This window comes from Diaporthe citri (genome assembly GCF_014595645.1).
Source record: "Diaporthe citri strain NFHF-8-4 chromosome Unknown scaffold_5, whole genome shotgun sequence".
NCBI lineage: Eukaryota > Fungi > Ascomycota > Sordariomycetes > Diaporthales > Diaporthaceae > Diaporthe > Diaporthe citri.
The window spans coordinates 4,331,428-4,474,701 of NW_025064850.1; the positions used below are offsets into that span (position 1 = coordinate 4,331,428).

The 143,274-nt window shown below is 40.4% G+C and overlaps 25 protein-coding genes across 25 annotated transcripts; 11 read left to right on the top strand and 14 right to left on the bottom strand.

The window, feature by feature from the left end:
* Nucleotides 1-29,982: 29,982 nt before the first annotated feature.
* On the top strand, nt 29,983-31,956 carry INS49_011765 (uncharacterized protein; the record flags this gene model as incomplete). The annotated part of the gene is made up of 5 exons (XM_043172475.1): nt 29,983-30,006; nt 30,186-30,402; nt 30,538-30,950; nt 31,058-31,538; nt 31,601-31,956. The coding sequence occupies 5 exons, from the start codon at nt 29,983-29,985 to the stop codon at nt 31,954-31,956; spliced, it is 1,491 nt and encodes a 496-aa protein (XP_043024220.1).
* A 5,066-nt stretch (nt 31,957-37,022) lies between these two features.
* On the top strand, nt 37,023-38,778 carry INS49_011766 (uncharacterized protein; the record flags this gene model as incomplete). Its single annotated transcript, XM_043172476.1, has 2 exons — nt 37,023-38,116; nt 38,208-38,778. 2 exons carry the CDS (start codon nt 37,023-37,025, stop codon nt 38,776-38,778), a joined length of 1,665 nt encoding a protein of 554 aa, XP_043024221.1.
* Nucleotides 38,779-39,021: 243 nt separating this feature from the next.
* Nucleotides 39,022-40,639, bottom strand: INS49_011767 (uncharacterized protein; the record flags this gene model as incomplete). The annotated part of the gene is made up of 5 exons (XM_043172477.1): nt 39,022-39,207; nt 39,295-39,478; nt 39,643-40,055; nt 40,194-40,314; nt 40,437-40,639. The coding sequence occupies 5 exons, from the start codon at nt 40,637-40,639 to the stop codon at nt 39,022-39,024; spliced, it is 1,107 nt and encodes a 368-aa protein (XP_043024222.1).
* A 765-nt stretch (nt 40,640-41,404) lies between these two features.
* Nucleotides 41,405-47,683, bottom strand: INS49_011768 (uncharacterized protein; the record flags this gene model as incomplete). The annotated part of the gene is made up of 3 exons (XM_043172478.1): nt 41,405-42,066; nt 42,125-43,145; nt 43,208-47,683. 3 exons carry the CDS (start codon nt 47,681-47,683, stop codon nt 41,405-41,407), a joined length of 6,159 nt encoding a protein of 2,052 aa, XP_043024223.1.
* Nucleotides 47,684-49,540: 1,857 nt separating this feature from the next.
* Nucleotides 49,541-51,636, bottom strand: INS49_011769 (uncharacterized protein; the record flags this gene model as incomplete). The annotated part of the gene is made up of 3 exons (XM_043172479.1): nt 49,541-50,029; nt 50,220-51,344; nt 51,532-51,636. 3 exons carry the CDS (start codon nt 51,634-51,636, stop codon nt 49,541-49,543), a joined length of 1,719 nt encoding a protein of 572 aa, XP_043024224.1.
* A 1,008-nt stretch (nt 51,637-52,644) lies between these two features.
* On the bottom strand, nt 52,645-54,528 carry INS49_011770 (uncharacterized protein; the record flags this gene model as incomplete). Its single annotated transcript, XM_043172480.1, has 3 exons — nt 52,645-53,483; nt 53,549-53,709; nt 53,801-54,528. 3 exons carry the CDS (start codon nt 54,526-54,528, stop codon nt 52,645-52,647), a joined length of 1,728 nt encoding a protein of 575 aa, XP_043024225.1.
* Nucleotides 54,529-59,785: 5,257 nt separating this feature from the next.
* Nucleotides 59,786-60,100, bottom strand: INS49_011771 (uncharacterized protein; the record flags this gene model as incomplete). Its single annotated transcript, XM_043172481.1, has 2 exons — nt 59,786-59,922; nt 60,004-60,100. The coding sequence occupies 2 exons, from the start codon at nt 60,098-60,100 to the stop codon at nt 59,786-59,788; spliced, it is 234 nt and encodes a 77-aa protein (XP_043024226.1).
* A 573-nt stretch (nt 60,101-60,673) lies between these two features.
* Nucleotides 60,674-62,944, bottom strand: INS49_011772 (uncharacterized protein; the record flags this gene model as incomplete). Its single annotated transcript, XM_043172482.1, has 6 exons — nt 60,674-61,229; nt 61,358-61,522; nt 61,597-62,175; nt 62,381-62,438; nt 62,491-62,596; nt 62,831-62,944. 6 exons carry the CDS (start codon nt 62,942-62,944, stop codon nt 60,674-60,676), a joined length of 1,578 nt encoding a protein of 525 aa, XP_043024227.1.
* A 921-nt stretch (nt 62,945-63,865) lies between these two features.
* Nucleotides 63,866-64,967, top strand: INS49_011773 (uncharacterized protein; the record flags this gene model as incomplete). The annotated part of the gene is made up of 4 exons (XM_043172483.1): nt 63,866-64,192; nt 64,345-64,511; nt 64,584-64,674; nt 64,767-64,967. 4 exons carry the CDS (start codon nt 63,866-63,868, stop codon nt 64,965-64,967), a joined length of 786 nt encoding a protein of 261 aa, XP_043024228.1.
* A 414-nt stretch (nt 64,968-65,381) lies between these two features.
* INS49_011774 (uncharacterized protein) lies at nt 65,382-66,474 on the bottom strand (the record flags this gene model as incomplete). The annotated part of the gene is made up of 2 exons (XM_043172484.1): nt 65,382-66,257; nt 66,325-66,474. 2 exons carry the CDS (start codon nt 66,472-66,474, stop codon nt 65,382-65,384), a joined length of 1,026 nt encoding a protein of 341 aa, XP_043024229.1.
* Nucleotides 66,475-66,987: 513 nt separating this feature from the next.
* On the top strand, nt 66,988-67,755 carry INS49_011775 (uncharacterized protein; the record flags this gene model as incomplete). The annotated part of the gene is made up of 1 exon (XM_043172485.1): nt 66,988-67,755. The coding sequence occupies one exon, from the start codon at nt 66,988-66,990 to the stop codon at nt 67,753-67,755; it is 768 nt and encodes a 255-aa protein (XP_043024230.1).
* A 252-nt stretch (nt 67,756-68,007) lies between these two features.
* On the bottom strand, nt 68,008-70,528 carry INS49_011776 (uncharacterized protein; the record flags this gene model as incomplete). Its single annotated transcript, XM_043172486.1, has 6 exons — nt 68,008-68,811; nt 68,869-69,775; nt 69,850-70,082; nt 70,161-70,231; nt 70,302-70,389; nt 70,481-70,528. The coding sequence occupies 6 exons, from the start codon at nt 70,526-70,528 to the stop codon at nt 68,008-68,010; spliced, it is 2,151 nt and encodes a 716-aa protein (XP_043024231.1).
* Nucleotides 70,529-70,991: 463 nt separating this feature from the next.
* On the bottom strand, nt 70,992-72,882 carry INS49_011777 (uncharacterized protein; the record flags this gene model as incomplete). The annotated part of the gene is made up of 3 exons (XM_043172487.1): nt 70,992-71,889; nt 71,933-72,749; nt 72,849-72,882. 3 exons carry the CDS (start codon nt 72,880-72,882, stop codon nt 70,992-70,994), a joined length of 1,749 nt encoding a protein of 582 aa, XP_043024232.1.
* Nucleotides 72,883-74,329: 1,447 nt separating this feature from the next.
* On the bottom strand, nt 74,330-79,674 carry INS49_011778 (uncharacterized protein; the record flags this gene model as incomplete). The annotated part of the gene is made up of 4 exons (XM_043172488.1): nt 74,330-74,396; nt 74,470-76,164; nt 77,510-77,528; nt 77,892-79,674. 4 exons carry the CDS (start codon nt 79,672-79,674, stop codon nt 74,330-74,332), a joined length of 3,564 nt encoding a protein of 1,187 aa, XP_043024233.1.
* Nucleotides 79,675-80,413: 739 nt separating this feature from the next.
* Nucleotides 80,414-81,597, bottom strand: INS49_011779 (uncharacterized protein; the record flags this gene model as incomplete). The annotated part of the gene is made up of 2 exons (XM_043172489.1): nt 80,414-80,994; nt 81,063-81,597. 2 exons carry the CDS (start codon nt 81,595-81,597, stop codon nt 80,414-80,416), a joined length of 1,116 nt encoding a protein of 371 aa, XP_043024234.1.
* Nucleotides 81,598-81,710: 113 nt separating this feature from the next.
* On the bottom strand, nt 81,711-84,675 carry INS49_011780 (uncharacterized protein; the record flags this gene model as incomplete). Its single annotated transcript, XM_043172490.1, has 2 exons — nt 81,711-83,699; nt 83,770-84,675. 2 exons carry the CDS (start codon nt 84,673-84,675, stop codon nt 81,711-81,713), a joined length of 2,895 nt encoding a protein of 964 aa, XP_043024235.1.
* A 7,055-nt stretch (nt 84,676-91,730) lies between these two features.
* Nucleotides 91,731-93,668, top strand: INS49_011781 (uncharacterized protein; the record flags this gene model as incomplete). The annotated part of the gene is made up of 1 exon (XM_043172491.1): nt 91,731-93,668. One exon carries the CDS (start codon nt 91,731-91,733, stop codon nt 93,666-93,668), a length of 1,938 nt encoding a protein of 645 aa, XP_043024236.1.
* A 1,293-nt stretch (nt 93,669-94,961) lies between these two features.
* Nucleotides 94,962-97,299, top strand: INS49_011782 (uncharacterized protein; the record flags this gene model as incomplete). Its single annotated transcript, XM_043172492.1, has 6 exons — nt 94,962-95,045; nt 95,184-95,408; nt 95,486-95,639; nt 95,709-95,821; nt 95,885-96,222; nt 96,291-97,299. The coding sequence occupies 6 exons, from the start codon at nt 94,962-94,964 to the stop codon at nt 97,297-97,299; spliced, it is 1,923 nt and encodes a 640-aa protein (XP_043024237.1).
* Nucleotides 97,300-98,106: 807 nt separating this feature from the next.
* INS49_011783 (uncharacterized protein) lies at nt 98,107-98,977 on the top strand (the record flags this gene model as incomplete). The annotated part of the gene is made up of 2 exons (XM_043172493.1): nt 98,107-98,842; nt 98,940-98,977. The coding sequence occupies 2 exons, from the start codon at nt 98,107-98,109 to the stop codon at nt 98,975-98,977; spliced, it is 774 nt and encodes a 257-aa protein (XP_043024238.1).
* A 746-nt stretch (nt 98,978-99,723) lies between these two features.
* INS49_011784 (uncharacterized protein) lies at nt 99,724-101,580 on the bottom strand (the record flags this gene model as incomplete). The annotated part of the gene is made up of 4 exons (XM_043172494.1): nt 99,724-99,923; nt 99,983-100,106; nt 100,196-101,154; nt 101,310-101,580. The coding sequence occupies 4 exons, from the start codon at nt 101,578-101,580 to the stop codon at nt 99,724-99,726; spliced, it is 1,554 nt and encodes a 517-aa protein (XP_043024239.1).
* Nucleotides 101,581-102,406: 826 nt separating this feature from the next.
* Nucleotides 102,407-103,510, top strand: INS49_011785 (uncharacterized protein; the record flags this gene model as incomplete). Its single annotated transcript, XM_043172495.1, has 1 exon — nt 102,407-103,510. One exon carries the CDS (start codon nt 102,407-102,409, stop codon nt 103,508-103,510), a length of 1,104 nt encoding a protein of 367 aa, XP_043024240.1.
* Nucleotides 103,511-104,921: 1,411 nt separating this feature from the next.
* INS49_011786 (uncharacterized protein) lies at nt 104,922-105,326 on the top strand (the record flags this gene model as incomplete). Its single annotated transcript, XM_043172496.1, has 2 exons — nt 104,922-104,993; nt 105,075-105,326. The coding sequence occupies 2 exons, from the start codon at nt 104,922-104,924 to the stop codon at nt 105,324-105,326; spliced, it is 324 nt and encodes a 107-aa protein (XP_043024241.1).
* A 703-nt stretch (nt 105,327-106,029) lies between these two features.
* INS49_011787 (uncharacterized protein) lies at nt 106,030-107,698 on the top strand (the record flags this gene model as incomplete). Its single annotated transcript, XM_043172497.1, has 5 exons — nt 106,030-106,137; nt 106,297-106,306; nt 106,396-106,446; nt 106,518-107,496; nt 107,578-107,698. 5 exons carry the CDS (start codon nt 106,030-106,032, stop codon nt 107,696-107,698), a joined length of 1,269 nt encoding a protein of 422 aa, XP_043024242.1.
* A 2,342-nt stretch (nt 107,699-110,040) lies between these two features.
* INS49_011788 (uncharacterized protein) lies at nt 110,041-114,487 on the bottom strand (the record flags this gene model as incomplete). The annotated part of the gene is made up of 3 exons (XM_043172498.1): nt 110,041-110,426; nt 111,709-112,592; nt 113,595-114,487. The coding sequence occupies 3 exons, from the start codon at nt 114,485-114,487 to the stop codon at nt 110,041-110,043; spliced, it is 2,163 nt and encodes a 720-aa protein (XP_043024243.1).
* Nucleotides 114,488-115,161: 674 nt separating this feature from the next.
* Nucleotides 115,162-117,447, top strand: INS49_011789 (uncharacterized protein; the record flags this gene model as incomplete). Its single annotated transcript, XM_043172499.1, has 1 exon — nt 115,162-117,447. The coding sequence occupies one exon, from the start codon at nt 115,162-115,164 to the stop codon at nt 117,445-117,447; it is 2,286 nt and encodes a 761-aa protein (XP_043024244.1).
* Between the last annotated feature and the right edge of the window lie 25,827 nt (nt 117,448-143,274).

The window sequence follows — 143,274 nt, forward strand, 5'->3', positions numbered from 1 at the left end:
TAAGCAGCTTAATAATAAAAAAGAAATATTAGCAGCAATAACTTAACCCCTTATATAAAATTTTAAGCACTGCGATAAGCGCTTAAATTACTTAGCATTAGCATTAATTAATAGCAAGCATTTCCTTAATAAATACTAGCTTTTAAAAAATTATTATAATCTTATAAATTATAGCTTTTATAAAGCTCTTACGTAAAGAATAAAATAAAGTTATAGTTAAGCACTTATTCTTAAAATTTTAAAACTTTGCTATCTTATTTAATAAGAAGAAGGCTTTTAACTTATTATTATATTAAGGCTGCTTTAATTATTATATTTAGCTTTTACTTTATATATAAATAAGATTAAGCTAGCCTTATTATATAAGCTATTATATAATATGCCTTAAGATTACCTCCTTAAATTATATAAGTAAGTAATAAATTTATATAATAAGAGATAAATATAAGCAAGCTCCTTCCTTATAATAACCTTAGTCCTTCTTTTAAAAAAAGTTAATAAGGGCTAGCAATTTTATATAAATTATCGCGGCTTAAATAAGCTTATATAGCAAAATTAATACTCTTTCTTGCTTATAAAGGAAATACTATACTCTTTATTTAAAACTAAGTTTTTTATTAAGCTTAATATTTATATTACCTTTTATTGCTTATAAATAACTATAAGGTAAAAACACTTAATAGCATTTTAAATTTACTTTAAGCTCTTTAAGTAACTCATTATACCATTTAAGCTTATAAAAGCTTTAGCTATATTTTAATAATATATTAATAGCATTTTAATTAATATTTTAAAATATTATATTATAACTTACTTAAATAATGTATTTATTTTTATATTAAGCTTAAAATAAAATTATATAATAAAAATTTAAAAATTATTTTAATACTTAGCTAATATTAGCTTAAACTTAAACTTAATAACATATAAATTTATAATAAAAAAGGTAAAATACTTAAGGTATATTATTTAAGTAAATAAGGGTATTTAAGCAAACCTTAAAAAGGTAAGCATTATATATAATTAAAAAGCGCTTTATAATATTTAAAGGGTTTATAAGTTTTTAAGCTTTATTAACTTTTATTATAACTTTATTTAAAACTTTTTAAAATTAGCTAAGCCTTTAATTTACCTTATAGCTAAGATTATCCCCTTTTATTAAGAACTTAAAAAAGATATAGCCTTTTAATCTTTAAAGATTATATTTATTTAAGCGCTTATTTTAATAAAATAAAACCTTAATCTTAAAGCCTTAATAAAGGCAAACTCTTTTTATATTATAATTAAGGCATGCCTTTTTATATTTTCTAAAGATAATATATTATACTTAATAATATATTACTTTACTTATTTTATATTTACTTAATATAATTACCTTATTTATAATAAAAACCTCTTAATAATAATAAAAATACTTAAAAAGTAATTATTAAAGCTATGTAATATTTATTAATTATTTATAATCCTTATAAATTATAAAAAATTTAAGTATTTTATTAAGTTTAAGCTATTCTTTAAATAACAAACTTATTAAATAAAAACCCTTTTTCTTTTTTACTTTTACTTATAATACCGCCCTAGCTTATAAGTTTAATAACTTAATACATTATTTAAGTAAGAATAAAATAAAGATAATAATAAGTTAAAGCTTATATAAGCCCTTTACCTTATACCTATCCTTAAAACACCTCCTTACTTATAAAGACGCTAAGTAATATTTATTTACATAATTACAATCCTTAATAAATGCTTAAAATAAGGCAGCCCCTTAGCTATCTTAATTAAGTATTAATTATTTAATAAACTTATATTAAGGGCGCTGTAAAATAAAGTAATATGGCAGGATTTTATATATATAAAATGCTAAAAAGTGATTTATAAAGAGGTATATTGCTTTTTTAAAAATACTTTAATAATTACTTAAATTATAAAATATATACTTAATATTTATAAAGCGCTTTAATTTTAAAGATAATTATAATTACTTAATTAAGAACCTTTAATTACAGCTATTTTATAATAAGCTTATAACTCCCTTATAATAAGCTACCTTAGCTATAATGGCACCTTTTATATTTTATAATATAACTTTTATTAAGATAATATATTATAAGTAATAAGGATATTTACTTAAGTATGTAACTTATGCTTCCCAACATTTTAATTATTATAATAACTTTATTAAGAATTACTTAAATTAATTCCGCCTTTTAACTATTATTAAAGTTAAATTTTTATTAACTTTATAATAAACCTTTTTATTATAAAGAGTAACTCATGCTACTTTATAATTCTTATTAATTAATTATTAAAGTAAATTTAACTTAAGATAATGCACTTAATAATAGTAAAAAAATGCGCGGCTTGCTTTTAAAATGAATAATAACATTATTATAAGTTTTTAAAAGCTATTATTAATAATTAAGGCTTTAATTAAATAAATAAGTTTTAATCTTCCTTATATACTTAAGTAGGAATATGGTAGCTCTTATTAATAGCATTTTACCTTAAGATGAATAAAGGCATAAAACGGGTAAATTAAGAAGTATAAAAATATTTATATTATATAATGTTACGGTAGCAGGCAGGCAGGTTTAGGTAGGTAGGCGTTGGGCAGGTGATAAATAGTTTTATTTATTATATATACGCTTTATCCTTAATAGGTATAAGCTTTATTAATAAGATGTAGCTTAAAAAGCTATAAAACAGGATTTAGGATAGGTTATAAAGTTTTATTTAAGCTAGCGCTTATGTAATTAAGCTTTAACCCCTTTGGAGTTAAGTGGTAATTTATAGTGAACCGCTCTTAGAAAGCTAGGGCTATAATAATACCCCCTTTTTTAAAATTAAATTCCCAAAAGGTTAATTTAAGGGCTAGGCTTATATGGGTATCTTTTATAAAAGTTATGCATAACTTCCTAAGCATTCTTTAAGTGTAAAGCAGGCATTTCTTTAGGTTTATTATATTTAATTTATTTAATTATATACTCTAGGCGGGGGCGGCCTTGGCCGTGGCGATCCCAATGGGAATCCAAGACCTTCTTAACTTCCTACTTTTATAATTTATACTTTAATAGGTAGTAAAGGTTTATTTCTTTAAGTAGGCAATAAATTATTAGCAGCAAGCTATAGCAGGTTAATATAGAAAATAAGGTAAATCTTTATAAATTTAAGCAAAGTTAGGCAATAAGCTTAAGGGCTTATAATCTTTTTAATTTAAAATAAACCGTAATTCTTTTAATTTAACTTCTTAGCAAGGCAAAGAATCTTAATATTATAAGCATTAAGCTAAACTTTTTAACTAGCTTAATATTAATAAGTAAAACAATACTTATAGTTAGCTTGCTTTTAGTATTAAGCTTAAGTAATAAGCATTTTATTCCTTATATAATTAATAATCTCTTGTATTTAAGTTGCAAACTTCTTAATATTATAAGTAGCAAGTTTTTTAATAAGCGAAATAAGCTTAAATTTCAATTAAGAGTGGAACTTATAGTTTTTAAAGAATAAAGTAATAGCAATAATCTTAGAAATAATATTATTTAATGTAAATTTAGCTAGCGGCAGCTAATTAAATTAATTATCTTAAAGGTAAGCTATATATAGGCATAGGTATTATTTTAAAATAATATTTATTTATTTAATTTATTTATTAATTTTAAGGTAATAGGCAATAAATAATATAATAAAGATCTTTAAGCGGTAAGTAAGGTGTTTTTAAAATTTAAATATAAATTAAGGTTTTTAATTAAATATAATTATTATAAGTAAGTTATATAGTTTTTAGGCATACTTAATAAATAAGTAAGCAGCTTTTTTAAAATTATAAGTTTCTTTATAAGGAATAAAATACCTTATCTTTATAAAGTAGTTAATAATAATTATAATAATATTATAACCTTAGCTAATAAATAGGTATATAATAAAGTTTATTAAAATGTTTCTTTAAGTATATTTAGGTATAAATAATAATTTAAGCAAGCCTTAATAGCCCTTTTTATTTAGCTTTGCTTAGCGGCATTAATAGTAATTTATAATCCACCTTTATATAAAGCATAGTATTTAAGGCTAGTAATATTTTTAGTTTAAGATCTTATAGGTTCTTATAAATCTAGGGTAATTAGTAATTAAAAAAGCATAATAAAAATTTAAGAGTTTAGCTTTTAATTTAAGTAAATTAAGTATATATAGGTAATTTCTATAGTATAAGTAGCTATTTTAATTTTTATATTTAGCCAAAGTTAGCATTAAGTAGTGCAAAAAGCTTTCTTTTAAAGCCTTTAGGATAAAGCAAGGAATTAAGGTTTTAAAATAGCTTTTTTTAAATATTATAAAAATCTTTTTATCCTAAAGCAAGCAAGTAGGTTTGGTATAGTAATAAGTAATAGCTAAAAAATGAATAGTTTTTCTTATTAATAAGGCAGCTATAACTTAATTTATAGCGAACTGATTAAGCAATAGCATAGGGTTTAGATTTTTTTTCTTTAATATTATTTAGCTTTAATGCTATAATCTCTTATTTCTCTTTTAAGGGAAATCCTTTAACCTCTAAATTAATATATTTAGCTTAGCACCTTATTTACTTAATTAATAAGTAATTTAAAAGTTAAATTAAGATAGGAATTTAGCTTAGCAAGCTTAATAATAATTAAGTAGCTTCGTTATTGTAAAATACTTTAGGTTTTTATAATTTATAATAATTTTAATAAGAAATAAAGCCCCCTTTAGCTTAAGGCGCCATTCTTTAAAGCAGTAAATACTAATAAGCAATTCCTTATTATAAATTTTATAATTATATTTAATCGCTAAATGCTTTTTAAAAAAAAAAGGCAATAAATTATAGGATTTCGTTATCTTTATATTAAGATAATACTTTAATAAAAATAAAGTTAAATGCATTAATTTTTAAGATAATATCCTTTTTTTAATTAAAATAAGCTAATATAAGGGCTTTAATAAAGGCTATTTTTAAAATATTAAAAGCTTCTTTATAAAAGAAGTTAAAATTAAAATGCACTTCTTTTTTTATTAAGTAAATTAGTAGTAATATTATTTTTAAGAAGTTATAAATAAAATGCTAATAAAAGTTGCTAAACTTTATAAAGGCTTGCATATTAATTAAGTAAGTTAAAGTTCTTTAATTAATAATAATTTTAACCTTCTTTAGGTTTATTTAAATGCTATATGCGCCTATAATTAAGCCTAAAAAGGTTATCTTTTTTATAAAGAATTTATATTTTTTTAGCTTAATATATAACTTAGCTTTTTATAGGGCAATTAAGATTAATTATAAGTATTTCTTATATTTTAATTAAATATAATTATAAATTAAAATATTATTAAGATAAGCAATATAAAATATATTTAAGTATAGCCTTAAGGTATTATTTATAAATCTTTAAAAGATTAATAGTGCTTTAATAAGTTTAAATAGCATTATTAAGATTTTAAATAGTTTAAAATAAGTATAAAAAGCAATTAAGTATTCTTTCCCTTTGCATATTTATAAGTTATTAAAGGCGGCAATAATATTAATTTTTAAAAAATACTTTATTCTCTTTAAGTTATTTAAGGACTCTTTAATTAAAGGCAATAAGTATTAATCTTTAATAATAACATTATTTAAAGCATAGTAATTTATATAAAACTAAAGGCCTTCTTTAAGCTTAAATATAAATAAAATAAGTAATGCAATATAAAAAGAATTAAAGCAAATAAATCCTTTTTATAAATTCTTATTTAGCTATTTCCTTAAGGTAGTAAATTTATTGCTAAATATAGCATATAATAAGCTAAATAAGGGCGTTTTTTTATTTATAAGTTAAATATAATAATTATAAAGATAATGCAAGGGCAGCTTTTTAGCCTCCTTAAGTAAGAAAACATTTAAAAACTCTTAAAGTTCCTTAGGCAATATTATAAATAAGTTTAAATCCTTTTAATATATAATATTAAACTTAATCTTAAGTAACTTATTAATTTACTTTAAGATTACCAAAAATAAGCAATAACTATTTTTTTAAATATAGGCAGCGGCTACCTTTAAGGTAATTTAATAAAGCTTATATTTTTAAAGAATATTAAGGTAGGATAAGAATTAATAAGAATAGCTAATTTTTAAAATATCTTATAAGGCCTTTATCTTAAAGAGCTTCTTAAGTAAGTTATAATTTCTTTAATAATATTCATTATTAAATATAATTATATAAGCAGTAAAGCGAATAATTAAATTATATTATTTTAATTATAATAATCTTAATATAATAAGGTAGTAAGCTAATTATATAGTAAATATTATTATATTCTTTTAATAATAATTATTAATTTAATAAGGTAAGTAGGCATAATAAAACATAGTTTTCTTTAAGCTATATTTATTAATTACTTTTAAGTTAAATAGTTTCTTTAAGGGTAATAAAGGAATTTCTTAAGCTTAAGCCCATTCTTTATTAATAAAAGCCTTTCCTTTAGCTTTAATATTAATTAAGGCATAGGTTAATATTTCCTTCCCTTTTAATATTAAGTATATAAGCAATATAAATATATTTAAGCATTAATTTTGCTTATCTTTAATGCTTAATTTAATAGTAATAATAATAGCGGAGATTTAAAAGCAGCGCTTAATAAAAGCTTAAGGGTAACTTATTTTAAGTTTGCGCTATTTATTAAGCTTTAAATAAGGGAGTTGCTTTATTTATAAATAGGGGAGTAAGGCGCGGTATAGGTAAGTAAATAAGAGAGTAAAGATAATATTAGGAAAGCAGGGCGGAAGCTATGTAAATAGGGTTAGCGGGTATTTAGCTAAGGGCATTAAGTTATAAAGTAGTTAAAGGAGCTATAGCGATAATATTTATAGCGCTCCTTATAGCTATTACCATAATATTAAGCACTTAAGTTTATAAGGTTTTTAATTAAGGTTAATTATATAAATATCTTTAAGGTAAGAGTAATAATAAGTTTAGTAATAATAGCATAAGTTTTTTAAGGGGTTGGCGTTAAGCTAAAGGATAGTTTATAGCGGGAAATTTATTATAAGTATTGATAGTATTAATTATTTAAGGATTGCAAATAGCGGGCATATTTTTTAAATTTATTTAAATTAGCGGGGCTATATAGCAATATATTTTATAATTTATAAGAGATTTCTTAAAATAATAATAGGGTTAAAGCGGTATTAAGCATTTTTCCTTTTAAGGTAAGGCGTTAAAACTTAATAAAGTAAGTATTAAAGTCTTATCCTTGTTATTTTAGTTAATATAGCTTATTTTAAGAGTTTTAAATACAGTTTAAATGCTTAAAGGCTTCTTTTAAGTACTTAAGTAGGTTTAAATAATTTATAAATTAAGGGATATTATATAGGGTTTTAAGCAAGATTAACTTATATACCTTTATTATAAAATGTTTAGTTATATAAGTTAAGTAAGCAATAATAATAGCAAAATGGTTGGCGTTGGTAGTTAATTTAGCGTAAATTTATTATATAAAGCGGTGAAGATTATAGCAAGATTTATTAAATTCCTTTAAATTAAGTAGTTTCTTGCTAAGGATAGTAAAACCAATACTTATAATAAAAGTAGGCAAAGTTGCTCTTAATGCAATATTTATAGTTTGGTTAATATAGGGATTAAAAGGAGCAAGTTTAATAACGGAAGTTTATATAATAGGGGTGGCGGTATTTAGGAGTTGCAATTTCTTAACCTTAAGGCGGATAATTTCCTTTTAGGCTGCTTTATATTAATCCTTTTAATAGCTAATTATTTTATCTCGCTTAGTTAAGTTAAAGCATAGGGAAGTAATTATAGCATTATGATTTAGGATCTTAACTTAAAAGGAAAACGCTTTTTCCTTAAGCATAAATATGTATTAATTAAGGTTATGTAAGTATATTATTTAGTTAAGGGCGTATTTCGCGATATAACAAGCTAACTCCTTTAGGAAGTTAATGCTTAAGGGCGGCTATAGGCGGTTAAATATAATAATTAATATTTAAAGGTAGGAGCTATGTAGTATTATAATAATAAGCGGGCAAGTTTAAGCAAGTAGGCATTAAATAAATAATAAATAGTTTTATTTACTATATATAGGCTTTATCCTTAATAGGTATAGGCTTTATTAATAAGATATAGCTTAAAGAGCTATGAAATAGGATTTAGGATAGGTTATAAAGTTTTATTTAAGCTAGCGCTTATATAATTAAGCCCTAACCCCTTTAGGGTTGGGCGGCGGTCCGCGGCAAACCGCTCTTAGAAAGCCAAGGCTGTGATATATAATTAGCTTCTTTTAACAAGACTAACTTATGCACCTTTTAATATGCTAGCTAGCCCTTAATAATAGGGATTTATTTAAAATTAATATAAGCTTATCCTAGTTAATAAATAATTATAGTATTTAACTTATCCTAAGTCCCCTTAATATATAAGCCTTAGCTGCTATATTAAAAGGGCGGGTTATTACATTCCTAAATTATTTATAAATTAGGATTAAGTTAGCCTAAGCTATAATTACTTTTATTTAATAATAATAAGAATTAGCAGCAAATTAAACCTGCCGCTTTATGCTTTAGTTTTAAGTTAGGAATATAATATAATTATTTATATATTATATAAAAATAAATTATTTTAATAAAAAGCTTAACTAACTTTATTATAAGCATATTATAATAGCTATTCTTAATGCTTATAATATAATCTTAAATATCTTAAGATAAGGTTATATTATCTTTTATATAAAACTTATAAAGCATATTAATGCTTACCTCCTTTTATCTTAAAAAATATTTAATATAAGGCTTAAATCGATTTTAATTTAAGAAAATAAAAATGTAAAGTTTTATAATAAGTACCTTATAAAGAATATTTATTAAGCTAAAAATATATTAAAATACTTATAAAATAAGGCTTACTCTTAATAAATATTAATAAAGTAAGTTAATTAAAATACCTTAATTTAAGAATTTCTTAAGAATTATTTAAGCATAGCAGCTTTAGCTTAATATAAAGTTTATTAAAAGCTAGCGGTATTTTATAATAAGCTTAAGATAAATTATAGCTAATTTAACCCTAGCTTAACTTAAGTATAAATTAATTATAAAATAAATAATAAAGAAAATAATTTATAAATAATTTATTTTTATTATATTATTTAATTAAAAAAATAGCTTTATTTATATAAGCTTTAAATAAAATTAAATAGGGCGTAATAATAATAAAATTTAAACTTATAACCTTACTTATAAATAAGCGCTTTAAATTAATTAAGATTTATTATATATTTATTTAAACTTTAATTAACTTCCTTCCTTAACATAACTTAAATTATAATAATATATATTTTTATGCATTAATGGCTTATATAAAACTTAATATAATACTTTAGCTAAGTTATTTAAAAGGCAAAAAACTTATAATCCCCTTAAAATTCCTTTGCTTATTACTTTATTTAAGTAAGTATAATATATATTATTTTATTAAAGCGCTTTTAAGGTAGCATTAAAATAAGAATAAGTTTTACATATAATAATAAGAATTAAACTTATATTATTATTAATAAGATATAACGCTCCTTATTACTTAAATTTATTATATATATAATTAAGGCTTATTTAATAATAATAATAATAATAATATTTAAATTTCTTAAAAGGGAATAACTTGCATTTATTTAAGTTAGGACTTAAGGTATAATTATAATAATAAAAATTGCTTAAACTTAGCTAAGCATTTTAATAAAGGTATATAAAAAGGCTAAGATAGCTTAAGTTAAATATAAAACATAAGTAATAAAAGGTTAAATAAGTAATAACTTAAATAGCTTTAAGCATTATAATAAATTCTTAATAATAGCAATCCTTAAAATAATTAAGGCGCTTTTATTTTTATTATTAATATAAGCTGGGCTTATATAAGGGGTAAACCTTATTTTAAAATTTATTATAATGCATTTAACCTTTTATATATTGCCTTAAAGTATATTAAAAGCATTAATTATACCTTAAATAACTTATTAAAGCTAATTACTTATTATAAATATATTAAAATTGCAATATATAATAACATTATTATAAATAAGAGTTAAAAGCTTTATTATATTAAGCGCACCTTAAGAAGTATAAAGAGTTAAGATAGCATAATTATTATTAATAAGGTTAATAATGGGGGTTAATTTATATATATAAGTAGCTAAGGTAAGGGCGGGCATAATTAGCAAGGGCTTTTATTAAGCCAAAGCAAGTAAATAATTAAATATATATATAGCAGCGTTAAAGGGGGCTGTAAACTTAATAGTATTGCTTTTAATTATATTAAGCTTATTCTTATATTAAAATATACATAAAATATATTTATAATTAATATAATATATATTTAAAAAGGTATAAAAGGCAGTATATAGCATAATTAATTTAATAAATTCTTATTTATATTAATAATAAGAATTATAATAATGGTAATAATTAATATATAAATCTTTATAAGCATTATAAATATATTTAAGGAATATATTAATATTAATTAAAATTTAAATGCAACCCTTATATAAGAACTTCTTAGCAATAAAAAGCTATTAATTATTATTATTATTATTATTTAAAATAAAGTAATTATTAATAACGTAATAATTCTTTAAGCTTTAATTATTATTATTAAAAGAATAAGGCGGTTTTTTTTAATATTAATAATAATAATACCTTAATTATTATAATTTTTATTAAATTTATTAATAAATATTATTATATTAATAATAAAATTATAATAAAGTTAATATATTTATATTATAAGTATAAATTAAGTATAAATAAAATATAATAAAAATATTATTAAATATAAGTTAAGCATATTTTAAAGTAAGTAATAATAATAATAATAATAATAATAATTTATTTACGCTATTCTAAGCTATTATTAACTAAAAATTATTTAATATGCAGTTCCTTTGCCAATTTACTTATAAGGAAAAACTATGCTAAATGGCTAAAAAAAACCCCTATGCTGCAACCTCTTTATAATAATATAACTACTTATCCACGCTATATTAAGTAATATAAGCATTATACCCATATTTAAAAATCCTTAAAAAGGAAAATTTTTCCTTTTACCTTGCAATCCTTTTATAAGGTTCTTAACTTACCTATCCGCTATTTTTTAAATAAAAAGACAATAAAAAATTATTTATATAAGCAATAAAATTTAAGCTAAGAAATATAAATAACTATAATCCCTTACTTATTTCTTTTTCTTCTTCTTTTAATAATATATTATTTCCTAAGTAAATCCTTAGCTATTAGCAACCTTATAAAATACTTAAGTACTTTATAGCAGTATTGCAACCTCTTTATAGCCTTTTCTTAACAATTCTTAGCCTTATGCCCTTATTATTATCTTTATAACTTATTTATAATCTTTACTATATTAAATAATATTAAAAATATAACTAAAATCTTAAATTAATATCTTTATCCCTACTTTATAATTTTTAATAATCTTGCTAAATCCCTTAATAAAACTAGCAATAATAATAATAATCTTTAAAAGATTTAAACATTCTTTTAAAAGCATTACTATATTAATATTATAACTCTTAAGAAATTTAGCTTTAAAGGCATTATCTTAAATATTATAAAAAGCATTATTAATAACTTTGCTATAATTTTTTTTAAGGCCTTTAAGGTAATATTTATAAATATAATTAAGCTTAATTATATCTTAACTTATACTTAAACCTTTAAAATGCTAAAGTAAATTCTTAATAAGTTTGCTATAATATTTAGCTATTTCCCTTATTATTATTATTACTTAAGGTTGCATTTTAAATAATGTTTATTTTTACTATATTTATGCTAAGTGCTATATTAATTATAGCTACTTTATTATAACTCTTTATACCTAAGCTATAAGTATATTCTTGCAACTTTATTGCATTTCTTTTATAATTTCATTATTAATTATTTAAGTAAAAAGAAAAGCAAAAGATTATTATTAATATTATAAGGGAAATTATTAAGGAAATTATATTATTATAAAATCCCTTTAATATCTTTTTATAACTTATTATTAACTTCTTTATAAATTTATATTAAAGCTCTTATTTTTAAAATTAATGCAACTCTTTTTAATATTATTTATATCTTACGCTTAACCTTTAAAATTAAAAGCTTTAATAATGCTATTAATATTATAACCTTTATAAGTATTCTTTGCTTTGCCTTTATAACCTTAATTAATATTTATAACTAAATAATTATTATTATTCTTTCCTTAATAAATACTTATATATAGTTAATAAGTTTAAATTTAGCAAAATAAAGCTTATAATTATTAAAACATTTTAAGTTGCTATTTATAAGCCCTTTATAACCTTTAAAAATATTAATAAATTAAACTTTTAAAAGGTTCTTAATGTTATTAAAGAAATTTATAATAAAGTTATAAAAAACTATATTTTCCTTAACTATATTTATTGCAAGTTATGCCTCTTTAATAACTTATATTAAATTTATAATAAATCCATTTATATTAAAAATAATAGCAATATCTTTAAAATCTTTAATATAAAGTTTCTAGCTTTTATTATTGCTTATTTAAATAAGGTTATTATAATTAAGAATAAATAGCTAAGTATTTACTATATCTTCTTTATAATCCTTTTAAGCATACTTTTATAAATTCCTATAGCAACACTAGCTTAATATATTAAGCTAATTAAATAATTTCCTTTATAAGCTTTGCCTTAAGTTTAACGCAACCTTAAATTAATATTTTCGCAACTCCTAATTTAAGGTTGCTGCATTTTCCTCTCCTTTTTATCTTTTAATATTTCCCTATGTACTTAGTAATCTTACTGCAACCTCGCTCTTAAGCACTAGCCTATTGGCGGGGGTTTATAATAGGTATTAAGTACCTCTTATTAAGCTATATGCCTTAACCATGCTTTCTTAGGAAGGATCGCTATAAAGCCTTAAAATTTAAAAACCCTTTTTATTAGCTAATAGTTAATTCGCTATTGCTTTAAAGCCAACCCCTTTTTAAAGTTTCTTTTCCTTCTTTACTTTACCTTAAGGGGGTTAATTAAGATTTTAATGCTTATATCCTTATTCCTTTAAGTAATTTACTTATATAAATAATATTCCTATAGCTTATTAAGATTAAAAAGCTAATATATTACTCTTAAAGCCCTTTTAAAATTACTAATAGCATTATATAAATCTTAGCTACTTTTAATTTCTAAGTATATAATATAAAGCTAAGGCAAGAACCTTAAGCAGCTAATTATTAAGTAGCATACTATTTTATATCCCTTGCACTTATATTTAAGTATATTAACTTTATTAACCCTAGCTTAAAAGAAAAACGCCTTTAATTTAATTACCTTTATATATATTTAAGTTAATAAAAATGCCTTTGCCTTAATTAGTAATTATCTTAGTAATCTTATAGCAAAGTTAAATATTAAAAAGTTTGCTATGTATAATGCCCTTTTAAAGTAGCTGCCTTAAGCTTAAAATTACTTCTTTTATTAAACCTGTTAATTCCTAATTATAGCGTTTTATAGGCTTAATTAATTTCCTTGCCATTTTTAAATCCTTTGGCTTTAGCTATAATTAATTATCTTTATATATTCTTAAAAATATCTTTATTAGCCTTTCTTTATTTATTATAATTATTTTTAAATCTTTACTTAAGTTCTTTAAATAATAATTAATGCTAGGAATTGCAAAAGCCTTTATTTAAACGTAATTACTTACTTATTTAAATAAAGATTAAATAAGGAAATTTACGTTTTTATTTTAAAGTTATAAATAGTTGTTTACTTATAAGTACTTATAATTACTTTAATATATTTATTTTAAGTTTTTTAAAGGCATTATATTAGCCCCTTAGGTTTCCTTCCTTGCAGCGTTATTTTATGCTATGTTAATGCATTATAAGTTAATGCATTGTAAATATAAGCAGTATAAACTTATTATATATAATTAAAGTTGCATCCTTATATTTTTATAGCAATCTTAATAAGGGTATATATTTAGGTTGCCATTTTTATTTTAATATTAGCAATATATGCAAATTATTAAAGTTTTTAATTTAGCTATATTCCTAAGAATTATATTAATTTTACTAAGAATAAAAAATTGCTTAAAAGCATAATAAATTTATAGAAAGGTTATTATTAATGGGTAAAATATATTAACTTACTTTTCATTATATTAAATATTATCTTTTTTTCTTATGCCTATATATTATATATTATCTAAGCCTCCTTAAATATTTCATAAGTTTGCTATAATGTTTTATTAAAAGCAAGGAGGTTTATATTATTAGCAAATTTAATTACCGCTAACTCTTAAATGCTATAAAGTTTTTAATAAAGCAATATAATATAAATAATAAAGAGTATAGGGGATAAGGAGGACCCTTAAGGTACTTTAGCTTAAACTTTAAAAAAGTTTAATATATTGCCATTAAAGCTTATTTACAATAACCTTTTAAATAAATAAGATTAAATTATTTATTGCATTTATCTTAAAACTTAGCAATCTTTTAATATATTTATTAATACTTAATGATATACCTTATTAAAAGCTCTTAATATATTAAGCTATATAAATAAGGCTATTTTATAATATTACTAAGTATTTAATATAAGGTTAATAATTACTTTTATAACAAGCTTTATATTGCAATTTTCTTAATTTCCTCTTTGTCCCTTAGGAAGTATTTTAACATTTTTAGCAAAGGCTATAAGTTATCTTATAAGGATTGCCTTTATTATCTTTCCTAAGCTGCTTAAAAGGATAATAAGTTTTTAGCTTTTAATTTATAAGCTTTTAGCAATTATTTTCCTTAGCTTTTACAATATAATTATTATTCCCTTTTTAAAAGCTTTTAAAAAATACTTAATTTTAAAGCTACTTTAGGTAAGGATTGCTATAAATTTATAAATAAGCTTTTTATAAGCTTTAAGAAATTAAATGCTTAAAAGATTTTTGTTAAGTGCTTTATTATTACTTATTTTGCAAAGAACTTTATATATATCTTAAAGGCTTATATTAATCTTTTTTATATTCATAGCTTAGGTTACCTTAAGATTTATTAAGGGGTTATTAAGAGGCATTATAATTATAATTTATAAGAAGAATCTTTAAGTTAAAATATCCGCCTTCCCTTTATAATCTTTAATATAATAATTATTATTACTAATTAATAAAAGGATTTTTGCTAGCTTAGGTAGGTAATGGCTGCATATTTATACCTACCTTTTTAATAATTATAAGAAACTTTACTTTATAATTACTTTAATTATAATATTTCTTTATATTTATGCCTTAATAATTTAAATTACTTCCTTCTTTTTTATTATTACTTACTTAAGTTTATTATAATAAAGCTAAAATCTATAAAATTACCATTATCTTTTTACTCTTTACATTATTTATATTACCTTTTAAACCTTATTAATTTATTATATTATTCTTTTACTTATATTTTAAGCTATTTTTAAAGTTATTTTAGCTATAACTTAATATAAAAAGGCAATAAGCTTATTTTATTTAGCTTTATATTAAGCCATAAAGTTAATATTCGCTAAGTGTTAAAATCCTTTTATTACTTTAGCAAGCATTATATAATTAGTTTTCTTTTAATTATATTTTTAAGAGTCTTTGCTTTCTTCTTATTAATATTAATAAGAAATTTTTATTATTTAAGGGAAATGATTTAATTTCATAAGGTTTAAAAAGCTTATAAATTATGCTATAACCCCCTTTAAAATCTATATATAATTTATAATAAAGTCCCTTTTAACCTATATCCCCCTTTATATTTACATAAGTTTCACGGCTAATATTAAAAGACTTAAATTTTACTTTATCATAAGTTTAAAAAGTAGTTTTACTCCTTTTAAAATCTTATTATATTTATTTTATAAGGGGAAGTATAGATTTATATTACTTATAAGAACCTTTTTTTCTTAGCTTAAAGGCATTTATAAAAGGGTGTGGATTGGGGTATTTCACTCTTTATTATAACATTATTGCAAAATATAAATAAAGTAGAATAATATATTATAATTGCCTTTTTAAAGAGTAACGTTAGCTTAATTTATCCTTATGCTAGCCTTTTAAGTTTCCTTTAATATTTATTTTAAAATATATAGCGCAACCCTACTCCCTTCCTATTATATTATATAGTATTATCCCCTTTTAAGGTAATATAAAGCCTTTATATTCCCTTTAAGACTTATCTCCTAAGTTATAATAATATTAAAGCGCTTTATATAATAATATATTTTTATTATATTTTTATATTTTATTTATTAATTTTATATAATAACTTTTAATATTAAGTAAGGGGTATAATAATAACTTTTAAATTTTGCTATATTACTTAAGTAGTTTTATTATTAAGGCATTAAGTAATTACTTAAAGTATATTGTAAATATTTTAATTCCTTGGGTTAAGTGCTTAAGGTTTATAGTCTTGCTTATTAAGAATAATTAAAGGGAAGGTAGGCTTAGCTTGGTTAAATGCATTAAAAAATGCATTTCTTTATATTAGCTTTTTAATACTTATAAAAGTTGCAAGTTTGCTTTAATATATAAGCTTTGCATAATGTATTTGCTTATTTGCTTTTAAGCATTATTTTTATTTATAAAATGCATGCTATTTTCTATAGCTAATGTATTTTTATGCTATTAGCTATTAGCATAAATAAGGTATATTGCTTTTTTATTAAAATGCTTTTCCTTAGCATAATAATTATATCTTAGCAATGCCTTGCAAAACTTTGCTTTATATTCCTATTTATAGTAATTAAAGCATTGCTATGGCTTAATGCTGCTTTTAAAGGGCTTATAATTAAATATATATCCTTTTTATAATGCTTTAAAGTTATATAGCCTTTTAGCATTATTTAGCTACTTTATCTTAATAATTATATAGTAGGTTTATGCTATGGCAGCATTATATTAAGAAAAAATGCAAACTTTTATTATCGCTATTTTATTTACTTGCTTTAAATATTCTTTAAAGACCTTAACTAAGTTTCTTTTTATAAGGGCTATAAAAATTTCCTTAAGAATAATTATATAGGTTTTTTAAGATATTTTAGCTTTTTCTTTAATAGCTTATAGCTATTTTATATTTTATAAATGCTAATTTCTTTTTTTGCTTATCTTAAATATTAATAAATAAGCATTATCTTTATATACCCTTATTATAATTACTTTATGGGTTTGCTTTATATATATATTAATTGCTTAAATTATTTTTAATAAACTTTATTTTTAAAGTTTAATAAGTTAGTATTTAGCCTTAATTATAATTTGCCTTTAATATTTAGCTAAGATAACTTTTATTAAGGGGGTAGTTAATAGGCTATTAAGGCCTTTCTTTAAGGCCGCTATATATTTAAGGCTGCTATTTTAGTTATTAATAAGAATTGCTTAAATAGCCTTAATAACCTCTTTTTATAAATTAGCTTATATAATTAATTTATTAAGATGTTTTATTTTATAATTCTTTGCTTAATTATTATAATATATTATTATAATTACTAAGACTTAATAAAGAGTTTTTACTTAGTTTTTATTAAGATTATTTTAAGTTCCCTTCTTAAAGATCTTAAGTGCAAGCTTATTAAGAACTTTATTGCATTTTATTTTCTTTGCTTAATGCTTTATATTAACCTTATTTTTATTTTATTAATTATTTACTTTAATATTATAAGCTTCCTTTTTATAGTATTTATAATAGCGGCTTTATGCTAGGTTAGCATTACCTTTATTTACTATTATTAAGATTGCCCCTGCGTTATTGCTATAAGAGTTTGCAGCCATTGCAATAAGGTTGAATTAATTGCGCTAAGATGGATTCTGCCGTTAAAATATAGTTTTAAGGTTATAAAGTAAGTAAGTTAATATAATAAAGGATTATATAAATATTATTATTAATAATATAAGGGGGTGTTATTAATTAAAAAATTAGGTTTATAATATAAATAATAAGAAATTATAAGGGTATTATTAATTAATAAAAATGTTTTTATTAAGGTTATAAAGACTATATATTAAGTATAAGTTAAAAGAAGGATAAAGTAATAATAAAAGCAATTTATTTAATTAATAATAATAATTAAGGTAAGGCAAGGCATTATAAGTATATAATAATAATAAGTAAGTAATATTATAATTATATAATAAAGTTATTAAGAAAAGGTTATAATATTTTATAATTATAATATAAAAAAAACTTAAGCATAAAATAACTGCATTATAATATAAATTAAGATTAAAAAATTAATAGCTTATAATTATTATAATAAATAAATAATAATAAGCTAAGTATATAATTAATATATATTATACTTAATGTATATTATAATATAATATTAACTTAACGCATTATAATGCTATAAAATATATAAGTATTAATAAGGCAAAGTAAAAATATATAGCTTATACTTCCTTAATTAAGCATAAATAAGCCTTATTATAATTATAATATTAATATAATAAGTTTAACCTGCACTTAATGCATTTTTGCTTGTTATTTAAGGGAAAATGCTATATTATAAGCTTAAGCTTTAGCTTAAGCCTTAAGGCTTAAAAGCTTTTAAAGTAAGCTTAATATAAATATCCTTTAAGCATTAAAAAAACCCTTTTTTTATATATATATGGTAGTTAAGGGCTCCTTTTAAGCCTTAACTATTTTTAAAGTATTGCAATTTATAATCTTATTTAATACCTTTTTATAAATGCCTTAAAGCTAACTTATAATAATATTAAAGTATAATTAAATAATTAAATAAAGTATAATATTTAATTTATAATTAAATTATAATATTCTTTATTTTTCATTATATAGCTGCCCTTTTAAGCTTATTACAAGAATTTAAAAAAGAAGGATATATTATAATTTAAGCTTTGCTTATTATAATTAATTAACGAGCTTTAGCCTTATAAAAATAAGCTTTAATATAAGTATAAATAAGGAGCAAACCTTTTCCTTTATACTTTAAATATAAACCTTATTTAAGCACCTTTTAATAAATAACTTAAGGCTAGCTTATATTACTTTATTATAAATAAAAAAATTTATAATAATAAAATAAAAAAGTATTATTTTAATATATTTAAATAAAGGTATTAACATTTATTACTTATTATTAAAAAAAGTTTATTAATTATTAATATAAAATAAATGCATTTAATAAATAATAATTTTTTTTAATAAAATATAATTACTTTTATTTTTAAATTTTTTATTAATATTATTATTATAAATATATTATTAATTTAAAAAATTAAGTTTTTATATAATAAACTTACTTTATTTAAATAATAATTTTTATTAACTTTAATTATAATATAAATATTTTTATTTTATTTAAATAATTAAATTATAATAATAAAACTTTTTAAAATAATAAAATGAAATTTATTTTTTAATTTAATTATTTATAATTATTTTTATAATTAAATAATTTATTTATTAATAATAATAAATTTATTATAATATTTTTTATTATATAATTAAATTTTAAATCATTTAATAAAAAACTTTTTTATATAAATTTATAATTATAATAAAGGTTTTATAATAAATATTTAAGTAAGAAATTATAAGTAAGTTAAATTTATATTATTTAAGTTTTAAGTTATTTATAAATATATATATTTATTTTAAAGATATTTAAAAGCTTTATAAAAGCTTTAAAAATAATATAATAATATATTTTTATAATATTTATATATTATTAAGTTATTTTTAATTAAATAATTTCTTTATTAATAATATAATATAATATAATATAATATAATATAATATAATATAATATAATATAATATAATATAATATAATATAATATATAATATAATATTAATTTAAATTAATTAAAGGAAAAAAAGTTATAATAAATATTATAACTTGCTTTTATTTAATTATAAATTATTAAATAAAGTTATATAATTAATTAATATAAGTTATATAGGAATAATGAGTGTTGTTTATTTAAAGGGTTGTTTAACCTTAAGCAGCCTTGGCCTGATAAGATGCCCGGCAAGCAACAGCCTTATCACTATATATAAATTAATTAACGCAACCAAGCCTTTTACCTTCCTTCCTTCCATAGTTAATAATAATTAACTACTATATTAATTAAACATTATATTATAATATATAACTTAATTAATATTAATTAATAATTATAAGGGTAATTATAAATTAATAAAGCTTAAAGAAATAACCTTTTAATTATATTAATTAACATTAATAACATTGCAAATTTATGTAACATAGTTTATAATAATAATAATACTTAATATATAAAAAGGTAATTATTATAATAAGAAACCATAGCAAACTTCCATATTCTTAATATATATGCATTTATTATACCTTAAATAATATTAATAACGACTTTTAAATTTAATAATTATAATTAAAAGAATTAAATTAATATTTATTTTTATTAATAATATATTTACTTATATTTATTACATAAATAAACTTAAAGAAAAGAATTAATTTACTTTTTAATTATTAAATTATAAAAGTAACCCTTAACTTCTTTATCTTCCCTTAATATTATATATATCTTTATTTCCATTACTTTATCTTTTAAATTAATATTATATATATTCTTACTTTTAATACTTTATCTTTTAAAATATACCCTTATTATTACTTTATTAAAATAATAAGAAATAATAATATAATAAATATAATAAATAATATTATTAGTTAAAATAAAATATCTATATTATTTATAATAAATTACACTTTTATACTTAAAAGCATTATTAAAATACTTAATCCCTTGCTATAAATAAATCCCTTAAAATCCCTTAATAATAAATAATATTTAAATATCTTTATTTAAAGCTAAATTTAATTTTTAGCATATTAACCTTATAATAATGTTATGGGCTAGCCTTGGGTTATTTGCTATAAGGTATTTAAATGGGGTTTATATTTAAAGTGCAAAGGAGAAGGTTTACTCCCCGTTTATACCCGCGTTAAAGCTTATTCTTATAAAGCTAAAGCCTATTAATTAATTATAATAAGCAAAGCCTAAATTATAATATATCCTCCTTCTTTAAGTCCTTATAATGGGCCTTAAAGGGCAGCTATATAATAAAAAATAAAGGATACTATAATTTAATTATGAATTAAATATTGCTCTTTGCCTAGCCATTTAATTATACTTTAGCGCCTCTTAATTATATTAAAAGCCTAGCTTATTATCCATAATTAACATGCCCTAACCCTTATAATTTAATATGCTAGCTAAAGTAAGTTAATAAAAAATAATTATTTAAGCATAAACTAGCGGCTAAATTAATGGTATTCTTATAATTCTTTAATATAAGCCTTTTGCATAAGCTTTCTTACTTAAAACCTTAAGATTGCAGATTTATTATATAATTTATAATTAATTAGCGCTTAATTATAAGTAATTTATTTTATTAGCAAGAATTTCCTAAATTTTAAGCATTTTTATAGGGCTAAATTAGCTAGCATATAGTTAGTTTGCTTTAAATTTAAATTGGCATTAAGCCGGCATTACTTTTAGGCCTTACCTTATAAAAAAAATTTTACGCCCCCTTAAATAAATTCCTTTTCCTTACTAACCTTAGTTAATAAAAGCTATATCTTTATTTTTTTGCAATAATTAAGGTAATTATGCTTATAATAGCTAAGTTGGCTATATATAAAATACTTAACTTTGCTTATTAAGATTGCTATAATATTAATATTTATTGCTTTATTATTTTAAAATTAAGTATTATTCTTTTTTGCTATAACGCTAAAAATACCCTTATATTATTATAAGGTAAAGTAAAAGGCTTTAAATATATTTAGCTATTTCTTATAATTAAGCTAGGCTTTTGCTATAAAGGTTAAGTTATTAGCTATTAATAATATTTTATACTTATTTAGCTAACTTTAAGCCTTTATTATATAAGCTAATTAATTAAATTAAGCAAGAAATTTTGCTATTTCCTTCTTGTAGCGCTATTATAACGTAATTAAGCTAAGCTTAGCATGCCTTTGCTTAAAAGGGTTCTTAAGCGCAAGGCAAACCTTCTTTAAGAAGCTTTCTAGCTGCCCCTTAAATATCTTTATAAAATTAATATAGGGTAAAAAGTAGTTATAAAAAGTCCTTAGCTAATTAAATATATAAAAGAATTAAGCCCTTTTAGCATTAATTGCCTCTCTATTTATTGCAAACTTAGCCCTTATTTTTATTAGCTAAGTTGCTAGGTATTCTTAAGATAAAAGTTTCTTTAAATAGGGAAGGGCTTAATAAGCTGCCGTTATTCTTTTTAAGTCTTGCTATACTAGGTTTTATATAGTTATATTATGGGTTTGTAGTGCAAGAGGACTTTAAATATATATTATGGGCTAGCCTTAGGTTATTTGCTGTAAGGTATTTAAATGGGGTTTATATTTAAAGTGCAAAGGAGAAGGTTCACTCCTTGTCTATACCCGCGCCAAAGCCTATTCTTATAGGGCCAAAGCCCATTAATTAATTACAATGGGCAAAGCCTAAACCGTAACAAATAAAGCGTATAAGATATTTATTAAAAACTTTTATAATTAAATTAAGGTAATGTTTATGCAAGTTAATAAAGACTTATTATATATTATTAAAAAAACTCTTTAAGTAAAGGGCATTTATATTTAAGGTATAAATACTTTAAAGAAATTAATATATATTTTTAAGCATTAAATTACCTTAAATAGCTAATGAATTAAGCAAGAAAATATTGCATTATAATTAAGAATAATTAAGTTTAAGATTATAATTAAAAAGTTTATATTACTCTTAATTTTAATTATATTTTAATAAAGAAAGAGGAATGATTTAATTATAGTAATCCTCGTAGTAATAACCCGCCTAAACCATTAAATTTACTTAACGATAGCCTACTTGGCAATAATGACGGCGATAGCGGTAATGGCGGCAGCAGCCCTTTAGGTCCTCTTAATTCATTAGGAGGCAAATATAATACTCCCTTAGGCAATAATATATGCTTTATATATAATTACTATGCTAAATTGCCCCTTATAAAAATAAAGAACTTCCCACTTAACCTAAATATAATAATTAATTTAAGTAAATATTATTATAAAAATACAATATTTATTAAAGAGCTATATAATATACTTAATAATAAAATCCTTTTCTTTTATAAAGCATATAATAACTTATAAATTTAGCCTTAATAGTTTTAAGCAGCTTTTTTATATATACTTAAGGAATTAATAAAAATATATTATACTTAAGCCATTAATTAAAAAGATTCCTTTACTTAAATATATAAGAAGCTTAAAAATCGCTTTATGTAATGGGCTTGGGCTGAAAGCCCAAGCCTTATATAATATGGCTAGGTAATCCAAGGGAGCTTGGATTATTACGTACCTTTTGGCCTAGTTAAAAGGTTGCTGCTTTGCAGCTTATGGGAAAAGGCATTAGCCAGCCTGCAGCCCCTTTAAGGCTAGCCTATAATAAATAATTTAAGCTTTAGGGTTAAGAGTTTAAGTTATAGTCTTACTTAACTATAAAGAAGATCTTTGGCTTAAAAAGGCAATATCGCGGGTAAGCCTTAGGGGTAGTTATATTATTATATAAGGAGGGAGCCCTGAAGGAAAGGGCTATGTAATAGGCTTAGGCTGGAAGCCTAAGCCTTATATAGTATGGCTAGGTAATCCAAGGGAGCTTAAATTATTACGTACCTTTTGGCCTAGTTAAAAGGTTGCTGCTTTGCAGCTTATGGGAGAAGGCGCTAGCTAGCTTGCAGCCCCTTTAGGGCCAGCCCATAACACTTTAATATAAATAATAATTATTATAATTATTTTATAAATTAAAATATTTTAACGTTTTCCACTCTTTAATAAAAGAATTTAAATAAAAGTTATATAAATATTCTTTAAATACTTGTTAATAAGATATGGCTTTATTATAAAGTACTTAAGTATATTATTTATAAGGATAGCTCTTTATAAGATATAACTTTATAAGTAATATAAGGCATTTTTAAATTTTACTATATTATTTTAATAGCGTTAATAAATATTAAGCAGCTTTACTTTATTTTATAATAATATATTAAGGCATTAAAGGCTTAAAACCTTATATTGCAATATATAATTATAAGAGATAATTAATAAGCTTATAAATAAGGCTATGCTAATAATTATAATAATTAAAATAATAATAATTTAATTATTATAAATATTAAAAAGTAATATTATTTTAATAAGCGGTATAATAATAATAATTAATATTTAAGGTATTTTTAACTTTGTTTTAAGGATAATAACTTTTAATTAAATTTTTACTTAAGCTAACCCTATTAATTTAAAGGCGGTGGCTATAATAAAGGATCTTATAAAGGTGGTTATAATAGCGGATATTGGCTTAGTAAAGGTAATAATAATAATATATAATGCTAAAAAACGAAATATTTTATATGCTATAAAGAAAGATATTAATTAATAAATTACTTACTTAAAAATTAATAACATATTAAAACTATATATATTTTTATATATAAGGATATAAAATAATAAGTTAATAATAATAAATTTAATTTTTCTTTTTATTAACTTTAAAGGTTTTAACTTTAAAGCTGCTAATATTATAATAACTTTAACTATTAATAATAATAAAAAGAAGCATACTTATTATACCTTTTTAATAAATTAAACCTTCCTTTATAACTTTTTTAATAATATAAATAGCTTTAATATTTATGCTAACTTTAAAGATTATTTAATAATAAAAATATTTATTATTTAAAATTAATATTTTTATTAATAATATTAAGGCATTATGCTAAATATAAATATAGCAATATTTTTAATAATTAAATATAAACAATTTTAAGCTTTATAATATTAAGTATTTTTTATATATTTAAATATTATATAAGCTAATAAAGCATAAGTATAATTTAGCTTAAGCTTATTTATTAAGTTATTTAAAGTAATATAAGTTAATACTTTAGCAAAACTATTAATATTTTATATTATAAATAAGCATATTCCTTTTTTTTATATATTTAAGATATAAATAAAAGCTTTCTCTTTCTTTAAAATATTATTAATGAAATAGTTTAGCAAAATAATAAATACCTAAAGAAAATATTTCTTATTACCTAAAAATAATAATACTTATAAATCTTTCTTAATATAAAAAATAATAATATATTAATAATATTTCTTATTAAAATAAAGCTTTAATAACTTTATTATAAGTTTAAATACCCTTTTATTAATTAACTTTTGCATCTTTTTAAAGATGCTAATTATAATAATATTAATCCTTTTATTTTAAAAGCAATTTTTAAGTTTTATTATTATTAACTTTATTTTATAATATTATAATATTTTAAGTTTAACCATTAAAATAATATTAACTTTAACTATAAAATTATTATAAATATTATATATTTACTTAATTTATTTATTTTATAAGTTATTAATTTAACAACCTTTTTTTAAATTAAGTGTTTTCTTGCCTCTTTTTTTATAAAAGATATATGAAAGGCTATTTAGCAATGTTAAATAAATATTTATTTAAGATTTCTTAATTGTATTATTTATAACGTTAAAATTAACTTTGCTTTAATAAAATTTTAAAGCATTATATAAATTATAAGCATTACTTATAAGCAAATGTTAATAAAGGTATATTAGTTTATTAGCAAGGTTAAGAGGTATTATACTTTATTTTAATAAGCTTTTAATATTCTTTATGCTAAATTCTTAGGGACTTATATTAAAAAAGCCATTTTATAAATAGCTATTAAGATAATAAATAATATAGTTAGCCTTAACGGCATTATTTTAATATTCCTTATTTTTAATGCATATTTAAGACTTATAAAAAACTTTATATTAACTCCCTTAACTTTTAAGAAAATAATAGCTATTTAAAAAGCTATAAAAAACTTATATAAGGTTTATATTAAATAATAAGTTAACATAACTTTAAATACTTATAATAGTTTAAATATTATAAAAGCATTAAATCTTTTATTATAAAGTAATATATAAGTATAGCAGGAAAAAAACAGTTAATAAAAATTATACAAGTTGCTTAGCATTAATAATTATAATCTTACATTAAATCTTTTAAACGGCCTAATAATCTTTTAATTAATATTAATTTAGCTATATTATTAAAATAAAAATAATAAAAATAATATGTAATTAATCTTTAACTTTAATAATGCTCTTAATAAGCTTATTTAATTTAAGTTAAATTTAATCCTAATAATATTAAAATTACCATAACCTTAATAATATAAATAACTTAAGGAATTAAAGAATAAGCTAAAAGAAATATATCTTACTTAATAAGAAGTTAAAAATTATAATTTTTCTTTAAAGCTTTAATATAATAATATAATTAATACCTTAAGTAATTTATTTAAAAAGTTTAATTATAAAAAGGTTATAAAGTTAATTAATAATAATATTTTTTACTTTAAACGCTTTAATTTTAAGATATATAAAGACATTTAACTTTTTAAGTTATATATTATTTATAAAATTAAGAGCAAGATTAAAAAGCTATATAAAAAATTACAGCTTATTATTATTAAATATAATAATAAAAATAAGCATAATATCCTTATATAATCTTTAATTATTTAAAGAGCTAGTTAAAGGCTTTTAATTACTTTAACCCTATTTCCTTTAATATAAAGCTTTTAATTAAAGCTTTAAAATATTACTTAAGCGTATTTTTAATTAAAGTTTAAGCTTAAGCAACTTATTTTATATTACTTACCCTTTAAAATTTTAAATAAAGACCCTTTTAAGATTATTATGCAAATTATTAAATTACTATATAATATTATTAAATTTAATATATATTAATAAGCAGCTTATTATAAATTTTATTATAATAATTTAAGCATAATTATCTTAATATATAACCTATATTTCTTAATTATACATTAAGGAAAAAATGCATTTATTATTATTATTATGTAAATTAATAATATATTATCCCTTAATATTTTAATATTTTTACGGTTAAAAAAGCAAAAAATTAATAAAGCAAATATTTAATATAAGTTAAAGGATATATTTATTATAAATAAATTATTTATTTTTAATAATATAATAATAAGCATTTTTAATAAAGGCACTTTATATCTTTATTAAAAAAGAGAAAGTAAAAAGATTATACTTATTAATAATAAAGCTAATAATTATACTTAATAATATATAAAGCAATATATATAAAAAGCATACCTTACTTTTATTTATTAACTTAAGGCAGCGTTTAACTTATTAATGGCAGCTTAAATTTAAAAGCTTTTTTATAAAGATTATAATAAGCTAAATTATTAATTATAATAATAAATTAATAATTTAAAGCATAAATTTTAATATATACCCTTAAATTTATCTTAAGTTAAATTAATAATTTTTATTAATAACTTATTTATTAATAATAAAAACCTTAACTTATAAATTAACTTTATTATTATACTTATAAATAAAATATAAACTTAATAAGCTTTTAAATAAAACATTAAAAGCAATATTATTTATTAATTTTTAATAAAGTATTAAAAAGTAATTTAAAGCATTTTAACTTTAAAGATTTATAGCATAATTAATAGCTTTAATATAATTATAATATTAGCGGCTACTTTACGTTAAATTACTATATATTTAAATATTATAATAATTCTTTTTATAATATACATTAATTTATATTCCTTATGTAAATACTTAATTAAGCTTAATATAATAAAAGAAAAGCACCTTATAATTAATATTATAGCTCTTTAATAATTATATAAAAAGCATAAACTCTTTAAGATTTATTAAATTGCTAAAAACTATAATTTAGCTAATACCTTTATAAAAAATACTTTTAATAACATTTTTAATACTTTATAAATATAAATAATATTATAATTAAGATATAAGGCTATATAAATTAAAATTAAGAAAATAAAGTAATTATTTAAATATAGTAAAAAAGTAAGAAAATTATAATATATTAAGGTTTAAACTTAAATTATTAAAGTATAATTTAATAATTTATTAATAAATTACGTTAATATAACCTTAAATATTATCATTATATTATATATTATAAAGTTATTATATTAATATTAACATAATTAACTTAAGTATGCATATTATATAATTATAAAAATAAAAGATTATTAAAGGTTTTTAATAAAAAATAATAACTTCTTTAATAAAAGGCAATATATAGCAAAAGTATAAAAGTTTAATTTATATTTATTAATTATTTATAAATTACCTTATAATGCAATATAATTAGCTAACTTTAAATTTATTTCTTTTAAAGGTAAATCTTATATTTAAGATTTTTATAATAATACTTATGCATTAAAAGTTTAAATAATAAAAGTTATTATTATTTTATAAGTACTTAAGTTATTAGCTTATATTTAATAAGCATCCTTAATTAAATTTTATAATTTAATATTTATATATTAAAATTAAAAGTATTATTATTTATTAACTTAATTAATAATCTTTATTTTATACCTTATTTTTTCCTTTATTTAAATACCTTATTTATTAATTCTTATAACTTATTAATCTTATTTACTTAACTTTTATTTTAATAACTTATTCTTTAATTATACTTTTTAATTTCTTTATTTAATACATAGCATTAAGCATAGCAAAGCTTAAGCTAAGCTAAATTAAGAAATTTTAATTATTTAAAGATTAAATAATTATATTAGCAATTTAAAAGTTTAATTTAATCCTTATTTAACTTAAGTATTATAAGTAATAAAAGCATAAATTTATAAAATACATTATAAATAAAATATTTATATAATAATTATAACTTTTTAAGCTTTTTAACTTTATATAATTAAGATATTTTAATATATATATATATTTAATTAACTTTTACTTATTAATTATATACTTTAATAAATTAACTAACCTTTAACTCTTTAATAATAACCCAAGCCTTTTTATATACTTACCTTTTATAATTATATAATGCAGCGAAATAATAACATACTTATAATTTAACTTATATATATAATTAATTAATTGCCTTTTAATCTTAAGTTTAATTTAACTTAATGCCTTTTTTTCTTTTATACTTTTTAAATAAGCACGTATTTATAAAATAAAAACTATTAATATAAAAATAATAAGTATTATTTATTTAGAAAGTTGTTTAACCTTAAGTAGCCTTGGCCTAATGGGATGCCTAATAGGCAGCAGCCCTATCGCTATATATAAATTAATTAATGCAACCAGGCCTTTTGCCTTCCTTCCTTTCATAGTTAACAATAATTAACCACTATACTAATTAAACATTATATTGCAATACGTGACCCAGCCAACAAGTTATTTATGTATATTTATTTATTTTAATATATATAACTTATTTTTATAATTTATATAAATTTATTTAAGGTAATTATTTTATTTTAAAAATATATATTATTTTTTATAATTAATATAATTTTATATTATATTATTAACATAACTTAAGTATATACCTTTTCTTTTAAAATATTTTTTTTTAAATCTTATTTTTAAAATTCATTTAATTTAGTGCATGTTTCAAGCCTCTGCGCTGTGAAGCGCAAGTGGCGTCTCATTCTTAAAAGAACCATAGTTTTAAGTACCATGTCCTCCCTGTGCACATACATCACCAACGCTACCAAAGACTGCGCAATGAGTAGCCGACGACAAAGCTCGGTACTCGCTGCTGATCGCATTCGGTCCCAGTTGGCGTCAGATGAGGAGAGCATGGACCGTGTGGCGACGCGCAAAGCTCAAGTAGCCATTCCGGGACGGACCTCTTTGAAGAGACGCGCTTTGAGCAACGGTAGAAACGCGTCGCCCGACCGACAACAAGAGCCCGCGTCCCGCTCATCGACGCACGTCGACAAACGACCAAGAACTGTCAAAAAGCCCACAACGGGGCTCAAGCACACGTCCAGCCTACATGAACGCATCTTTAGTACCCCGCGTGAGTTGCAGGCTTACGGTTGCGAATTCCCCGCCAGCCGTCCGTCCACCACGCGTTTGCACTCAACCCTCTACCACCGGCCATTGCTGCTTCTGGGAGAGACAGGCCAGCGAGGCCGACGCAGCCTGTTGGAATGGTACGACGGCGTTAGCGAGCAGCGACTGATGCCATGGCGAAAGCCCTTCAACCCCGAGCATTACGGCGCTGCTGCCGGGTCGCGAGAGGCGCTTGCCGTGCGTGCATATGAGGTTTGGATCTCAGAGATAATGCTGCAGCAGACCAGGGTGGCGGTGGTCAAGGACTACTGGACCCGGTGGATGAATAAATGGCCGACAATGGCGCACTTGGCCGCGGCCCACGAGGACGAAGTGATGGGCGCGTGGCGAGGTCTCGGGTGTAAGTGAAACTCGGGCGCACTCTACTAGATGCCTTCCTTGGTGCCTCGCCAGAAGCGGGAACAAGAGGAAAGCACTTGCGACTCAACACTTGGTCTTTCAGGTTCGCCAGGCACTAACTCCTGTGGTCGAGCAGATTATAGCCGTGCGAGGAGGATCCTCGACGCGGCGAGGATGGTGGTCCAAGATCCGGCGCGGCGCGGACTACTGCCGCAGACGGCCAAGGAGCTCGAGGGCGAGATTCCCGGCGTGGGCCGCTACACTGCGGGCGCAATATCTGCCATTGCCTTCGGAAACGCAGACTGCATGGTCGACGGCAATGTCTTGCGCGTGCTGAGCCGCCAGCTGGGGGTCCTCGGGAATGTGAAGTCAGACAAAGCAGTCGTAGAGCTGCTATGGGCTGCTGCGCAAGCCCTCGTCGAGGCCATCGCACCGGAGCATTCCGACGTGGACAAGGAGACTGGCAAGGCTTTACCCAGTGATGGGCCGGGGAGATGGGGTCAGGCTTTGATGGAACTGGGCAGTACCCTCTGCACCCCCCAGCCGAATGTAAGCTGCCCCAGGAGATGTCCTCCGCCCATCCTGGAACGAGCCCCCTGTTGGGAGCTCCCCTTCGCCACGACAGGTGTCGTTTGCTGATGTGGACATGGTCACAGTGTGTTTCTTGCCCGATCAGCTTCACGTGCCGGGCTTTCGAGGAGGGGAGGGCTATAGCCGCGATGAAAGGCCTCGTCCACGATGAGCCCCGTGATGCACCTGGGCTGGTGGACATGGAGGATATCTGCGGCATCTGTTCCGACTGGACCATGGAGACCTCTGACGATGCCACGGGGGCGGCTGATACGATAGAGGGCGGGGACCGACCCAGGGGCCCTTCCAGGCGTCCAGCCAAGAGGTCCGAGCCGGCTCAGGTACCGTCGTCGATCTCATGCCGGTCCGCAGGCCTTCCGGGGCGTACATGTCAACACGACCACGGGCATGCACTTTCACCCGAGGCCGCCGGGGTTGCCGTCTCTCATGCCAGAAGGTTCCCGGTCAAGGTTTCGAAGAAGACGGTCCGCGAGGAAGAGACCGTCGTCTGTGCCGTGAGGCGTACCAGTGATGGCTGCTATCTGATCCAGAAACGTCCAGACAAGGGTGAGCCGGCCATGAAGGAAAAGAAAAAAGATCGAGGCACCAGCTGACTTGACATTGTGTAGGGCTTCTCGCCGGGCTGTGGGAACTCCCAAGCCAGATACTGCCCGAGTCTGAGGGTGGCTCCACGGCGGCGAGCCGGAGGCGGGTTGCAAGAGAGTTTGTGGCTGGGCTCCTTGGCCCCAAAGATGGCCGTGGGAAGGCCAACATCAAGTACCTGGGTGATTTGGGCAGTGTCCCGTGGGTCTTCTCGCACCTGAAGCTGACGATGCACGTGCACAGCTTTCAGGTCGAGGACGGCCCCGGCGATGTGGTGGTGGCTGATGACAGGACGCGATGGGCAGACGCAACAGGCGTGGAAGAGGAGACCATGGGGACTGGCATGCGCCACTGCTGGAAGCGTGTTGTCGCGCCGCCGTAGAGGGTCGACGAGATGGGCAACGCCTGGTTCATACCGTACATTTCTGTGCAGTAGTCGCAATGGATCTATAGTCTGGTTTACCGGCTGGCCAGCCTCTCACTACGTGGCATACACATTGAACGAGTCAAGCCAGCCAAGGATTACACTCTAGCTTGGGCTGTAGAGGAAGACTCGATACGCCTCCATCGTGACAAGTACCGCTATGTTCTGTTCCGCGACCAGCAGGAGGAGTAGACTGCCCTGCTGAGGCTGGCTGGCCTATTCGGCCCCATGCCTCTCCAGTGGCATGGGATTCGGACTCGGCCGGTATCAACCATCTATGTAATAGACTAAGGTGGACAGATTGGTTGCTGCGACAGTGGACGGATGGACGTTGAATGCAGCAATAAGCCGCACCAACAGCAGACTAACATGCCGTGCGTGCCTACGTAGACGCTATTATCTGGCGCCACTGCAATATGTATGGTACTAGTAAGCGACGTTGTTTACTCTCATATGCAATCAATCATACCATTTTGGCGCTAATGGTCTGCATATAACATACCACACCAAAAATTACATGCATTTATTATTTCATTACCTTTTTACTAATTAAATTTATTATAATTTGTTTTAAAAAAAAATTCATTAAAAAATAAATAAAAAATATATTTAAATTAATTAAATTAATTAAAAAATAAATAAAAAATATATTTAAATTAATTAAATTAATTAAAAAAAATTATTTTTATATTTATTTATAACTTAAATTTAATATTATTATAAGGAAAATTAATAATAATAATTTTTTAAAAAGTTTCGTAAATATTATTATTTTTAATAATAAAGAAATTAATAAAAAGGTTATTAAAATGGTTTTTATTATTATAAAATAAATTTTTTTTTATATAATTAATTTTTTAATAATAATAATATTAATTATAATAACTTTAAAAATATTTTCTTTAATAATAATAATTTTTTTTTTAATTTTTAAAAAAGCTTTATTTTTAACTTAATAATAATTTAAAGTTTTTTATAAAAAAAATATTAAATATTATAAATATTATTTTTTTTAAATAATATTATATTTATTAACTTTAAAAACTTATTATTAAAAATTATTTAAAACTTAAATTAAAGTTATAATTAATAATTAAAATTATAATTTAAAAGCTTATAATTATTATATAAAATTAACTTTAAAATATAAATAATAATAACTTTATTTAAAAGCTTTATAATATATATAAAACTTTTAACGTAGTTTATCATTAAGTAATTTATATTAGCAAGTAGTTTAATTTATAATATTTATTAACTTATATTAACCCTAGCACCTTTTTAATGCAAAATATTTAATAAAATTTAGCATTAATTAATATTAATTGCTTTTAATTGCTTATTTTCAATTAATTTTATTAATTTAAAGGGGTTGGCATAATTATAATATAACTAAGAATTATTAAGGTTTTAATATAAGGGCCTCTTTTTAATGCTAATTGCGCCCTAGTTTTTTATATTAATCTTGCTTTAATCTACTTATTTAAATATTTAACGCATTAAAAATTAATAAATATAATATATATCTTTTATTAAAAGATAATAAAATCCTTTTAGCTATTTAAGCTATTAAGAAATTTAAAAAGAATTATATAAAACTTCTTAATACAGCTTAAGCTACATAAATCTTTAATATCCTTAAAACCACTTTACTTTATAAAATAAATTAATAATAATTTCATAAAGATATATGCATTAATTAATATAAACTTAATTAAATTAAAGAGTAAATATTTATTTAATATATTATTAATTAAAATACTTAAGGATTCCCCTTATAACTTTTTAATATAAAAAATATAGCTAATTTTTTATTAGCATTATATAATGCTAAACTTATTAATAAGCATTAAGCTTAATGCTTTATAAATGCATAATTAAGCCTTAAAATTAAGTTTAATTATCTTTATAATTATTAAAAGGCCTTTTATAAAGATTTAAAAATTATTAAGAATTAATTTAAGCTTCTTTATAATATAATAGCTAAATATTAAATTATTAATAATAACCTTTATAACTTTAATAAAACCAGCTTTATAATAAGCATAATTACTTTATTAATAATTATTATATGCATTAATAAATATAAAAAGGCTAAATTAATTTAGCTTAATAATTAAGAATGGGTAATTATTATTAAATATATTAATGCAAGTAAGTTATAAATTCCATTATTTATAATTATTTAAGGTGCTTACTATCTTGCTAGCTAAGTAATAAAATTAATGTTTTTTAAATAATTAAGTTATTAAGCTTACTTTTAATAAATAAATAAATAATAAAATTAATTTAAAATAAATTTAGCATTTTAATAAATATATTAAGCTAAAGAGAAATGTTAATTATTAAATATTAATTATAAATAGCTATAAAAGCTATATATTAATTAAATTTAATTAATATTATAAGGATAATAAGATTATTACTATTAATATATTGCTGCATTTATTTTACTTACTTTAGCTATTAAATATTGCATTATATTTGCCTTTAAAGTATATATATAGCAATAAAATTAACCTTTTTATCTAAGCCTTTATTAATTATATTATTAAATTTAAGTTCTTTCTTATATTTAAGGCAGCTTATAATAAGACTTTTATAATAAAAAATATTAAGTTTGCATTTAAAAAAGCTAAAATATCTCTTTAAAACCTTAATTTTATAATTTTTAAGCTTAATGTCCGCTTATAAACTTTAATATAATCTCTCCTTATTTCTCTTTAAAAATAAAAGTCTTAAATATTATTAAATGCTTAATAAATTATTTAATAATTAAGTTTTATTAAGGGTAAAATCTTTACTTATTAAGAAAGCTCCCTTATATTAATTATAAAGGCTATTAATTAAATAATAAAAAGGGTATAAGCTATAATATATTTAATTACTCTTATAAGTAAATAAATTTATATACTTTAAGAAATTAATATAATATTTATTAAATGCTAACGGATTAAAAAAACCTAAGTATAGCTTAAAAGAGTATTTATAATTAAGGAATTTTAAGTTTTTATTTAAGAGAAATAAAAGGGAAAGCGGCTAGCTAGTAAAATAAGCAATGGGATGGAAAAGGCAATTCGCGGCGAATTAAATAAACAATGCTATAAGACTTACAGCAAAACTAGGCATACTGTAAAAATATATAAAAAAGAAGAAAAAGGGTTTGCTAAATTAAATTTTAATTATATTATAGTAAATTTAGCATAGTTGGCATTAATTAATGCAAATATATATATATTAATAATTTGCAGCAAACTGTATTTTTAATGATAAAGTTAATATTATTTAATATAAAGTGCGTGTTTTTTATTAAAAGTTAGCTTATTTAAATTAGCATTATAACCACGCTAACCCCTTTAAATTAATAAAATTAATTAAAAATAAGCAATTAAAAGTAATTAATATTAATTAATATTAAATTTTATTAAATGTTTTATATTAAGTGGGTGCTGGGGTTGATATAAGTTAATAAATATTATAAAATTAAATTACTTGCTAATATAAACTACTTAGTGGTAAACTACGTTATTAATAATTATTATATATAAATAAAAAATATTTAATATTAATTATATTTCTTTAAAGCCTTAATAAAATATTAATAATTTTTATAAATTATAATAATAAATTAAAAGGTAAAATATTATATTTAAAGATAATTATTATATATAATAAGTAATTTATAAGCTTTTAATAATAATAATAAATAATAATTTTAATAAATATATAAATTAATAATATTAAGGATATTAATTAATGGCATAATAAGTATATACGATTTTTAATGAGGTATATCATGTGCGAGTCACTAGCGCCAAAATGGTACGATTGATTGCATATGAGAGTAGGGGCGACTAGGCGGTCGTTGGGAGGTACGGCCGGGCCCTCAGGCGCCGTTGTCATGATTGGTGGGTGAAACAAGAGGGATGCATGGAGTTGCGCGGCCACCTTTCCCGCTGCTGGGGAGGGAGGTCGGTTTCTGTCGCATCCCACACTCCGGGCACCTGCCAGCCCCTGCTCGCTCCTTTTTTTTTTTCCCTGGGGGCGGCGCCGCAATGGCTCGTGTCAGAAGTACCGTGCTACCGTAGTCAGCATGGGTCGGCCGAGGCCCCCCCCCCAGTCCCAGGTCCCGACCCAGGCTGAATAGTGGGTTCCGGCCAACATGATCCCATTGATTCCTTGATTGCAACAAGTCATCGGCACTCGCAGGCTCCATAATGATGCACGTATACGTACCCCCGTGCTCTGAGAACTGCAGACGGTAGGTACAACACTCCCAAGTTCCCTTGCCGCATACGGCATCAACTGGTCCGCCCAACCACCGGCCACTGCTGTCGCTGGAAGGCTGGACGGACGGACGGGTGAATAGGCGAATGGGTTGGATGGGGATGGGTGGGCGAGGCTGGTCGAGTGAATGAATCGAGGGTCCGGAGAAGACACGCATGTTTCGACTTTATCCTGCCACCTCTCCCCGTATCTCTTGCGCGTCGGTCTTTTCTCCTCTCTTCTCCGTCCTTCGCTCATCAACGCCCCCGCCACCGGCGACTCTCTTTACTGTTTCATTAGCATCATTTCCCCCTTGTTTCCTTTTTTCTTGCTTCGTGAGTCCTCGGCCCCGTCCAAAGAACGTGCATCTGAGCGCCTGATCCGCCCGCGCCTGCGCCCCGCGCTCCTGAATATCGTCATCATCCACCTGCCTGAGGCGCCCCTGGCCGGGTTGCAGTAATTTAGCTCGACTGTCTGCTTGGGGCGATCGACAGTCGCTCGCCTGAGCCGTGCCCTGCCCTGGCCCTGGCCTGCCCTGCCCTGGCCTGCCCTGCCTGCTTGCCTGCTTGCCTGCCATCCAGCCAGCCAGCCAGCCAGCCAGCCAGCCAGCCAGACAGACAGACAGACAGACAGACACGCAGACAGCCTGGCCTGTCTGACAAAACCGATTAAACAAGACCTCGCCTCCCCCAACAGAGGCGACGTGATCCGGAAGCGAGCGTAATGGGAACATTTGTGCTCTCCAGCTTCTGAGTGCAATGTCTTACCGCCGCTCTGCTCTCTATCGTTTCCGTGGCGTCCTCGTGCTGGTTGTCTTCTTCGTCAGCATCTTCTACCTGACCTCGCACCACCATGGCCGTGCCGCGCAGTCCGACTTCCCGTCCATCATCAACTGGATGAAGGACGGCGGCTATGAGATCCTGCTGCCCACCCAGCAGGACGTCAAGCGCCGGGCAGCCTCTGCCGCCGCGCCCACCGCAGCAACCGGCTCCGATGCCAAGGACTCGCAGCCCACGGCCGAGGCCCTGGAGCCGCCCTCCCGCGCCGGCGAGGCCGCCTTTTTCCTGGACGAGCCGAGCCCGCACCAGAAGCCCATGGACCCCCTCGAGCGCGAGTTCTTCTCGTGGAGGAACGACGAGTACGAGATGAAGAAGAAGCCGCCGCCCAAGCCGCCGCGCCAGTCCGCCGCGCCGATCCCGGACCCGTTCCCCTTGCTGTCGCAGAACCCGCCCGCCGACGTCGTCCGCGAGCTGCAGGCCAGGGTGCCCGCCATCAACCGCCCGCCGCGGCCCCATGTCCCCGAGGACACGCCGCTCCTCATCGGCTTCACGCGCAACTGGCCGCAGCTGCTGCAGTGTGTCTCGAGCTACATCACCGCCGGCTGGCCCCCCGAGGACATCTACGTCGTCGAGAACACGGGCGTCATGTACGCGAACCGCGACAACCTCCTCTCGCTCCAGAACCCCTTCTACCTGAACCACACCCAGCTCGCCATGCTGGGCGTCAATGTCATCGTCACCCCGACCCTGTTCACCTTTGCCCAGCTCCAGAACTTCTACGCCTGGACAGCCCTCGAGCGCAACTGGACCGACTTCTTCTGGTACCAGGACGTCGTGGCCTTCTCGTTCGAGAAGGAGTTCCGCCCTCACTCCGATAGCCCCAAGGACGTGGCCAACTACTCCCTTTACTCGAGGGCTGTCGCCATCATGCGCTATCTGCACCAGCCGGGCATCCCCAAGTGGGCCCACCACTTCTTTGCCTACGACCACCTGACGCTGGTCCATCGGGACGCCATCCTGGATGTCGGCGGCTGGGATACTCACATCCCGTTTTACGCCACCGACTGTGACATGTAAGCAAGCAACCCCCCTTTCTCGGAGCTGCGCCCCTCTCCCCAAAACCACAACGCCGTGGATGCGCGCGACTAACCGGGCCACCCCCAGGTACGATCGCCTCCAGTGGGCAGGCTACTTCCAAGGCTCGACACAGATCGGCATCATCATCGACACCTCGACGACGCTCGATAATGTAGCCGCCTTCTTCCGGATACCCGGCATGCACGCAACGTTCGCCGGCGACCCGGGCCCCGCTGACGCACAGGAAAACGAGGAGGAAAAGGCCAAGGACCAGTCGACACCCGAGGCGCGGGAGGCGGATGCCAAGGAGATCGAGCGCAAGAGGCTGGTCGACGAGCAGGGCGAGACCATCGAGCAGCTGGTCGATATAGCCTACCGGATGCAAGCCATCAAGTACATCGACGGCGGCTGGTGGCGCAACATGTGGCAGCTCCGGCAGGGCGGCGGCGAGGGCGAGCCGTTCTACAGGGATCCCGAAGGCTTCCAGGTCGGCCTGGACATGATGATCGAGACGGGCAGGCGCGTCTTCTCCGAGAAGTACGGCCACCGCGGATGCGACATTGCCTTCATGGGGATCAAAGCCGAGGACGCATGGAGAATAGAGAGGGACTGGGACCCCATGTCGGAGGGCTCTGGCAGCGATGGACCGTACTGGTGAAAGGCTGCAGTGTGCCAACCGGCCCTTTTCCCCTTCACTGCCCCAACTTGTTCCCCTGTTTGGGGTTTGATTGTTTATAGACGGCATCAGGATACGGATATACTTTGGCGTATTGTGATCAAGATACGGTTGGATTTGCATGGGCTCAGGCGTTCAGAGTTGAATATGGTTAGGGAGTCAGGCAGACGATGGGCGAGCTCGATTGGAGCAGCCCGGCGGCACGATGTGGCCTGAGACTCCATATTATTCAGTGGTAGCTACTGCCGCCGACCCTACCGCTTGGCCTGCCTGGCCTGGCTGAGGGAGATCCCCCAAGGTAGGGTCAATAGCTGTAAAATATGCAGGCTCATAAAACAGGTGATTGGGCATGTCCTCAAGCTCTGGAAAGACAATGCGGAATATCCTCTTCCACTTTTCGACCTCGTCGCCCTGTGTGTAAGCAAAGAGTCAGCATGGGCCGTGTTGGCAGCGCAGGTTGGGCGCGTCACAGCGGAGGGCTCGCTCTCTGACCCGTACCTGGCCTATCCTCCGTAGCTTCTCCTTCTGTTCTTCATCGACGCCCTCGGGCACCACCCACTCGCGCAGCGGGCAAGGCTCTTGCGCCCTGTGGTGCAAGACAAGCGCCGTGTTGTCGTCGAAGTGATCCATACAGCGGTTACACCTAAACGTGGGGACGGAATGCTGCCGCACGACATGGTCTCTGTCCCAGGGCGGCAGTCAGATAGGGGTGGAAGTTGAGGTGGGTATGATGTTTTCTTTCTTTCTCTCCCTCGTTCTTTCTACTTTTCCCCGGCGGGGGGGGGGGGGGGGCAAAGGTGGGGAGGGGGGATGGGAAGGGGGTGGCCGCTGCCGCGGTCTACGCACCTTGCATCACGAGCTGTGGGCCAGGCGCTCTGGCAGTAGGGGTGGCTCATGTATCGCTGAGGGTTGGCCGCGAAGTAGGGACATTTCAGCATGAGCGGGCGTTCCTGCTGCAGAGCCTCCGTGGGCTGCAAGTCAGTGGCGGCTTGAGGCTGGCTCTGGCGCGGCTGCTCGCCGACTGCTGCGTCGGCGAAGGCATACTGAGGCTGGTCCTGGGCGGAGAGCGGTGGTTCCGGGAGCTGCAGGTCGGGCCGTTTGCCTTTGTAGCCTGGCCTCCTGGCCCGGGCGTGATTTGCTCTGGAAAGCTGGCGGCTGATGGTGGACACGGTGACGCTGAGATCGTACTCGGTCTGCAGGAAGTCCTTGATGTCCTTCAGCTGGAGGTCGGGGTTCTCGTCGAGGAGGGCGATGACTCTCTGGACCGAACCGGCTCAGGTTAGCAGGCGGTAGATGGTTGCTAAACCCCACCACCACCACCATCACACCGTCACGACGGTCACCACGGCTGACCGCGGCGACCACGACGGCGAGCCGGTGGCGGATGCGAGACCAACCTCGAGCTGCCACTCGTGGAGCTTCTCTGCGCCTTTGACATTCCTCTCGGGGCTCAGGTGGCCAAGGGTCCTGAGCTGCTTCCTCCGACGGCTGATGGTGCGTTCGTCGACCTTCAAAATGCTGGTGGACAGTCAGCCACCCGTACGGCCTTTCCAAACAATTAATTGTTGGTGGGCGCTGCTGATGCATGCTGGAAACTGAGATGAGAGTGCCTCGAAAGCCTTGAAAGAGACAGGACCTACCGGGCAATATCGCAGTTGGTCAGCTTGGGCGCCTGCAGGAGGTGAAGCAGGACGTTTTTCTCGTCCTTGTCGAGACGCCGACTGTTGGACTTGGGCATCGTGTCGCCTCTGCCCTCTCTCTTCTTTGCAGACGGGTCGTCTGCTGGTTGCGAAGTGACGTGCCCCAGTCCGGCGCGTTTGCAATGCAACTGACTTGTGACCATGGGCTGACTAAGCAGACAGGTGCCGTCGCTTGCGGGCGAGTATCGCATCTCCCCCATCTGCCAGCATCTTCCTATGAATTTCCGACGTACAGACGCGCACTCTTTGACACCTGGGCATATAACTGCGTTTATGAATCGGCAGGTGAGAGCATGCAGGTGCCTCCCACTCGAGCCAGTCCTGTCAGCGGCATAAGGCCCCGGCCAAGCAAGGCAGGAGAAAACAAAAGCGTGTTGGTGGTATCTTGGTGAAAATCGACGACGACGATTATATACAGCATAAATTATACATCCCGTGCCCCTCCTTCCCGCCTGGCAGCTCCTGCCGGGTCTGTGGTATGTAGGTACCTTGCGCTTCTGTCTATCCAGCTTCGTCCCCGACTTTCCTGAACGCCTCGTCCCAACCGCGCGCAATCAAAAAGGGCAAGCTGCCGAGATGACAAGTCGCCCTCGAACAGTATTAGGCTGTTGTTTTTTTTTTTTTTAAAAAAAAAAAAAAAAAAAATTTAGACAGAAGAAAAAAGTAAGGAAGGAAAAGTACCAAAGGAGTCAACAGACTTTGCGCCCTGGTAATTTGGTTGGGGCAAGCATAGCAGTAACGGTCTACCGCTTGAGCCCAGAGCCATGACGGGCCAAGTGTGCCAAAGAAGCTGGTGCGCTGGAGAGGAGCGTTGGACGGTGTCTTGAGACCGGGCCAACTGCTTGCACAATTCAGGTTCTTCGCCAGTGCGACACTGCCGGCCGTCTCTGAGTTGTTGCTCCCCCGGCTCACTCCTCGTCAAGGGCACCCATGGCCCCGTTACTTCTGCCCGTCTTCTTGCCAAGCCTGAGCAGGCTGAGCCTCTTCTTCATGCCCCCTAGCTTAGGCGTTCCAGCACCATCGAGCCTCTCCCGTTCCTTATCAAGAGAGTCCACTGGCGTGCTCGCGAGGATGCGCGTGTCATAGCTCCCGTGACTGCCAGAGTCCGTCACCCAATCGCCGGCCTCTGTTCCTGACCGTGACACCGGCCCGTTGGATTGCTGGCTCCCGTTGGTCGCGCTGCCTGGGATGCCGACGCCAGGTCGCTGGTTTTCGTACGACGGCGCGCGGAAGAAGCTCCTCCTGTGGCTGTCGGCACCTTTGCTTTCGCCCCGACTGCTCCCCGCCTCGCTCCTGTCGGCCTGCTCGCCGTTTACTGGCGTCCGTGGCTGCTGAGGCGGCTCCCTTTTGCGGCCGCCGAGGAAGCTCAGCCGCGCGCCACGGCCCTGGCGCAGGGATACCGGCTGCACTGTAGACACTTCAGCTGCCCCGTTGGCTGACACGGTGCTGAACTGGTGCTGGTGCTTTGGTGTCGTCGGTGTTGCCATGGACGGGGAGGGCAGTGGGTTGTCCCGGGCTGGTTGCTGAGGTGTGAACGCCGCAATCTCCGCCGCAAAGGTCGCTTCGAAGCCTAGAATCGTGTTAGCCTACTTCAAATACCGGCCCGGGGAGACACCGAGCCGACTCACATCTCTGCAAATCCCCATGGTGGTTCAAGAGGATTTGGTTGGAGCTCTTGGCGAATGTGGCGAGGCATCTTTTGATCATGATCGCGTGGTCGATCAGGGCCATCTTGATCGCATTCTCCTGTGCATCCAACTCGGGTGGCTGATCCAGCATCTGGTCCTCCAATGCCTCCAAGTCTTCTGCGTCATCGGCCTGTGAGGCTGTGTCCCCAGTCGGCTGCGCCCCGGGCACCAGTCGACGGTAACACACGACGCTGTTCTCCGAGTCTGGGTTGACGCTGATGCTGATTGCATCCACGAGTAGCTGCGCGACGTCGTCGCTCCTGTCGCCATCGACAATCTTCTTCTCAACCGCCGTCATCTCTTGCGTCTTGCGCACAATGCGTTCCAGCGCCGCCTCCTTGGCTCCGAGGCGGATCTCCTCAGCGCCAACGATCTCGCTGCGGCGCAGTATGGTGGGGAAAGGCTCGGCTGTCGTATACACGACCTTTTCGGCAAAATGCTCCTCGACCGCGCCGCTGGTGCTTCTCTTTATCGAGATGGAGAACCGCTGAGGATGTGCAGAGATAATGTAGTCCCGAGTGATCTGCGGGACCCTAGCCCGCTGGAAAACGTGGTGGGCAAGGTCGCGGTGGGGACTGACGGACGAAATGACCAGGAATTGCCCTTCCACATCGTCAATGTTCTCGCTGGTCACTATCTGCGCCGAAGGATACTGCTCTTGTATGCGATCTGTAAAGCCAGATGCCCGCTCGTTCGGCCAGCCCTCATAGATGTACTCCTTGTCGCGCACGCTTGCAGGGAAACCGAGGCCCCTCAAGACCACCTTGTAGTACTTCGGTACAAGCTTTTCGCTGTTAGCAATCGTCTCGTAGATCGTGGCGACGGCCCGCTGCGTCCTCGCCAGTTTAGCAAAATCGAACACGTTCGACTCGTACTGGGCCTCGAGTTCCTTGTAGGCGGCGAGCGCACTGCTCCATGCTTCCCCGTCCTCGAAATACTTGATCATATCGAAGTAGATGCGCTCTTTTCGTTCGAATTGTGTTTGAGCAGGGTATTCTGGGTCGTGGCGGGAATGGACTTGACTGGATCCCAGTCATACAGATCAGCGTGCAGGCGCAGAGCCAGGCCTGCTTCTGTGAAGTTCCTCGCCCCAGCCTGCAGCTCTGCCAGCTGGTGGACGTAGCGCACAAAAATCTCTTCTTTCTGCATGTCCCGCAGGAACTCCATCAGGCGCAGGCGGTTGATGAGGTTTGAAGCCTCGCCAGAACCATCCCCACTGTGTACTGCAACAAGTAGGTCCAAGAACTCGTCGACGGTTGCCATGAGATCGCGGATCCCCGCGTATAGGGGTTCGTCGGGGACCTCGGCCAGGGGCTCAAATCGATCGAGAACCTCGCCAACGAAGAGTTTCTGGAGTATGCTCTCGGTGAGGGGCTTTGACTTGAAATATGCGTCCAGGCTGTCGATTATTTCGGTCTGAATGACGGACAGATCCTCACTCAGCGTCCACTCACTCACAATCATCGTCTGCAGGACCTCAACCGCCATTTTCCTAAGACCTTCGTGCACACTTAGGCAAAGCTCCACGATTGGAGCGACGAGTGTTGGCACGTATTGGACTTGGTAGCCGCCCATTCTACTTAAGCCGTAACGCTGCTTCTCATCAGGGCTCGTGTCCCAGCCGATAGCCTCCCACGTCCTTCTCAAGAGATCTGACCCATGCTCGCGGACGTCTCCCGCGATCTTCCAGACGGCACGTCTCTTCTGCTCTGGGAAAGTCTCGAGAGCGAGTGACGGGCTCCCAACCAACTTCAACAGGGTTGTGAAGAAGACCTTCCATAATTCCGTGTTGAAGGACTCTGCCTCGTCCGGGTGCGGCAGGAAGGTATCCAGCAAGATGCTCGAGAGGTATTGTAGGGTTCGCATGGCCGACTTGTGGTGGTAAATGTGGACGCTAAGCCAATCGGGCGGGAAAGCCTCGCCTTGTAAGATGCTCATGTGGACGTGAAGGGTGTTTTCCAGCACCACGCTCAAATCATCGTCGGTCAGCTCCAGCTGCATCCCGCTCGGTGAGCTCGCCAGGGCCGAGAGAACGGCCGACAGCTCGATGAGAGCTTCTTCGACTACCATCTTGTCCTTGGTAGGCTTCGAGGGGAACGGGTATGATGTCGGGAACAACAGCGACAGCCCGACCTTGGGACGCTGAGGCACCGCCTGGATGCAAAGATATGAATCAATGAGCTTGGGTATATAATCTGGGATCTCTGGGCCGAGGTGATCAACTTGGCTGGCTAGGATAGAGCAGCAAAGACGGACTTGGTCTTTCCACACATCGGTCACTTCTTCGGTGTGACCCCAGTGAGGGGAGATCCATCTGACGGTGTTGGCGCTCAGAGCAGACCTCTGCTCAGGATGCGAGAATATGTCTAATTTCGCGTAGTTGATGATCAAAACCAGCTTGTAGAGGACCAGCTTGCCTTTGACGAACGAGCAGGAGTCCATGAAATCGATGGCTATGTGCAGGATCTCCTCGTTTGTCAGCAGCCCCGAGAGCTCTGGTAGCCACGTGTGGAAGTGTTGGACTGCCAACGTCTGGCTGCCAACAAGCACGGGCGCAGAGCTGCGCATCATCGAGTCGAGGGCCTTGAAGATGCTGCGCAGGTGGCGAGTGAATCCCGGGTTGTTGCTGGTGATACCGATCCCCGCTTCCTTCTCCTTTTGTTGGCCACGGCCATGAGTGATGAATTTGAGTATGTGGCGGACAACCTTGAAAGTGGCCCTCAACTTCCTTGCCGTTTCTGGTTCGGTGGGCTTCTGCAGTAGCCTCGTGAATGACCTAACCAGGCAAGGTGTAGCGAACGGATAGTTGAACTTTGTTTCCGCATATTGGTCAACCAGAGGCGCAATATTGAAACGTCTGTCGTGAGTGATGTCCAGCACCCGAACCAGAGCACTGAAAACAAGATCCTCGAATTCGTCATTGCCTGCCCATTCGACAAGGATACCGAACAGCGAGTCAAGGATGTCGTCTAGGAGTTTGACAATCTCGATCTCATCGACGAAGATGAGTTCTTTCAACAGGCCGGGGATCTCGGCCCGTGGCCGTTCTCTCCACTTTAGCAGGGCCAGCACCACACGATCCTGAGAGTACCGCGTACTACAGAGATACGACTCCAGCCGCAGGATCGCGATCGGGCCCGTGACGTCTGCCGAGTGCCCTTTTGCGGTCGGTGGCAGCGACAGGTAGCCACCCTTGCCCACTGGGCCAGGCTGTGCCGACGAGGTAAATTCGTCGAGCTTGTACAGGAGCAAGCCGTGTATTCCGTCCCTGATGAAGGCGTGCTGGTCCCACAGAGGCAAGTAGGCCACAGCGAAAGGGGCGTTGGGCATGTTGGCCAGAAACATTACCAGGTGAGCGACCGGGACATCTTCGTCCTTCAACACCAAGCGTAAAGTCTGCCTCCAAGGCTCACCTGGCTCTGCGGCAAGCGACTTCCAAGTGTCGAGGCCGTCGGAGTTTGATGAGGGATATATGCACCCACCAATCTGCTCACCGCTTGAGTTTCGCACCTCCAGGGTTACTTGGACGTTATTCCCTGGCAGGTTGGCGGGCATGGAGCTTGCACTGCCGCCGTACCGTGACAGCAGCGTCTGCTTGGAGAGGATCGCCTCGTCGATGGTGATATAGATGTCCGACCTGGGTTTTGTGGGAGCCCCAGAGAAACCCATTTTTCTGGTCTTGGTGGTTCCGGACAGCAGCGTCGGCGTGGCCTTTATGAGGACATCGGAGTCTGGGTGGTTAAAGGCCTTCAGGTGCAGCTGGAGTCGCTCTGCAGTTTTCGACTTCTCGTATTGCCCGGACTTGCTGTCGACGATCTCCCTGATCAAGGGGTCCCATTCGTCTCCATTCTCTCTGTCAGAAACGAACCTCGCCGACGGAGACCAGATGTCAAGCACCTGCTCAACCTCCTCGTCTTGCCTCAGGATGGCATTAAGTCTTAGACACCCCACGCCCGCGAGTCGGTCTGCTGTCATGGTTGATGTCCCATCGCCAGACGAGTGTGAGGCTTTTGAGCTGGCAGTCCCCGGGGGTTGCGATCCTTCTCTGCTCTCTGCACCGCCAGAGAACGGCCTCTCCTCAGCCCTCTCGTCGACTTTGGCCATAGGCGAGCCCCTGGAAAGGGCCGACCTCGTGCTCTTCCCAGCCCACATCAGACTCCTCCGCACGGACTTGTTGCCGCTAGAAAGTGGCGGCCGGGTGCCATCCTTTGACAGTGACCCGGCCTCTCTCGAGAACGAGCCAGACCTCGAGCTCGGCTTTCCGGTCACGATCTGCTCTGCAACGCGGACCGTCACCACCAGATATGTCTCTGACTCCACCGAGGGCGCCGTGCCCGTGTCCTGGGGTGATAGATCGGCGAAAAGCGTCCGCATGCGTGCGTGTGCGTTCTTGCCCAGGCTGCCCATGGCGCCACCGGCGGGAATCTCGATGATGTAGGGCTCCGAGAGCTGGGCGGGCAGACCGCCGAGGGGCCGTCTAACGAGATGAAGCACGAGAGTCATCGACTCGTTGAGGGAGCCGGCGACGCTTCGCACGTCGACCAGCAGGTGGTGCAGAGACGTGGACTCCACCACAGGGCGGGGCGGCTCATCGAGCAAGCTCATGACGGACTGCAGCTTGGTCACCTCGACCACGGAGTCGTCGGCGGTCAGCACCCGGCCCTTTTCCTTGGGATCGCGCACAATGACCTCCCCGCCGCAAAGCTTGTTGACGCGCACGAGGTCCCAAACGGTCCTCTCGCGCAGACGTCTGTACTCCCACGCCGTAAGGACGTTGTGCAGAAACTGCTCTCGCGCAAAGTAGAGGGCGGTAACGAGCTGGCCGAGGTTCTCGAGCTTGGGATACTGGCGCGACAGCAGAAGCTCGTGCAAGTTTGTAGAATGCCACTCGCGGAGACAGGAAGCGATCTCGTCGATCAAAGGCTCCGAGACAGAGGTAGGCGTCTCGTCGCCGATCTTCAACATTGGCACCGGAGCCTGTGGGCGGGGGGCGTCGGGATCCCTTTGCACGGGGACGGACAGGGTGCCGTGTGTGCCATTTGGCAAGTCTTTTGCCCATTTCTTTGGCCGGCCGCCGTCACTGACGGGGCTGAGGGCCGGGGCCAGCTCGCCATCGTTTCTGTGGCGCTTGTTTACGTCGCCCGTGACGCCACTTTTTGCAGAGTCGGCGCCCGGGTCGCCAGCTTGCACGAAGCTGTCGGCGTCGGGGTTGCCTTCCGGGTCGTCTGTCTCGCCGAGGACCTCACGGATCTCGACGCAGCTCCTGGGGAAGATGCCATTGTAGATCCTGGCCTCGAGGGTCTGTCCCTTGACCGAGGTCAAGCCAGCGACCAGCGAGGGTTGTGCGACCAGGTACCCGCGCAGCCAGCTCCCGTCAGGGGTTTCCTCGATGATGTAGAGCTCGTCGCCAATCTCGAGTGGTAGGTCCTCGGGCTCCTGGGGGGCGAAGGGGAAGGTCGCGATGGCGAAGGCGATGCGAGGCAGGGGTTGCCAGGGCATTTTGGTCTGGAGCACATGAAGCTGGAGAGGACGGGGGCGACTGTCGGGGCAAGCCTGTGCAGGCCGAGGCGGCCACAGCCGCTCGAGGCTCGCGGGTCAGAGGAGGAGGAAGGCTGCTTGGGCGGACCAGACGTCGTGAGGGCAGCTCCGCTGTGGGTGTGGCTGGCACAAGCTCGAGGATGGGCCCCGGTGGGTGGCACTGGCTGGGAGGTGAGGGCGCGATAAGCCAGTCGAAGTGGCTACTGGAGGTGGATGCGGGAGGGATTGCCAGGTGGACTGGACTGTGTTGCCGTGTGCGCAGCCGGCTCACGTACGGGTGCGGTGCGGTGCGGTGCGGTGCGTGTCTTTGACAGGCGTCTCCACTCTGCTCAGGCGTCGACGATGGCAGCGGCCGGAAAAGAACAAGGGTCTCGGAGCAGGATTTCGGACGGTTCGTGAAGTTCGGTTTCCTCGAGTCCTGTCTGAGGACGAGCAAACGGCATGGCCGAACGGGCAGGTGGAGATCCAGGGTATCGCCAGGCCGAATATGCAAGGATGCGATTGTGCAGATAGGTACACAGCAGAGACGCGGAGGCGTTATTGGCGTTGGCGACGGCGACGGCGACGTGGACGTGGACGTGGTTGATCTGGGCACGCTGTTGCGCTAGGAGGAGGTGGTCGCGGCGGCGAAGCTCTGCAGCGAAGCTGGTAGACCACCTACTGCTACTGCATAGGCCAAGGTCCTGCGGGCAGGGAGGAGACAATACGGGCCTTGGCTCTCCAAATCTTCATCGATTGATCTTTACCTAGGTAGACGACTCTGCACGACTGCTGCTACGCGGTGACAGTGCACCACATAGAGTAGCAGAGCCATTGGAGGACCAAGAGGCATGATCCGTGCGCGCCCTCAATCCAACCGCCCCCACCTCGCCCATCCAGGCCGTTTTACCCCTGGAACTAGGACTAAACGGCTAGCCCAACGTCCACCATTCACGTTCCGCTCCCAACCTAGCAACCCACACACCCTTGTGTCCTCGCGTGTTTTTGCGCCTGTGCTTTGCTGTGCTCACGGCTGTCACCACCCCGGGCCTGCACGCCACTCATTACACGGTACCTGGGCAATTCACTCTAGCGGACTTGTAGGCCAGACAGACTGGGCAGTCCACCAGCCTCTTTCTTTTCTCTTCTTCTTCTTCTTCTTTTTTTTTTTTTGGCTTCTTCTTTTTTTGGAACGTCGTTCCTTTTTCTTTCTTTGACGCCACTTGGGGCAGAGGGCCAGGACCATTGAACTTAGTGGCCACAGCCCAAATTGCCTGTCGGGGCCGATGTGGAGTAGCCCGACGCTGAACACGGTCCGTCTAGCCCACAGTAGATAGAGACTATCTCTACTGCCCTTACTTTAGACTCCCTCTGTTATTACACCACAAGATACCTAGGTAGTCTCCAGGAGCAGCAGTGTCGTCGTGTCGCCTTTGAACACTGATCGCCGCTGACGGAAAGGACCAATCTCGTGGCAATGCAGGGCCGGGTCCCTTCACGAGCCTCATGTTGGCCGAGGCTCAAGCTTCACTGGGCTTGTCATGGCGCTCCTTGTCGTCTCATCGCATCTCATCTCGTGCACTCCGGAAGTTTTCAACATCGGGATCCATTACTACCTAGGTAGTGTACACTCGAGTACCTTGTCCCAACCCACCCACATGATCAGCACTGCAGTGGCGGGGCTCGACCTGCGTTGGCCCTTGACCACATGTCTTCCTCTCTTTTCTTAAAAACGAAAAGAGACAAGTGTCAACAAGAGCAGCAAAGGATGCAGTGCAACTGCGGCAGTGTCGCCAGGCTGTTCATTAACGGTAAATAGGTCATTTAGTCATGGCGGGCTCACACAGCTATGGCCATTGCTATGGCAACCACTACGAGCATACTCCAGGAGCGGCCCACCGTGACAGAGGCTCCTGAGGTCTCACCACTCCCTGGCGAAGCCGTCGCGTCGGCCACAAGCTGGAGAAGAACACCCTCCGCCGCGGTCAGGTGAAAGCTGACCGCGCCTCCCTCGCCCACCTGAATAACTTCCTCGTCGGCATCGCCTTCCACTCGACCTCCCGTCGCCGGGTCGAACGTCACGCCCGACACGCTCACCGAGCTCTTGGCATTCGTGCCGGGGCCCTGCAGCCTGGTGATGCTGATGTTCTGGCCCGCCGTCCAGGACGACGTCACGGTCATGTTGTAACTCGGCCTCGTCCCGTTGCTGAAGTCGGTCCCGTCCGTGGTGCTCAGCGTCGACGGGTTCGACAGGCCTTCTGTGCCGTTCCATACGCCCATGTCGAGGAACACGAGCTTCGCGAGATCCTCGCCCCGGTAGACAGCATACTAAGGACACCCTGACGTTAGCTATCGCATAGTGTAGTATAGTTGGAGACAAAGGCTGTGCCTGTAGGCCGGATGTCCTGTTCGCTCCGGGCTCTGTAGATCACTCGCTTGAGGGCTTTCTCTGCAGAGCACCTGTCGCCAACAAGATAATCTGCGGGCGGTCAGTCACAATAATGGGGTCGTTGCTTACGCCACTAAGGTCACTCGAGTTTGCACCCGGCAGTGCCGCAATTCCATACGACTCATCCTCTGCCAACCCCTCCACCACCTTGGCGACAAAATAGTGACCGTAGAAGGGGGCACGGATCCCAGACGACAAGGTCTCGTTGTTCAGCTCGTACGACCAAGGCGTGAACGCCGAGTACTGCGACTGGGCGCCAAGGTGGAAGTAGACCTTGGGCATCCCAATGCTAGCGGCCATGAGCACGTAGTCCACAGCCCAGAGCGCGGCTCCAAAAGTGTCACTGATCCCACTTCGCCCGCCGCAGCTGACACTGTTGGTCTCGCCAAAGACGAGTGACGTGTTGCCCGCATCTGCTGCAGCGACCTGGGGCACAAATTGCGACACGTTGAGCCACAGCGTGGTATGGTTGCTCAACAGGTCCAGGCGCATCCTCAGCCAGCGCTCCGTGTCGCACGTCGACTGCGGGTAGAGGTGGACCGAGTAGGACTCCACAACCTTGTGCTCCGTGTCGACCAGCCCTCCTCGGGTCAGGTTGACGATGTCGAAATCGTCGATCTCGTCCTGCTGGTCTGGCACCCACGGCGGGTCCGCAAACACCGCGGCTTGGAACTTAGGTGCGGAACCGCCGGCCTCGGCGTACCACGAAGCGTCCATTATGCTCGCGGTGAGGTTGTTGAACTGCGTTATGTACTCGGCTACTCCCCAGCTCTCAGATCGCCAGCCCTTGTCGATGTAATGGTCTATCTCGTTGCCGAGCTCGAACATCACCAGCTTTTCCCCCAGGGCATCCCACACGGCGCTGGCCTGTTCTTGGGTGTTGGCCCAGCTGCTGGAGTTGTCCGCGAGATTGAGGCAGTAAATCACCTCCGTGCCCTCTGGGAAATAATCGGCAAATGTTGAGAACCAGGAGGCTGTGATATTAAATTGCGTGCTGGGCTTGGTCCTCTCGAGAGAGGTAACATTTCCGGGCAGGCTGTCCACAATGTATGTCTGATCGCTCGTCGTGCCTCCGATCCGAATAGGTGTGGCCTTGCCTGTCAAGTTCGAGATGCCATGAAGTAGGGTGGCCATCAGACTGCTGTTGGTGAATGAATCCAACCAGACGGGCTCAACCGAGTACGCGAGAGCATCCTTATAGCATGTTAGTTACTGGTTCTGCTTTCAGCTTCACGAAGATTAAACCCGGGTAAGGCTCTCGAAGGCGGTGGTCCCTGACGGTCCTGTCACCAAAAGGCCATCCGACCATGGGATCTGCCACGGACAACGAGACAACGAGGCACGGGAAGGGGAGGGGGGAGTTGGCTGCCGAGTCACTCACACGACCGAGAGCCCGCGTGGATAGGTTCGCGGGCACCTCGACACTGCTCGTATGAGCCATAGCAGACCCGGCGCCGGCCAGGATCAAGAGTGAGGATAGACCCATTGCGGGTGTTGATGTTGGGGCCGTCTGCCTTCGCCAAGCCCTCATTCACACTCTGTCCGGTTCTGCGACGCTCGGTACTTCAGACGAGCGGCCCTGCTGGATTGTCTTGAGCCACGCACCGCGGGACGAAAGTTGTGCATTCATCCTCGATATATACATGTATCCTTTGGTCCTCGGTCCGTTGCGGCCCGTAGGAAGCGACGAGACTTAAGCGCAGGCGTTCATGCGGGGAAAATCTGGGGTTGAGGCAGGGGGTAGGGTCGTGGGCTGCCTTACCCTCGGGGTAAGTATCGCCGCGAGGATGATGTGAAAACCTGGTAGCGCTCAGTAGACCCAGAGCAACCTCGAGCCACATGCAGAATAGGCCTTGCCACACACCCTGGCCATCGTATGACGCGTAACCCTGACGCCCACAAGGTGGTGCTGCCAACGGTAGCTGGAGGAACGCGAGACACGCATGCCTCAAACCAGTACTGAGCCAGAAGACAGAACAGTTCGCGTACAATTAGGCTGAATACAGATAAAGCTTTCCAAGGCGAGGCAGGCGTGAGGATGCCAGGCATTACGGCGTTAGCGGACGAACCACTACATACAAACGGGGCAGCAGGGAAGCAGGCGAGGCATTCATTGATTATCATAATTTCATTTTTGCGGCAGACCAGCATATTGCATTGTATCTTCCAGCGCGCCCGAAAGCCAGTCCTCGCGGTTCCTATAGCTTTATATTCAGATACACCGGCACCGCGTCTACCTGACAACGGCCACTGGGACTCGACCACTGACACGAGATGGACGATGAGCGTTATCCCGAGCCGATGCCAAACCTTTTACCCATGACCAACCAAGTACCCAGAGAACCCCCAGCGCCATTGAATAAAACTTGTAGACCCTCATGACCTTGTCCATGTACAGTGAATGATGAAAAAGAAGAAGAGAAAAATTGGAGTGGCTATGATTGAAAGGTGAAATGTGACGACGGAAATGAGGGCGAGTTGAGCTGACCTCCGATCATGTGTCGGCTGTGAGCAGTTCAAGCCTCGCGCAAACGTGTTCCATGCTGTCTGACAGCCTCTGGAAACGAGCCATGGCGCGAGCAGCAGCCTCCTCCTCCTCGGTCGCGTCAACAAGCTCATAGCGGGCGAGCATCTTCTCAGACTCGACGCCGCCGAAGAGGTCATGTTGCACGAGGCCGCCCAAGTCGAGCTCGGCCACCGTCTTCTCCTCGGAGCTCACTGTGGCCGAAGAGCCATGGTAGAGCGCGAAATCAGGGTCATTTTCGAATTGCTCGTCCACGACGACCGGCGACTCGGGAGCCTTTGGTGCGCTAAGTTTCTCCTCGACTGCCATTGGGCGCTCGATGACGGGCATCTCAACCTTCTCGTCGTGCTCGGACTCAAACGTCTCGCCGACAAAGTTGGTCGACTTGCCGGCAAGAACAGATGCGTCAATGAGCGGCTCAGGGGTCTCGAGAACAGCGTAAACCTGGGGCTGGTAGCTGTAGGCATCGGCGTCAACTCCGACCATGGCAAAGTCCATGTTCTGCTCCGGGAGCATGGCAAGGCCGATTTGTTGGCGCTGGACCTGCTGGTGGGCAGCGTAAGGGTTCACATCCTTTGGGGCTTGGCGGGCGTCTTGCCTCTGGTCAACCTGAGGGGCCGGCTGGGACGCAGGGGCGGGGTTTGTGCTGAGTCGCTCAAGAAAGTCCGAGAAGGAGGGTGACGAGAGAAGCATGCGGGTCAGATCTGACAGGCGCTTATTCTCGTCGATCAGGGCCCGGTTCTGAGCTCGCAGGTCACCGTTCTCAGTTACCTTGCCTGCTATCTCGCTTTCAAGCTGGGTGATGTATTCTGAAGCATGTTAGCAATGGAGTAGAAACCATGCGGACATGGTGGGCGACAAGAATGAGGCTTACCCTTTCTCCTGGACCTGAAGGCGCGGGCGGAGACCTTGTTGCGCAGCTGGCGTCGCTCCTTGCTACTCAGCTTCTTGCCCTCCTCGCTTGCCAGCCTCTCATCCTCGTCCATGTCGTCCTCGTCCTTCCTGGCGCGGGGGAGGTTCATCAGTGGCGCGTTGCTTTGGGAGTCAGGGCCTGAGGACTTGGCGCGCATGGAGTTGAGGAGCTGGGTGATCTTCTGCTCGACGATGGGGTCGGTGGGCTGGGCACCACCCTTGGGGCGCTGTTGCCCTGGACTGCTGGGTAGCACGCTGCTGTTGCTGTTGTGCGATGATTTGCTGCTGCTGCCTCTGCTGGGCCTGGGCCTTGGCCAGGGCGGCTTGCTGGTGCATGCCGGGCCAGACGCGACCGACGTTGCTCTGGTTGGGCACTCCCGGAGGCGAAGGCAGGCCGTGGTCCTCGTGTCCGCCGATGGCGTTGGGGTTGACTGTCGACTCGCCGAAGAAGAGGCTCTGGTCGGCGGCAGAGGGCGAATCAAAGTCCACGTCCATGGTTGCCTGGGCCGGGGAGGCGTTGAAGTCGAAGCCGTCGTTCATATTTGCGAAGTAAGCGTCGATGTCGAACTGCTGGTAGCCGGAGGCGATCTGGGCGTTGTTCTGGTTGACCTGCAGGGTGTTGGCCAGGGCGCCGGGGACGATGCCGGTCTGCTGCTTGTAGAGGTCGTACTGGTGGCTTGGGCCGGTGAGAGGCTGGGCCGATGAGGCGGAGAGCAGCGAGCCCTGTGTGGTCTGGACGGTGGCCGGAACGGGCCTGGCGAAGGGGGTGAGGTTCTTGGAGGCGGCGGGCGACAGCGAGGGCGAGTGCGAGTGTGAGTGCGAGTGGTACTGGGCGACGGTGTCGTCGTAGCCAGACAGGTCCAGCATGGAGTCGACGAGCGGATCAACGGCGCCAGGCTGCGAGGCAGCTGGGCTCTGTGATTTGATGTGTTGTGTGGACATGCTCTCTTATGTCTCTTTTCTGACCCCCTGATGCCAACCCACGCGGACGATCTCGTCTTCCTATCGGAGATTTGGCGATGTGGTGACTAGACGCGTCGGGTCAGGCTGGAGATGCGACGTCGCAGCGTGTGGAGGCACGGGCGATCGATCGGGTTGTTTGGTTGGGTGGATCGGGTACGTGAGTGGTGAGTGAGCGGGTTGAGTGTGTGTAAGAGAGGGTAGTTGATGGGCTCTGAACTGGTGATGGAGGATGTTGGATGAAATAGGACAGGCAGTGGTTGATGTCGATGGAGCTGGGAGGATAGAGTCAGATATGAAACGGGTTCGCAGGCCAGAGGAGGAGGAGGAGAGGAAGGGACGGGCGCGGAGTGGGAGATTGGGGGGTTATCTTTGAGTGGGTGCCTGTGCTGCCGACGAGCCAGGATGCCAGGATGCGGAGGTGCCAGGAAGGGCGTCGGTGGAAGGTGGGCGCAGCGGGATGGGATGTGGATTCGGGGGGAGGGGCAGGGGTCAGGCAACTGGCAAGCAGCGACTGGGAAGGGGAGCACCTCGGGAGGGCGGGAGGCCAGGAGGGCCCAATGCCAAAAGCGACAGGGAATCTGGTCCCGGTCCAGGGAGAGGACGCGCGTCCTTCGTACCCTTGGTCACCCACTTTGATGCCCGACGGACCAATCAGCCTGCGCCCCACCAGCTCGCCTCCTCGACTGTCGACTGTCCTGAAGGCCTGCGGTCGGTCTGTCTGTCCGTGTCAGAGTCTTTCTCAAAAGAACAGGACAGCACAGGTTGAATCAGGTCCCATTACAGCACAAGAACTAACCGTCCGTTCCCATTCCAGCCAGATTACATCCAAGGTAGGACGGACATTGAAGACAGCGAAACAAGCTGTAGGCCTGAGGCGCAAGGCTGCTTGCTGTCTCCTGGCCGAGTGAGGAGCAGGCTAGCAGCTTTTGTCGTTTCACCGGCATGATGACGACGACGCTACCGTGTAAGTATACACACGGATATAACACACACACAACACACACACACACACACACACACAATACATACACACACCAGAGAGGATCCTGCATGATTACTACACTCTGGACTGTGTACTGTGGTACAACACACATAGAAATTGTCGCTGAGTCGAGCTGTGCCGTGCCCACAACATTCAAGCATCCGCCATCCAGGAAGACGCTGCGGTGTGATAGCAACAGGGCGGGATCGCAGAGGCCTGAGCCCATCTTCTATTGCGCAATCTCCGGCGCCATCGGCCGTATCCACAACAAGGCTGACAGGAATTCTTCCAGTCAGTCAGTACGCTTCCGCAGTGTCAGAGTGTAGTGTATATGCTGGTCAATCGCTCTCCCATCCCCCCCCCCCAATCCAGCTCCATCGTACCTCCGACTGAGTCCATGGGTCACCCATCCTGCTACCTCTCCAGGGAATGCCCAGTCCCGGCACTGCAGTTCTTCTCCCGCACAGCCAGACAGCAGGATCACTGGCACCGCTTGTGGGCGGCAGTCCCGTTTGTTCTGGTGAGCTGCCAGGCACAGCCTCCACAGCCCGTTGCTGTGTGCTCCAGCCTGTCCAGTATCCGTGTACAGAGCACTATGTGGAATGTCACGCTATTCCGTCCCTTCCCCTGGTCCCCCGGCAGATGTCTTCCCCATCACTCACTCTGGCCAAGCTTTTCGCCCCTTCTTTTGCTGGCGGAGACCTGCCTCGAGTCCATCTGAACATGCCACACGATCCATGCGCGATATCTTCAATGCTCTCGTCCAGCGTGCATCAGCCACCAGACACTCCACCAGGCGGCAGCTCATGCTAGGTTCCATTCATCCAGCATCAGAACACATCGGACCTTGTGCTTGTTTCCTTGGCAGCGAACGGACCAGCCTCGGCCTGCTGCTGCTGCTCTGCTGCTGACTGCCACTGGAGGGAGGACGGGAGAACCACAATGATACATGCGACAGCAGGAGAAACTGGACAGGAAACCTCAGACGCCGGCCTCAGGCCTCAGGAGGCGAAAGAACTGGGCCCGGCACTCAGCATAACCAGCCGCGGGTCCATCTCCGAGCCTTCGGAGGTTGAAAGCGGAGCCCCTCGGGCAATGCAGCTGGACAGGGGGCTGGCTCTAGGTCTCTGCGCCCTCTCAGCCTCACGAGCTCCCCTCGAAACATTTCACCACGGCACCCTACCACAGCACCGCGGTAATTCTTGTGCATGGCATGGCCATGCCGCCCTCGGAAACAAATCCCCACAAGGCGAGAGCGGCTACCTGCCCGGACAGGAAACTCATGAGTTTCAGCCCCTTTTTTTTTTGTCCTTTCTTCTTCTTTCCCTCGTCTACCGGGTACACAGTATGCTCGGTTGCAACCCCCCAGACTTCGAGAACCATAGCATGGTGCTTCTGACGAGGGCCACCTTGCTGTATATGCGCATCATGCGAGGCAGCGTGCTGTATACCCAGTGAGTCCAGGGTACCATTGCCTCCGTCAATCCTCGGTCCCACATAGCACTACCGGTTCAACGTCTACACACTGGGGTTCCGCAATATTCTCATCGGCCAGCCAGGATTCGAGCCTTTGCCACGGACCGTGTCCTTTAGTGACCGTTGCTTCTCATGCCGGTCAAATCAACTATCTCAGGCGCCAGGTCGGTCTGTGTCATGACGACGGCGTCCGGCGGGTGCTCGTGTCTGCATAGGGAAGGCGTATCTGACGGGCGTGCTTGCATGTGTTCGCTTCGAATTGCGCAACAAATGTGACTTGATTGAGCCAAATAGATAGTAGCTGTGCCATTTTGACCAAGAAACAACTGCCCGTGGTCGGGTGGTGAGCATGGTGCGCCGTCGATCTCATCAGATCTGCCCATGTGGCCATCCCGAGGAGCAGAGTGGGTTCTCCTGCATTCCGCTCGGGTGGAGCAGGACAAGTTCGAGCTCGGTCCAGAGTTTTGGGACGATCGTTGAGCTACCATAGCTCAAGCGTCGGGTTGTGGGCGGAGACAACCACGGATGGGCGAGGTTTTATTTTTACTCACCACAGCCTGACAGTTTCCTGACCAGTCTCTCAGTTCGGAAAACCTCCTTTTCTTGTTTTTCCTTCTCTTTACTCTCTGGTTTTTTCCTGGACCCCAATGCTCCAAGGAACATGTGTCGCCCACTTCACGGCGGAACATGCTCGATCAGGATAACGGCCGGCAGAATCATTTCGCCTTGCAGTATATGCAGACACACCTCATGCTGTGTGGGGGGATGTCGCCTGCGAGCTCCGGGCTTGTTCGCAGCGGGCGACAGTCACGCACCCAGACAGCGCGACACCATCTGGGATTCGGCCCGGGCGTCCACAAAGTCCCGGTGTCTACTCTGGGCCCGAACCTGGGCCCGAACGTCCAAGAGACGGTCACACGAGCCTTGCCTACTAAGCCCTAGCACCACATTACCGAAGTCTTGACCAGCCACGGGGACGGCAGGAGTGACAGTGACATCATCCCGTGGCTCAGCGAACCTTCTTTTGGTGGTATACGAGCTGTTGAATTACATGTGTGAAGACCTCGGTACGCCTCCAGCCCAGCAGAGCAGAAGGGTGGGATCGCCCAAATGCTGTGGCTTCGGCCCCAAGGCCCCCAGCGTTTTCAGCTGGTGCGGGATAACTCGAGACTCCCCGAAAGTTCCGATGCTGACCGGCTGGCCGACCGACCGACTGACCGGCCCTGCAAGACTTGCCAGCATAGCCAGCAGCATCGGCAAAACAACCGCTCGATCGGGTGGGGAAGAAGTCCAACAGGATGGCCGAAGTCCGTGTAGGCAGTGCAGTCGAGCCTGCGCTGGCATCCAAAGTTATTCGTCTAGCCCCCGGTTGTTGTTGAAGAAGAGATGCGTGGTGCTGCAACGGGATGGTCTGGGAGGCCGCCTAGACTAGACAAGCCAGACAAGCTGAGCCGCAGCGGACTGTGGACAGGAATGCTGCATGTCCGCCCGTGGTCTTCTTGCGCCAATTGGCCACGGCTGTGCCTCCCTGGCATCTGCAGGCCCGGACGGCTAGCTCACCTAGTCCACATTGAGGATGGCGTCGATGGCGCTTACGTATGCATACGCACTCCCTCGTTCCATATGTTTGGTTCCACACGGCTGCAACGGGCTATTCGCCTTTGGTACTCGACAGCTTCTAGAACACGCACTTGAGCTCCTGAAGTAAGTATCTCAATGCGCCTGTCGACGTCTCGTTCTACCCTGGCATTCCCGCCTATACCGGGCCATCATATCGTCCTTAAGACGTGATAGCCGAGCTGGGTGCCGTCGCCATCTCAACATCACGCACACCCTCGTGCGTGGCAGGTGTCGATGCAGCCCCGTCGGGGGGGGGGGGGGGGGGGGGGGGTGAGCAACCCCGGCGAGCCATTCAACACCAACGGTGCTATTCATAGATGAAACAAAACATACCAGACGGGCTGCTCTCACTCTGCTGCTGGTCAGAAGAGCAGGTAAAAGTGGGCGGTGTGTCAGTGCCTGTCCGGTGCGATGGTCCGACAGGTCAACAGACGTTTGTGGTCTCAACTTCCCAACTCTACGCCCCACTGACTGGATGCCGTGCCCGCAAGCCTGGCCCACCCCTCGACGCAGGCAGTGGACGGCCTGCCAAAATCATCCAACAACTCCTCCTCATTGTCCGACCAACCTCTCACCGGCCTGGAACATGCGCACCTCGGGCGTTTGGGGGCCGGCTGTGCTCCGCACGTTCGAGAGATGCCTGTCTGTCACGGCACGCTGGGAGAAGACTGCAACTGTATCAAGAATTATGACAACGGATATTCTCACGGGAAGAAACGGATGGTACACAGATACGTTATTACACCCCCTACTACACCCACAACCAACACGCCCACACCCCACACGCCCACGCCCTATTAACATACACAAGCCCAATTCACATATATAATTTACACACTCAGTATGTTGTACTCGTACTTGATTTATATATTGTATACAAGTATGAGTGTGTAAATTAGGTGTGGGTGTGGGTGTGGGTGCTATGCTCTGATTTGGTAAGGGAATATTATTAAAGAGGTACCTGTGTATCATCCGTTTTCTTCTGTGCGAAGATCTGTTCTCAATCTTATTCAAATCTGCTATATCGCCGACGCCTTAACATGCCAGCTCTTTTCGGCTCTAACTGCTGTGTTCGTCTATACTACAACCACCAAACGCCTTGCTCAACAGGAGGGGAAAGGAGACACAGAGAGAGGGGGGGGGTGGGGGAGTGGGTCTCTACTGCGGCACAAGAACTGCTCTGAAATGAACCTCGCCGCGGTCCAACTTGTTCATGGCCTCTGTGATGCCCTCCTCGGTCATGGGATAAGTCTGGACGACGGGCTTGATGCGATGCAGGGCCGCAAACTCGAGCACTATTGGAAGAAGGTATCATGTCAGCGGGCAGATCAAGACGCGTCAAGCTTTGGGTCCTACGACAGGTGAGTTCCACTTACTGTCCTTGTGCATCTGCCTCGCGGCCACAACGGAGCCCTGGACCGTGATGCCGCTGGCAAGCATTGCCATGCCCTTGAACACAGTGAAGGTAGGCATGACTGCGGGTGTATGGGTATTACGTTGAGATGGTACCGTATTGAGATGCTATTGGGTTGGGGAGGGGAGGGGGGCGGGTTCTAACGAGTCTAGAACGGACCAAGCAAGTATAGTCTTTGTACTCAAGTGAAGATTCTCTACACAACCACGCCTTCCAGGGGGATCCTCAGGAACGAGAACACCGGGCTCCCTTTATATGTGTATCTCCACAGCCCAGCGTGCCATGTCCATGCCTCCCGCGGGGCGCTACGGCCATGACTAGAGAACTAGCCAGTCACCGTGCAATGCCGATGACGTTCTCGAAGGGGGTGGAAGAGAGAACGGAAGGGAAGGGAAGAGAGAAAAAAATCTCATCTGGCAAACCCCATTGTTTGAAGGGGACTCCGGTATCGTGGGCAGGAGTCGCGGGGATTGCTGGGGATGGGAGCCAGCCCGGTGCAAGACGAGGCCTAGTCTCGTCCTCTGTCGAGACGTCATTAGTGGGCCCTTTTGCAGGTTTGAAGGAGCCCTGGCTGGCCCGGCCAAGGACGAAGCCGAGAGTCTGCGATGGCGGCAAGGAGCCCATCGCAGCCCTCAACCTTGGTGTTCTCTGACCTCGTCCTTCGGCGTCAACGGCCAGTCCCCGTCAAACGCCGAAGCACGACACGCGGAACCACCCGTCACCGGCTGCACTCGAGCCTCGCGCCGCCCGTGCAGAGGCTCAGCGACGCCTCGCCCCCCTTGTTTGCAAAATCCAGCGTCGCATTGAGCGAGCTCACCCGCAGCCTCAACATCTCGGCGCTCTTCCTCGCTGCGCAGCCCACCAGCGGCACCACCCCCTTCAGCTGGCTGAACTCGACTCCGGCTGACGGCCCAGGCCCCGTTGTGATCTCGAGCGTCTGAGCCCGGTCCTTGATCTTCCACTCGCCCTCGTACGCCGCCCCATCCCGCAGACGGCGCCGACGGGGTCGGGCCCAGGGCCGCAAAGGGCGCGTTGCTGCTGAATGGACCACCCGGAGGCCCTCCCCCCAGGGGACTGTCGAGCATTTCCGAGATGGCGCAGATCATGGGCCCGCAGAGGTCACCGCCATAGTTTGAGTTGGTCATGCACGCCATCGCATGGATGACAATCTCGTCCCCGGCCTCCACCCTGCTGGGCAAAGGAAACGACGCAGCATGCCAGCATCTACGCGCGACAAGTCGGCAACCTTCTCAACCCGGTGACTCGCCTTTGCCTGATTTCAGTCCTGGGGCCAGAGGTGGTGGGCTTATACGTACCGGTATCCCTCGTTGCCGCCCGAGTGCGAGATGCGCACGAGCCTCTCGTCCCCGGGAAACCCATCCTCGCCGTCCAAGAACTCAACCTGGAACCCACAGTAGTAAGCGTCGCCTTCGTGGGCCAGCTCCGGCCGCTTCTTGAAGATTTGCTGGGCCACGTCCGGTCTGATCCAACGTGTTCCCGTGCAGCTTCACTGCGGACGCTGTGCCCAGGGCTGTGCGCGCCACCCCCAAGAGACCCTTTAAGGTCGAGCGATGTCGTCCACAGGCCAGCTGCGCCCTGCTCCGGGTATACGTGGAAGCTCTGCCCGTCCTCAAGAGGGTAGGTGCCATTCTGGTAGGCCGTCGCGTAGTTCTCTTCGGACTGCTGAAGGGCCACCGCGTCGCAGTAGAAGGACCTTGTCATTCCAAGCGGATCGAGGACCTTTTCTTTCATCAGCAACGCGTACGAGGCAAAGCCCTGGTCACGAGCGATATTCTCCAGCATGGCCTGCAGAACTGTCGAGCCCCCGCCAGAATACTCGCGCTGCACACCGCAAATGCCGTGCACATACACCGGCGGGCTGTTGGCGCTGCCTAGCCCTCCCTGGAGAACCTCGGCCGACGTCTTGATGTGGTCGCCCTGGGGCGAGTAGCCCATGAAGCCGGACGCCGTTGTTCCAGCAGTGTGGGATAGAAGCTGGGTGATGGTCACCCTGTCTAGCAACTGGGCAGAAACATCCTCAGGCACGCCTCTGCGCACGGAATTTTGCAGGATTATGTCATACGCCGCTTTGCCGAGGTTTGTCTTGACAGGTTCATCCAACGACTTGATAATCCTGCCCATCATGTTAGCAAGACATGGCCAAGCCGCTGCCCAACCCACGTCGTAACTCTTTGCTTTGGAGATGCAGCGAATACTGCACGACTACATCGTGGATCGAGTCTCGTGTGACAACCCGGCTCGCGTGTCGGCTCGAGGTGCTTCAGGCCAACAGCAGTACACTGGGCTAGGGCGGAGGAGTGTGCGAGAGAGATACGGACCCTTCGCTGTAAAAATGTAGGATGGCCAGGCTCTGGAAGGCCTTGGAAACGGAGCAGGCTTGAAAGAGCGTGTTCTCGTCAGGGCAGGGCTCTCCGGGCAGCCTCCTTACCCCCCCATCCGGCATGGCGGATGTCCGGGGATGCCTGGGCAGCCGAATCGGAGCCATAGGTTGCGGTTGAGCGCGCTGCCGCAACAGTGGCGCCGGGGGTATTATACTGCTCAGGACTTTAATGTCAGCATTTAGCTCAGGCAGTATCGCCCCAGGATGTCAGTAGTGCATGTTCCTGAGGCTTCTGTTGTGGAACACTCTTCTCTGTCTGGCACATCCACAGAACATTGCTGACTGTGTCCTGTTGTATCTTCAAGAGGGGTTACGGTGGATACTCTCAAAATGAAATCAGATGGAATCATAACATTCGAAGGTGTCATAATGCGAGAAAGTCACATACCCAAGTCGATATGTCACCATCTGGACTGCCGTTCCCCTTCTCAGCACTCTCTCGGAATGCGAGGGGGGTGAGGGTCCGGGTGAGTTGCTTGTAGAATTCGCCTTGGTCAATCATGGTCACAATTGTGTGCTTCCTTAAGGGGATGGCCAGTCAACTGGTTGGCAGCAAGATGTGTTTTAAAGTATCTGCAGCGGGTGAGATGATGAAGCTGAAGAGTAGGACGGGCTGCTTCTAGCCCGAGCCTGTCGCCCTCACTTGGCACTGATAAGTGCATGCATAAGCAGCTAGCCACTTGTCCCACCTCGTACGCCGAGTGTACGTGACCACATTGGCAACCCAAATCGGGCATAACAAATTATCCCATAGCAGATTATCCTAAAGTGGACTATCCCATGGTGGATTATCCCACAGCGGATTACCCCATGGCAGGTTGTCCTATAGCAGGTTATCCTATAGCAGGTTATCCTACTGGAGGCTATCCCACAGGACGTTATCCTACTGGACTTTATCCCATTGAAGGTTATTCCATTGCAGGTGATCCCATAGTAGATTAACCCGGGAGAGGATGCCCTGTGAGAGGGTATATAATATGGGGTTATCCTGCCGGCGGTTATCCAATAGGACACATCTACGTTCTTAAGACGACTGTGATTGCAGGCTGGAGCTTTGCGAACTACAGGGTGATGAAGCTCTCGAGACAATCAGCGGTTCTTGCTCTGGGTAACATACCGTTCCTGTACAACAGTGACCCACCATCGCAACCTCACGCACACTCGTTTGTAAAGTGAGTAATGACAAGAAGACAAACATTGTCAGATGAGTAGGTCGAGTGAGCCACGGCTCTGGGCCCAGTAAACATATATTTAAGAACTTCCAGGACTTCAACCAAGTCTTTCCCTTTTTTTTTTTTTTTTTTTTCACTCAACAACTTCCTTTCCAAGGTCTCGACCACCAATTGATTGCTCATACAGACATATCTACCACTCAACAAAACAACATATACCCACTGGCACCATCAGGACCACACAGCCCACCATGAATACACCTGTTCTTCTCTTCCTGACCTTCCTGGCCTTGGTGGCTAACATGACCCTCGCCATTCCTACTAACCCTGGCAAGGTCTTCACGACTATTACCAGCGGTGTCGTCAACTCCGGCGTCGAGGGCACCCTTACCGAGTTGACCATCGCCCCGGAGAAGACTGGTGGCGGAATCGACTACAACGTTGAAGACATCCCCCTCGGCCCCGAGTTTATGACCTTCACCGTGGTCAACAAGCACACTGCGAACATCAGCACCACTCACGTGGTCGGCGAGGGTGCGCCAACTGCGGTGTCGGGACCTGTCGGTGCAGGAACCATGGTAAGCAGCTTCCGGACACAGTTCAAACCCTCTTAAGAACAAACATCTCCCACCTGTGGCCTGATTTACCCCCCCCCCCTACCCACCCCCCCGGGGATATTCGGATGAAGTTCGCTCCTCGGTAGTTTGATAGTTGACTCCTAATGCTTCAGGCGCCGAATGCATCATCATCCTTCGCTGTCCCGGTAAACTGGACCGGCAATGTGGCAGTGATTGATGCAGCATACTCCCTCACCGGGGACGTGTCTTTGATCGAGGGGAATTACGTGCAGACCTGGGACTCACAGATTGCGGTAATAGACGTTGACATCAGCTACGTGTGAGTGGCACTCTCCACGGCATACTTGTTTGTACCCGAGCTCCACTTTGTGCTGAAAGAACGCTGCCCCAGGAACGGCTTCACGCTGCCCATCGTCTGCTACTGCAATGGAACGCAGGTAACTGGTTGTATGAAAGACCTCTTCAGCCTGGGAGATTGCCCTGTAAGTCCAAAACCCGGCACATAGGCGGCTCCCAAAAGCATTGCCACGTCGGTGTGAAGCATTGAGTGCTAACAGCAATCCCTATTCCAAAGAAAATGGATGATCAAAACGCCTGTATCAACCCCGAGCGTGGCGACGACGTGACTAATACGGCGTCACCGTTTTTCCAGCCCTGCCAGGGACAAGCATACACGTTCCCCAACGATCACTCTGCCAATAGCTGGGGCGCTTGTCAATCCGGAGTCAGTTGCTGTGTCGGGATGGCCTGTGGCCCGGGAGAGTGGACCCCCTGATCAGGAAGGGACGCTTTTTGTGAAGACAGAGATTCGCACCTGTAACAGCAGAGGGTACACCGGTACATCAACTCACACCATAGCTGTAGCCAATCAAAGCACATCGACCAGGCCTGATTCGCCCACCTATACCCAACACCTACACACCCAAGTCAAACTATACATACAAACTGGGTATGTGAGTTGGGTGTATGTGAGTTGGGTGTATGGGTGTTGGGTGTATGGGTGTTGGGTGTGGGTGTTGGCAGCCTAGCAACTTGAACTCGGTGGGGGATTCAAGCTGCGGTCCATAGCCCCTTGCTTGGGCGCTTGGGCTTCGCATGCGTCAAGAGCAGGTAGAGCAATACCAGAGTCTGGATGGTTTTCCGTTGCTTTGTTGCCTCATGTTCCATGTCCTAACCCGCAGAGGATCGTTTAACGCAAGCGGCTCAGATCATTCTGCGCATCCTCTATCTGCCTCCGCGTTTCTCTATGGACTCTCGCGGCCTCCCTCAGGGCGCGCTCCCTCCTTGGATCGCCGGCACGGCCATCGACAGCAACGCCGTAGTCTTGAAGCTCAACCTGGGCAGTCCTCATCGCTTCCCGGAGCCTCAACTGGCCGTCTCGCAAGTGAACCGAATAATTCTCGAGAGCCTCGCGGACCTCAGGGCTGTAGACATTCTTTCTGACGTTCCACAAGGCAGTCTCCGCGTTGGCCTGGCCGAGCTGAGCCTCGAGGGAGACATCGGCGGCTCGGTGCTCGAGGGAGCGCGCAATGCCGCCGTGTTTGGCCTCGAGCGAGCGGATCAGCAGCACCAGAATCTCTGTCTGCTTCTGGAGCAGCTGATTGACGGCACCAGTCGCAGACAGGCGGGCGTCGGCCAACGAGTCGGACTGCCGTTGGAGGTCTGAAGACAGCTCGGCAATGCGACGCGCAAGCGACGGGACTTGCCGATGGATGAAGGAGGGATTCGTGGCCGGGAAAGCTGCCCGGGAGATCTGGACAGCCGAAGACTGGAGGTTGGAGGAGACGAGACTTGCAAGGTCCGGCACAAGCTCATCCAGGGAGGAAAGGGGGGGATTGGCCAGCAACAGTTGAAGGGTCTCGGCTGCGGGCTCCTCCGGACACGTGAGCAGCGGGGGGAGGAGCAGCAACAGGTCCAAAAGAGGCTCTGGTAGTTCCGATGGCCGCGGCACCGCCTTGGTCGCGGACTTTGCAGTTGACCGGGCAGGCTCAGGGGCCACGGCGGAGGAGACGGTCTGGGCTAGCAGATGGTGTTTGGCGGACACCAGGCGATGAGTGTCAAGTTCCTGAGCACCAGCCCGAGTTAACATCAGCACATGCAAGACTTGACAGTCGGGTTCGGTTGGAATGCACCTCGCGAACGGCACCCCTTTCCTTTGCGACGTGACTCTTGTCATCCTTTGTCGTGCCGTCAGGATTCAGTATCGCGGTGGTAAGAGTGCTGTACAGGGCTGCAAACTCGGGGTTGTTCTGCAGCACGGCCTCTTCAACTGGAGGCAGCATTGTGTGAAGAGCTGAAGGGTGCAGTGAGTCCAGGAAAGGAATTCACTGATGATGATACAACAGTATGTCTGACCGAGAGATCGTTGACGGGCTTAACGCGTGCCGGCGACGCGACGGGATACTTCGTCAAGCGTACAATTTAGTCTGCTTGTCTAAGTACCTAGCCGGGTAGCACTCGTAGTTTTCCTAGCAGTTTAGGTACCTACCTAGGTAGTCTATGCATGTCGGAGCCAATACTAGAGCGTTTGCTGGCTTACATAACCACCTGTCTGGACCAGTCCCAAAATTTTGGGAGCTCGGCATCTGATCTGCTTGGCCAGGCATTTGACCATGTAGGATAGCGGAGAGAGAGAAGGGCACCTTACTAGCAACATTTCCCAACCACGTCCTCGGGCAAGCAAACAAGCCATTCAGCCGCCCTTTCGCGACCACGAACATCACCACAACACGTGTGGTGGGGCCGAGGACCGCGTTGCATCCCCATGGCAGCAGTATAACGACATCACTCCAACCATGTCCTCGACTCTGACGCCTCTGCGGGCGGCCCTGGCCCGACCGACGGCGACGCTCAGCCCCGCGCAACCCATATGCCAACGCGCTGCGAGGACCTTTGGCACGTCGTCCGCCCTCCTCGCCACCGGCTACCCTTACCAGGGCGTGCCGCGTGACAACCACGGGCTCTCCATACCCATCCCCAAGCCCAGCTCCAAGTCCCCCGAGATCCCGCCCTACCCGTACGGGCCGCGCCAGGTCTACAAGCAGTCCAACGGCGGCCTCTACGGCTCCTCGCGCATCCAGTTCGGCAACAACGTCTCCGAGAAGCACGACGTCAAGACCCCTCGCAAGTGGCGCCCCAACCTCCAGCGCAGGCGCCTGTGGAGCGACTCGCTGCGCTGCTTCGTCCAGACCAGGGTGACCACGCGCGTGCTGCGCACCATCGACAAGGCCGGCGGCCTGGACAACTACCTCCTGGGCGGCAAGAGCCAGCGCATCAAGGACCTGGGTCCGTGGGGGTGGAAGCTGAGGTGGAGGATCATGCAGAGCGAGACCGTCAAGCGGAGGTTCGCCGCCGAGAGGGCGGCGCTGGGGCTTGGGCCCAAGTCCGACAGCGCCCTGCAAGAGGAGGCCCTGCGCGAGGCGGCCCTCATGGGCATAGTACCCGTTGGCGCACCTGCACATCAAAATCAGCAGCTGATGGCCGAGACCCAGCAGATGATAGACGGAGATAAGGACTTCGTCATTGGCAAGGATGAAGGCTTCATGAAGGAGCAGACGCCATGATGTCACGTCCACATACACAAATGTAAAAGTACAGAATTCATCAAGACCACACCGTGTCCCATTTGATACATGCTGTGTGTATTTCTGTTGAGACCTCGGGGACCATGGTGGCCGAGGTCATTATATCTACAAATTGAGTACACAACACACCAGGCCTCATCACTTGGCTCTATTTTCTATTCTTTTCGCCTCTTTTCAGCATCAAGTCGAGTCGATCGTTATCAAGCTGGACCGTTCCACAGACTTACACCTCTAGAACCGCAGGTCCCAACCGATCTTGGGTCCTATTACAGGTAGCTCGTCGGCCACGCTCTGTACATCCTTGTCGCCGCGGCCGCTCAGACATATGACCACGTCCTCGCCAGGCTTCATGGTCTTGGCCAGCTCGATGGCCCCGTAGACACCATGCGCCGACTCCAGCGCAGGGATGATGCCCTCCAGCTGGCTGATGAGCTTGAAGCCGAGGAATGCCTGCTCGTCCGTGGCGGCGACGAACTTGGCGCGCTCGCTGTCCTTCCACGAGGCCAGCTCGGGCCCAACGGCGGGGTAGTCGAGACCTGCAGACACCGAGTGCGTGTCCTGGATCTGCCCGTGCTCATTCTGCAGCACGTAGGTCTTGACACCGTGCAGCACGCCCTTGGAGCCCGCTGCCAGCGTCGCCGAGTGGCGCGGGGTGTCGATACCATCACCGCCGGCCTCGACCCCGAGGAGCTTGACCGAGGGGTCGTTAGAGAAGGGGAAGAACATGCCGGTGGCGTTGCTACCACCGCCGACGCACGCCACGACGGCGTCTGGCAGCTTGCCCCGCTTTTCCAGCATCTGCTGCTTGGTCTCGTTGCCGATGACGGACTGGAAGGTCCTCACTATCGTCGGGAAGGGGTGTGGGCCGATAGCAGAGCCGATGATGTAGTGGGTGTCCTCGAGCTGGACAACCCAGGCCCGCATAGCCTCGTTGACAGCGTCTCGAAGCGTCTTGCTGCCCGCCTCGACGGCGACCACTTTGGCGCCGAGAAGCTTCATGCGGAAGACGTTCAGTGCTTGCCGTCTCACGTCCTCCTGTGGCTGTGGTCAGTACGAGGGCAGCGTCACACAAGGGCCGGGAACAAAACTTACGGCACCCATGTACACTGTGCATTCCATGCCAAACTTGGCACACACGGTGGCAGTCGCGACACCATGCTGACCCGCTCCGGTCTCAGCAATGATCTTTGTCTTTCCTAACCTCCGCGCAAGCAGGATCTGACCAACGGCGTTGTTGATCTTGTGGCTACCGGTGTGGTTGAGGTCCTCCCTCTTGAGCCAGATGTTGGCGCCGCCAGCGTACTTTGTCAGCCTGTCGGCAAGATGGAGCTGGCCTGGCCGGCCCATGTACGGGTAATATGAGCGGAACTCCTCCCAGAAGGCCGGGTCGTCCTTGATCTGGTTGAAGCCCTCCTCGAGCTCGGAGAGGCAGTCCATCAGCGACTCGGGCACGTACTGCCCTCCAAACTCTCCGAACCGCTCCGGGATCTTGCCATGCAGCGCGGCCAGCTGGGACACCAGCCCGGCATCCTCGCCGTTGACATGGTTGTCTGAAATGACGGCGCTCACGGTGGGCTGGGCGTTGGGTTCCTTGGCCTGGGAGATTGCCTCGACAACGCCGACCTCCCTCGTTAGGCCCTCTTCGGGCGTCCTCCCACAGAGGTACGAGCAGTACTCCTGGACGGCCTTGTAGCGCTGGTCCTCGGGCGCCTTCTGCAGTGTGGTGACGATCATGCTACCCACGACAACGCCGTCGGCAACCTGTGCCACGCTGGTGAAGTGGTCACGGGTGGAGATGCCAAAGCCGACCGCAGCAGGCTTGTTACCGGAGTACTTCTTCACACGCTCCAGGAGCTCGGGAAGGTGAGCGTTCATCGTGCCGAGAGCACCTGTGACGCCCTGGCGCGAGACGACGTAGATGAAGGAATCGGCGAGCTGGCAGAGGAGACGCATGCGCTTGTCCGAGGTGGCAGGGGCGATCAGAGGGATGTAGGAGAGGCTGCAGACCGGTGTCAGTAGTTGAGGTCAGCAGGAGAGGGCAGCATGTGCCACGCGTGGGATGCGGTGACTCACCCGCCCTTGGAACATAGCTTGCGGAAGGAGACGGCCTCCTCGGGAGGCAAGTCGCAGATGATGAAGCCGTTGATGCCGGCGTCCTTGCAGTCATCCAGCAGGGCCTCCTCGCCGTAGGCGCGCAGAGGGTTGTAGTAGCCCATAAGCAGAACAGGCGTCTTCAGGCCTCTTTTCCGGGCATCGCGGACCATCTGGAGGGTGCTTGCGAGGGTGACACCATTCTCAAGGGCGACCTGGTCACGTCAGCGAAGGCCAGGCAGAGGACGGCGGGACTGCAACGACTCGTGTGTAGTAAGAGTCGATCCACTGACCGTATTGGAGGTCTGGATGGTCGGGCCGTCTGCTATGGGGTCTGTGAAGGGTATTCCGAGCTCAATGATGTCTTGAGAAGCGAGTCTGCGTCAGTAACCAGGCCAGGAGGGTGGCGACAAGGGTAGCTTGACGTGGCGTACCTGCACCTCCCCTCTCCATAGAGAGGCAGATATCGGCGGTGTCCTCGGGCTTGGGGTAGCCTGCTGTCACGTAGGTGACCAGTGCACTCTGTTGGGAGTCACGAGCATTGTCAGCCGGGTTGTATGGTGGTGAACAGGGACAAGTCCAAGACCAATTGTCAAGGTGGGGCTCGTCTTACCCGTTTCTCGGCCTTGCACCGTTGAAAGGTCTGCTTGATGGCCTCCATAGCGTGTTTGCTTCACCTGTTGACGACTGGACAGAGCGTGCGGGTTCAATTGGTGAGGAAGGGGAGGAACAGGGAATTCTGGAGGCGAGGCTGAAGGGGAAGGTGAGGGCCAGAAGGTAGATGGAGGGTGATTGAGTCACCAGAATCAATCTTAGACTGCGAAGCGTACGTAGTGTAGTCCCCCGCTGTGCAGCAACAGGCGTAAGACTTATTATTCAGACTCCGACTCCGAATTGGCACCGGGGTCCTGCACCCCTGCACCCTGCACCTGCATGCCACACTTCGCGCCCCTGCAGAAAAAGACTGTACGAATTGAGAAGCGGCCATGTCGACATGGCGCCTTCGACATGTTCGACCACGCAGCTGCTGATCAAATGCCCGGATGTGTCGCCTGACGCTTGGAAAAGAGGTCTGGACTCGGTGCGTACCACAGTCCTCCACCATCACTGATACATGTCACCCTCTACTGCAAGCCCAAAATGCGACGCCTCGTCAGCCATTCTTGAACGACATCTTTGTAATCCTCAGGACCATAAGGCTCTAGAACCTCGGCCATGAATCCTTTCTTGCGGTGGACCTGAAGGCCCAGGTCACGCATCAGCAAGTCTGTATACGGCTGAGCGTCGAAGACAAAGTCGGGATACTGGCTGCCATGGCCCCCAGGATATCTCCACTTGCCGAATCGACTGTGCAAGACAGCCTGGTACTGCATGTCCTCGGTGGTTGCAGGCAGGGAAAGGCCCTCCCCCCGGAAATACGCGTTGATCCAGAGTGCCTGTACGTGCATCGTGAGCGGGACGTTGAAGTTCATCAGAGCACCTGCGAAGGCAACGTCGCGGTGCTTCAACATGTCCTGCGATGGCGGCACCATGAAGTGGTAGAGCGTCCAGGGGGTCAGAGAGTTTGACTCGGGCGAGTTGACGGCACCGCCATTAGCTGACACACCCTCCTGCTCGGTGAGCGGGACGTGTTTGCTGTTCTGGACGGGCGGGTACTTCAAGCGCGGGAACTCATCGATGATCTCCCTGTCGGCCTTGTCCACGAGCTGGCTCAGGCGGCTGGGCGTGTGGGCGTGCGGGATACCGAGCTCCTCGTCGATGCCCTCGGGGAGGAACTTGAGCGGCGGTGTCCACTTCCAGCCCGTGACGCAGCACATAGCCTCAGACTCGAGCTCCGTGCCATCTGACAGGTGCACACTGCGGGCCGAGAGACGGGTGACATCAGCGATGTGCACCTTGACAGCACCACTGCGCACGAGCTCGAAGAAATCCGTATCGTAGTTCAGGATGGAGAAGCCCGAGGCCACAAACATGGGGTGGCTCCAGGGTTTGATCTTGGCCGTCTCGGGGTGAGAGTCGTACCTGTTGAGGGTTGAGCACGTCGTTTCCCAGGATAGACCAGAACCTGTCCGTAATGAAGCGACCGGCTCTCGTTCCGTGCAAGAAGCTGCGAATGCTGCCATAGCCGTCGGCAGGACCCCAGACGCAAGGGCTGAACCACGTCAACAGCCTAGTCATGACCAGCTTCTCCAGCCATTTCTTCGGTGGTGTCACATATGGTGGGGCCATCCACGAGGGGCCGTGACCAGACGACCTGATGACCCAGTCGACCTGGATCCCTCGCGTGGCGTAGGCATAGACGGCATCCCACCCGGACTTGGTGCCGCCAAATACGGTGACCCGCCTGGCTGTGTTTAAAGTCTCTGCATACTTGGGGAAGTCCTTGATGTGGAATACCTTGCCAGAATAAGTACCCTCGCCGTTGAATCTGGGTCTGAACGGCTCCGAGGTCAACCCGGTCGCAACCACGAGCTTCCGGGCCGCGATCTGGTACTCGACTGGGTCGTGAGCCTCCGGAGAGTCATGCCCATCAACTGTGCAGACTTTCAGCAACCAGCCGCCAGACTCCTTGTGCTCCGCCGAGACTACCCGGGATGTGTATCGGATCTTGTCCGCGATGCTGTACTTTTCGGCATACTTTCTGACGTACTCGTGACAGACCCGTCCGGGAATATGCTGTCCGGGCTTGACTCCGAACATGTCTGGGCTCATGGGGAAATCAGGATACTCGTAGGTCCCCAGCATATTGTTTGTCTTTAGCCCTGGGTAAAGCCGTTCCCTCGCCCAGACCCCTCCCAAGGTTTGGGCGGACTCGAAGACGACCAGGGACTTGTTCGGACTGAGCTGGGAGAACGTCTTCGCCGCTGCCAGCCCCGCCCACCCTTTGTGTGACAACACATCAGCTTCCACCTCTCATGCTTGCGCCGATGCACCGGCCTTTGTGCGACCAGGGTCGCCCGTCCCGGGTGCTGTCGACTCACCTGCACCAAGGACAGCCGCGTCCAGTTCCTCCATCATGTTCCAGGCTTGGTTGCTCGGTTTGAGATGTACTGATTGAGCGGCAGAGAGAGTGGCCAGCTGGTTTGAGGGTATTGCGGTTGCCTCACTTGCACAGGATGCGGCAAACCTTTCACATTCCTTCGCGGCTCAAGTGGATCCTCAATGCCGACTTCCCCCCTCCTGCCATCAGCTCCAAACTGGTCGGTGACCCTGCTTAGAGATCACCGATCTTGAGGACAGGGGGCGGCTCCCGGTTCATAACTTATGGCACGCAAAAAGTTGTCACCTCGGTACCCTGCACGAGCTTACTTTCGAGGCCAATGATAACGTCACGTCGTCGCTTCAAGGACACGCGGTCCTACTGAAATGCACTGCAATGATTTTGCCCGCCAGACTCGTGGCCAGAGTCTACTATATGTCCTCCGACATGCGTTGGAGCGCCCTATCCTGCGAGATGTATGGATTGACCAATACACACTTTCCTATGGGATAATCTCCTCAGCATGACCTCCCAGAAGATAAACTCTTGTGGCCCAATCTCCTATTGGGTAGCGTGCTCTGGGACAACCTTGTATAGGACCATCTTCTGTGGCATGACATCCTACCCCCTGCGGTACAACCTCTTGTAGCATAACCTCCTACAGTATAGATGCAGTCAGCGCCATTTCTCGACTCCAGAACCAGGGGTCTGGAACAGAGTGGCGAGCGAACCTCACGGCCCAGTGTACCTTTTCTCTTTACAATGGTCTACGCGTTTAATTGGCTAGTTATTGTTGATCAGATAATCGTCTCGATTTTCTATTGACCTGCCCCTCGGCACATGGCTGTCTTCAATGTGCTAGTAGGGACATAACCAATTATTGCCCGAAATAAGAGGCAAATGCTGACGCAGCATTCAGCATTACGGTTTTGGCTAAGGCCCCTCCAGTGTTGTCCCGAAGCAGTGCATCTGCATTCCTGTTCACCACACACTCCTGGACCCCAGAGTATGAGAAGAATGCATTGCTGCCCTTGTGTTCCTTGATATGATAGTCTTTCTAGTACGGCGCTTCTACGCCAAGAATAGAGAAGAAAAGAAAGAAACTTAAAAAGAATTAGAGAGAAGGGAAGAAATTGACCGAGAGGAACGAAACGTCAAAACAAATAAAACTTCGATAGAAGCCGAAACACGGCCGAGAACAGCCACGTATGCCACTCATCGCCCACATAGACGGGGCCGCTATATGGCAGCGCGGCAGTCTAGGCCGATTCATCTACCCAGGCCTTGTATGCGACCACGCTCAATCTGCTTTGCATATCTGTCCTGTTTTGTCAGACTGCGCGCCCTGTTCCTTGCGTCATCTGCTCACCGGCTGTGCGGTTTGATCCGCGAATGGATTCTCGTCTCAAGCCCCAGCCGGCGTTCTGACTGGAGTCTCTGGTACTGGCCCGCAGCCGCCGATCCCAGAAATCGTGTATCTGGTTACTCCAGCTTGGAGCCGTCACCGAAGCGAGGTTGTTGCCGAGCCCGGTCGTCGTCATCGTGATCCCTATCCACATATCTATCGTTAGCTTCTGCACTCTACATCGGCCAGGATCTCGCCTCTGGAAGCCGTTACGTACCGGTCGCCCATTGCCATGCGAACCGCCGCCTGAGCGACGCCGAAGAAGACGTAAGCCAGGTAAATTAGGAAAAGAACTATTGAGATCACCACCTCCTGGATGATATTGCTCCAAAGCTTGTCGACCACGCTGTCCACTGCATCTATGATTTCGTCAGTGACGGATGAGCTCGGTGTATACAGGAAATTCGTGGCGTTGGAGTTGCCACTGGTCGAGTCGTTGGCGCCGACAGAGAAAACGTCCACGGGGAAGAGCGGAAGAGTGACTTGAGCGTGCTCGTTCACCCACGTCAGCCCTTTTTGGACCGAATAGAGCTTGTTTCCGATGAGACAATCGATGATATCGTTCAGGAATTTCTCCAGTGGAGGGACGCCCCCGAAGGCCTTGTTGAGCCCTTCGTGCATGGCGTCGTCGAACTTGCCGATCGTGTCGTTGGCCGCGTGGGTGGCGTTCCTCACATGGCCAAACATTTTGTCATTTATGTCGCCTTGAAATTCGAGGATGACGCCGTTGGAGTCGTTGGCCCACTTCATGGAAGCCTGCTCCAGGAAGGTCACGACATCGCCAGCAAAGTCCCCGACCGTGGCAGCGAGGGCTGGAATCTCCTGTTGGACGGCCCTCATGATGATCCATTGGCAGAGGCACGAGAAAGCCCCTGCCACGGCTAGAGCCAGCACAAAGAGCGCAGTGTATGTTGTCGCATACGCAAAGACCCACCGGATGAGGAACTGGCGCTTACGATCGACCGAGAGCTTCTCCGATAGCCAGACCCCCGTGCCAGCCGTCAGAGGTCGGCCGGCAATGTAGACGATGTCCATGGGCTCGCGGTTGATGAGTGTCTCTGACTTGTGGAGCTGCCTGTTGAACCGCTTGATTTCCCACCAAGCCATGACGGCACATGCGAGGACAGCAAGGGCAATAAGCGCCACGATGCCGATGATCTTCGCATTGGCGGCGATCTTGAACAGGACCTCGAAGAAGTCCTCAAGCGTGCTGTTGGGACAGAAAGACAGGGATTCCTTCGCGGGGACCGGAAAGACGGAGTGGTCAAACTCCCAGGTACCATAGCTCTCATTGAGAAGTCGCTTGACCATATCGAATGGAACCGCGATGGCTTCTTTCGCTACATTTTTGACGTTGTCATAGTTGATCTTGTTTTCGACGTCTTTCAAGCCCCCAAGGAGTGAGTCGGGATCGATTGGTGGTAGATTATTTAGCTTATCCAGGCTGTCGTGGACGTCGTCAGCGGCGTTATGCTTGCCAGTAACATCGTCCCAGACGCCTTCCACCTTGCCCGCAGCGTCGATAAGTTTGTTTATACCAGAAGTCAGGGGACCCATAATATTTTTGACGCCGGCATTCAAGCCATCGGTGGCGCCCTTTATGGCGGACTCGCCAACCTCGAGGACTGCCCGGGCGACGGCAGCCGAGAAACACAGGACGAGACCAACCTTGACCTCGATAAAGAACATGATGAGCTGCTGAACCCCGGTAAGAATCATCAAGAGAATGTCAACCAAGCCATGAACGGCCTTGGTGATCCCATCAGCAGCCAGCCGGTTGACGCCGGCCGAGAGATAGTGAGGCATGGAAGCCATCGAACTCCCGACATCCTCGACCTTGGTGCAAGCAGTCACGGCCCGTGTCTTGGCGGAGATGAGGTTTGTGTTCAGGCCATCGAGGGAAATCAGGAGCCTGGCTAGAACAAGAAGAAGCAGGATTGTCCATCGATTCATGGGCACCTGGGAAAGTCGGGATCGGAGGCCGAGCCAAGGGGTGGCTGCCCCTGGGTTGTAATGAGGCTGGTCCGACGGCTGAGCAGCGGCAAGCTTTCCCTCGTCCATCCCGAAGGACTCATGATGGAGCGAAGGGGGTACAGCTGGCCATGTCGCGTGCGGTGAGGGGTGCTCAGGTACTGTTCTTCGGGGAAAGAGCCGTTTGGTGAGTGAGTACATTTCGTCAAGGAAGATCCGTGAAGGTTTTACTGCAGCTAAGAGACGGAGACTAGCTGTCTTGAAAAGGGCGTGCTGAAATCAGCAACAAGATGTGAACAAGAAATCCAGGGGAGATGTTGACGATGGTGAGTGAACAATGAGGTGAATTATCCAAAGATGGTAAAGGTCTGAAGACGCTTGATGCGAGAGGCGTAAGAGGGACTCGACAGTGTGGAAATGGTGTGTACAAGATGGAGGAGTCGAAAAGTAGAAACCAAACACAATGGTCGTTGGTAGGAAATCTTTGCAGCAATATAAAGAAAGAGAAGAGAGTGACTGTAACATCAAATCATCGCTTCGAGTGGCATCCAGATACGTGTGAATCACAGACAGCAGAGGTCCAGTGTCGAGTGGGTGCAAGTACCAGGTACAGAAGAGGGGGGGGGGGGTTGGCCTGGCCAAATCCCACCGGCGATTACACAAGAGGCGCATAAGACCTGCCACATGGACCTCATCAGGAAAAGAAAGAGTACTTGAAAATAGAAAGAGTGCCCGGTGGCCTTTGATCGGGAAGCCATGCCGGTTTGATCCTCAGGGCGAACAAAGACAGCAAGAAATGGATCACTCTTCATGAGTTTATGTGACTGCCCACACTCATCGTTGTTCTGGCGAATATGTGAGTTTCAGTGTAGGCTATGCCGGGGATAGCAAGGAGAGGGAAGGAAATCGGAAAGTTGTAGTAGGTGTCCCATGGCAGGTTAACCATCAAAGGCTGTCCCACGGGAGATTATCCCACTAATCTCCCACGGGAGGTGATGCGACAGCAGGGCATCCCGTGGAGGTTTATGCTAGGGAGACAATCCTGTAGGAAGGTCTGTATTGGTCAACTTATGCATGGAAGTGTCTTATGACGTGAGCTCAGTGTTGGAGGACATATCGACGGGGTTTATGCTGTAATCTCGATATTCATTTCTTATTTTGATATTGCGGCATCAGTTTGGCCGTTGTGTTCATACAGATGCACGTGTGTGCTGCATGTCACAGTACTGGTATCAACATGACGGATGAGCCTTGTAAGGGCCACACCGAGCCACATGGCCACTTACATCCTTAGCAGCGATTTGTCTGCAAAGTGACAAAGCCAAGTGGACACTTTCTGAACGAGTTGTGTCCATGACATAAATGAGGACTCCGCCCTGGCCTTGTCTTTCTCATCTGTTGGCAGAATTCTGTTCTTGGCTTTGTTTTCCTAGACGTTCATTTTACATTGATGCATCTAATTCTGTGGGGAGAGATGCGTCCCATGCGTCATCTTCCAGCATTCCAATCCATCTCTATCCTGAGTGACAATGACGATGTGCATGTCCAAAGACCCAAGACAGCATCCAAGACGCCGTGCGTGTGGATTATTCACAAAAGCCGTCACATGACTGACCGAGAGACAGACGTCTCGAGGCCTCAGTCCTCCATATTCAAGTCAGGGTCAACCTCCGTCCCGAGGTCTCTGTCCTCCAGAAACCTCCTCCAGCAGTTGGTCAGGTAAGTATTCCTGCCTGACCCTGCCGTCCTTGTAATTCGGATTATATTTGTACTCCTTCCCGTAACCCATCTCCTTCATCAGCCTCGTCGGCGCGTTCCTCAGATGTATGGGGATCGGCAGCCCAGCCACGCCCGGCTCGCGCAGCGCAGCGTAAGCATTGTTGAGCCCGCGATACGCACGCGTGCTCTTCGGGGCAAGGCACAGAGCAACTGCACAGTGGCCCAGGGGGATGCGGGCTTCTGGCATGCCGATCTTCTCCACAGCGGTGTAAGTCGCCGTGGCGAGAGATAGGAGTGAGTTATCAGCGAGTCCCACATCTTCGGATGCGATGACAACCATGCGGCGGGCGACAAACAACGGGTCTTCGCCTGACTGCAGCATGCGCGCGAGGTAGTAGAGTGTCGCGTCACTATCAGAGCCTCGCACCGCCTTGTGGAAGGCCGATATCGTGTCATAGTGCTGGTCCCCGGCCCTGTCGTACACCAGGGTCTTGGTGAGCGCTGCTTTGATGTCTTCTTTTGTGAGCGGTGACGACGGGTCAGCCGGCGGTTTGGTGGTGAGTGATATGGCGAGTTCCAGGAGATTCAGGGCGGTCCGGGCGTCACCGTCTGCGAAGGCAGAGAGATAGGTGAGCAGCTCCTCGTCGACGAGGGGAGGCAGCTTTGACGGGTCGTTTTTGAACGCATGTTTCAAGGCCCTCGTCAAGATGTCCCGAACGTGCTCGTTTGACAGCTTCTGCAAGGTAAAGGTTCGACAGCGGGACAAGAGGGCGGCCTGGATCTTGAAGGATGGGTTCTCGGTGGTGGCTCCGATCAGGGTGATGGTGCCAGCCTCGACAGGCTTGAGGAAAACGTCCTGCTGGGCCTTGGTGAAGCGGTGTATCTCGTCGCAGAAGATGATTGTCCTCCTCCCGGTGAGCGACAGCTCGTTGGCGGCGTCTTGGAACAGCTTCTTGCACTCTGCGGCGCCGCTGGACGTGGCATTTATCTCGATGAAGCGACTCCCGACCATGTTGGCGATAACCCGGGCTATGGTGGTCTTGCCTGTGCCCGACCCACCCCACAGTATGATGGATGGCAAGGACTGAGACTCGATCAGGGCCCGCAAAACGCCGTTGGGCCCGACGAGATCCTGGCCGGCGATATCGTCGAGGGTAGTCGGGCGCACTCGTTCCGCCAGAGGGGCGTTTGGGTTGGACTTGTGTCTCTTGACCGGCGGCGCAAGCAGCGACAGAGGCTGAGCCTCTGTCATGGGGGTGTCCTGCGGGGAGCCACCGCGAGCGGCCTGGGCGGGTGGCGAGCTGCCGGGCCCTTGGTCGAAGGATCTCTTGGCGCCGATGGTTTTGACAGTCGAGTAGCCAGGGGACGGCCTCGCTGTGGAGCTGGTTGATCCGTTCACGAACGGAGTCAGGACCTTGGAGGCGGTTGCCTGTCGTTTAGCAGCGGGCGTGGCGAAGAAGTCTGCGGCAGACCTCTTCATCGTGGACGCGGGAGGAGGGCCCTGGGGCTGCGGCTGCGGCTGCGGCTGCGATTGCGTGACCGACTGTGTCGCTTGCAACTGGGGCTGTGACTTTGGGTTTGTCTGGGATGGTGAGGACTTGGAGCTGGCGTTGCTGCTAGGGCTGGCAGCGGTCGGGGCAGCGTCGATGAGGAAGGTCGTGCAGCCAGAGTCGATGTGGCTGTTGATCTCGGAGGATTTGACAGTTTGGTTGCATATTGGACAGAGCACCATTGTAGCAGGAGAGGTTCGGCGAGCTGTAGGAACTAGGAGGAAGAAGGAGGCCCTTTGTGTGCGGCCGGGTATCAGGAAGCTGGTTTTCTGGCCGAGACGGAGGTTTGGAATTGAAGTCGTGACTGACAATGGGAGGTGAAGTTGAGATTGGGGTACGCGTAGATTGGCCGACTGTGACGCGCCTCGAGGGAAGCTTTCCCCACGTTTTCCTGGCGGCAAACCTGGGCAAGGGGCAGCCAAGCTCAATGCTACCTACCTGGGTACCCGGTACTTACGTATTACAGGCAGTTGCAGATACTCCACATCCACCCACTCGATGATGCTGTTGATGCATGTGGTGATGGTTTAAGAATTAGATATGTGTGCACATATACAGCCTATGTACATGTATGCGTGTGTACATGTATATACACATGCTCGACCCAACCAGAGGGAAATCCCCCCGCCGCCCTCCTTCCTTCCCTCACGAGAGAGAGGCCCAGACGCCGCTGCAATGCAAAGTCTCAACGCTCGTGTACACAGATGCATTCCCGTCCCAAGTAGTATCCCGTGCTGTGCTGTCCTGTCCCATCCTGCCCTCTCCCTGTATGATGCCAGTTGATGCTCATGGTCCCGTCCGCCCCTTTATTGTTGCCCGCGGGCCCCCCCCCAAGGGTTGTAGCTGGCCCGTGGTAATCAGACAACCCAATCTCTCTCTCTCTCTCTCTCACACACACACCCCCCCCCCCCCCCTCTCTCTTTACCGGATGCCCTGCCTCCAGTTCTCAACGCGGTCGGAATAGCCCTGCGAATTGAGGCCCATGTTCATCGGTGTGCCGGCCTGCATCCCATAGCCACCGTGCATGCCCCCAGCAAAGCCCACTCCCGCTCCGTACGCCGTCTGGTTGTGCGCGTAGCCTCCCGCGGATCCGATCCCTCCTCCAAAGGCACCGTACCCTCCTGACGCCAGCAGGCTGCCGTTGACAAAGGGCGTGGGCTCCTGGTACTGCGGCTGCTGCAGCAGACCACCATTATACCCTCGCCCAAAAGTGTTGCCTTTTGCGAAGACCGGGTTCATGCCATCCGGCCCGACATTGAGGTTGCCGTAGTTGCCAGCAGCGCCGATCAGATTCGTCGCATTGCGCTGCGTCCCCATGCGCATCCCGCCTGCCACCGGGGCCTGCCCGCCCTGTCCAAGCTGCCCCATGCTCATGCTCGCTCGAAGATTGTGGCCCTGAGGCTGTCCAAGGACCCCAACCAGGCCGTGGCCACCGCTGCTGTCGTTGAACCTTCCGCCCTGGTAGCCACCTGCTTTTACAACGCCACCACTCGGGTCGCGCTCTGCGGGACCTGAGCCCGGAATGCGGCCATCTTCGCCGACTGCTCGCGGGCCACGCGCGACGCCTCACTCTCCTTCCGCAGACGTTCGGCTTCGCGGGGGTCCATCCTGCCTTGTGGGCCCTCCATCGGGTTCGCGCGGAGCACGTCCGCCATGTCGAGACGGCTCGACACTGCGCCCCTTTGGCTGCCGCCAGACACAGCCCGTATGCCCATCTCCTGCTCGCGGGCCTCGCGCTCGGCTTGCAGCCGCCGCCGTCGCTGGCCCAGAGTCTCTTCCTCCTCGGCTGGAGGTGCTTGGGCCTCCTTGCCCTTCCCCTTGTCTGCAGCCTGCGCGCTATTCCTGTCCTCCTCGCCGCCTATCCCCAGCTCGCCAAGCAGCTCGGTCGAGAAGGCAGTGCTCACCGGCCTGGCGCTCGGAAGTGGGTTGTCGCCCTCTTCCTTGGCACGGAGTCTCTTCATGCGCTGGCCAAGGGTCTCGCCCTCTATATCCTCTGCCGCTTGTCCCTGGCTTCCCATACTTGCAGTCCGAGAGTGCGGCCCAGACGCACCAGGGCTGACAGGGTGCAGGAGGCGAGGGCTGTGGGTCCCCGGCATCAGCGTCATTCTGGTTCCGCTCGCGCCTGGCTGTAGATACATGCTGGGGGCAACCTCCCTGCCCTGTAGCCTATCACGTCTACGGGACAGCGGCTCGTTGTCCTCCAGGTCACGCTTCTCCATCAGAGACCCAAGGGCCTGCTGATCTCCTGAGCAGCAACGGCCATGTCACGCTCAGTGGCGTTGGGCCCTATCTGTTTCTTGGCTGCTAGTAGGCCGAGCGGTACATCCTCGTCGTCTGACTCCTCTGGCTCGTCCGGATCGGCAGCCCACGCAAGATTGACCTTTTTGCTCTTGCGAGCCCGTGCCTCGACCTGCGCCACAGCGTCAAGCTCCAAAAGTGTGCTGTGAAGGCCGCTGGCATTGACTATTGGGTTGCGGGTGCGGTTTTTGTGTTGCTGTTTGCGCAGTTGCAGCTCTGCCAGGAGAGTCGTGGGAGGGCCAGTGTAGACTTGTTCCTCCTCGGATTCAGACCCTTCCGCCTCCTCGTCGGGGGCCAGAGCTGAGCGCTCGTCAGCCTCAGGGGACGAGTCCCTGTCACCACGGCCCGAGCCAGACAACTTCGAGCGGGCGTCCTCGTCTCTCTCTGCGAGGAGATTGGCCCTGCTCTTGGACTTGTTACGCCCTGCTAGCAGAGACCACACAGACTTCCGCTTCTCGGCCTCTGGTACGGCTAGAGAGACCGTGCTCTTTGATGTCATGAGACCGCTCCTTTCACCATCACCACCTGCGTCTTCAGCTGTCAGCATCATCCTGCTCTTGCGGTTGTTCTTGTTGCCGAGCCCGTAGACTTCGGGGCCCAGACGACCAGCAAATGCATGGTCTGTGAAAGCGTTGACCGGCGCCGAGGCTGCCGCATCGAGGATGCTGTCAAGAGTCTTCATGGCGGAACCGTCCTTGACTTCTATCTTTGGGCTCTCACCCGGCAGGTCGAAGAAAACGCTAGCGCGCAGCTGTGGCGGGAGATCTGAGAGGTCCATGCGAGATCTGCGTTGGTCAGGGTCTCGTAGCTTGCCAGGACGCCGTAGATTTTGTATTTCGGAGGCATCTACCGAGTGTCCTTGGGAAGAAGGTCCGGGCTCTCCAGGAGCGACGAGCGCGTCCTGGGGGCCAAGGCCATGGGAGCTGGAGTCGATGGAGCTCGCTGGTCGGTCATCCCCCATCAAATCTATTGGGCCTTCGCCTTCCAGGGGGTCAGGCAGCCAGGCCCTGCTCTCCCGAGCTGCCTGTGGCATCTGGCTGAGCACCTGACTGCGCCGCATGTTGCGCTGCGTGGATTTGACCCCCTTTCCAAGTTTCGGGGGAAGATTCAACATGGCCGGGACACGCGCAGGATAATAAAGCATCTGTTGGCCTGTCTCAGGGTCGAGGTACGACTGCGGCCGCGCCCTTGGCATCTGTGACTGCCTCTGTTGACGTGGCCGCGGGTACTGGGCCTCTTCTGGCTGTACAGGGAATTGTTCGGCCACGGTGTCAGGATCACAATGCATACCGTCGAAATCGGCGAAGGCGTTGTCCTCGTCTTCAGTGTCTGGCGAGCCGCTGCCGCCAGATCGTTGCTCAGCCGGGGGTTCGTACTCGTCCCGGGCCCGGGCTGAAGGAGGATCCTGGGGGTTCCGTAGCTGGAAATTTGCATCCTCGTGGTTATCCCAATATGAATCCGCAGAGTGATCCAGCATGGGTGTCCTGTCCAGGTCCATTGAAGCCCGACTCGCCATCTCCTCGGCGACTTCTATGTCTGTCGCGTTTGGTTCGACGTGTTGGTGGGCCCTCGCGAGTATGGCATCATCATCGTCTCCGAGGTCTTGTAGGTTGGCGACGGTCCGATCAGCTTCATCCATTGCGTCCAGGGTCAAGGCGGATGGGGGCTCCATCTCGGCGATCTCGGCGAGGGAGAGGGGGCCGGAACGATTGCTCTGGACGCTGTGAACGCTCTGGATACTATGTACACTCCGCACAGAGCCCTTGCCAGGGCCAGACCTCGTCATGGACGAGGCCGAAAGGTTGGGGAAGGCCTCGCCGTCGATGGTTTCAGGCTTGCTCCTGGTGCTGTTTGCCCTCGACAAGGCGCCGCTGCTCTTGCTTGCGCTCCTGAGGCGGCCGGTGAGCGACTGGGTAGGGCTCATGATGTACCCGCCGGGGAGAATAGCCCCCCAGCCTTGCCTCGGTGTTCAAGCCGACAATGGAGCTCTGGCGGGCGAACAGGGGTGCTGGGGCGATGCCGGGGGGGCTGTCGACGCCGAAGTCGCCGCCGCTCCTGACGCTCGCGGCGAGGATGGACGAGCGACGGCTGTCGCTGCGCTTCAGCTCTTCGTGGGCGTTCCTGATGGCGTCCTCTATGCTGCTCGTCATGGAAAAGCGCTCGGCTGTCGCCTCGAGGGCAGCAATGTTGCCGGTGTAGGAGCCGGAGCGAGCGTTCACCACGTTGTCGGGTGCAGGGTGGCGCAGGACGGAGTGCGTGGAGGCGCTGCGGATGACGGGCGACAGTGGTGGCTCGACGGGGGAGGAGGACGGCGAGGACGGGCGCGGTGGCAGTGGGTGGTGGGGGTTAGGGCGTCGCACTGCAGGCCTTATGATGCCCGTCTCCGGGGTGGATGCACCAGATGTTCGGTTGGAGTGGGAGACAGGGAGGGTGGTGTTGATGTGTAGCGGCGAGGTGGAGGAGTTGGCCAGACTGGCGGTTGAGGGAGAAGCAAGGCCGTCGAGGGATCGGTCCTCGGGGATGAGTTCTAGCTCATGCCTGGGGCTGGACAGAATGTCTTGGTCCTGGTGGAGCGGATTGGCATGTTCGAGCGAGTGACGGGGGTTGGAAATGGAGTCGAGGCTGGAGGGCGTTGATGGCGAGGCCGGCGAAAGCATCGTGTGCCCCTTTTCGGGGCTATCGTTATCGCCTGGCAGTGTGGGTGCAGGGCCATCAGATGTGCCAATGTCAGAGGCTCCATTACCGACCGCAGCGATGGGGCTGGTGGCTCGTGTCGACGGCTCCTGCGCCTGCGCCTGCGCCTGCACCTGCGCCTGTGCATGTGGCTCTACGGGACTGGGTTGTGGGTGGGCGTCGACACCGTGCGTGCCGACGTCGTGATGCATTGCTGCGGCGGGCCTGAAGCAGCGGTGCGCAGGTCACGTCGCGGTGGTTTGCAGACGCGACCGCGATGGCAGACTACCTAGAGGTAGGTAGAGAGCGATGTCACGGATGCGGGATGCAGCAAGTAGTGTAGCTGTCCAGGTGGACGGGTGGGCTTCTCAGTGAGCCGTGGTAGCGAGAGTGTGGAGAGAATGAGGCAGCAACTGTCTGTGTCTGGTTGGGAAGGACATGGTCTGGGGCGTAGTATCGTCGCGGTCCCCAGACTCGTCCTGGTCGTGGTTGCGGCTCGGGGCTGTGGTCCTCTTGCTCGTGGCCTTGGTCTTCTTGCTGGTCCTGCGGCTCGCCTCGCCGTGGCTGGAAACACAGTAGAGAGGAATGTGCCCGGTGTCGTCGATGTGATATGGCGTTGCGTGTCCAGGACTGAATGGAGCAAGTGCCAGTCCAGGACCAAGTCCAGTCCAGTCCAGTCAAAGGCTGGGAAGGGGGCGACGGGAAGGGAAAAGGGCTGGGTAGTGTTTGTCTGTTGCTCGTGTTTCCTGAGTGTGCCCGGTGGACACGGGTGTGGATGGGTGTGCACATTCAAGGTAAACGTAAACTGTGAACATGGATCTGGGGTTTGGGTTTGGGATCTGGATGGATTTGGACTTGGTGGATGAATATGGGCGAGTGGAGAGCAGGGGGGTCGGCCAGGGGGGGGGGACGGGGCGAGCGACAAAGACAAAGGCGAGAGGCGCACCCGCCGTCAGCCGGCCAGCGACCAGCGACGAGCCTGCCAAACCCGACCGACGACTATGTACCGGCGCTACGGACGGTACCTGACGCACGGGCTGATTCCAATCTTGCTTTTTCTCTTGTTCCCTTCTATTTTGAATGTTTTTTTTCTCTCTCTGATTTTTTCTTTTCCTCTTTGTCCGTGCTGGACTGTATCTGGGCAGATTTGCACCGTCCTTCCATCTTGCTAAGGCCGTCCCCACGCCCTGGCCTTGAGTGAGGCAGGTGGCTGCAGCACTGGAGCTTTTCTGTGTTGACCCGGTCTCCCCCTCGGCTCATTAATTCAATCCAAGCGTGTCGCGTAACCCCGAGCCGGTGATGACGGTGAAGGTGACGGTGACGGTGATAAGGTTTGATAAGGCCTCGCAGGCCCCGTATTCAAGGTTTTTGCTCCTTCGCCTTGGCACCAGACGGGCCTGGCCCGGAGGAGAGCAGACGAGTTATCACAGAAGTCTGGTAGATTCACAGACTGTCTACATTTGGAGGGGACGAGCAACAAGCAGGCTGGCCGGCATCGCATCTGCTGCTGACTGTGTCGCGTGCCCCCGTCGGCCACACACGTCAACCATCACGTACAGCACGGCGGCTTATCCCCGGGCCCTTTCCCCATGCAACGTGGGACATGGCCCTCTACTTTGCAGTACACACGGCAAGGTACTGATTAGGCTATACCCTGTGTAGTGCTAGGTAGACTGCCAGGCTGCCAGGCAAACCGTGAGCTTTCATATTTTCTCCCGCATGTGCAGCTTTGGCAACCTCGTGCGTGAGGTTGCAGCCACACCTTGCTGCCGATAACGCCTGTCCGTCTGAGTGGGCTCCCATGTATCTGACTACCCGGGTACCCTGCCGTGCAGCATGTAGGTCTATCTATGTGTAGACATGCCATCTATCTCCTGGGGTATCTGTCTTTCTCATCTTATCTCATCACGCGTAGCCGACGCCCAACACCAGCGCAGGATGCTGGATGCCACGACTCGACGAGAAAACACGACTGGTGGCTCTGCGCTTGGCCTCATTCTCGGCCGAGATCGACGCTGTGTGTCTGTGCGAACTTCGGCTTGTTCCGAGCACGCACCAGCCCGCATGCTGTCTGCGTACACTGCCTGCAATATCATGCTCGTGTACTACTTTTGAGCCTTTCAGGTCCCAGGCAGCTGGGGGCCCAACGGACCATCCATTGCACATCGCTCATCGAACCGTTTGGCCCGTAACCCAGATGATAGGCGAGGTCTGTGTGCTGAGGAAACAACATGCTGCCCTCGAGTGGCGCTCTCATTTATTCCCCTTACCGCGCAATCTCACCACCGCCCGAGGAACCTTGCACGTCTGAAATGAAGTATTGAATCGTGCAGCTGTGCGAATTTCCAACGTCAGTCCGGGCGGCTTTGACTGGCCGGATAAATACGCCTGCCCGTCATTTTGACGTATGTCCCCATACCAAAGACGACCTGGGCATTGGATCGGCTTTGGGCCTGGCGTGTCTACCGTGCCGTCTGTCCAGGCCACATACACTATGATGGCTTGTGGCGTCCTCGACCACCCATCTACCGGCAGTACGGCACCGCCTCTCAGTCGCGCAGTCAGATAGTCGCGCCGTACTGCCGGCCGTCGACAAGCCATGCTTCGCGCAACCCCGTCTCTACACGGTATTTTCTCAACGACCTGGGCCAGTGCTTGCCCCGGCGCCCCTGTAAATCATGTCCCTTCGTGCTTCCAGCTTGTCCAACCAGCGTGGGTGTAAATCACGGTTCCAGCTCTCTCGTCCTCATCGTCTGATGTCAATGAAACCGCTTCCCGCCAAGCTCCAATGGATATGTCCGGCTATCTTGCGAACCTGCAAAAGCAGTGCCCACTTTGCAGACTGTCCAGACTGCACGGCCTGGTCGACACTGGCAGAGATCGCACAAGCTTAGTCTCCACAGGCCGGCGCTTCTGTTCGCATTCCTTGCCAGTCTTCGCATGGTGATCTGACTGCGGCCCTCTTCTAGCGGGCCGGCAAAATATGCCATCAAATAAGATACAGTGGTTGGGGCTCAGTGCCACCACCCTGTTGTGCCTCGGGGTCTAAGCAGTTCCCATCCGATGGCAAACTCCAACATCATGTCCTGTAAAGCCGGGAGCGATACTGGTGAGACTTGGGATAGAATGCGCCTGTCATGAATGGGACATGAGCATGTTGTTGACAACAGCAACTGCGTGATCCCCCCGAACTTATCGGGGTAGCAGCATGTCAAAAGGCTGAAATCAACTGCGCGTCATCCTATCATAGTCACGGCCGATAAGCTCTCCTTTTGGCGACCTGCGTCTGCTCTTGTGAAGACACATCGGCTGGATACTTCCACGGTTCTGATGAGAGACTTATCGTATAGGCTCGAGGTCGCGCCGTTGATGCTTGATACCAAGGAGTTAACTTGGCCCAGGGAGCTTCGAAAGCATTCAGGGCCATTCTGTAGTGCTCCTCTGCCTATAGACCACCGTCCACCATCAGGTTTCTGTGGGTGGTCACCCTTTTTGGCCGGCAGCGCAGCTGGCCCTCACCATACTTTTGCTTCTCACTTTTCAGCCCTCAACGGCTTCTCTCGAAGTAGAGTCCCCACGGCCAGGTCAAACTTACTCGCGGCATATACTGGCGACACCCAGCACCCGTTACTATAAACCGCGCATAGCCAGTCATGGCTTCGGTCGACAGGGACAACCTCGCGACCAGGCCATCACAGAGGAAGAAGGAAGAATAGAGCCACTCCGGGGTGAGATGGAGGCACCATAAAGGTGACGTGGGCATCGGCAACTGCACCGCGAGAGAAAACGGACATGATAGGCAGCTCTGGGAATGTTCGGGTCCATATCCGGACCAAAGCATCTCGCGAATACCGCGGAGTCTTCGCTGCGGTGTGGTGGTACGCATGCTCTCTGAGGCATCGTAGTAGCTCACCTTACCCAGATAACTCCGGACGCCGTCGCGGACCCGCAGCCCCGGATCTCGGGATCTGGCTGGGGATGGCTTCGGCATTGGGCAGTTGAACAATGTGTTGGGCGGGCATGGCAAACTGTTCAGGGCACTCGGCGCTCGCACGGACGACAGATAAACTTTGCTGACACGTTGTTTGGCCAGATTGAAACCGAGTTGAGTCGCTCCACAGATGCGCGGCCCGCGGCGTGCCATGTGGGCTTGAAACGTTGGGTGCTAGCCAGGTCTCTTATCCCATGCCCGCAGGACGCTCATCCCCCGTTGTTGACCCAAGGCCCATTGTGCACACACACACACACAAACAAGGCTTCGTATGTTTCGCTCGAGCTACTTAGTAGTCCAGTGTCTGGGGCTTGTTGGGGAGATGGGGCACCGGTTCCGGAGAGAGGCAAGTCCATTGCAGGCTGTCGCGTGCTTCCTCACGGCAAGCTTATTGCAGAATAGGAGACCCAGCCAGAACGCCAGGGCAACACAAGAGGTTTGAGCCGGCCTGCCTGCGATTCGACGCGATAGCATAGCAGAGCAAAGCGGGCCGTGATGTGGCGGTCAGGCTTAGGTGTGAGTCGTAACGGATATCCCCACAGCCTGTGCTGCCCTGTGCGTGCGTGTAGGTCGGCAAGTCGGCACACCAGTTGCGTACAGGAGACGGAGGAGTACAGGAGGCACATTCATACGCGGGCAGTCTGGCTAGCTGGCGGTCGCCGGGAAGACAGGGGCAACGTCAAAAAGCGGGAGGTGGCGTGGCCGTCACGAGCGCTGCAAGTGGGGGCAGAGCCTTTTGGATGATTCCAGGTCCTGGTCCAGGTCCAGGGCCATGCCAGGTTCCAACGGCCAAGGGTCGGGAAGTCCCCCGCGCACTACACACGCCTCTGATTCGAGAGCAAAATGGATCAGCGAGGCAAGCACTTCCAAGGGCACATAGACACACAGTGTTTGGACTCTGGGTCAAGCGATGGATGAACAGACGGACAGACTTGTGGTCCCAAGAGGGTAGACAAATATGTACGGTACAGTGCAGATAAACAAGACGCAGCCGACGAATGGACGCATCAACTTCACCCAGACTTGACTCTGATCTCTGCACGGAGAAAACAGCCGCGGGTTGAATCAGACCCGGGCAGCGGGCAGACATTTCTTTTCAGTTCTGTTCGGCGCTCTTGTACATAAGCCGGAGGGCTGGCAGGTATCGACGGCTTGCAAAAGGGGGGAAGGGGATGGCAAAGCGCCGGGCTGTCTCGTATTCCTTATTTTAGAAGAGGCGCCGGCGAGGCGGGCAGGGCGGGTCTCGTGAGTTCGGTTGGAGGAAACTAGCAGTTGCAGTAACTGGAGTAGCGAAGGGAAGGGGGAGAGGAGAGGGGGCGGGACCGAGATCCAACATTGCCCAGGTGGTTCTGGCCCTCGGGAAACCCGCTGAGCTGCCCAAGATGAGAAGCCGTCCAAGTCCAGATGGAGCTTGGGAGTCAGACCCGAGGACCTGGGCTTCTGGAAGCTTCAGGGAAGACCGGGCGGGAGCGCCGCCAGCGCTCAGATCGATCCAGTGGTCCCTGCACCACGGGAAGAGTCTGACAGGCCGGACAGGCGGACAGGCTGAGTGCCCGGCGCGCGACTCTCTGCCTACCTCTGGGCCGGCTGGCAAGCTTACAAGGAGAGCAGATACTCGCATGCAGAGGGGCGGGCACCTTTGACGCGGCAGTGGGAGCAATGCATCACGAGCATGCATCTGGTGGTTGTGGCCAAAGAGCGTGCATCTTGCCTCTCGTGATGCCGTCTTTGTTGTTCAGGCAGTCAGGTAGGCACGCCTGACAGCCTGCTAATTGCCTCGGAAGACAGCCGAGATTGGCAACGGGCTCGTGTCGATGGTGCCAGGAGCAAACAGGGAGAGACACAAGGCCCTTGGGGCTTGGGGCTCGGGCGGCAGGGCTCACACGAAGATTGTGGGGTGACTTGACCTGACTTGACATTGACATTGACGGCAGCCCAGCGGCGGAAACAGAGTTTGCAGGTGCTCGTTGATGATGTCAGGCCCCGAGGCAAAATCGGACAGACTGCGCTGGCCCCCAAGAAAATGGTGAGCCGTTCAATCGTGTCAATGCAGAAGACAAAGATTGTCTAGATTCGTTGGGAGAGTCAAGTCGTGGTTGCAACCACATCGGTAGTACTGTTACAGCACGTCGGCACGATCGGCTGGTGGGGGGTTCAACCATCCCCTGGCGCCTGTTTGGTTGGTTGGTTGGTCGATAGGATTGAACGATTGATTGTGCTCTCCGACGTATTGAACGAACCCTGTGAGGGTAGCCTTCTCAACAGCAGCTGCATATGTTGTGCTTTGTTCCGCTGTGTGTGTGTGTGTGTGTGTGTATGTGCGCGCACACATGTGTCTCATTGACCTGCCTCTCGTCCATTGACAGACATTGGACGGACAGACTGACTGACGGACGGACGGCCGGCCGGCCGGACGGAGTCAACGCGCGACTACGCAGCAGGTGGCTTGCGCTCTGCCGAAAATGGTGGGAACTCACCCGCCTGCGCGCAAAGCAGGGCCGGCCTCGCACCGTCACGATGCACTGTCCTGGCCAACCCGGCTAATGCAGCCCATCCCACTTTTCCCTTTGAGTGAGCGAGCGTGAATGAATCGGCCAGGGTCAGGGGCCCTCAGGGCCAGGCCAGGCCTGCCCCCATGCTCATGCCCCATGCCCCATGCCATAATAACAGTACGGGCAGGTTCGTGAGGAGGAGCGGGAAGGAGGAAGGGCAGGCCACGAGTTGCCCTCATCGTGTGCTTCGCTGCACCGCATCCTTTCCCATCGGCCCAAGGCTTCGTTTCCCCCTCCTCGTGACCGCCCTTTCCGCGCTCTCCTCTACCTGTCGACTCCTCAATTCCCCTGCTCTTCTGCTCCCCTGCCCATCAACTCGAACCACGACTGCCTCAGCCAGCGTCCTGTGCTTTCCATACCTGCAGGGCCACCTCCCCATGGAATTAGACACCCACTACATGTCAGAGTCTCACCACGTCGACAATTGGATATAGGACAAGCCTGGTGGGAGCAGCCGCGCCATCATCCCACATCAGCAGTGCCGACTACAGGCACAGCCACTGGCACGAGCACGAGCACGAGTACTCGCTGGGACGCACACGGGGCCATCGCCGAGTCCATCAACGATCGCTTCACGAACAACCTCACCCTGACTCATCTTGCGCGGTCCCAGCCTGCTCAAACCCCAATCTCCTCCCCTTCTGTCGTCTCCGCCCCGCACAATACCCGGCCTGCTGCTACTGCCCAACACTTTTGGTCTTTCGCCGTGGTATACAACACAAGTATGACGCAACCGACGCAGTCCCGCAGGCGTTTCGCTCCTGTGCCGATCGAGACCACATTCAAGGAGCACCGCAGGGGCGGCCCAGCCGCTGAGCCCACCCCCGAGCCCTCCCCGACCTCCGCCTCGCCGTCTTCGCCTCCGGCGCCCGTCCAGGTCACCCACCACGAGACCCAGACTGTCACCCGGGAGAAGCGCCGCTTTGCCCCGCAGCTCCTCGAGTCCAGCCGAAGGTCACGCAGGGCCGGCGATGTCGGCCCGGCCACCAAGCCCGCCGACAAGACCGACATCACCCCCTACGCCAAACACATCTACTCCCTCACCTCCAAGAAGAAGCACAACCGGCGGCCCGGCCACGCTAGGAGGGAGTCTTGCGACGACGAGATTGCCGACCATGTCTTCGACCTCAACAAGCTGGATGCGCAGATGCGCCTGGAGGAGGCCATGTCTGCGTTCCCCAACAGCACCGTGAGGCTTGGCGGCGCCGAGCATTTCTTCCTGCGGGAAGGGTCCGAGGATGACGACGACCTACCGCGCGGTAGGGCCAAGGCGCGCGGCGCCGGCAACAACGAGTCGCGGAGGGACTCGTCCGAGGACAATGTCAATTGGATGGTCAAGGAGATGCAGAAACACGCGGGTCAGTTGGCTGCCGAGAGAGGCGCCGGTGGGAGCGGAGCCAACGATTTCGATGACCTCGATTCCGCCTCTGCAAGAAGCGATGGACCCCCCGACAACACATTTGCCTTCACCAACAATGCTCGCCATACCATGCGCAGCTCGATAGGGCCCCTGAGCCCCATAGGCGAGCTCGGAGACCCCCTGGGCTCGCACCCCAGCAAGTCGGCTGAGCCCTCCTACTCTGGCCCTGCCGCATCGTACGATGCTCAGGCCCCTGCGCGGACGATTGGCGAGTCAACTATGCCCTACGTCCCATCCGCACCACCGCCCAAGACAGCCGACGTCGACATGCCTGACGCACCGCCGGCGCGGCCCGCTGCTGCCCCGGCCTCCCAGATCCCCCCAGAAACCGGCTTCGCCCGCCCCCGAGGTGCTTTTGGCCGCTTCTACGGCTACCAGAACCAGGCACAAGACAAGGCCGCCGAGAAGGAACTGTTCCGCATGAGGACGCGGCAAAGCCCCCCAATGGCCGGCAAGGATCTGACCTTCCGGATGTGCCCGTCCCCCAAGCAGACCAAGCTCGACCCGGAGCAGAAGTGGGACACCGCCCTAGGTGGCCATGTCGAGCCGAACCGGGACACCACGGGCCAGCACGGGCTCTGGAGGGGCTACTGCTTCACGCAGAACAAGGGCGGCGAGGCCTTGGCCCCCTCGCCCCGCCCCGCCATGATCATGACGCCCATGACACCGCAGACCCCATACGAGCACAGCGATCCTTATGCCGCCACGAACGGGACGCTGGCTCCCTTTCCCGTATCCGCCGAGCCGACACCCGTGGCGTCCGGGCAGGCTTCTGCGCTCCCGACCACCTCGGAGCACCGCTCGCGGGCGGGCGAGCCAAAGGGCCTGCACATGCTGATGGGCCTGGAGCAGCGGCTGCAGAAGGAGGTGGCAGTGGCGGATCTCGAGGAGCGTATCGCCTCCGAGTTTGACGACAAGTTCGTCACTCAGGTGTACAACTACCTGAGCCTTGGGTACCCGGCCACGGCACGGGCATACGATGAGGAGCTGTCCAAGATCAGTCAGATCCCGACGGAGGAGCTCGAGCAGGAGGATGATACGGTCATGGACGGGATCGGCAGCAGGGCCAAGGGACACATGAAGATCAGCATGGACCTGGACATGAAGGAAGACAGGCGCTGCCCGCGGTGGAAGGCTCTCAAGAAGTACATATTCGAATGGGCCAGGCAGCATCCAGACCTGGACAGCATCACGCCCTTGGCATGGGGCGTGGCGCAGAGGAGGGGCAGCTGGGGGATCTGAGAGCACCCGCGGCCCCCTTGGGGTCCTCGGGAGGAAATGCCCAAGGCACGCACTCTATGCGAGGAGGGTTGCGTTCCGTTGCTTTGCGTCGAGAGCTCTTGATATATTAGATAGATTGGAGTTGGGGGAGTCACGGTTGGGATATGATAGAGGCATGGAAGACCAGCAAGCGTGGGTTTCAATGGAACGACGGACGGGCCTGACATATGTTGCGGCCACCGCAGCATCAGCCTACTTCAGTATGGCAGACGACAGAGGCACAGGCATTGGCACAGGCATAGCGAGGGAAATTTGGTTTTCAGAGATGCAGTCTGAATGAAGACTTGATCGACCCGACCGTTGCATACCTACCTACCAGATTGCGACGCCCACCGGGCGGACAATGAGTATTATTCTCGATCCAATGTGTCGGTACGCGTCCGCTTTGTGAATGCTCACTTATTTGCCATATAGACAGACTCATGGGTTGTCTGACTGTTTCGGTACTTCTAGTTGATACCTGCCCATTGGGCGGATGGTAGATTCCTAGGTACATACCTAGGTAGGTAGGTAGGTAGATAATGCAAGAGGCGGGAACTCCTCAGCCCTATGGGCGCCACCAGTCCACGTTGGAGTCAAATGGCCGTTGCAATTCAGGGTTCAACTGCCAACTGTGATGGGCCGTGAAAACTCCCACTTACCACGGTACCTGGGTGTCTATGTTACCTGGATGCACAAGTGAGTATCCCCGTGAGCAAATCACCCCACTGGGTACCTCAGAATCCAGATCACCTGTTAGGTGAACTGGTAGGCACTGATGTACCTGCTTTGGCTCCTGAGCTCCTGAGAGATCTGGCCCAAGCACCTCCGTGCCCGTGGACGTAGGTACCTACGCGCACAGCCAAGCCTTGTATCTTTTGTAGGTACCCCACGTAGCCAGTTCCCAAGCCGAAGATCGCTATCTCTCCCATCCGCCTGGCTAGGTGCCTGGGTAGACTACTAGGGGCCGGGACTGCCAACATAGCTAAGGTACACAGCCAAAGGGGATCTGAATAATAAACGGGTGAACACCTCGACGACGGACAAAGACCTGTATTTGCAAGGCCCAGCGACTTCCGACTCGACCTATCCCATACCCAATCGCAGATACAATTCATAGCAGCCGCTCTCTCATGTCCCAGAACCCGAGCTCGACCAGCGAGTCCCACCACAGGCTGAGCCGAGCAGTCCATCCAGTCCCGGACCAGACCAGACGAGCGACTCCAGACGAAGCAAACCTGCCTGCCCTCTGCCCTCACAGGGACCCTGCCGTACATGGACAAGTCCCCCCTCACCCAGCAGCCTCGTCCCGAGGCCTTCCAGCAAAAGATCGTACAGCTGTACGATGAGCTATTCAAGGTTTGCACTCTCTCCTGGCCTCCCCGTCGGTCCCGCCGGTTGACCAAGCCCGCTGACGTCTCTTGCATGTGATGAAAAGGTTTGAAGACAGACATCCCATCCCACGCACCAAACTTCCAGCCGACTGATTCGCGAAAGGACCACCAAGATGCTGCAGACAGTAACGGACCGCACTCGGAGGGCTTCTGGCGCGAGTTCTTCCTCCTCAGGCCCGACCGCCCGTCCCTGAGGCGCATATTCGACCAGCTCTCCCCCGCCGACCTGCTTCACTTGGAGGAGCAGACGAGAGAGCTGTTCTCAAGATCTGTCCGGGCGCTCAAGGGGGGCGATGCCCAGGGCACCGCCGATCTGCACGCGCTCGATGTATGGCTGCCTGACCCCTACCTGGCGGGCATGGGCATTGCCTGGTCACCTCAAATTGCTGACCTCGGAACGAACAGACGTTGAGCATCTTCCTATCCGCCGTACTATCCAAGAAGTACACCAACCCCAGCTCAGACATCATAACCGTCCTCGCTGGTCTCGATCACGTGGATGCCGTCTTCACCGACTTCGTAGGGTCCCTGGATCACATCGTACGAAATGGCAAGACGAGTACGTTTTCTCTTATGGAAACACCGTGCCAGGGCGCGTTGAAACCGGAAATTGACACAAATCCAGCAGTGGAACTACGGCAGAAGGCCGTCGAGGTGGCGCTCGCTGTGACCTCGGGAGCGTACCAGACCAGCCTGCTAACATATCTAATACAAAGGGACATGTTCCCCTCCGTCATGAAGGTATGGCCATTTCTATGTGGCAAACATAACTATGACGGCGCCTTAAGGCTGACCCCTCAATAGTTGGTCCAGGACGCCAGCTCGTCATCTCAGATATTCAACCCTTTCACACTCATCGGCCTCCTGGCCAATTACAACAAGTTTGAATTCCAGAACCCATACCAACTACGACTGAACGACTTTGTGAATGAGGACACCATACAAAAGGTTATCAAGAGCGTTGGCTACACCTGCCAGGGCCTGAGGGACCAGTTCGTGAATATCCAGGAGGACCTCCCAGAGGCGTGGACGTTGACCAATACGTTGGCCATGATCGGGTTGGGGGCCATAGCGCCCGGTACCAAGACGGATAAGAAGCCGGTATATGACGCCGAGACCGCCAAACAAATGTTTGCTGAGCTGTAGGTTGCTTTTGACATGGGGTGGCTGAGTGAGCGTGGGCGACACGGCTGACACGGGGGGCAAACAGACCGGGCAACGAGGCTGCCGTGCTGCTGGCGACATACGATTTCGCACACGCCAACAAGCTCTTCTGTTTCAACCTCGTCACACTGGCCCCTGAGAAGGGCGAAGAGCAGCCGTTTGCGAGCTATATTTCACTCACGTCATACTTACTAACGCACGCTCATCTTTCCACACGAGCAACCCTATATTCCCATCTCAATCTGATGGTCTTCCGCCTCCTGATCGAGGACCCCGTCCTCTGCAAGCGCATGTGCAGCGAAGGGAACAAGGTGCCTGTGAGGCTCTGCCGGCAGAGACAGCCCTACCTCCCGCTGGTCCGTGGCGAACGGACCGTCGCAATGGCCGTCATCGACACCATGATTGACGGCATAAACCACAACCTGAAGCGCCGCCTGGACGTTAACCTGTATACACTATGCGTTGGGATCCTGTTGCGGATTATCAGCTATATGTCGCGGTCCCGCACGCGCCTATCGTATCACTGGTCGGAGCTCTTTCGCTCCTTGCTATCATTGATCAAGTTCCTGACGACGTACGCGGCTGACCTGAGGGACTTGTCGCACATCGACGTGCTGCTAGACCACGTGGTCAACCTCCTCGCGCTGGGCCTGTCGGCGGGCGAGGCATTCCTCCCCACGCCGGCGGCGTACGACGACCTGTTCTACAAGGTGGTCGAGGCCGGCGACGTGCTGGTCAAGTTCCGTGACACTTATGGGCTTGCTCACCGACCGACAAACAGCATCGAGACACTCGTCAGTGTCTCGGCGCACTACAAGACACTGCTGGCCGACGGCGGGGCAAAGGGCGGGAAAGGGAGCAAGGCGGGTGCGGGTGGCGTGCTGACGAGTCTGCAAGTGGCAGAAGTGATCAAGCAGGGGTACGAGACGCTCAGCATACAGGCGAAGGAGGGGCTTGATTCGTGGGAGCGGTACAGGGAGGCAGATGAAAGGACTCTCTTGAAAAAAGTGGCAAGGGTCGCAGTTGGTGATGTAAGGACCCTGGTGGCCGAGTGAGCGGCGGTAGGTATGCTAGAATGAGCAATCGACGTGATGCAATGGGTTCTGAGAGAATTTTGTGAACGTGCAAGCAAAATGTAGTGGAAACTTACAGCCGGCAGAAACAGGACCAAGACCCGTGGATTGTGAATAGTCACGCCGGTTGGCTTAGGCCCGCCACTCCAAGTCTACCTGGTCTGCTTCGTCCGTGCAGATCTGCGAAACTCCTCTGCAGCATTGCAGTTACGACGAAAGGATGACGGTCTTTTCTTGCCCGTCGACAGTGGCTGAGCCTCCTGGGGGTAAACTGCAGAATGTACCACGACTGGGATGCAGTAGTGTGTTGGGTCAAGCAAGTCGATAACCAGCCTGCACATGGTCCAAACAGTCCCGAAATCATCAGTAAATTGTGACATTCGGGTCACACAGCCTCGAAGCATAGACGTGCCTTGGTAATACTCTGGTAGTCTATTTGTAGGCGACCTGCAGGCAGTGTAGGCCTGAAGTGTGGCCGCCCACCCCCTGCATTACTATAGCTCTCATATGATTGGCCCGGGAAGAAACGGTGCTGGGCGGTGGGCAAGATGTCATCGGCCCAGCTTTGTTAGAAATCGGCTCATTTGACATCAGTCCACAACCTTCTGTTGGTCCAACCAACACAGCAACCCTCCTTTGCCGCGACCTGCGAAAGACTGAGCAACCGACAATACCCTGCATACGTGTATTTCGCCCTACATTCGTCTCCTCGCTTGCCTTCCTCCTCGAACAACTCACCCGCATTCCCCGCACTCCCACCAATACTCCTCGACGCCGCCACACAAGACGATGAACGCGCCCACAGTCACACGGAGGACGGCCTCGTCCGTCTGCCTCTCGTGCAGACGGTCAATGCTGCGACAGTTCTCCTCAGCCCAGCGCCTGGCCTTCCCAGAGTTCCAGTCCTACCGCCTCAACCCTCAACCGCCGTCGCCACCGCGCAGCGCAGCCGGCCCAGACACCTCCATCACCCACCCCATCACCCCTCACCTCCCCAGAGTCCACGAGACACGCCCGCCGCCGTCGCTGGACGCCAGCAGCTGGACATCGGTGCGTGAGGAGGAAGCCCAGACGTCCCAGCCCGGCTTCGCACGCCCGCAGTCATCGGCGCCTGCCACGCCTCAACCGGAGCCGACCTCCCAAAGCGAGCCAGCCAAGTCTGCGACCGCGGCATCAGCACCGCCTGCCGAACCCTCTGCGCCCAAGCCAAGGCCGCGCTCCAAGCTGCGCGCCCCACGGAAGGCAGCGCTCAAGCTGACGCCCGCCGCGGTGGACCATTTGCGCGCACTGCTTGACCAGCCCGACCCCAAACTGATCAAGGTTGGCGTGCGCAACAGGGGCTGTAGCGGCCTGGCCTACCATTTGGAGTACATCGACAAGCCGGGCACCTTCGACGAGACCGTGGAACAGGACGGCGTCAAGGTCCTCATTGACAGCAAGGCCTTGTTCAGCATCATCGGCAGCGAGATGGACTGGGTGGAGGATAAGTTGAACCAGAGATTCGTGTTCCGGAACCCTAATATCAGTGAGTAACGTAGTGCCCCTCCCCCGACCCTGGCCGAGTTGATCCCTGGCTTCCTTGGTATCGTAATGTCCCAGTGCTGACGTGCCCGCCTTTATAGAGGAGCAATGCGGTTGCGGCGAATCTTTCATGGTATAGATCAATGATGATGATGAGACTGTGCCACGGGTTTGGGAGGCAGAGTTGCCCCGGAATCTTTGATGAGTGCAATCTGGGCGCTGCCACGATTGAAGACCAGCATTACATGCATCGAAACGGCGTTTGGTAGACACCATAGGACCAGGTGGCGGAGCACAACATTTGCACAGGGCTGCTTGTATATACACCCACCCGTACAGGAAGACCAACATACAATTAATCCTTTCAGATATCATGGAGTCAGCTGACCTATTGAGACATCAATCCTCAGCTCCTACCCTCTTATACAGCTTTATACAGCATTAAGTTTCTATAACCACGTCATAAGGGTTCTACATATCCATACCTTGACTCCTACCATATACCTTCCTGTGTAAAAGAGAGAGAAAGAAAAAGAAAAAGAGAAAAAAAGAGAGAGAGAGAGAGGGAAACTAAATTACAATAATTATCAAGAAAACGAAGAGAGAATATGCAGGGTCAGAGTTTTGACTTAAAAATGAGGGTGAAAGGGAGGAAAGGCGGGGAAGGACTCATCAGGTACCTACCTCAGCCGGAGCTGCCGGTTGGTAGCCGTCTGAGAGGGAGGAAACAGGACCTGTAACGAGAAGCACATGGTCATAAAGGGTCTCTACTGGCCCAACTCTTTTTCATTGCCAAACCCTACGCGGGAGAAATCTACTTGCCTCAGATCAAACATTGTTGATCTCCAGACAAATGACAAACAACACCCGCCTAAGCACCCACATTCACAAGATGACAGCTGCCCTCTTGACACGCACAGACAAGCCCTTCGGTATGACAAACCAAAAGTCCTCGCACTCCCAATCTTGGTCGGGCTTCTCCAGCTCAAAGTCGAACTCTCTCAGGAGCCTGGGCATCAGCTTCGATATCTCCAGAATGCTGATGTGTTTACCAACACAAGATCTCGAGCCGAATCCAAAAGGAACTTTTGGCGAAGGATTAGTGAGCCAAGCAACAACATCAAGCAGGATGATGGTCACTCACGATAGTACGCCTCCATTCGCTGCGATCGGTACTTGTCTCCGGCTTGGGCGTCGGCTTGAGCCTCGAGCCAGCGCTCTGGCCGGAATTGCTTGGCGTCATTGCCCCAGACTTCTTCGTTGAAATGCTGAAGGGTTCATAAGTTAGTCTCTACCCGTGCTAGGGAGGCCGCAGGAGCTACTGCTCCTGGGGTATGAGCTGTGAGAAGCAACTTACAGCGACCCAGGCATTAATGCCGACGTTGGTGCCCGCGGGCAGATATTTCCCAGCAATTTCAACTCCGCCTTCTGGGACGACACGCCAAAGAGGAAGCCCCACGGCTGAATGTAGTCGCAGGGCTTCCTTAACCACCGCATCAAGGTAGGGCATCCGCTGCGTCTCCTTGAATGTCGGGTGTGCCGACAGCTCCCCCCTGGCAGTGAAATCCCCGATTTCTGCCTTCAGCTTGGCCAGCACTCGCGGGTTCTTCAACAGGTAGTAGAGTATCCCGGACAGACTTGTTGCAGTCGTGTCGGAGCCCGCATTGATGTTTGCCAGGCCCACGAGGAAGACATGGTACATGGTCGTCTTCTCGGGGTTCTCGTCGTGCTGGTCGAGAAGCCGATCCAAGAAATCCCTAGTCACCCCTTCCGCCTGAACCTTTGTCTTGTCACCGGGCTCCTTCAAGTGCCTCTCCCCGTCTCTGATGGCCATTCGACGCTTGACAAAATCCATCGTGGTCACGCGGGCCTTGGCACCGAACAGCTGCAGCTTGCTAGCTGGATAGAAGATCCAGCTATGTAGCCATGACACGATGCCGACCAGGGTGGAGTACCGCAGCACAGCATGGAGATCACCCATCATGCCGCGGATGTCGTCGCCACGGTCGAGGAAGCCAAAGCGGCTGCCATAGGTAATACAAGCAATCACGTCAAAGGCATAGCACTGGAACCAATGGCCCATGTTGATGGATTCGCCGGTGTCTGCCATCTCTTGCAGCCTCTGGGAAAAGACGTGCGCACACTCATCCACGAAGGTCTCGTAAGACACCAAAGAGGTCATGCTGTAGAGGTTTTGGAAGCGTTTGCGGGTATCGGCGTGGCGGGCTATGTTCTGGTCGGAGAAGAGGGTAAAGTTCTCTGGCCCAGGGGCTCTCCAAGCAGTATACCAATCGCTCTTGGGAAACTTAGAGCCGACTTCAGAGCTTCGTCAGCGAGTTGATCCCACCTCACGACAGCACAAGAGATAGTAGGGGGGAGAGTTTGATGTGGTTTCCGAAGCCCACCCACATCGCAATATCGCTCTTGGGAGAGTCTCACAAACGGGAAGAACCCCCGACCGAGCCACTTACTTCCATAGATGGTCTTTAGAGCGCTTGGATCATCAATGCTCACGAGGTCTTCACCTAGGCGCAGGACGGGCCCGTATTTGCGGTGCAAGGCCTTGTTCTCATGGTGGAAGCGGCCATGGCGAACACGGTTGAGGTAGAACAGGTTAGTAAAGCGGGCCGACACGGGGCCTGGCACTTTGCGTAGTGGCGAGAACAAGGCCACTGAGAGGGTATATAGAAAACCCAAGCCGGCAAGGATGGCGAGACCGACTGCGATCGAGTGCGAAGCCATGACCAGTGAGTAGTAGGCTGTCAAAACTGTCCTCGTTGGAGTTCTCAGATGTTGTGCTGTTGGTCCAAGGCGAACGAAGAACGCTGACACCCACTGTAGTCGACCTGGGGCACTTGTCCCGGTGGAGGGCCGGATGATGCGGCGATGATTGAGGGGCGGTGCTTGTTCCGAGGTCTTTCTCTTTGGAAGATAAGCTGGGGACAGTAGTCGACCCCGATCTGTGCTCCCCCCCCCCCACCTTTCCGAGGGGCGGCAAGTAACATCGACCATGGGACATGCTTCGGAGCCGAAGAGCTCTTGTTCAGTCTACCTGCCGCCAGACATGAAATCTGGGGGCGGGGTTTGAATAGTTGCCCACGACACCGTCTTCGGGACCAGTCCAGACCTAGCTGGAAGGCCAATACTCGATGGCGGCACACCCCCTGAGTACACCACTCGCTTAACCTGCGTCGCCTGCGAGTACGGGAAATACGGACTGGAGGAAAACGCATCTCATGTTGGCTCGCATGGTATCTTCTGACCCCAGCATGTCTAAGATGTAGCCACCTGTCAATCGGAGTTAGATGCTCAATCGGAACGGTGTGGCTTTCTTTGTGCTTGAGGGTGGGGGCGGGCGGAGGGGGGAGCTTGGGTCCCACATGGCGGGGTTCGGGTCAGAAAACGTCACCTCCTTCCAAGGTCCTCTTTTCGCTCGGTGAACTTGTGCCTCACTTTTCAGCCTCCCCCTTCCCGCTTTAGCACAATTACCACGGCGAGTAAGAAAACAACTCTGAGAATTTCTATCGACGGGAAGTCACGGCAAGCCAGCCGAAACTGCCCACAGACTATGGATTCACCCTACTCGAACGAGTTGAAGATCGCATTCGAAACCATCCAGCAAGCCGCAAAGCTCAGCCAGTTTGTCCTGTCTGAGGCTGAGAAAGATGAAGGCCACGACTTGGGTGTTGTCTCCAAGGACGACTTGAGTCCTGTTACTATTGCAGACTTCGCTATCCAAGCTTTGCTCACCAGCACGTTGCACGCCCATTTCCCAGGTGACAGTTTCGTCGGCGAAGAGTCAGCGGCTCAACTGAGGGCCAACCCTGTCTTGCTAGACCGTGTTCAAGCTGCGCTGCAGCACATCCAGAGCCAGGTCCAGGATGAGGCTGAGTCCCTGGTGAGGTTCCCCAGTTCGCCTGAGGAGATGTGCACAGTGATCGACTGGTGCGGCACGGGAACACCCGACGTTGGGGGCAGGATCTGGGTATTCGACCCCATCGACGGCACGGAAAACTTTGTCAAGAATTTGGTCTACGCCATCAACGTCGGGCTCCTGGAAGACGGTAGGCAGGTGCTCTCTGCGGTAGGATGCCCCAATATGTCCATGGAAATCAAGGCGCCTGCTTCGGACAGCTCGTTGGACCCCTCAGGGGAGGGAAGTATCGCCTTTGCCGTGCGAGGCCATGGCGCCTTCGTCCGGAAACTTCCCGGGCTGTATCACAGCACAGCCATACGCCGCCTGCCCCGGCATGCAGAGCAAGCAACAAACCTGCGATCCGTGGCTTGTCTCAACACGAGCGGTGTGCCAGCGGTCCACCAGTCTACGGCCAGGCAGCTCGGAATCGAATACCCACGAAACATCCTTCTACCCTGGGTGATGCGCTATGTGCTCCTCGCGCTTGATGTCGGGAACACAACGTTCTGGGCATACAAATCAAGGTCGAGGCTCGCAAAAATCTGGGACCATGCTGGTGCCATACTCCTGTTTGAAGAAGTAGGGGGCAAGGTCACTGATGTTGATGGAAAGGACATCAATTGGAGTGCAGGGAGACAGATGGTTGCGAATTACGGCATTGTGGCTGCCCCGAGCAATCTGCACGGGCAAGTTTTAGCCACACTCCGGGGAGCTTTAAAGGAATTGAAACCCGAATTGCTAGAAGCTCCAAACTGAACAGGCTATGACTGGGGTGTCACAATCATCTCTACCACAGAGAGGGCGGCACGCGTTGTACCGATGGTTTATGGCTATGGGTGCAACTACGATTTCACTCTCAACACGACAGGAACATTTGCAAGGCCTGGCGGTCGAGGGTGTGTTGGCTCTTCTAGTCGGACAAGTAGCGCCATGGCAGGTCGCATGAAACCTGTGTGCTTGCGCGGGAGCAACACAGCGCATGAGCGGGTATGTCAAGGCCGTTCGGACTTCGACATAACATGTGGGGTGCTCCGAATATCCAGAACCACCGCTGGCTCGTCAACATAGCCATCGAAAAATAACCTAGGGTTACAAACCCATACTAGCGCTAGATTCGCATGTAGGCATTACAGTCGGATCATCCGGCTTGGCGCTTCTAGATGCGATGTTGTGGGCGGCGTTTTCTTCTAGCCGTCATCCCAACTTCACCACAATACCCGTCGTCTGAAACTGGAAAATCCAGGACATGAAACCATGACCTCTCACCCCATATAAATCGTTAGCCCAGCCACCATCAGCCTTAAACTCAACGTGCTGATTCTAGAATTCTCGCGGACGTCTTTGATGCTCGGCCTGTGTCTCGCGGCCGCGTCAGCCCGCCCACATGCCTTCTCTTGCCCCGGTCGAATGTCTTACACCTTGCAGGAGGTCGCCCTCACGGTATCGCTACCGATGATTCGTATCTTGCTCTGCACGATGCCTATGGCATTGAACCATGCCCGGCGCCCGCCAGACTTTGAAGCACCCGAGGGGCCGCCCACTTCGGTAGCTGTTTGGCCGGCGTTACTCCGGTGCCCGCCTCGAGACTGGAATGTTTCTGGGCTTCCAAGGCAAAAATTGGTCGAAGTTGTTGCTGATAGCGACTTCGAATCTGTAGTTCGGCCTGGGCAATACTCAAGTTAACCATGTCAGGCCATAGCGCTCTGAACCACCTGCAACAGCAGAGCTTACGTTGTCGAAACTTCGGTCAAGGGTTCGTCACGACACAACTGGCGGGCTTTGACGACCGGTGCTTCTCCTTGCTGACGAATGTAAAGAAAGAGTCCATCCCGGCGGCTTCTTAGATCTCGTGCCTGGTGTTGCGAGAGGGTATCATGATTGATTCACTCAGGCCAGCGCGTTGTTTCGGCAGAATGAACCGTGACAGGACAACATGGCAAAGGAGGCAAGCGAAGGCGAAAGTGTGGTCAGGTCATCGAGGTATAAGAAGGCTCGGGTGACACGATGAGGTCTGAAGTTGATGTTGAAGGCATCCTCTTTCCACACAGCCATCGCCTCGTCTTCTTTCCCATCACTCTTACTTCGTCTCCGAGTTTGATACTCTTGAAGCAACGATCTCTGCAGGACAGGGCTTAAGCGACCATACGACTTTTGTTAATCAGCCATCATGAAGCTCACTGCCTATGTCCTCCCCTTACTGGCTTTGGGAGCCTATGCTGCTCCTGCCGCCGTCGACGGTGTAAGTCATTGGCCGACACAACCAGCACAACTCGACTGGTCCCGTGCATCCAGATATGCTGACATTGCTCGTCTCATCTAGAGTGGAGCCTCCGCTATCGAGGCTCGTGGGCCGGCGAACGCCCGTCCCCCTCCCCCTCCGCCGGCCCCGGCGCAGGGCGGTGCTGCTCCACCCCCACGGGCAGCAGAGGATGGTGATATTGCAGCGCGGGACCCTCAAGGGCGTCCTCCGCCCCGAGGGGGTAACCGGGCCGGCAACGGGGCGGGCAACGGGGCGGGCCGCCCTCCACCGCCGCCACCCAACCGTCGTGATGAGTTCGAGGAGCTTGAGTGAGAGATGGTGGCAGGTGTGAGGGACGGCATGGTTGGGTACTCACTCTGCGGCCTAGTGACCCAGGTTGTGTACATGAGCACCTGGGTGTATACCAAGTATGTCACTTGCTTCTTCTCCCCCCAGCGGGTGAAATCGGCGGGGGGCATGCAGACTGTGAGGTGGGAGACGAGTGGCACAGTGGGCAACAAGGCAGTGTAGAAATCCAACCAAAAGAGACCTCACGCACTACTGCACCTTCAAATCTGTCCCCAGTGTCAATTACAGTGCAAGGTACCTACCTAGGTATGCAGTCATCGCCAGACTGTGTGTGTTCAGCTGGTGACGTGACCGGGCACTGTCACTCTCCTGTAATTGCACCAAGAAAGCAGGCGCATGAGGTGCTGCTCCAAGGGTCCAGATGTTTGGCAAGCCGGCAGGCCAAGGTCAGACCACCTGTGGGGACCCCAGGCTTGAATCCTGCCGAGCCGGGACTTTGCGGAGGTGCCATTGGGACGCGTAGTCCACGCTGCAGGCGACGGCAGGCGGTAGCGTAACCGCAGGAGCTTGGACGTGGCCTAGCATCGGCGCCGACGCGCAGCCACACACAGCACAAGAAGGCAAAACCGGCTCCCGACGACACTCTCTCGTTCCTGCCCGCGTTTCCTTCCACCTCGTTTCTTGTTCGTCTCACATTCTTGCTGCTGTCCACCACAAAGGAAGAACGATGCTGTCCACACCTCTCCGATTCGCCGCTCGGCGGGCAGCGGCTCCTCGCTACATAGCTTCTCTGCGCGCAGCTTCGACCTGGGCCAACGTGCCCCAGGGCCCTCCAGTATGTGCTTGACACGCCTCTGCAGCAGCCCACGATGGCCTCTCTTTCCGCCTTAATCGAACCGCTCATGCTGACTCTTTGCAGGATGTAAGTCGATGAACGCAGGACAATCTGTCTCGGGGTTTCAATTGCTGATTGTGCACCGCCCGACGTCATCAGGCCATTCTGGGTATGTCTGCCACTGCCACTGCCACTGCCACTGACTCTGACACTCCTCCCCTCTCTCGTGGACTAAACTGACTTCACACACCCCGACAGGTATCACCGAGGCGTTCAAGGCCGACTCCTTCGACAAGAAGATCAACCTCGGTAACGATGCCCGCGCCCCGCCACCACCGACGTCGCCAGAAGCAGTGACACTGACCCGCGAGCGCGCACAGGTGTTGGTGCCTACCGGGACGACAAGGGCAAGCCGTACGTCCTGCCCTCGGTGCGCAAGGCCGAGGACAAGGTCATCGAGTCGCGCCTAAACAAGGAGTACGCCGGCATCACCGGTGTGCCCGAGTTCACCGGCTCTGCCGCCAAGCTGGCCTACGGCAAGGACAGCTCCGCCCTCAACCGCACCGCCATCACCCAGTCCATCTCCGGCACCGGCGCCCTGCGCATCGGCGGCGAGTTCCTGGCCCGCTTCTACCCCGGCGACAAGACAATCTACATCCCCACCCCCTCGTGGGCCAACCACGCCGCCGTCTTCAAGGACTCGGGCCTCAAGGTCGAGAAGTACCGCTACTACAACAAAGACACCATCGGCCTGGACTTTGACGGTCTGCTCGCAGACATCAACGCCGCCCCCAAGGGCAGCATCTTCCTGCTGCACGCCTGTGCCCACAACCCCACCGGCGTCGACCCCACCCCCGACCAGTGGAAGGCCATCGAGGCCGCCGTCAGCCAGCGCCAGCACTACGTCTTCTTCGACATGGCCTACCAGGGCTTCGCCAGCGGCGACACCAACAAGGACGCCTTTGCCCTGCGCTACTTTGTCGAGAAGGGCCACAACCCCTGCCTGGCGCAGTCCTTCGCCAAGAACATGGGCCTGTACGGCGAGCGCGCCGGCGCCTTCTCCGTCGTGTGCGAGTCCGCCGAAGAGAAGAAGCGCGTCGATTCCCAGATCAAGATCATCGTGCGGCCCCTGTACTCCAACCCGCCCATCCACGGCGCCCGCATCGCCGCCGAGATCCTCAACAACCCCGAGCTGTACGACCAGTGGCTAGTCGAGGTCAAGGGCATGGCCGACCGCATCATCACCATGCGTGCCCTGCTGAAGGAGAAGCTAGAGCAGCTCGGCTCCAAGCATGACTGGTCGCACATCACCAGCCAGATTGGCATGTTTGCCTACACCGGCCTGACGCCGCAGCAGATGTAAGACGCGCAAGGAGCCCCGAGTCATCAGGTTTGAGGAAAGAAAGAAATCAAGCAAGAGACTGACACACAATTACCCAGGGACACACTGGCCAAGGAGCATTCCGTGTACGCCACCAAGGACGGCCGTATCTCTGTCGCCGGCATCACCAGTGACAACGTGGGCAGGCTGGCCGAGGCCATCTACGCCGTCAAGGGTTAGCTTGTATGGTCGAGCACGCCGCACTGTTTGAATACTGGGGATGACGATATGTCACGCATCGAAGTCTAGATAATATCTAAAAATGGAGGGGCATGTATGTCTATCTACTATGTACTGACTGCTATGTGAGGAAAAACCCCTGGTTGGGCCGAAACACGGACAATAGATGTTAGATCTCGCACGCCGGTGGCCTGGGTAGACATACACCCGATGAATCCTATCTGAACCAGAGCACAGCAGCCTTCTTGCGTTGAGTGTTCCTTGCGTGTCCTTTTATGTCTGCTTAAGGGCAACAAACCCGACATTGGGCACATAAGTGAACGGGCAGCCCGCGGGCCACGGCAGTCTGGTCAACATATCGTTCATGATGTCTCCGAACATGAAGTGTGAATTAGAATAGTCGGACTGTGAGATTCTGTCGAATCAATGTGTACCGCTATGCAACCTTCGCATTTGTCTTCGTGGGTGGGTACAGACCTCAGGTGGCATTGCTCAGAAACGCTACTGCCTGCTTGACACCCTACACAAAGCACCGATGCTACTAGAATGCAGCTCGGACGGTATGGTGGAATTCAACAATTCTTCAATGAGTGAACACCGACCCTGGATTCGCTGCTAGACTTTTCCACGCTTCAGTTCGCAAGAGTGGCGGCCGAATGATGCAAAGCATATGAGTCTGGCCTGTCATGCTTACCGGTCTGTTGGTTGGAAGTCTTCACGTCAGTCTCGCTCAGTGTGGTCCCAGGACAGGAGCAAGAAAACTAACTCTCCGTGAAATATAGCGCATACTGCCTCCTTGCCGTGAGAGTTTCAAGGCGGCGCTTTCGTACCCTCCGTGTTGAGGCGCAAAGTCTCATATCTTTGGACTCACGTAGTAGTCTACGGTCGTGTCAAAACCACCAAGGGTGTCTGGAGTAAAGACTTTTGGCCACGGGTGCACAGGATCCAGGTGAGTATGCTTTATATGTCATTAGCCGTAAAGGCTCAGTATATCACCCAGGTAAGCACATTCTAACAAAAGCAATGGCATTTGCTCAGAGGTCGGTTGAAGAAAAGTACTTGGTCTCATTGGAGCTCACAATAGCGCTGCGCTGGTTCCTTTTTCGGTGGATTGTCTCGCACATGCTCAAACTCGTAAGCTCTAATTCAACTTGTGGGGCAAGCTCGAGGCGGTAATAGATTAGAATACTGAGATTCGCACCCGCAAAATAGAGGGTACGCCGGTACGTTGACTCACACCACAGCTGAAACTAATCAGAGCACATCACCCAGGCCTAATTCGCCCACCCACGCCCAACAGCCGCACCCTCAACAACTCAAATTAAGCATGTAAATTAGGCGTATGGGTGTTGGATGTGTGAACTCTGACGTGGTTTCGAGGTGGCGATGCATTGGTGTACCCTCCGATTTTACAGGTGCAAATCTCCGATTTCATAAATTATTGAAACAGTCCATGAGGCCTTCTGTCCGAAGCTCTCGAATGAAAAGGCCTACCTTGTTCTTACTTGCCGCAATATCACTGAGAGTCCTGGGACACTCTCGCGTGTAAGCTATTTGCTGGAACCATGAGAGGCTTGATTCGTGCCGAGTCTCTGACCTCGTCCAACATTCACTACGTTTCCCGAAAGCCCAACTTTGCCGGTATGTACCAGACCCGACTGTGCCTCTGCTTCCATGAACGCCGCCATTTCTTCGTCAAAGGCCCGTGTGGGAATTTCTCGTTCCCACGCACGTACCTCGACCTCTGCACATGGACGATCGACTATTTCTTGGCGTGTCTCTGCTGTAGTCGTCGTCTGTTTGGAGCTTTTTGAACCCAAAGTAATACTGATTGATCCCCAAAGCCTATTGTTACGATTCTGGATGTTCCTTCTATATGAGGATCTCAACATCCGCGGCACATTGATTGGTGCTCTATGCTGCCGCTTGCATATCAATGCAAGCAGTACGTTGAAGGACGGGAGGCAAGCACATACGATGCCAATAGTAAGTTCGACTAGACTTCAAAGTATTAGCATGCACCGCAGAATTTCAAGTTCAGTGCTTCTTTTCTCACGTGAAAATGGATAATACAGTGAAATCAGCCGTGGGATCGGTCGAGCCCAAGAATTGGACAACCTTGACCATCCGATAAACTGTCGTTGCCGTCCTGGGGCCCTGATGTCAGCAGGCTGTCTTCATTTTCATAGTCGATTCATGCACGGCTTGGAAATTAGTCCCCGGACGTGTGGCAGGGAGGAGGGGCGGGAGTTTGGCATGGTGGAATCTCAAGGAAGTCTGTCTTCGGACACTGTCTCGGGTCTCCAGGGAAGAGCATCATGATCTCGGACGAGGGATGGTACTCACGCAGCTCCCCTGGCACTGAGCAGCAGTATTATCTGCATTTTGTGCTTCAAAGAAAGCGAACGCATAGACAAAGCCAAAGGAATAGGGACGATGCGGATGATGAAGTCAATCAGTCCAGCCACCGATATGTCGGCAATAAAGATGCACGACTGGTTAAGGCAATTAACATCCCGCCCGTTTACTCCAACATTGGCCGTGATTTCCCAGTAGACTGAAATAGGTGTGAAGACCATGACCTTGAGGATCTGGATACCTGAGTATACGACCGCAAGGCCAGTTATGAACCACCGCAGTGCCTTGGAGACGCGCTCCTTCACAGCAAACAGGCGTGCTATAAGGAGCACCCATGTCACCTTCGTCGCAGACGCAGCGGGCCCATAGTCTACCGTGCAAATGTAGAGCCACTTGAGAAACTCCTGGCACTGCGCCTAACTCAACTTCCAGACATGATAGCCCTCGCCGCAGTGGGTGGTGGCTGCGCAGCCGGAACAAAGTGGCTGAGGGATGAATTCATTTTCCACCAGGATGGTGAGAGTGTGATATGATAGTCGTGTAGCCACAAAGGAAGGCCATCGCCTGCGGCTCTCACAGGATAGTATCAGGCCAAGATTGGACGCATGAGGTTGTCTCGTGATGGCATCATGCGTGTTGGTGTCGCAGTCAGACCACTGTGGCAGACGGACGAAGACCAAATGGACGCGTTCCGTTTGTGCGCGATTGTGCTTCACCCGATTCCGTGCTCAAAGTGCTGGATCCTGCCGTGATGGAAACTGTTCCCATCCAATCCGAACGCAAACCTCAAGATTTATCGTCAAGTACGCTAGGTCCGGCAAGTTGGTGAGGATTCCCAAAGATCTCTGAAGAACCCTTCATGCTCTCTCATGACTCGCACATTTCGTCAGAGCTGTTCATCATGCACAGAAAATATCGTTGCGAGAAATAGACGCGGCATACTCAAAGTTTACTTTACAGGAACGCCAAATAGCCGGCTGCTACCAAGGGGCAAAATCCGAGGAGCCTGCGAGGATTCGCCTCGGAAGGATTTTCAACAAGGGTCAGTCATGATAGCACGATGAATTGATAGTTGGTTTTCTAGTGTGTGTAGTCAAAGTTGCTGCACACGGCGTCACGCAAGCACGTAATGCGTCACTTGCACCACATCTTGTTAGGAGACCTGCTTCGCCGGAAAGCTCCAAGAGGTGCAAAGTGAAATACTCAACATAAACCCAACATATCGTCGGACTCTGGCTTGATCGATCAGTCAAAATAAGCTTATCACTGCTCGAACGCCCTTACTGCCTTTCTTCGGGAAAGGAATGAAGGCGTCGCTCGCTGGCCTGACATCGTCGACAGTTGTATCATACAACTGCAGATGAGGAAAGATTCGCAAGACGAGGACCGACAATGCGAGGTAAATTTCACAGTAGGCGAAGCTACATGCATGACAGAATCAGCTTCAGTCTCGGCCTGATCATCACAAACTTGCGAGGGTCAGGGGGCTCACTGCATCCCTAAACATATCCTACTGCCTCTGTTGAATGACATAAGATAGCGGTCGAGACTCTTGCTCCGGCTCCCATCCTGGTGGAGCCAGCGCTCTGGTAGAAATCGATGTGAATCTGGGAATACGGATTCGTTGTGGTGCATCATGCAGTTGGACATACGGACAGCGTACCCTCTCGGTATCATATAGCTGATGGGAGTGGGCGCAGTATTAGATTTCACCGGCGCCCACGATCCGTAATAAAGCAGGTCTTCTTGGGTCGGCACGCGTGGCAGCCTTTGTGTCACGCCAGACGAGAGACGAAGACCCTCGTGAATAACGGCGTTGAGGTAAGGTAGCTGCTCCAAAGTAGACCACCGGGGAAGCTGAGACGGTGAATCCACCGCACTCTTCAGCTCGGTCGTAAGCTTTTTGAGGACTTCCCTGTCCGTAAGGAGGTATAATGTCAGGACCGTCAAGGCCCAGCTGGTCGTCTCCGTACCGGCAAGGAGGATAGCAACATATTCGCCCGTGACCCTCTCGGCCGTCTTCTCCTGCTCGGGCAAGTCCGACTCGAGAAGGACATCTAACACCGACTGGCCCTGCTTGATGACACCCGCCTCGTGCTCGGCCTTGGCCTGCCGGAACTTGCGGGGGAATTCTACGTCATTGAGGTGCTGGAACTGAGCCACTTCCTCTGGCATAAAGCGTGCTAACCAGCTGCCCCCGTAGCCAAACAACCACTTCAGCGGCTGGACCCACCGAAAGACAAAATAGGTCGTGAAGATGGCGTAGCTTGCACGCTCCAGGTTTGGCTGGAACCCCTGCTGCTGTTCGACGAAGCCGAATGGCTCGCCAAACACCTGCAGAGACGCGACGTCCGAGGTGAGGCAGCTCATTGCATCCTGGACGTCGAAGACTGCCCTGCTGGCGAGTATCTTATCCCCAAGGTGCTGTGCGAGGGCATGCACCTCCGCTTGCAGCTTCGACACGTGAGCCACGGAGAACTTCTTCCTGAGGGGTTCGCGTCGGATGCGGTGCAGGTCGTGGTCTGTCGTGGCAGTGCTGGACACTTGGTTGGCCCCGGTCAGATGGCTCACATACAACGAAGGCTTATCACGTTTCCTGTTGCTAGGTGCATAGACCTCTTCGGAAAAGTCTGGGTCATTGCAGTGAAGTTCTCCTGGATTGATTCGGATGATTGGGCCTAATTATCAAGTGAGGGTCTGGTTAACACCCAGGTGCTATCGCTGTACTCGTGCTGTTCCGCGTTGACTTGCCGTAGATGTCATGAAGCCTCTTTATTTCAAATGTTTACTGGCCACCCTTGATCAAGTCGAACCAGACTTCGTAGAGGTAAGAAGAAGCTGCCAATCTCGGACCGGGAAACCTGTGGAGGGGATGGAGGGGAGAGAGCCTATGAACCGCAAGGAGCACATGATAAGTCAACACAGAACACAGGAAAATCGTGGCACCGTGGGACGAGACCAATTCTTGAAGAACTGTCCAGACTTGTGTGAGTATCATCCTTTCCCGAGAAACGATGAAAGCGGTTAGGCGTAGTTATCCGGATGTTGAGTAAAGAAGACTATGTGTGGCTATATCGTAGGTGGCGCTGAGGGGTGAGCCATAATAAGCAATCTATATGCATGTGCTGACCCTCCTTCCCCAAAGGAGTCGAGCATCCGCATCGTCTCGTCTAACCACCTAGACTACCTATTGGGTGTCCACAATATTCGGCTCGATTTGGAAAAGCTCACAGCTGCAACAGACATTTAGCGCTTTGCTGAGGGTGGGCTGGGTGGCTGCATTTCAGTTTGTGCCACGAGAATGTACAACTCGTTCCGCTGTAGTATCTGTTTCTCTGTTTCAGGCACTGCTGGCTGAATAGACAGGCACATCGCCGTCGCACTGGATATGGTCGTTTCCATAGGTGTGCTGTTGTGGGCGGCAGGATTGGTTCGGACGCAAGCAGGTAATTAGACTGTCGCGCAGGTCGGGCCCATTTTTGTCAAGGTTCGAACTTGTCGCTGGGCCTTGGTGCTGTGAGTCGTGGCCGGCCTTCACTAGCCCCATCTCCTCCACTGGGTTGGTATCACATCCCCATCTGGTTTCGGCGGGCCTGGCAAGATCTCCCTCAGCAACGAGTTGATATCTTTGCCAGACTTCCTCACGTCATCCCACTGCCTCGGGTAGCCCCAGCTGCACTCCTCGAATCTCACACCGTCCTTCCAGTCTGTCCTTCTTACGTGCAGGTGGCCAGAGACCACGACCTTGGCGTTGTATCTCTTGTGCCAGTCCTCCGTCTTCTTTGTGCCGCACCATAGCGTAAATCTGGGGACCCTGGGTATCCATATGAGATCCTCGCGCAGCGGCCAGTGGTTGATGAGGATCAAGGGCAGGCCACGATTCGTGGCCGTCTCAAGCTTGGCCTGCGTGTTCTCGACAAGGGCCTCGCACCATTGCTCGCGAGATGGATAAGGATCTGGATGCAAGATGAACTCGTCCGTCGCCACCGTGTCCATCTCCTCAGCCCATTTCAAGGCCTCCGCCTTATCCTTGATATGATCTGGCCGGAATGAGTAGTCGTACAGGGTGAATATTGGAGCAATCAAGACGGGCCCCCCTTCACCTTCCCAGACGAAAAACTCGTCCTCGGGAGTATGCACTCCGTACTTCCGAGCGATGGCAACGCACTGGTTATACTTTGCCTCCCCACGTGGCTGTGGCAGGGATCCAGCCGACGAGGCGAGAGTATAGAGCTCGTGGTTTCCAGGACACCAGAAGACCTCTCTGAAGCACTTGGTTGCGGTGGAGAAGGCGAGCTCGAGTTGGTCTGCCTTCTCACCAATGTCGCCACACAGGATCAGCCCGTCGTCGAGATGGAGGTCGAGCTCAGACCAGGCGTCACGGTTGGCCGGGTAGCTGAGGTGAAGATCACCTATTGCGTACAGCCTCATGATGGGGGTCCTATAGTTGCTCAAAGGCCGGGTCCGGTTGACAGTGTGGAATAACTTGGGGTGCGGCTTGACTGAGTTGACATGGCGGAATTCAGCTTGGGAGGCGCGATGATCATCCAAGAACTCACGGGTAGTTAATCAGCCAGCTCTCCCGTCGGACCCCGGAGCCCGTCAGCAAAGATGACAACCAAGGCGTTACATCATGACTGGCTGAGCGCACGATTTACCCAGGTCCTGTTGGTGGGACTGTGTTCAGGTTGGAGGAACGAACACCGATAAAGACGGGTCCCAGCTCACCCTTTTACTCCTAAACCAAGGCTTGGGCGAGGGACAAAGTGAGGGGAGCGCGATGGGGTTGGTTGAGCAGTCAAAGTTATGAGGGAGTGAGTATGTGGCAGATTGCTGGTTAGGCCTATAAATGAAACGGCCTCTGTTCGTTTGGAGAGTGGGGCCATCGTTGCAGGTCCCCCCCCCTACTTACTCCAAGTTGCCAGGACCCAATGCTCACCTCGGCCACGGTGACGGACGACTACGGCCACAACACCACCCACCAGCATCAACAACATCGACAGCGACCAGTACAGAAACCTCGATAATCCAGCAGCCACCGGAATAGGTATGCAGCGCGCCGACTTCAGCCGGTTGCCGACTGGGATGCGCGAGACTCCGCCGTGATGGGTGACTCCAAGTGCGACAGGGCAACATGGCCGCTCTCGTTCCAGATGAGCTCGACCGGCCACAGGTTCTGGAGCCACACGCTGTACCGCGGCCTGCAGGACCAACCAGTGAGGGTCTTGTACAGCAGGACCAAATTGGAATCTGAAGAGTGTGCCCATGAGTTCCTCGGCGAGAAGGTCATCGGGTTTGATATGGAGTGGCCCCGGGAGGCAAACACCACTGCCGACTCCCGTTTGCAGCAGAGAATCGGTCTCATCCAAATCGCCTGTGAGGACAAGATTGCCCTGTTCCACATCGGCATGCACTCAGGCAGCACTGCAAAGGACCTGTTGGCACCCGCACTGCGGAGCATTATCGAGGACCCTACCATCGCGAAGTGTGGAGTCGCCGTTCTCAACGCCGACTTTGCTCGACTACGGCAATGGTTCGGCCTCAACCCACGCGGTGCATTCGAGCTGAGCCACCTGCACAACCTCGTTTCGTTCGGTGCCTCCAACCCCGCTGAGTGCACAACGAAGTTGAGAAATCTAAGCGCGCAGGTCGAGCAGCATCTGGGCCTACCCCTCCACAAGGGCAACGTGAGGACCGGCAACTGGAGCCAGCCACTCAACAACGACCAAGTCAGTTACGCTGCTGCAGATGCCTACGCTGGCTTCATGTTATTCCACTGTATGAACGCAAAGAGAATGGACATGGTCCCCACTCCTCCACTGCCAGTCTACGCTGAGACGTATGGTGACGCCGTGCAGGGCATGCCGCCCAAACGGCCGCTTCAACTGGCACCGGTACATGGGAATGCGAGGCCTACCAGCGTTCTAGATTTATACAAAGCGCCAGGAGAGGGCGTTGAGGACCACTCGGAAGCATTGTTGCCCCCAGAAGGCGCCAGTGGATACGTCAGGATCGGCCGGCGTGGGAAGCACGTCCTCTTTGCCGAAACTTCAGAAGTTGGTGCGGATGTGGTCCAACAACTGCGAGATCAGCATGCCGCCGAGCAGCAGCTACGGGAAGGCGCACCGGGTGATGTGTCACCCTCGGTGATGGCAGGAGCGAAGCCAACGTCTACGAAGGTCAAAACAGCCGCTTCGACCAAAGCACCCTGCTTTCTTGACGAGACCAGGACAGAATTGCTGTTTCAAGAACTCAGGAAACATCGCAGGGACTTGGCAAAAGAGCGCAAATGCGCGCCCTTCATTATCGCCCACGATACTCATCTTCACGCCATCTCTCGGAAATGCCCCCGCAGTGACGTTGAACTACTGCGCATCCATGGCATCGGCAACAAGAAATTCGCCGATTGCGGCCCAGCTTGGCTAGCGATCGTAAAAGACTTGGTCGAAAAGTCAAGTGCTGATGACGCGAAGCAGGCACAAGAGGACCGTCCGCAGCTTCCTTTGCCTGTGCCCACAGCCTCGCAAGCAAGAGCGCCGCCTGCTTCGAATGTCCAACTTGACCAAACCGTCCGATCAACACCTACCTTGCATACGGGGGTATCCTTCAGTATGCAGAATGCGAGTCTGGGGCGCGAAAAGGACGGCGAGGTCGGTAAGAACGACCTTGATGACCAGGACGCATCAGACGAAAGCTCAGCGTTTGGAAGACCCCTGAGGGAGCCGTCCCCATCTGTTCTCAAGCGCAAGCGAGAGGAGTTGGAAGCGGAGCAGAAGCCAGACCCAGAACGGCAAGGACGGCTGCAGAGGACATACTGGGTACCGCCAGAGAGTAGAGAGCAGCCGCGTCAACCATCGCCGGCAGTCCCGACCATGCGGCCCCCTCGGATTCTGGCAACACCAGGTCAACATGACACGGAACCCGAAGCTGTACTGAAGAAGACTCCACGCATCATCTACGAGTGTATGTCCGCAGCCCAAGAGAGCAACAAAGCCGCAACCCCGACCTCGGCGAGCACACTCCCACCAGCCACACAGAACAAGATTCATCCACCACCACTCCATTCAACTACAAAGCCCGAGTTTGACTTGCAACCTGTAGCCAAACAGTCGGAACCCAGCCAAGTCCAGGACAAGATACTCCGCAATAAAATCATTGCCTTCAACAAGCTTGTGACGATTACCGTGCAACTACCAGCGAACACGATAGACCACCTGGTCAACAAACTACCGAGGACAACGGAGGAATTGTTGCAAGTCCCGGGTATCATGCCCTTCGCGAACGCATGTTCAAGGGCGAACCGTGACTTGCTTGGATTCCTCGTCAAATCTGCTCCCGCCACGAGACGACGCCAACCAGGCACAGATAAGGCATGCCGCGATCCTCTATAGCTATAATAAACTTTCTTGCTGCTAAAGGCAACTTATATTACCTTATAATTCTTTTTAATTACTTATTAAAGTAAATTTAATTAAAAGTAATATACTTTATAATAATAAAGGCTTATTTTAAGCGCTTTTAAAATATATAATAACGTTATTATAAATTTTAATAATTATTATTAATAATTATAACTTTAATTAAAAAAATAAGTTTTAATGTTTTCTTTATACTTAAATAAAAATAAAGCAGCTTTTTTAATATTATTTTACTTAAAAATAAATAATAAAATAAAAAGAATTAATTAACTTTTTTTTAAAGAATTAACTTATTTATTTATTAACTTATTAATTTATTTTTAATAATAAGAATTTATTTATAATTAATATAAATTTATTATAATTATAACGGTATAATACTTTTATATTATTAAGTATTTTTAATAAATACTTAAAAATTATTAGTTTTTTTATTAAATGGTTTATTTATTAGCAATAATAAATTTATCTTAATTTTTAATTATATAAGCAAGGGTTTAAGCCTTTTTATTTAAAGAATTATTAAGATTAAAAATTAATTTAAGATTTGCTTTTAAAAATACTTTAAAATAGCTTAATTAAAAGGATAAATTATAATATTAAAAAAGGTTGTTTATAAAATATAAATTTATTAAATTAACTTAAATTATAATTCTTTTATTTAATTTTTAAGCTTTTTATTAATATATAAACTAACTTAGCTTTTATTATTAAGGTTATTTAAAGTTTTATAAAGGCCTTAATAAAGAAATATAATAATATAATATTTATATATTATTAATTATTCTTAAAATGTTAGCTAGGTTATATATTACAATATAATATTTAATTAATATAATGGTTAATTATTATTAATTATAAAAGGAAGGAAGGTAAAAGGCTTAATTATGCTAGCTATTTTATATGCAGCGCTAAGGCTGCTGCTTACTAAGCATCTTAATAAGCTAAAGCTACTTAATCTTAAGCAATCCTTTATATAAACAATATTTATTATTCCTATATTAATAATTTTTATTTTATAAATATATATTATTTTTAAAAAATATAAAAAAAAGAAAGATATTAAGTTAAATTAAACTTAAAATTAAAAGGTAATTAATTAATTATATATATAAGTTAAATTATAAGTATATTATTATTTTATTACGTTATATTATTATAAAAGATAAGTATATAAAAAGGCTTAAATTATTATTAAGGGATTAAAGGTTAATTAATTTATTAAAATATATAATTAATAAATAAAAGTTAATTAAATATATATATATATTAAAATATTTTAATTATATAAAATTAAAAAGCTTAAAGAGTTATAATTATTATATAAATATTTTATTTATAATATATTTTATAAATTTATACTTTTATTATTTATAATACTTAAATTAAATAAGAATTAAATTAAATTTTTAAATTATTAATATAATTATTTAATTTTTAAATAATTAAAATTTCTTAATTTAACTTAATTTAAGCTTTATTATGCTTAATGCTACTTATTAAATAAAAAGATTAAAGAATATAATTAAAAAATAAGTTATTAAAATAAAGATTAAATAAATAAAGTTAATAAGTTATAAAAATTAATAAATAAAGTATTTAAATAAAGAGAAAAGTAAAGTATAAAATAAAGATTATTAATTAAGTTAATAAATAATAATACTTTTAATTTTAATATATAAGTATTAAATTATAAAATTTAATTAAAAACGCTTATTAAATATAAGTTAATAACTTAAGTATTTATAAAATAATAATAACCCTTATTACTTAAATTCTTAATATATAAGCATTATTATAAAAATCTTAAATATAAGATTTACCTTTAAAAGAAATATAATTTAAAATTAATTAATTGCATTGCATTATAAAGTAATTTATAAATAATTAATAAATATAAATTAAACTTTTATACTTTTATTATGCATTACTTTTAATTAAAGAAGTTATTTTATTATCCCTTATTAAAAACCTTTAATAATTTTTTTATTTTTATAATTATATAATATATATACTTAAATTAATTATATTAATATTAATATAATAACTTTATAATATATAATATAATAATAATATTTAAAGTTATATTAATATAATTTATTAATAAATTATTAAATTATACTTTAATAATTTAAGTTTAAGCTTTAATGCATTATAATTTTCTTAACTTTTTATTATATTTAAATAATTACTTTATTTTCTTAATTATAATTTATATAGCTTTATATTTTAATTATAATATTATTTATATTTATAAATTATTAAAAAGTATTATTGAGAGTATTTTTTATAAAAATATTAATTAAATTATAATTTTTAATAATTTAATAAATTTTAAAAATCTTATACTTTTTATATAATTATTAAAAAGCTATAATATTAATTATAAGATGCTTTTCTTTTATTATATTAAGCTTAATTAAGTATTTATATAAAAAGTATAAGTTAATATATATTATAAAAAGAATTATTATAATATTTAAATATATAATAATTTAATATAAAGTAGCTATTAATATTATAGCTATATTAAAGCTATTAATTATATTATAAATCTTTAAAGTTAAAACGCTTTAAGTTACTTTTTAATACTTTATTAAGAATTAATAAATAATATTATTTTTAATATTTTATTTAAAAGCTTATAAGATTTATATTTTATTTATAAATATAATAATAAAGTTAATTTATAAGCTAAGTTTTTTTTATTATTAATAAATAAATTATTAATAAAGATTATTAATTTAATTTAAAATAAATTTAAAGATATATATTAAAGCTTATATTTTAAATTATTAGCTTATTATTATAATTAATAATTTAACTTATTATAATTCTTATAAAAAGGCTTTTAAATTTAAGCTATTATTAATAAGTTAAATGCTATTTTAAATTAATAAATAAAAATAAAGTATACTTTTTATATATATTACTTTATATATTATTAAATATAATTATTAATATTATTATTAATAAGTATAATCTTTTTATTTTAACTCTTTTAATAAAGATATAAAGTATTTTTATTAAAAATACTTATAATTATATTATTAAAAATAAATAACTTATTAAAAATAAGTATTTTTTTAACTTATATTAAATATTTATTTCCTTAATTTTTTATTTTTTTAACTTTAAAAATATTAAAATATTAAGGAATAAAGTATTATTAATTTATATAATAATAATAATAAAAATATATTTTTCTTAATTTATAATTAAAAGATATAAATTATATATTAAGATAATTATACTTAAATTATTATAATAAAACTTATTATAAGTTATTTATTAATATATATTAAATTTAATAATATTATAAAGTAATTTAATAATTTATATAATAGTTTTAAAAAAATATTTATTTTAAATTTTTAAAAGTAAATAATATAAAATAAATTGCTTAAGCTTAAATTTTAATTAAAAATATGCTTAAATAATATTTTAAAGCTTTAATTAAAAGCTTTATATTAAAAGAAATAAAGTTAAAGTAATTAAAAGCCTTTAGCTAACTCTTTAAATAATTAAAAATTATATAAAAATATTATACTTATTTTTATTATTATATTTAATAATAATAAGCTATAATTTCTTATATAGCTTTTTAATTTTATTTTTAATTTTATAAATAATATATAACTTAAAAAACTAAATACTTTTATATATTTTAAAATTAAAATATTTAAAGTAAAAAATATTATTATTAATTAATTTTATAATTTCCTTATAATTAAACTTTTTAAATAAGTTACTTAAGATATTAATTATATTATTATATTAAAGCTTTAAAGAAAGATTATAATTTTTAACCTTTTGCTAAATAAAATACATTTCTTTTAATTTATCTTTTAATTCCTTAAGCTATTTATATTATTAAGATTATAGCGATTTTAATATTATTAAGATTAAATTTAATTTAAATTAAATAAGCTTATTAATAATATTATTTAAGTTAAAAACTAATTAAATATTATCTTTATTATTTTTATTTTAATAATATAATTAAATTAATATTAATTAAAAAATTATTAAATTATTTAAAAGGTTTAATATAAAATTATATTTATTATTGCTAAGTAACTTATATAATTCTTATTAATTATACTTTTTTTATTATACTTATATATTACTTTATAATAAAAAACTTAATACTTTTATAATATTTAAGCTATTATAAGTATTTAAAGTTATATTAACTTATTATTTAATATAAACCTTATATAGCTTTTTTATAGCTTTTTAAATAATTGCTATTTTCTTAAGAATTAAGGAAGTAAAAATAAAGTTTTTTATAAGTTTTAAATATATATTAAAAATAAAAAATATTAAAATAATATTATTAAAGTTAATTATATTATTTATTATTTTAATAGCTATTTATAAAATAACTTTCTTAATATAAGTTTTTAAAAGTTTAATATAAAAAATATTAAAAGCTTATTAAAGTAAAGTATAATACTTTTTAACCTTATTAATAAATTAATATACTTTTATTAATACTTATTTATAAATAATATTTATAATTTATATAATACTTTAAAATTTTATTAAAATAAAGTTAATTTTAATATTATAAATAATATAATTTAAAGATTTTAAATATATATTTATTTAATATTATTAAATAATCTTTTATATATTTTTTATAAAAAGAAAAATTAAAAAATATTTAATTTAAAAAAAGGTTATTAAATTAATAATTTATAAAATAAATAAAGTAAGTAAATATATAATATTTATAATAATTTTATAATTAAAGTTAATATTATCTTAAAGGTTAAACTTAAAATATTATAATATTATAAAATAAAGTTAATAATAATAATAAAATTTAAAAATTATTTTTAAAATAAAAGAATTAATATTATTATAATTAATATTAATAAAAAAGTATAAAAAATAATTAATTAAAGAATATTTAAACTTATAATAAAGTTATTAAAGCTTTATTTTTATTAAAAATATTATTAATATATTATTATTTTTTATATTAAAGAAAATTTATAAATATTTCTATTTTTAAATAATTAAAAAAGTTTTCTTTAAATATTTATCTTTTTATTAAATTATTTTATTAATAATATTTTTTAAAAAAAAAGAGTTTTTATTTATATTTTAAATATAAAGAAAAAAGAAAATAAGTTTATTTATAATATAAAATATTAATAACCTTATTAAAGTATTAACTTATATTATATTAAGTAACTTAATAAATAAGCTTAAGCTAAATTATACTTATACTTTATTAATTTATATAATATTTAAATATATAAAAAATACTTAATATTATAAAGCTTAAAATTATTTATATTTAATTATTAAAAATATTATTATATTTATATTTAATATAATACCTTAATATTATTAATAAAAATATTAATTTTAAATAATAAATATCTTTATTATTAAATAATTTTTAAAGTTAAAATAAATATTAAAGCTACTTATATTATTAAAAAAGTTATAAAAAAAGATTTAATTTATAAAAAAAGTATAATAAATATATTCCTTTTTATTATTATTAATAATTAAAGTTATTATAATATTAATAGCTTTAAAATTAAAACCTTTAAAGTTAATAAAAAATATATTAAACTTATTATTATTAACTTATTATTTAATATTTTTATATATATAAATATATATAACTTTAATATATTATTAATCTTTAAGTAAATAATTTATTAATTAATATTTCTTTTTATAATATATAAAATACTTTTTCTTTTTATATTATATATTATTATTATTACTTTTATTAAGCTAATATTTATTATTATAATTACTTTTATAAAGTTTTTTATTATAATTATTACTTTTAAATTAATAAAACTAGCTTAAATAAAAATTTAATTAAAAGCTATTATCTTTAAAAAAAAGTTAAAAATACCTTAAGTATTAATTATTATTATTATATTATTTATTAAAATAATATTACTTTTTAATATTTATAATAATTAAATTATTATTATTTTAATTATTATAATTATTAATATAATCTTAATTATAAGCTTATTAATTATTTCTTATAATTATATATTATAATATAAAGTTTTAAGCCTTTAATACTTTAATATATTATTATAAAATAAAATAAAGTTATTTAATATTTATTAATATTATTAAGATAATATAATAAAATTTAAAAATACCTTATATTATTTATAAAATTATATTTTATAAAAAGTTATTTTTATAAATAATATATTTAAATATTTTATAATAAAGCTATATTTTATTAATAAATATTTAAAGAATATTTATATAATTTTTATTTAAGTTTTTTTATTAAAAAATAAAGAAAGTTAAAATATTTTAATTTATAAAATAATTATAATAATTATTATTTATATTAAAGTAATTTTTAAGTTTTTATAATTAATAACTTAAATATAATATATCTTTATTAATTCCTTAAATATATATAAAAAAGCTATTTTAAATTATTAAGATTATATTTATAAGTTATTATAAACCTTATAAAAAAATCTTATTATTAAGAATATTATATAATTTTTTAATAAATATTTTATTCTTATAATAATATTTACTTAAATTAATTATTATATTTAAATTAAATAAAAAGTTTTTTATTTTTATTAAAAGTAAAAAAGTATAATAATTATATATTACATAAAAGTTATTAATTAAAGTAAAATTATTATTTTTTTTTAATAAATTAAAGAATCTTAAAAGATTATTATTATTTTTATTATTATTATTAAGTAAGCTAAGTAATTTAAGTAATTTAAAATTAAAAGAATTATTATTATTAAATAATTTTTTATTTTTTATTAAAATATAATTAAAGTTAAAAATAATATAAATATTTAAATTATAATTTTAAATTTAATTAATTTTAAATATAATATAATATTTTTACTTTTAATTTATTAATTATTTAAAATAATTTAATGCTTTAAAAATATATATAAGTTTTTTTAAAATATTTATTCTTTAAATATAAATGCCCTTAACTTAAAAAGTTTTCTTAATAATATATAATAAATCTTTATTAACTTACTTAAATATTAACTTAATTTAGCTATAAAAATCCTTAATAAATACTTTATATATTTTATTACTTAATATATATATTATAACTTAAATTTAACTTTAAATATAAATATTTAAATATTATTTATTGCTAAGAAATTTTAAGGAATTTATTTATATTAAGAATTTAAATATTTTAATAATGCTTTTAAGTATAAAAATATAATTTATTATAATTAATATTAATAAATTATTTTAATTAATAATATTATTTATTATATTTATTATATTATTATTATTTTTTATTATTTTAATAAAATAATAATAAAAATATATTTAATTTAAGAAAGAAAGTAATAAAAAGGGGAAATAAGTAATATTAAGGGAAAATAAAAAAGTTAAGAGTTACTTTTATAATTTAGCTATTAAAAGATAAATTAATTCCTTTTTTTATATTTATTTATATAATAAGATATAAATAAATATATTATTAATAAAAATAAATATTAATTTAGTTTTTTTAATTATAATTATTAAATTTAAAAGTTATTATTAATATTATTTAAGATATAATAAATATATATATATTAAAGGTAAGGAAATTTATTATAATTTCTTATTATAATAATTATTTCTTTATATATTAAATATTATTATTATTATAAATTATATTATATAAATTTATAATATTAATAATATTAATTAATATAATTAAAAAATTATCTTTTTAAGCTTTATTAATTTATAATTATCTTTATAATTATTAATTAATATTAATTAAGCTATATATTATAATATAATATTTAATTAATATAATAATTAATTATTATTAATTATAAAAGGAAAAAAGGTAAAAGGCTTAATTATGCTAGCTATTTTATATATAATATTAAGGTTATTGCTTATTAAGTATTTTAATAAGCTAAAGTTGCTTAATTTTAAATAATTCTTTATATAAATAATATTTATTATTTTTATATAAAAAATAATTAAAATATTTTAATTTTTTAATTAAATAATTTATTTATTAATAATAATAAATTTATTTTAATAATTTATAAATAACTTTAATTATTATATTAAAAAAGTAAGTTATTATATTTTTTAATTATTTATATATTAAAATAATATTAATATAAGTTATTATTATTTTTATTTAATAATAATAAAAGTAAATAATTAATTATTATTAATATTTAATAACTTATTTTAAATTAAAAATAAAATATAATTTATTAACTAAATTATATATTATAATATAACATTTAATTAATATAATAATTATTTATTATTAATTATAAAAAAAAGAAAGGTAAAAAGCTTAATTATATTAGCTATTTTATATATAACGCTAAGGTTATTACTTATTAAGCATTTTAATAAACTAAAGTTACTTAATTTTAAATAATCCTTTATATAAATAATATTTATTATTCTTATATTAATAATCTTTATTTTATAAATATATATTACTTTTAAAAAATATAAAAGAAAGAAAGGTATTAAATTAAATTAAAGTTAAAATTAAAATATAATTAATTAATTATATATATAAGTTAAATTATAAGTATATTATTATTATATTATATTATATTATTATAAAAAATAAGTATATAAAAAAGCTTAAGTTATTATTAAAAGATTAAATATTAATTAATTTATTAAAGTATATAATAATAATAAATAAAAGTTAATTAAATATATATATATATTAAAATATTTTAATTATATAAAATTAAAAAGCTTAAAAAATTATAATTATTATATAAATATTTTATTTATAATGCATTTTATAAATTTATGCTTTTATTATTTATAATGCTTAAGTTAAATAAAAATTAAATTAAACTCTTAAATTATTAATATAATTATTTAATCTTTAAATAATTAAAATTTTTTAATTTAACTTAATTTAAGCTTTATTATACTTAATATTATTTATTAAATAAAAAAATTAAGAAATATAATTAAAAAATAAATTATTAAAATAAAAGTTAAGTAAATAAAGTTAATAAGTTATAAAAATTAATAAATAAAGTATTTAAATAAAGAAAAAAGTAAAGTATAAAATAAAGATTATTAATTAAGTTAATAAATAATAATATCTTTAATTTTAATATATAAGTATTAAATTATAAAATTTAATTAAAAATGCTTATTAAATATAAGCTAATAACTTAAGTATTTATAAAATAATAATAATTCTTATTACCTAAACCTTTAATATATAAGCATTATTATAAAAATCTTAAATATAAAGTTTATTTTTTAAAAAAATATAATTTAAAGTTAATTAATTATATTATATTATAAAGTAATTTATAAATAATTAATAAATATAAATTAAATTTTTATACTTTTATTATATATTACTTTTTATTAAAAAAGTTATTTTATTATTCCTTATTAAAAACTTTTAATAGTTTTTTATCTTTATAATTATATAATATATATATTTAAGTTAATTATATTAATATTAATATAATAATAATATTTAAGGTTATATTAATGCAATTTATTAATAAGTTATTAAATTATGCTTTAATGATTTAAATTTAAGCCTTAATATATTATAGTTTTCTTAACTTTTTATTATATTTAAATAATTACCTTATCTTTTTAATTGTAATTTATATAACCTTGCATTTTAATTATAATATTATTTATACTTATAAAGCGTTAAAGAGTATTATTAAAGGTATTTTTTATAAAGGCATTAATTAAATTATAATTTTTAATAATTTAATAAATCTTAAAAATCTTATACTTTTTATATAATTATTAAAAAGTTATAATATTAATTATAAAGCGTTTCTTTTATTATATTAAGCTTAATTAAGTATTTATATAAAAAGTATAAATTAATATATATTATAAAAGGAATTATTATAATATTTAAATATATAATAATTTAATATAAAGTAATTATTAATATTATAATTATATTAAAGTTATTAATTATATTATAAATTTTTAAAGTTAAAATGCTTTAAATTACTTTTTAATACTTTATTAAGAATTAATAAATAATATTATTTTTAATATCTTATTTAAAAGCTTATAAAGTTTATATTTTATTTATAAGTATAATAATAAAGTTAATTTATAAGTTAAAGTTTTTATTATTAATAAATAAGTTATTAATAAAAATTATTAATTTAGCTTAAAATAAATTTAAGAGTATATATTAAAGTTTATATTTTAAGTTATTAACTTATTATTATAGCTAATAATTTAACTTATTATAATTTTTATAAAAAGGCTTTTAAATTTAAGCTATTATTAATAAATTAAATGCTGCCTTAAGTTAATAAATAAAAGTAAAGTATACTTTTTATATATATTGCTTTATATATTATTAAATATAATTATTAATCTTGCTATTAATAAATATAATCTTTTTACTTTAATCTTTTTAATAAAGATTTAAAATACTTTTATTAAAAATGCTTATAATTATATTATTAAAAATAAGTAATTTATTAAAAGTAAATACTTTTTTTAACTTATATTAAATATTTATCTTTTTAATTTTTTATTCTTTTAGCTTTAAAAATATTAAAGTATTAAGGAATAATATATTATTAATTTATATAATAATAATAATAAAAATATTCTTTTCTTAATTTATAATTAAAAAGTATAAATTATATATTAAGATAATTATATTTAAATTATTATAATAAAATTTATAATAAATTACTTATTAATATATATTAAATTTAATAAATATTATATAGCGGTTTTTAATAACTTATATAATAATTTTAAAAGGGTATTTATTTTAAATTTTAAGGGGTAAATAATATAAAATAAATTACTTAAGTTTAAACTTTAATTAAAAATATATTTAAGTAATATTTTAAAGCTTTAATTAAAAGCCTTATATTAAAAAAAATAAAGCTAAAATAATTAAAAGCTTTTAATTAACTTTTTAAATAATTAAAAATTATATAAAAATATTATACTTATTTTTATTATTATATTTAATAATAATAAGCTATAATTTCTTATATAGCTTTTTAATTTTATTTTTAATTTTATAAATAATGTATAACTTAAAGAGCTAAATATCTTTATATATCTTAAAATTAAAGCATTTAAAATAAAAAATATTATTATTAATTAACTTTATAATTTCTTTATAATTAAACTCTTTAAATAAGTTATTTAAGGTATTAATTATATTATTATATTAAAGCTTTAAAGAGAAATTATAGTTTTTAATCTTTTATTAAGTAAAATATATTTCTTTTAATTTATTTTTTAATCTTTTAAGGTATTTATATTATTAAAGTTATAATAATTTTAATATTGCTAGGATTAAATTTAGTTTAAATTAAATAAGCTTATTAATAGCATTATTTAAATTAAAAACTAATTAAATATTATCTTTATTATTTTTATTTTAATAATATAGCTAAATTAATATTAATTAAAAGATTATTAAGCTATTTAAAAGATTTAATATAAAGTTATATTTATTAATGCTAAGCAATTTATATAGTTTTTATTAATTATATTTTTTTTATTATACTTATATTATCATAGCCCTGGCTTCCTAAAAGCGGTCCACCGTGGATTGCCGCTTAACTTAAAGGGGTTAGGGCCTAATTATATAAGCGCTAACTTAAATAAAACTTTATAACTTATTTTAAATCCTATTTCATAGCTCTTTAAGCTATATCTTATTAATAAAGCCTATGCTTATTAAGGATAAAGCCTATATATAATAAATAAAATTATTTACCGCCTACTTAATATTTACTTGCTTAAACCCGCCCGCTTGCTATTATAATATTATATAGCTTTTACCCTTAAATATTAATTATTATATTTAACTGCTTGCAGCCGCCCTTAAGCATTAACTCCTTAAAGGAGTTAGCTTATTATATTATAAAACACGCCCTTAATTAAATAATATATTTACATAACCTTAATTAATATATATTTATATTTAAGGAAGAAGCATCTTCTTTTTAAATTAAGATCTTAAATTATAATGCTATAATTACTTCTTTGCGCTTTAATTTAATTAAATAAAATAAAGTAATAAGTTATTAAAAGGATTAATATAAAGCAACTTAAAAGGAGATTATCCGCCTTAAAGTTAAGAAACTGCAACTTTTAAATGCCGCTATCCTTATTATATAAATTTCCGCCATTAAACTTACTCTTTTTAATCTTTATATTAACTAAGTTATAAATGTTATATTAAAAGCAACTTTGCTTATTTTTATTATAAGTATTAATTTTATTATCCTTAATAAGAAATTACTTAATTTAAAGGAATTTAATAAATTTTATTATAATTTTTATTGCTTTATATAATAAATTTATGCTAAATTAACTATTAATGCTAATTATTTTGCTATTATTATTGCTTACTTAACCTATATAGCTAAACGCCTTATAAGAAAGGCATATAAGCTAATCCTACCTAAGATTTTATATAATATTCCCTAGTTTATAAACTACCTAAACCTGCTTAAATACTTAAAAAAAGCTTTTAAAAACCTAAATTATATTTAAAACTCCTGGAATTGCTTATATTAGCTAAAGTAATAAGGATAAAACTTTAATACTTACTTTATTAAGTTTTAACGTTTTGCCTTAAAAGAAGAAATACTTAATACTACCCTAACCCTACTATTATTTTAAGGAATTTCTTATAAATTATAAAATATATTATTATATAGCCTTGCTAATTTAAATAAATTTAAAAAATATACCCATTATTTATAATCCTTAAATAATTAATATCGCTAGCACTTATAATAAATTTCCCGCTATAAACCATCCTTTAGCTTAGCGCTAACTCCTTAAAAGACTTATATTATTATTATTAAACTTATTATTATCTTTACCTTAAAAATACTTATACTATTAATCCTAATTAAAAACTTTATAAACTTAAATACTTAGCGCTATAATAATGGCTATAAAGAGCATTATAAATATTATTATTGCAGCTTCTTTAATTACTTTATAACTTAATGCCCTTAGCTAAATACCCATTAACCCCATTTACATAGCTTTTGCCTTACTTCCTTAATATTATCTTTATTTCCTTATTTACTTACTTATATTATACCTTGCTTCCCTATTTATAAATAAAGTAACTTCCTTGCTTAAAGCTTAATAAACGGCATAAGCTTAAAATAAGTTACCCTTAAGCTTTTATTAAGCGTTGCCTTTAAATCTTTATTATCGCTATTATTATTAAATTAAGTATTAAAAATAAATAAAATTAATACTTAAATATGCTTATATTACTTATATACTTAATATTAAAAAGGAAAGAAATATTAATTTATATCTTAATTAATACTAAAGCTAAAGAAAAGGCTTTTATTAATAAAAAATAAGCTTAAGCTTAAGGAATTCCCTTATTACTCTTAAAGAAACCATTTAATTTAAAAGTAATTAATAAGCGCAGCTTAAAAAAGATTATATTTTATTATGCCTACTTACCTTATTAAATCAATAATTATTATTAAAAGAATATAATAATATTTATTATATAATTAGCTTATTACCTTATTATATTAAAACTGCTATAATTAAAATAATATAACTTAACTATTTGCTTTGCTACTTATATAATTATATTTAATAATAAATATTATTAAAGAAACTATAATTTACTTAAGAAGCCCTTTAAGATAAAGGCTTTATAAAATATCTTAAAAGTTAACCGCTCCTATTAACCCTTATCTTGCCTTAATATTCTTTAAAAATATAAGCCTTACTAAATTACTTTAAAAGCAATTATTACCTATATTTAAAAAGATAATTATTGCTTATTTTTAATAACCTTAAAGCAAATTAATAAAATATTTAAGATTAAGTTTAATGCTGCTTATTAAAAGAATCCAAACTTATTTAAAACATTGCTTAATAAACTTTAAGAGTTTTTAAATATCTTCTTACTTAAGAAAACTAAAAAGCTACCCTTATATTACCCTTATAACCACTATATCCAACTTATAAATAAGAAAATGCCCTTATTTAACTCATTATATATTATATCTTGCAATAAACTTACTACCTTAAGAAAATAGCTAAATAAAAACTTATAAAAGGGTTTTATTTATTTTAATTCTTTTTATATTATATTATTCATTTTATTTATATTTAAACCTAAAGAAAATCTTTAATTTTATATAAATTATTATACCTTAAATAATATTATTATTAAAGATTAATACTTATTACCCTTAATTAAAAAGTCCTTAAATAACTTAAAGGGAATAAAGTATTTTTTAAAAATTAATATTATTGCTATCTTTAATAACTTATAAATATATAAAGGAAAAGAATACTTAATTACTTTTTATACCTATTTTAAACTATTTAAAACCTTAATAATGCCATTTAAACTTATTAAAGCATTATTAACCTTTTAAAGGTTTATTAATAATACCTTAAAGCTATATTTAAATATATTTTATATTATTTATCTTAATAATATCTTAACTTATAGCTATACTTAATTAAAACATAAGGAATACTTATAATTAATCTTAATTACCTTATAAAAAGCCAGGCTATATATTAAACTAAAGAAATATAAATTATTTATAAAAAAAATAACTTTTTTAAGCTTAATTATAAGTATATATAGCATTTAAATAAATTTAAAAAAGGTTAAAACTATTATTAATTAAAAAACCCCAACCTATTTAATTAATATATAACCCTTTATAAGATTTAGCAACTTTTATTAACGCTTTATTTACAACTTTTTAAAGATAATATTACTATTAATTTACTTAATAAAGAAAGAAATATAATTTAACTTTAACTTCTTTTATAAAAAAGCTTTTAATGCTTTAAAAACAGCCTTTACCAAAGCTTTTATATTAACTTATTTTAATTAAGAAAAAAATATTATTTTAAAAATTAATGCATTTAACTTTATCTTTATTAAAGTATTATTTTAATATAAAAATAATGAAATCTTATAACTTATTACCTTTTTCTTTAAAAAATACTTAGCAATTAAGTATAATTATGAAATTTATAATAAGGAACTATTAATTATTATTCGCTACTTTAAAAAATAGCGACTTAAATTAAAGGGGGCCTTATCCCTTATTAAGGTTATTATAAACTATAAAAACCTAAAGTACTTTATAATAATAAAGCTACTTAATCGCTATTAAGCCTACTAAGCTAAATTCTTATTTTAATTTAATTTTTAAATTACCTATTAATTAAATAAATAAAGTGCTAAGCTAAATATATTAATTAAAAGGTTAAAGAATCTTTCTTAAAAGGGGGATAAGAGGTTATAGCATTAAAGCTAAATAATGCTAAAGAAAGAAAACCTAAACTCTATGTTATTACTTAATTAATTCGCTATAAATTAAGCCATAACTACCCTATTAATAAAAAAAATCATTTATTTTTTAGCTACTACTTATTGCTATATTAAACTTACTTATTTACTTTAAGATAAAGAAATATTTATATTATTTAAAAAAGGCTATTTTAAAGACTTAATTCTTCGCTTTACTCTAAAGGCTTTAAAGGAAAACTCTCCATGCTATTTAATGTTAACTTTAGCTAAATATGAAAATTAAAATAGCTATTTATATTATAAAAACCGCCTATATATACTTAATTTGCTTAAATTAAAAGCTAAACTCTTAAATGCTTGCTATGCCTCCTTAATTATTAGCTATCTTAAGTTTATAAAAACCTATAAAATCTTAAATTAAGAATATTATTAGCCTTAAATGCTATGCTTTATATAATAATAAATTATAAATTGCTATTAATATCGCTAAATAAAGCTAAATAAAAAGGGCCGTTAAGGCTTGCTTAAATTACTACTTATACTTAAATATGCTTAAAGAAATGTCTTAATAAACTTTATTATATATTTACTTATTAGCTAAGGCTATAATGCTATTATAATTATTATTAACCGCTTTATAAAGATAAGGCACTTTATTCCTTATAAAGAAACTTATAACTTTAAAAAAGTTACCTACTTATTTATTAAGTATATTTAAAAACTGCATAGCTTACTTATAATAATTATATTTAATTAAAAACCTTAATTTATATTTAAATTTTAAAAATACCTTACTTATTACTTAAAGATCTTTACTATATTATTTATTATTTATTACCTTAAGATTAATAAATAAATTAAATAAATAAATACTATTTTAAAATAATATTTACGCTTATATATAGCTTATCTTTAAGATAATTAGTTTAATTAACTACCGTTAGCTAAATTTATATTAAATAATACCATCTTTAAAATCATTATTATTACTTTATTCTTTAGGAATTATAGGTTCCACCCTTAATTAAGATTTAAGTTTATTTTATTTACTAAAAAACTTGCTACCCGTAACGTTAAGAAATTTACAACCTAAATATAAAAAATTACTAAGCATATAAAAAGTAAAATGTTTATTGCCTAAGCTTATTATAAAGAATAAGCCAATTAAAAGCATCGCCTTACCTATTAATATAAAGTTAGCTAAAAAGTTTAGCTTAATACTTATAATATTAAAACCCTATGCCTTATTAAGAAATTAAATTAAAAGAATTGCAATTTATTTTAAATTAAAAAGATTATAAGCTCTTAGGCTTACCGCTTAATCCTACCTAAGTTAATAAAGATTTACTTTATTTTTTATATTAATTTACTATAACTTACTATTAATAATTTATTACCTACCTAAAAAAATAAACCTTTATTGCTTATTAAAATAAATAAATTATAAGAATAGGAAGTTAAGGAAGTCTTAAATTTTTATTAAGATTATTATAATTAAGGCCACCCTTGCTTAAAGTATATAATTAAGTAAACTAAATATAATAAACTTAAAAAAATGCTTACTTTATACCTAAAGAACGCTTAAAAAGTTATATATAACTTTTATAAGAAATACTTATATAAGCCTAGCCCTTAAATTAACCTTTTAAAAGCTTAATCTTAAAAAGAAAGGTATTATTATAGCCTTAGCTTTTTAAAAGCAGTTTGCTGCAAATCACTGCTTAATTTAAAGGGGTTAGGGCTTAATTATATAAGCGCTAGCTTAAATAAAACTTTATAACCTATCTTAAATCCTGTTTTATAGCTCTTTAAGCTATATCTTATTAATAAAGCCTATGCTTATTAAGGATAAAGCTTATATATAATAAATAAAACTATTTACCGCTTGCTTAATATTTACTTGCTTAAACCCACCCGCCTGCTATTATAACATATATATTACTTTATAATAAAAAACTTAATACTTTTATAATATTTAAGTTATTATAAATACTTAAAGCTATATTAATTTATTATTTAATATAAATCTTATATAGCTTTCTTATAACTTTTTAAATAGCCACTGCTTTTTTAAGAATTAAAAGAATTAATATAAAGTTTTTTATAAGTTTTAAATATATATTAAAAATAAAAAGTATTAAAATAATGCTATTAAGGTTAATTATGTTATTTATTACTTTAATAGCTATTTATAAAATAACTTCCTTAATATAAATCCTTAAGAATTTAATATAAAAAATATTAAAAGCTTATTAAAATAAAGTATAATATCTTTTAACCTTATTAATAAATTAATATACCTTTATTAATATTTATTTATAAATAATGCTTATAATTTATATAATGCTTTAAAATTTTGCTAAAATAAAGTTAATTTTAATATTATAAATAATATAATTTAAAGATTTTAAATAAGTATTTATTTAATATTATTAAATAGCTTTTTATATATTTTTTATAAAAGAAAAGATAAGAAAATATTTAGCTTAAAAAGAAATTATTAAATTAATAATTTATAAAATAAATAAAGTAAGTAAATATATAATATTTATAATAATTTTATAATTAAAGTTAATATTATTTTAAAGGTTAAACTTAAAATATTATAATATTATAAAATAAAATTAATAATAATAATAAAATTTAAAAATTGCTTTTAAAATAAAAGAATTAATATTATTATAATTAATATTAATAAAAAGGTATAAAAGATAATTAATTAAAGGGTATTTAAATTTATAATAAAATTATTAAAGCTTTATTTTTATTAAAAATATTATTAATATATTATTACTTTTTATATTAAGGAAAATTTATAAGTATCCTTACTTTTAAATAATTAAGAAGATTTTCTTTAAGTATTTATTTTTTATTAAACTACTTTATTAATAATATTTTAAAGGAAAAAAAAGTTTTTATTTATATTTTAAATATAAAAAAGAAAAGGAGTAAGTTTATTTATAATATAAAATATTAATAATTTTATTAAAATATTAATTTATATTATATTAAATAACTTAATAAATAAGCTTAAGCTAAATTATACTTATACTTTATTAACTTATATAATATTTAAATATATAAAAAATACTTAATATTATAAAGCTTAAAATTGCTTATATTTAATATAATACCTTAATATTATTAATAAAAGTATTAATTTTAAATAATAAATATTTTTATTATTAAATAATTTTTAAAGTTAAAGCAAATATTAAAGCTACTTATATTATTAAAAAAGTTATAAAGAAAGGTTTAATTTATAAAAAAAGTATAATAAGTATATTCCTTTTTATTATTATTAATAACTAAAGTTATTATAATATTAATAGCTTTAAAGTTAAGATTTTTAAAGTTAATAAGAAATATATTAAATTTATTATTATTAACTTATTATTTAATATCCTTATATATATAAATATATATAACTTTAATATATTATTAATCTTTAAGTAAATAATTTATTAATTAATATTTCTTTTTATAATATATAAAATACTTTTTCTTTTTATATTATATATTACTATTATTATCTTTATTAAGCTAATATTTATTATTATAATTACTTTTATAAAGTTTTTTATTATAACTATTACTTTTAAATTAATAAAGCTAGCTTAAATAAAAATTTAATTAAAAGCTATTACTTTTAAAAAAAGATTAAAAATACCTTAAATATTAATTATTATTATTATATTACTTATTAAGATAGTATTACTTTTTAATATTTATAATAATTAAATTATTATTATTTTAATTATTATAATTATTAATATAATCTTAATTATAAGCTTATTAATTATTTCTTATAATTATATATTATAATATAAGATTTTAAGCCTTTAATGCTTTAATATATTATTATAAAATAAAGTAAAATTACTTAATATTTATTAATATTATTAAAATAATATAATAAAATTTAAAAAAATTTTATATTGCTTATAAAATTATATTTTATAAAAAGCTATCTTTATAAATAATATATTTAAATACTTTATAATAAAGCTTTATTTTATTAATAAGCATTTAAAGAATATTTATATAACTTTTATTTAAGTTTTTTTATTAAAAAATATAAAAAGTTAAAGTATTTTAATTTATAAAATAATTATAATAATTATTATTTATATTAAAGTAATTTTTTAAGTTTTTTATATATTTAAATAAATAAGTTTTTTAATTAATAATTTAAATATAATATATTTTTGCTAATTTCTTAAATATATATAAAAAGGCTACTTTAAATTATTAAGGCTATATTTATAAATTATTATAAACCTTATAAAAAAAATCTTATTATTAAAAATATTATATAATTTTTAAATAAATATTTTATTTTTATAATAATATTTATTTAAGTTAATTATTATATTTAAGTTAAATAAAAAGTTTTTTATTTTTATTAAAAATAAGAAGATATAATAATTATATATTATAAAAGTTATTAATTAAAGAAAGATTATTACTTTCTTTTAATAAATTAAAAAGTTTTAAAGAATTATTATTATTTTTACTATTATTATTAAATAAGCTAAGTAATTTAAATAATTTAAAATTAAAAAAATTATTATTATTAAGTAATTTTTTAGCTTTTATTAAAGTATAATTAAAGTTAAAAATAATATAAATATTTAAATTATAATTTTAAATTTAATTAATTTTAAATATAATATAATATTCTTATTTTTAATTTATAAGTTATTTAAGATAATTTAATGCTTTAAGAATATATATTAATTTCCTTAAAGTATTTACTTTTTAAGTATAAATATCTTTAATTTAAAAGGTTTTCTTAATAATATATAATAAATTTTTATTAATTTATATAAATATTAGCTTAATTTAATTATAAAAGTTTTTAATTAATACTTTATATGCTTTATTATTTAATATATATATTATAACTTAAATTTAACTTTAAATATAAATATTTAAGTATTATTTATTATTAAGGAATTTTAAGAAATTTATTTATATTAAGAAATTAAGTATTTTAATAATGCTTTTAAATATAAAAATATAATTTATTATAATTAATATTAATAAATTATTTTAATTAATAATATTACTTATTATATTTATTATATTATTATTATTTCTTATTATTTTAATAAAGTAATAATAAAAGTATATTTAATTTAAGAAAAAAAGTAATAAAAAGGAAAAATAAGTAGTATTAAGGGAAAATAAAAAAGTTAAGAATTACTTTTATAACTTAATTATTAAAAAGTAAATTAATTCCTTTCTTTATATTTATTTATATAATAAAATATAAATAAATATATTATTAATAAAAATAAATATTAATTTAATTCTTTTAATTATAGCTATTAAATTTAAAAGTTATTATTAATATTATTTAAGATATAATAAATATATATATATTAAGAATAAGAAAATTTATTATAATTTCTTATTATAATAATTATTTCTTTATATATTAAGTATTATTATTATTATAAATTAAGCTATATAAATTTATAATATTAATAATATTAATTAGCATAATTAAAAGGTTATTTCTTTAATCTTTATTAATTTATAATTACTTTTATAATTATTAATTAATATTAATTAAGTTATATATTATAATATAATATTTAATTAATATAATGATTATTTATTATTAATTATAAAAGGAAGGAAGGTAAAAGGCTTAATTATATTAATTATTTTATATATAGCGTTAAGGTTGCTACTTATTAAGCATCTTAATAAGCTAAAGCTGCTTAATTTTAAACAATCCTTTATATAAATAATACCCATTATTCCCATATAATTATTTATATATTTTATAAATATAAATTACCTTAATAAAAAACTTAATTAACTTTATTATAATTATATTATTATAATTATATTTAATTTTTATAATATAATTTTAAATATTTTAAAATAAAGTTATATAATATTTTATATTAAGTTAATAAAGTATATAAATATATTTTTACTTTTATTTTAAATAATATTTAATATAAAATTAACATTATATAATAAATACTTTATTAAAAATATTTATTAAATTAAAAATACTTTTAATTTCTTTTAATATAAGCAGCTTTATTATTAAATATTAAAAAAATAAGTTAATTAAAATATTTTAATATAAAAGTTATTTAAGAATTTTAAAAATATAATAATATAAATTTATTATAAGGCTTAATAAAAGTTAGTTATATTTTATAATAACTTATAAATAAAATAATAATATATTACCTTTTAACTTAACTTAAATATAAATAATTTTTAAGTAATATATTTTATTTTATTATTTAATTAAAAGAAGTATTTTAATTAATATTAATTTTAAATAAAGTTAAATATATAATTTTATTTATAAATAAATATTTTTTATTTATTAAAACTTTTATATATTTATTTTAAGCTTTAATTAATTCTTATTTTTAAATATATTAATTTATAATAAATTATATTTTTATATATTAAGTAATTTATATAAAACTTATAATAATACTTAAGTTAAGTTATTTAAAAAAAAATTATAATTTCTTTAAAATTCTTTTATTTATTACTTTATTTAAATAAATATTAAATATATTATTTTATTAAAATAACTTTAAAATAAAGTTAAGCTATATATTTTAATAATAAAAGATATAACGTAGTTTATTAATAAGTAATGCATATTAATAAGTAGCGTACTTTTATAACTTTTACTAACTTTAATTAACCTTAGCACTTATTTAATGTAAACAATTTAATTAAATTTAATATTAATTAATGCTAACTATAATTAAATCCTTATTTTTAATTAATTTTATTAATTTAAAGGTATTAATATAGTTATAATATTAATTTAAATTAATTAACTTTTAATAAGAAATATATATTTATTATTATTTAATGTTAATTATATTCTTAAAAATGTAGTTTATTATAAATTAATAAAATAATTATATTTGCATTAATTAATATTAATTAAGCTGGATTTATTATAATATAATTAAAATTTAATTAATTAAACCCTTTTTTATCTTTTTTATAAGTTTTTATATTATATTTAATTTTATTATAATTATTATAGGGTTTTTTAATTAATTTATTATAGATTAACTCTTTTATCTTATTATTTATTTTATTAGCTAACCGCTTTATTTTTTATTTTTCTTAAATAAAAGCTTAAGATTTCTTAATTATAAGTGCTTTTTTAAGCTATATTTAAATTCTTTTAGCTCTTTAATATTTAATAAATGCTATATTAATATTTTAAAGCATATAAATTTATTTGCTTATTATAATAAATAAGTACGCTATTATTTATATATTTTTTATTAATTAATTAATAGTCTTTATAATTAATATAGGGAAGCTTTTTTAATAAGTAAAAATCTTGCTTTTAATAAAACTTAATTATTAAATAATTTATTAAGCATTTAATAATATTTAAAACTTTTATTTTTAAAAAGAAATAAGGAAGGATTGTATTAAAGTTTGTAAGTAAATATTAAGCTTAGAAATTATAAAATTAAGATCTTAAGGAAAAATTTTAGCTTTTTTAAATATAAACTTAATATTTTTTATTATAAAAGTTTTATTATAAGTTATTTTAAATATAAAAAAGAACTTAAATTTAATAATATAATTAATAAAGGCTTAAATAAAAAGGTTAATTTTATTATTATATATATATTTTAAAGATAAATATAATATAATATTTAATAGCTAAAATAAATAAAATAAATATAGTAGTATATTAATAATAATAATTTTATTATCCTTATAATATTAATTAAACTTAATTAATATATAGCTTTTATAGCTATTTATAATTAATATTTAATAATTAATATTTTTCTTTAACTTAATATACTTATTAAAGTATTAAATTTATTTTAAATTAATTTTATTATTTATTTATTTATTAAAAATAAACTTAATAACTTAATTATTTAAAAAACCTAACTTTATTATTTAGTTAGCAAAGTAATAAATACCTTAAATAATTATAAATAATAAAATTTATAACTTATTTATATTAATATATTTAATAATAATTGCTTATTTTTAATTATTAAGCTAAATTAATTTAATTTTTTTTATATTTATTAATATATATAATAATTATTAATAAGGTAATTATGCTTATTATAAAGTTAATTTTATTAAAGTTATAAAGATTATTATTAATAATTTAATACTTAGTTATTATATTATAAAGTAATTTAAATTAATTTTTAATAATTTTTAAATTTTTATAAAAAGCTTTTTAATAATTATAAAAATAATTAAATTTAATTTTAAGGCTAAGTTATTAATTTATAAAGTATTAAGCTTAATACTTATTAATAAGTTTAGCATTTTATAATATTAATAAAAGGTTAGCTATATCTTTTATATTAAAAAATTATAAGGGGAATCTTTAAATATTTTAATTAATAATATATTAAATAAGTATTTATTTTTTAATTTAATTAAGTTTATATATATTAATATATAATTCTTTATAAAAGCATTATTAATTTATCTTATAATAAAATATAGTTTTAAAAATATTAAAGATTTATATAACTTTATATAATTTAAGAAGTTTAATGCATTTTTCTTAAAAGTTTTTAATTACTTAAATAATTAAAAGTATTTTATTTTCTTTAAAAAGTTTTAGCATTATAATTATTAATTTTTAATGCATTAAATATTTAAATAAATAAATAAATAGAAAATTAATGTAAAAAGCATTAATGCAATTCCCATTAAAAAATAATCCCTTTATTAAAACTTAATTACTTTTATTTAAGCTATAATTATTTATATTACTTTAAATTAAGTAAATTAATTAAAAATAAAGATTTAATTATAATTAGCATTAATTAATATTAAATTTAATTAAATTATTTATATTAAATAAATATTAAAGTTAATTAAAATTAGCAAAAGTTATAAAAGTGCGTTATTTATTAATAAATTATATTATATAATTAAAAGCTTTTTTTTAAGGCTTTAATTATATTTAAATATTATAATTTATATTTTTTTAAACTATTTTTATATAAATTATTTAAAAATTAATTTATAATATTTAATTATATTTAAAGCTTATTTAATAATATTTTAAATATTATTTTTTTAAATTATAAAATAAATTTAATAAAATTATATATAATTATTTAAATATAATAAAAAATATATTTTAATATTATTATTAATTAATTTTATTAATTTATAATATTAATATTTAATTTTATTTTAATTTATTTAATATTATTTTATTATTTTAATAATAAAATTATATTTATATATTTTATAAAATTTATAATATATTATAAAGTAAATAAATTTTAATTTTTTATATTTAAATTATAAAATTTTTATAATAAAACTTTATTTATAAACTTTTTTTAATTTATTATATTTTAATAATAAAAAAATATTATATTTTTAATATTATTATTTAAAATTATTTTTAAATTATAATTTAATTAAAAATTATAAATATTTTAATATTATTAATTATATATATATTAAGAAAAATAATTTTAATAATTAAATATTAAATAATTATAAATATATTTTTTAAATATTAATATTTTTTATAAAACATTAATTATTATTATATTTATTATTATTATTTTATTATTATATTTATTATTATATTTATTATTATTAATAATTTTTAATTATAAATTTTAAAGTTTTAATTTTATAATATTATTTTATTTTTATTAAAATTAAAAATAATATATAAATAATTAATAAATATATAATTTATTTAATTAATTAAAATTTTATAAAAATATTACTTAATAAGCTTTATATTAATAATATTTTTATAAAGTTTAAATTAAAAAAACTCCTTATAAATAAAATTTTTAAAATTATATATAAATATATAAAAAATATTTAAATTTATATATTTTATATATAATTATATTTAATTTTATAAAAAATATATTATTATATAATATAAATAAAAATATAATTAATATATTTATAAATATAATTTTAACTTTATATATAATATATTTTTAATTATATTATTTTTTAAAATAATTTTTCCTTTATATAAAAATAAGCTTTAATATTTATTTTTTATTAAAAATAATTAATTTATTTTATAAAATATTAAATATAAAAACATTATTTTAAATTTTTCTTTATAAAATAAACTTAAATATATTTTTTAATATTTATTATTTATAAAAAAAATTAAAAAACTTTTTTAAAAGTTTATATAATATTATTTAATAAATATTAATATAAAATTTAACTTTAAGTTTTAAATTTTTAATTTTTTAATTATTTTATATATAAAAAGCTTTATTTTATATAAAAAAGATTTATTAAAATAAATAAATAAAATAAAATAAAAATAAACTCTTTTTATATATATTTTTATATATATTTTTATTTTTTAAAAAATAACTATTATAAATTTTAAAAAAGTTATTTATATAATATTTATTATTTTAAATTTAATTTAAAAAAATTAAAAATTATAATTATTTAAATTATTAATAAAAAAAAATTTAATTTTATTA